Source organism: Oryza glaberrima, chromosome 8, assembly GCF_000147395.1.
Source record: "Oryza glaberrima chromosome 8, OglaRS2, whole genome shotgun sequence".
In the NCBI taxonomy this organism is placed as follows: domain Eukaryota; kingdom Viridiplantae; phylum Streptophyta; class Magnoliopsida; order Poales; family Poaceae; genus Oryza; species Oryza glaberrima.
The window spans coordinates 21,134,710-21,273,739 of NC_068333.1; the positions used below are offsets into that span (position 1 = coordinate 21,134,710).

General features: G+C 42.8%; 15 protein-coding genes and 1 long non-coding RNA gene across 32 annotated transcripts in view; 7 read left to right on the forward strand and 9 right to left on the reverse strand.

The window, feature by feature from the left end:
* Positions 1–440: 440 nt before the first annotated feature.
* LOC127782722 (protein EXORDIUM-like 2) lies at positions 441–1,663 on the reverse strand. The gene has a single exon (XM_052309990.1). It carries the CDS (start codon positions 1,634–1,636, stop codon positions 644–646), a length of 993 nt encoding a protein of 330 aa, XP_052165950.1. The 5' UTR covers positions 1,637–1,663; the 3' UTR covers positions 441–643.
* A 5,243-nt stretch (positions 1,664–6,906) lies between these two features.
* LOC127782723 (uncharacterized) lies at positions 6,907–10,814 on the reverse strand. Its single transcript, XM_052309992.1, has 5 exons — positions 10,459–10,814; positions 9,279–9,450; positions 9,072–9,185; positions 7,524–7,573; positions 6,907–7,080 (listed from the first exon to the last, which is right to left on the reverse strand). Exons 1-5 carry the CDS (start codon positions 10,740–10,742, stop codon positions 7,050–7,052), a joined length of 651 nt encoding a protein of 216 aa, XP_052165952.1. The 5' UTR covers positions 10,743–10,814; the 3' UTR covers positions 6,907–7,049.
* A 7,583-nt stretch (positions 10,815–18,397) lies between these two features.
* On the forward strand, positions 18,398–27,282 carry LOC127782563 (uncharacterized). Of its 5 annotated transcripts, none has more exons than XR_008019196.1 (8): positions 18,398–18,783; positions 18,897–19,109; positions 20,754–20,849; positions 21,112–21,257; positions 21,371–21,590; positions 25,617–25,748; positions 26,359–26,533; positions 26,677–27,282. XR_008019196.1 is itself a non-coding variant. In XM_052309822.1 (7 exons), exons 1-7 carry the CDS (start codon positions 18,649–18,651, stop codon positions 26,360–26,362), a joined length of 951 nt encoding a protein of 316 aa, XP_052165782.1. In that variant the 5' UTR covers positions 18,401–18,648; the 3' UTR covers positions 26,363–26,642. The 5 variants fall into 5 exon arrangements, 3 of the variants coding, with proteins under 3 accessions (XP_052165783.1, XP_052165782.1, XP_052165781.1); XR_008019195.1 differs by having other exon boundaries at positions 18,401–18,783; positions 25,612–25,748; positions 26,677–27,240; XM_052309822.1 differs by lacking the exon at positions 26,677–27,282 and having other exon boundaries at positions 18,401–18,783; positions 25,612–25,748; positions 26,359–26,642.
* Positions 27,283–29,143: 1,861 nt separating this feature from the next.
* On the forward strand, positions 29,144–30,744 carry LOC127781642 (EPIDERMAL PATTERNING FACTOR-like protein 1). Its single transcript, XM_052308641.1, has 2 exons — positions 29,144–29,740; positions 29,850–30,744. Exons 1-2 carry the CDS (start codon positions 29,618–29,620, stop codon positions 30,102–30,104), a joined length of 378 nt encoding a protein of 125 aa, XP_052164601.1. The 5' UTR covers positions 29,144–29,617; the 3' UTR covers positions 30,105–30,744.
* A 2,602-nt stretch (positions 30,745–33,346) lies between these two features.
* On the forward strand, positions 33,347–39,184 carry LOC127782344 (uncharacterized). 5 transcript variants are annotated; one of them, XM_052309513.1, is made up of 5 exons: positions 33,347–34,194; positions 35,774–35,915; positions 35,990–36,530; positions 37,120–37,234; positions 38,447–38,926. In XM_052309513.1, the coding sequence occupies exons 1-5, from the start codon at positions 33,530–33,532 to the stop codon at positions 38,520–38,522; spliced, it is 1,539 nt and encodes a 512-aa protein (XP_052165473.1). In that variant the 5' UTR covers positions 33,347–33,529; the 3' UTR covers positions 38,523–38,926. The 5 variants fall into 5 exon arrangements, 4 of the variants coding, with proteins under 4 accessions (XP_052165473.1, XP_052165471.1, XP_052165472.1 ...); XR_008019164.1 differs by adding an exon at positions 39,032–39,177 and having other exon boundaries at positions 33,348–34,194; positions 35,990–37,234; positions 38,447–38,725; XM_052309511.1 differs by having other exon boundaries at positions 33,348–34,194; positions 36,621–37,234.
* Positions 39,185–45,655: 6,471 nt separating this feature from the next.
* LOC127782342 (uncharacterized) lies at positions 45,656–51,177 on the forward strand. 4 transcript variants are annotated; one of them, XM_052309508.1, is made up of 6 exons: positions 45,657–46,518; positions 47,934–48,075; positions 48,149–48,179; positions 48,567–48,689; positions 48,780–49,393; positions 50,309–51,177. In XM_052309508.1, exons 1-6 carry the CDS (start codon positions 45,836–45,838, stop codon positions 50,894–50,896), a joined length of 2,181 nt encoding a protein of 726 aa, XP_052165468.1. In that variant the 5' UTR covers positions 45,657–45,835; the 3' UTR covers positions 50,897–51,177. The 4 variants fall into 4 exon arrangements, with proteins under 4 accessions (XP_052165467.1, XP_052165465.1, XP_052165468.1 ...); XM_052309507.1 differs by having other exon boundaries at positions 45,656–46,518; positions 48,567–49,393; XM_052309506.1 differs by having other exon boundaries at positions 48,149–48,689.
* Positions 51,178–51,423: 246 nt separating this feature from the next.
* Positions 51,424–53,278, reverse strand: LOC127782345 (putative EG45-like domain containing protein 1). The gene is made up of 3 exons (XM_052309514.1): positions 53,095–53,278; positions 52,502–52,790; positions 51,424–51,809 (listed from the first exon to the last, which is right to left on the reverse strand). The coding sequence occupies exons 1-3, from the start codon at positions 53,204–53,206 to the stop codon at positions 51,797–51,799; spliced, it is 414 nt and encodes a 137-aa protein (XP_052165474.1). The 5' UTR covers positions 53,207–53,278; the 3' UTR covers positions 51,424–51,796.
* An 818-nt stretch (positions 53,279–54,096) lies between these two features.
* LOC127781321 (haloacid dehalogenase-like hydrolase domain-containing protein At4g39970) lies at positions 54,097–57,793 on the reverse strand. Its single transcript, XM_052308261.1, has 12 exons — positions 57,309–57,793; positions 56,651–56,744; positions 56,332–56,376; positions 56,185–56,235; positions 55,852–55,926; positions 55,728–55,761; positions 55,201–55,256; positions 55,037–55,096; positions 54,902–54,961; positions 54,783–54,829; positions 54,613–54,718; positions 54,097–54,520 (listed from the first exon to the last, which is right to left on the reverse strand). The coding sequence occupies exons 1-11, from the start codon at positions 57,710–57,712 to the stop codon at positions 54,670–54,672; spliced, it is 975 nt and encodes a 324-aa protein (XP_052164221.1). The 5' UTR covers positions 57,713–57,793; the 3' UTR covers positions 54,097–54,520; positions 54,613–54,669.
* Positions 57,794–61,631: 3,838 nt separating this feature from the next.
* LOC127781565 (copper-transporting ATPase PAA1, chloroplastic) lies at positions 61,632–69,773 on the forward strand. Of its 3 annotated transcripts, none has more exons than XM_052308531.1 (17): positions 61,634–62,264; positions 62,561–62,614; positions 62,733–62,886; positions 63,086–63,160; positions 63,284–63,561; positions 63,796–64,026; positions 64,295–64,393; positions 64,513–64,662; positions 65,603–65,749; positions 66,299–66,349; positions 66,421–66,593; positions 66,852–66,984; positions 67,199–67,296; positions 67,493–67,730; positions 68,472–68,675; positions 68,840–68,920; positions 69,133–69,773. In XM_052308531.1, the coding sequence occupies exons 1-17, from the start codon at positions 61,788–61,790 to the stop codon at positions 69,370–69,372; spliced, it is 2,883 nt and encodes a 960-aa protein (XP_052164491.1). In that variant the 5' UTR covers positions 61,634–61,787; the 3' UTR covers positions 69,373–69,773. The 3 variants fall into 3 exon arrangements, with proteins under 3 accessions (XP_052164492.1, XP_052164491.1, XP_052164493.1); XM_052308533.1 differs by having other exon boundaries at positions 62,183–62,264; positions 62,561–62,651; XM_052308532.1 differs by lacking the exons at positions 68,472–68,675; positions 68,840–68,920; positions 69,133–69,773 and adding an exon at positions 68,174–68,454 and having other exon boundaries at positions 61,632–62,264.
* A 1,233-nt stretch (positions 69,774–71,006) lies between these two features.
* LOC127781566 (serine/arginine-rich splicing factor SC35-like) lies at positions 71,007–73,891 on the reverse strand. Its single transcript, XM_052308534.1, has 8 exons — positions 73,686–73,891; positions 73,513–73,591; positions 73,343–73,422; positions 73,176–73,242; positions 72,224–72,295; positions 71,609–71,908; positions 71,357–71,534; positions 71,007–71,259 (listed from the first exon to the last, which is right to left on the reverse strand). Exons 1-8 carry the CDS (start codon positions 73,759–73,761, stop codon positions 71,254–71,256), a joined length of 858 nt encoding a protein of 285 aa, XP_052164494.1. The 5' UTR covers positions 73,762–73,891; the 3' UTR covers positions 71,007–71,253.
* Positions 73,892–86,742: 12,851 nt separating this feature from the next.
* Positions 86,743–88,556, reverse strand: LOC127782378 (transcription factor MYB80-like). The gene is made up of 3 exons (XM_052309556.1): positions 88,334–88,556; positions 87,882–88,011; positions 86,743–87,778 (listed from the first exon to the last, which is right to left on the reverse strand). Exons 1-3 carry the CDS (start codon positions 88,464–88,466, stop codon positions 86,956–86,958), a joined length of 1,086 nt encoding a protein of 361 aa, XP_052165516.1. The 5' UTR covers positions 88,467–88,556; the 3' UTR covers positions 86,743–86,955.
* Positions 88,557–100,898: 12,342 nt separating this feature from the next.
* On the reverse strand, positions 100,899–107,850 carry LOC127782596 (uncharacterized). Of its 3 annotated transcripts, XM_052309865.1 has the most exons (4): positions 107,628–107,850; positions 104,534–104,659; positions 102,157–102,312; positions 100,899–101,057 (listed from the first exon to the last, which is right to left on the reverse strand). In XM_052309865.1, exons 1-4 carry the CDS (start codon positions 107,645–107,647, stop codon positions 101,006–101,008), a joined length of 354 nt encoding a protein of 117 aa, XP_052165825.1. In that variant the 5' UTR covers positions 107,648–107,850; the 3' UTR covers positions 100,899–101,005. The 3 variants fall into 3 exon arrangements, 1 of the variants encoding a protein (XP_052165825.1); XR_008019210.1 differs by lacking the exons at positions 100,899–101,057; positions 104,534–104,659; positions 107,628–107,850 and adding an exon at positions 101,887–102,092 and having other exon boundaries at positions 102,157–102,253; XR_008019211.1 differs by lacking the exons at positions 100,899–101,057; positions 102,157–102,312; positions 104,534–104,659 and adding an exon at positions 107,196–107,530.
* Positions 105,277–106,597, forward strand: LOC127782595 (protein SOB FIVE-LIKE 4-like). Its single transcript, XM_052309864.1, has one exon. The coding sequence runs from the start codon at positions 105,787–105,789 to the stop codon at positions 106,279–106,281; it is 495 nt and encodes a 164-aa protein (XP_052165824.1). The 5' UTR covers positions 105,277–105,786; the 3' UTR covers positions 106,282–106,597.
* A 4,254-nt stretch (positions 107,851–112,104) lies between the features above and the next one.
* Positions 112,105–115,028, forward strand: LOC127781071 (uncharacterized). 2 transcript variants are annotated; one of them, XM_052307977.1, is made up of 5 exons: positions 112,105–112,276; positions 112,378–112,448; positions 113,493–113,596; positions 114,130–114,181; positions 114,265–115,028. In XM_052307977.1, exons 1-5 carry the CDS (start codon positions 112,178–112,180, stop codon positions 114,410–114,412), a joined length of 474 nt encoding a protein of 157 aa, XP_052163937.1. In that variant the 5' UTR covers positions 112,105–112,177; the 3' UTR covers positions 114,413–115,028. The 2 variants fall into 2 exon arrangements, with proteins under 2 accessions (XP_052163937.1, XP_052163936.1); XM_052307976.1 differs by having other exon boundaries at positions 114,818–115,028.
* A 473-nt stretch (positions 115,029–115,501) lies between these two features.
* LOC127781070 (bZIP transcription factor RISBZ3-like) lies at positions 115,502–117,235 on the reverse strand. The gene has a single exon (XM_052307975.1). It carries the CDS (start codon positions 117,051–117,053, stop codon positions 116,355–116,357), a length of 699 nt encoding a protein of 232 aa, XP_052163935.1. The 5' UTR covers positions 117,054–117,235; the 3' UTR covers positions 115,502–116,354.
* Positions 117,236–135,437: 18,202 nt separating this feature from the next.
* The window catches only part of LOC127782226 (uncharacterized), a 7,402-nt gene continuing 3,809 nt past the window's right edge, over positions 135,438–139,030 (reverse strand). The window contains exons 2-7 of the long non-coding RNA XR_008019152.1: positions 137,457–137,719; positions 137,078–137,376; positions 136,712–136,973; positions 136,365–136,620; positions 136,231–136,293; positions 135,438–136,145 (exon numbers count right to left, since the gene is read on the reverse strand). This is a non-coding gene — a long non-coding RNA (uncharacterized LOC127782226). The remainder of the gene's footprint in view (positions 136,146–136,230; positions 136,294–136,364; positions 136,621–136,711; positions 136,974–137,077; positions 137,377–137,456; positions 137,720–139,030) is intronic.

The window sequence follows — 139,030 nt, forward strand, 5'->3', positions numbered from 1 at the left end:
CACATTTAAAGTATTAAATAAATATAGTCTTCTAGATTCCGTCTACAAAACATCTAATTATTGTCATTTAATACTAATTACTGTCATTAACATACAGACACACATTTAAAGTATTAAATGTAGTCTTACAGATTCCGTCTACAAGACATCTAATTACTGTCATAATTACTGTCATTAGCAAATGTCATTGTCAAATTATAACGTAATTAGACTCAAAAGTCACATTGTCAAATCATGACGTAATTAGACTCAAAAGATTCATCTCACAATTTACATGCAAATTTTATAATTAGTTTTTTTCGTTTATATTTAATGCTCTATACATGTGACTAAACATTCAATGTAACGTTGTTATAAAAAAAAATCTAAACACGGCCTTTGCTTGAGATGTCAACGATCAACGAACCCATGAACAATGCCTTACCAATATAAACAGAACATGACAACGAAAGCCTAGGTTTATTACATTACCCCACTTCATTCTGTTTTTTTTTCCATTTTTTTTGTTCACCACGAAATATCCACAAAACAAAAGAAACGAGACACCACGTCACTCCACTCCCTAATCCCAGCCGTCCGTACACCGAGCCCAAGCCATTTTGGTCCATCGATCGATCGCATCAGAGGGTTTGTACTAGTACCACTACACGAGAGTAGAGCACTGCGAGGTCTTGGGGTCCCACATCGCCGGCAGGAGGAACCGCCGGCCGGCGACCCCGACGGCGTTGTAGCTGGCGCCGGTGGCGGCGTCCACCGGCAGCTGGCCGGGGTACCCCGGGTAGGCGCCGGCGCCGAACATCCCCGTGCAGGCCGTCACCGCCTCCAGCGGCGCCTCGGTGGGGCCCTGGAAGTACCCGCCGCCGTACGGGTTCGTCACCGCCCCGGCGAGCAGCGTGGCGAGGTTGATGATGATGCCGTCCATCCCCACGTCAGCGTTCGGCGACACCAGCGGCGGCGCCTGAGGGCCGTACGCCGGCTGGTGGAACGGCCACGCGCACTCCCCCGGGCACTGCTCCGCCGCGTTCCCCACCCACGCGTACGCGAACCTGCCGCGCCCGCGCGTCGCGGCTGGCGAGGCGGTGGCGGCGGCGGCGGCGGCCGAGGTGGCCGACGCGTGGAGGCCGCAGTGGGAGAGGCAGAAGCCGTCGACGAGGACATCGGGGGCAGTTATCACCACGGCGATGGAGCCCCGGTGCGGGGAGAGGCGCGCGGCCAGCGCGGCGAGGGAGGTCTCCGACAGCCGCCGGCCGAGGGAGAGCGACGCGTCGAGCACCTGGCGGCCGAGCGTGAGCCGCGCGGCGCCCGGGTGGTACCGCGCCGTGGTGGCCCACCACGACGCGACCGACGGCGCCGCCGGACCACCAGACACCGCCGCAGCCTCCGCCGCCGCCGACGGCGACGACATCGACAGCAAGAAGTCAGCGACGGTGGCGCGCTGCGCCGGGGTGAAGCGGCCGTACCAGAGCAGGTTGACGGAGTAGTTCCCCGTGAGCAGCTGGCCGTGGTGGTTCGTGAGCGTGACCGGCGCCTGGGTCACCAGGAACAGCTGCCTCGGCGTGGCCGCGGCGGCGCCGGCGATAGCCACGGCGAGGAGGAGAAGCACCCAACCAACAAGACGGCCGCGCTTGTGGGCCATGGCTGTCAGTGACACCTTCCCCACACCGTGGTGGTAGGGGCGGGGTGGTGGAGGGGTTTATATAGCCGGGAGGGAGGGGTCCAGCCATGGGCCGAGCGCGGTGAGCTTGGTCCAGTGGGCCGGAGCGGGGGCGCGACTTTTGAGGAGGTGTCGTGAGGAGGCGTAGCAATATTTCTGGGGAAGCGGGTGGGGGTGGGCCCGGGTGTAGAGAGTGTGTGGGGTGGGGCCATGCTGGTCAGAGGAGGAAGAAGTGGGGGGGGGGTTTTCCTTGCGTGAGAAGGGATGGGGATTTGAATGTGATGGGATGCAGGTTGACAGAGGTGTGAGCCGTGGAGCAGCACAGCATGTCGTGCTGCACGCACACTGGCGGGGTGGCGCCGTGAGTGTGAAATGTGAATGCGGCTGCTGGAGCAGAGCTCGTAAATTTGAGGTCACAGCCTATGAGGGCCTGGTGATCCCGATCTAACTCTGGGGTTGGATCTAAACTTCAGTTTTTTTTAACATATTAACTTGGCATACACACATAATTTTTCAATCACATTATATCTAATTTCAACCAAAATCTAAACTTTACACTGAACTAGACACAGCCTAAACACCCACTGAGTAGCTCTATTGGTTGCCCTAACATGTGTATTCCTATCTTTGGTTTGGACAGAAAACGTTAAAATTTTTGAAGGGTTTCAATTCTATTGAAAAATTTTCTGTGAAGACATTTAAAACAAAGGATTGGATCCTAGAGTATCCTTTGAAATTTCTATGAAATAAACCATACTGTAGAGATTTTGGAGGAAATTTAGCAATAATTTTAATCTCTTGTAAATTTTCCTTTAAGTCTATCTCTATCATCGTATTCTCGTGTTTTTCCTCTATTTTGCAATCCTCTATTTTGTACTTATATTTATATTATAATTCTATGTTTGTCCTATTCCTCTATTTTTGCATTCATGTGATTCAAAGGTGTCTTAAAATTTGAATTTTTAAACTTAATTTTGAATTTGGTTTTAAGATATTTTCAACATATATTTTAGCATTGATATTTAAATTGCTAATAACACGTATATAAAAATTTCAGCTATAAAATATTTTTTATCTTCCAATAAACCATTTTGCCTTATTAGGAAATAGAAGCAACAGAGCTTTGCTATGCCAGCGGCAACACCTCTGCAATGAGTGAACGTTTCCTTGGTTACTGTTCTTCATGCAGCTTGGCGGTTTTTTAATGGCCAATATAACCCATGACTTATATAAGTAAAATTTTTATATATAGGGTAATTTTGGATTGATACCACTATACTAAAATATGCCTTATCATTTTTTTCCAACCTAAATAGTAAATGTGCTAGTTTGGGTCAAAGGCAACTAATTGATTGTGCACATGTTCTATTTGGTTAAATTTTGAGTAAATTTCATAAAACTACGTATACTTAGCACAATCTATCATAAAACTACATATTTAAAAAAATCTATCATAAAACTACATATTTAAAAACTTGTTTCACAAAACTACATATTCAAAGTCTTCGTTTATCATAAAATTATATGTACTTTGTACAATATATCACAAAGCTACATATTTAAGAACTTGTTTCACAAAACTACAGATTTAATATCTTCATTTATCACAAAACTACAGGTTTATTGTCTTCATTATCACAAAACTGCAGGTTTTAGCATTGTTAAAACCTGTAGTTTTATGATAATGGAGACACAAAATCTGTAGTTTTGTGATAAATGAAGACACTAAATGTGTAGTTCTATGATAAACGAATACACTAAATCTATAGTTTTGTGAAACAAGTTCTTAAATATGTACTTTTGTGATAGATTATTCAAAGTACATCTAGTTTTGTGATAAATGAAGACACTAAATCTGTAGTTTTATGAAACAAGCTTTTAAATCTGTAGTTTTGTGATAAATAATGTAAAATACCTGTAGTATTGTGAAATTTACTCTTAAATTTTAGAAGTTTGTCACTACAATATCAAATTTCGGCTTCATATTGGTTCTAATCGAAACGTGAACTATAGATAACTCTACCTTACAATACCAATGAATTGATAGAGTAGCAATCCGAACATGCCCATACTACTATTGCTCCCACCATTCAAAAAAATAATTTTCAAAGTTCAAAGTTCGTTCTAAAATAAATCAACTTCTATCTTTTTACTCTATCTATTCCCAACTAATCACATATTACATGGGTATATCACAATCAAGAAAAGTCAATAACTCTCTCGTACTATATTTACTCCGATAACAAACTCAATACATACATCATCCCTAATATTTTTTAGCTAATAACAAACCAAGACATTATGTGTTGTTGTGTAAATGGTTGTGGACATGGACACATGCACTAATGTACATTTACTCTCATGCACATATAAGGCCTGAGGGAGTATGTGTTGTTGGTGTGTTGTTGGTGATTGAAATGATAGAACTACTAGTAAGTAAGGCCTCGTTTGTTTTTAATTTAAGATGTATATTATACCTTAGTTCTCGTTAGCATGTTTTTCAAACGACTGAACGGCGTATTTTACACGATTTTTTTTAGAAATTGTCAAATAAATTTATTTTTTAAACTAGCAATAGTTAATACTCGACTAGTTATGCGTTGATGGCTTGTTTCGTTTTCAGTGCACTGACTCTATCTAGCTTGAACATAAATAGACTGATAAGGTAAAGAAACACCAAACCAACTCTAAAATAAAGTTTTAAAATTTAAGGCTATCTTTGAACACATGATAGGAAAACCATATATGAAGATGAAAAATGCAAGAATTGGTATGCTTAAGGCTCCTTTGGAACAAAGGAAAAGTGGAAGAATCTTGGAGAACTCAAATCAATTGGAAAATTTCTCTACATGGTCCTTTGAACATAGGAATGTCTTCCCCAAAATCCTTTGAAATTTCTCATTTTGTAGAAATTTTGGAGGAAAACTAATATGAGATTAGACCTCATTTGTTCTTATCCTTGTGACTCAAAGTTTCTTTGCTTTTTCTATGGTGCTACCAAACAATGCTTTTTGCAAAATCCTAGGAAATTACTTCCTATAGGATTCGTTATGGGATGACACCATATTCTTGTTATTTTCATGCTCACGTGCTTTCGACATCCTGTGTTTCGAAGGAGCCATTTAATAGAAAAGAAAAACTCTTTGATCAGGTTGTCATCCTGCTTATTTTTCCTATAAAATTAAGCAGTACGGTGTAGAAATACAATTCTGTTATAAAATTAGACCTTTCCTCCCGTGAATCATAGAAAGGGTTCTACGAAAAAAATAGGAAAAAGTACGAATTACCTCCTAGACTATCGTGGTCGTCCGATTTACCACCCTAAACTTGAATACCGGATATTTGACACCCTAAACTTGCAAAACCGGACAAATTACCCCCCTCCAAATCGGAATGGTTTGGTCCTACGTGGCATACATGTGGCGCTAGCGTGGCATTCCAATCCAAAAAAAATAAAAAAATAACATGGGCCCCACATGTCATAGGGAGTACACGTAGTACTAAGCTCTCTCTCCTTTGATGTCGCGGGCGCGGCGTGGCGCAGAGCCAGACGCAGCGCGGCGGCGGGGACGACGGGGATGGCAGGAGGAGACGTGCTCGCCGGCGAAGACCAAGGAGGAGCTGCGCGCCGCCTGTGGAATCAAGGAGGACTAGTCGCCACGGAGCTCGTGATGGCGGCCGAGGGCAGCGCCGGCGCAGTTGGGGAAGGCGGCTCAGCTCACCGGGGGCTGCGGCGCCGTGGAGGTCTGCGACGACGGCGACCACCCCATCCCCGTGGGCTCCATCAAGCGCCGCGCGCCGACGCCGCTCGATTGGGCCAACGACGCTGCAGACGTGGGAGGAGATGGGTATGGACCAAGCGACGGCGAGGCCGACAGTGACCTCGCTGCCGGCGTCCCCACGCGCCGCCGTCCCCCATGCGCTCCCACGCGCCGCCGTCCCCCCGCCGCGCTGCCGTCCGCCGTCCGCCCCCACGCGCCGCCGTCCCCCGCCGCGCTGCCGTCCGCCGCTAGCCACGCACGCCTGCTCCCGCGTCGCCGTCGCCGACGCTCTCCTCCACGGCGTCATCGGTCGCCCGCCGCGGCGCCGCCCGGGAAGCTCCGCCTCCGCCTCAGCCTCAGCTGCCTGCCGCACGGGGAGCTCCGCCTCCACCTCAACAGGCCGCCTCCCGCCGCCCGGGGAGCTCCGCCTCCGCCGCCGCCCGCCCGCTCGGCCTCTGCCTCAGCCTCCCGCTCGGCCTCCGCCTCAGCCGCCCGCCGCCCGCCGCTTGCCCGCTCTGCTTCCGCCTCTGCCGCCCGCTGCCCGGGGAGCTTCTTCTCTGCCGCCGGCGCACCCCCGCGCCGCCCTGTGCCGTTGCGCTCGACAGAGAGAGAGAGAGAGAGAGAGAGAGGTGGGGAAGAGGTGAAGAGGAGGGGAGAAGAAGGGGATTGGGCTGACAAATGGGTCCCGTATCTTTTTATCTGTTTTGGCTGACTAGACTGCCAGGTATGCATCCACGGAGGACCAAAACCGGCCTGGATCGATTTAGAGGGGTAATTCATCCGGTTTGTAAAGTTTAGGATTAAAAATAACTGGTATTGAAGTTTAGGGTGGTAAATCGGACGACCACAATTGTTTAATAGGGTAATTCGTACTTTTTCCAAAAAAATATATACTACTATTTAAATGGAAGCTTTTACGCCGCCGTAACACTTATTAGCGACTAAAAGATAATTTGTTGGTAAAAGTTTAATATATGAGTCGTTTGCAATTTAAAGTCCAACATACAAAATAAATTACTAATAATAATAAATCAAAATTAACTCTAAAGTTGATATTCACCTGAAGAGCAATTGGTACTGCAAGTCTCTGTCCATGCTCACTAAGAGCAAGGCTAATAGTATAGCCAGTTGCTGACTAATAGCCCATTGCTAAAGCTAGCTACTAGTACAATAGATTGTCTCTTGGCTGGCTACACCTCATAATCAAATAGTAAATTATATCATGCACATATCAATGTGTGTGATCAAGAGTGAATTGCATCTTTGTAGCCAGTTGTGCCAATAGCATATTCACATACCATATCAACCAAAATCTCTATAGTACAAAAATTACAAGACAGTATTACTACATAACAATAACTCAAATACCATAGATTAATCGATAATATCATGCCAGTCCTAACACAAGTCTTAACAAAAGGACATGGTAACGAAAGATATCTGTAGTTCCAAAGAACAGCAGAGGATAAAGCAAAATAAACATAACGGTTTACAGATCCAAAAGTCACATCAATAATAGGGCATTAAGCAAAAGTACATATAAATATGCTGTCCAACAAGTGAGAATGATTTATTCATTGAAGATAGACTGATTTCTTCATCGAAGATAGACTCTTGATAGCAGGATCATTGTATCATATTACCATTGCCTGAGCTATCATCAACCTAATGGGAGAAGAAAAACACATATAACATCCTGAGTAGTTTGTCACTTGATGAATAAATGAAACAATGAAATCTCTTTCCAGTGAAACCTCACTAAAAGAAGTAATCAGTCCATGCATTTTTCTACAGTTGGTATATTTTACAAAGAAATAGTTGCACTGCCATAAAAATTAAGAATTTTATTGACCATTTCGTAACAGTGTGCAGTATGCCCAGATGCATAACAAGTAAATTAAAAGTGAGTTTAGCAGGTAAAAGCAATAACAAAACACCATGCTACTGCATCATAAGAAAGAAAAGAGAAATACTGAACTGTGGCTATTAGTAGTCTGAACTAGGAGTACATTTAGTTCAAGTAAATCATCACAAGGAAGAAAAGAGAATCATTAGAATGTGTCAGTAAGTAATCTGGCCTAGTACTAAATTTAGTTCATATAAGATACCTTTGAGAAGTGCAGCACCATGATTTGGACATTCTGAGGAGAGTATGTTCCTGAAATAAATTAGACACAAGGTTAATTGATATAATCTACACACGGCAAAGAAAAGGCAAAGAAACCACATGCTTATTACCCTACCATGTTTATGCCTGTTTCCTATATCCAAACCGACGCCAAATATGCTCAATTAAATCAGTTTTCAGTTGGGTATGCACAGAACGAGCACGAATAGCAGATTTTCTACGTAGCACATCAGTAAAACATGGATTATCACCAGAAGTTACTTCAGGAGGCAGGACTATTGATGTCCTAGGAATTCTATTGAGGTCAATGTCACATATCGCATCCTCTCTCTCATCTTCAACAATCATATTGTGGAGAATCACACAAGCTAGCATGATTTTCCCCACACTCTTCCATTTCCACTTCTTCGCTGGACGGCGCACAATGTTGAAACGGGCTTGCAACACTCCAAAAGCCCGCTCCACATCTTTCCTTGCCCCTTCTTGACTTTCAGCAAACAATTTATGCTTCTCTGTTTGTGGAAGTGATATAGATTTCATGAAGCTAGCCCAATCTGGGTATATACCATCAGCAAGGTAATACCTATTGTTATACTCATTCCCGTTAACAGAAAAATGAACCCGAGGAGCCTCCCCTCTAACTTGTTCAAGGAATAGAGGGGACTGATTCAGCACATTGATGTCGTTGTTAGAACCAGCGACACCAAAGAAAGCATGCCAAATCCAAAGGTCATGTGAAGCAACCGCTTCAAGGATAATTGTTGGGACTTTGTAGTCACCACGGGTGAATTGGCCCCTCCAAGCTCTAGGACAACTCTCCCACCTCCAGTGCATGCAATCTATACTCCCTAGCATACCTGGAAAGCCACGAGACTCGTTAACCTGTAGTATATGCTCTATATCCTCACTTGTGGGTCGTCGCAAATATTGCCCACCAAAGACCTCAACTATCCCTCTAGCAAAAGTGTCCAAACACTCTAAGGAAGTGCTCTTGCCAATTAGCAATTATTCATCTAAGGCATCAGCAGGGGTTCCATATGCTAACATACGAATCGCTGTTGTGCACTTTTGAAGTGGAGAAAGGCCTGTGCGACCAGAACAATCTTCTCTTTGAGTAAAGTACGGAGACCACTGACCTAGGGCTTGCACAATACGTAAAAAGAGATGCTTTCGCATATGAAATCTTGTGCGAAACATTCTGTCAGAGTAGAGTGGCCGATCTGCAAAATAATCAGCCATTAAGGGGAATGGCATCATTGTAATCTACCTTCCTTTTGTTTGACTTGTCAAGCTGCTCCAAATATGCATGCCACTTCGGTTGGTTTTTAAGTTCATTCTAACAATGCATAAACAAGAATGGACCATCCTTGAAATCATTCTCATATATTTTCACTGCCTTAGCCATCAGATCATCATGAGACTCCCCACTAGCATATAATGAATTAGCCTCCTTCCAAGAGCAACAAAAATTCCCAACCTTCTTCTTAATTTTACCAAAACGATCCTTAACTTGCTTAACTTGCCTAACCTGGCTTTTTGGGGTAGTGCTGTTGTAAGCTGCAGCAACATCGCCCCAATATTTATCATTCTTCTTGAAATTTGATTCTATATGATCATTTGAGTTGTTCAGCCAGGTGCTAATCTGCAATTTTTAGGAAAAAGATGTTTACTGGTGTTAGTAATGTGAGTGATGTACATCACATTGACAAATAAATAACTCACATAGGCCACTTACCAATCTCAAGTCTTCATCGTTCGTCCATGACAAGCGTTTCTCAGTCCTAAAGACATCTCCATTCTCAACATTGATAGGCCGTGATGGACTCCCTTCGGCAACATGATGCATATGGTTTGATGGGGCATTGATAAGATTAACGAACCCACCAAGAGGACGAGATTCCACTCCCCTGTATAGAAAGCAAGAACATTATAGTTTCACCATAACTAAATTGTTTATGTTGGATCCACCACTGCTGCAATTGTAACTAAAACAAGCTATGGTACTGATATCCTAAAAACAAGCTACCGAAACTTATAATTAGCACAGAAACAAGGTAATGATATCATTTTTAGTGTATAATTAGCACAGAAATTTCGTGCTTCATCTTTTATATTTAAAATCATACACATTAATATTAATATGGTTCACTGTTTGCTCTTTTGGAGAGCACACTATTGGCCATTGTACATGGTGATATTTTCTGATCCCTTGATCTTCTTGCCATAAATATCTCCTTACAAAATATATTTTCTCTTTAACACCCCTGGGAATTCTATAAAAAGATAGCATGTACAAGGGTGTACTGCTTAAACAAGAATTTATCCAAGTGACTCTCTACTTAACAAGTTCCTGGCCTGATCGTTATAGAGTTTGTACATTTGATATTATTTTTTTTCATGCATGAGCAAGTAGAAAATAGAAATAAGAAGAAATAAATCTATCTCTATATATCATTAGGATCCGTGTGCGTTAAACCAGATCGGTTCTAGTAGATCAAGATGATATGCCGTGACGGGACTGTTTTTCTCTTTTAATGGGGAGAGATGTACTTGGTCTTTGTTTATTGTGGGGAGAGATTGATTTACAGCAAGGGACTAAAAATAATTTTAGATAAAGATCCCAGCTCAGGATATGGTATAGGCATTTTTTAGTAATGCAGATTAAGTAATAAAACTCACATGCTATGTGTTATGTAAAAAAAAAATGCTACTACAGCCAATGTCATCTGATTCTCATTTTAATCGACATCACGTATACTAACATTCATGAAAAAAATTGTAAAATTTTAACATGGTCCTTAACATAGATCGCAAAAATATCTTTTCAAATTCATTTAACGCACGAACACAATAGTAACATGCATACAAAATCTGAAATATTAGACAGAACTATGACAAATTCGCAATTAACTTACCATTCTTCAAAATCGTGTTGCAACTCGATGTTGGTCTTGGCAGCCATAGGGAGAGGACATACAGATGAACTCGGCATGGCTTGCGATGGTGGAGAAGCAAACCAAGCTGGCGGTGGGGTGGCGAACCAAGGACCTCCATAAGGATATGGCACTGCCGACAGGGTAGGAACACCAGGAGGATAAGAAGAGCTGGTATGTGGAGGTGGCGCAACCTCCCTCTTCCTCCGGCGAGACATGGCTGTTGGTGGAGAGGAACTAGGATTTTCGGTACAAATCTGTCGCATGCGGGCGGGAGAGATTAGCGAGGGGAAGAGGGAAGGCGAATAGTGGGAGGCAGAGACAGTAAATCTTACCGGATTTTTGGGGCCGGCAAAATAGTAGATGGGGATTTTTTTTCGGTGGATTTGTGTCGGGAGGGGAAGAGATCTTCGCGCGCGAGAGGGGAAGAGATGGCGCGTGGCGCGGGAGATCGAGCGCCATCACCCGGGATCGCGCGGGAAGGGCGGAGATCGGGCGGGCGCTAGGTGGAGGGGAGAGGGGATCTCGATCGGCTACGGTGGGGAAGGGATCGGCTGCTGTGAGTGGGGTCCACAAATCGCGTTTTTTATCGCCCAGGTAGGCTGCAAGCAAGCGATAGCACGTGGGAAAGAGAGCTATCGCCGGGCGATAGATTTGTCGCTCGCTTGCTTCTCTCTCATCGTTTCTCTCCCCTCTATATAGAAATATGATGATGTGGTACATTTTTGGAGCCCGCCTAGTCAGCTTATTGTACTGCTCTAACTAAAGTGCACCGGGGAATTGCAAAAGGTTCAAAGTGCTGTACCATTGATACTGTGTGCTAGTCACTTAACACTGTCTCGGTGCTTGCCAGTGAGTAAGTGACGCCTCGTACAAGATTCGTCCTCCTTTGTCACGTGTAAGTGACAACTTTGTTAATTTACGGGCCAATTGCAATCCATCGTTTCAAGTTTTAACCCAAATGATCTGTTTGTCCTTAAAGGCTTAAACTGGGCATCCATCCATCCATGCTCAGCTGCAAAATCACCTCGATACACTGATCATGGAATGCACAATTCCCTCGCCTCCAACCATGCTTATATTTTCAACCGTTCTTCCGCTATTGCCATTGACTTCAAAATGAAGCACTACCTTCGTCCCATAAAAAAAACAATCCTAAAACAGAATATGATATATTACTCTTTTAGTATTATGAATATAAACAAAAATGTCATAGATTTATCTTTTATAGGTTGGAGGGAGTAGAACATAGGGAAAATATATATTTCGACACAAGAGGTACACATGTCCTGCAAAAGATGGACATGCGACTTAAGACGGCCAACATCACAAAGTCATCAATCCTCTTAATTCGGTATTGTGATAATGTCGGGGCATTTGACAGTGAGAGATGAACATTACATGGATGGTGTTTTGCCTGGCCAATCATATGATGCGTGTTCCATGACAACTTAATTGCACGTACTACGCTGAAATGGTGGCCATCAGGCAACGAAGGAGACCATCAATCATTGCAAGAGTACATGGGCGTTGAAGTGTGTTATGATGCTAATCTAACCACTTGCGATCCATGCTGAATTTCTGACGAAGATGAACCGGCCTTTTGCTGTTCTAGGCTGGTCCTGGCAAAGAACAGCTGAAAGGAACAGTGTCCTGACGTTTGTCAAGGAGCATGAGTCCATCCTTACGATGAATTGACACACTCCATGGAAGGCATCATGGGCGGTGAGCATCATATTCAGTTTTGGAACTTAGCATCATATTCTCAACTAATTGCTTAGCCTTCGGCTTTTAAGTATAAGTGAAAGTTTGAATTTTAAAACTTGAATTTAAAGCTAAACTTAGGTGTACTTTTATTACGGTTTATCTTTCCAACCTTCTTTTTAAATCACAAATAACATATAAAATAATATACATAAGAGTTTTACGTATAAAATATTTTCTGATGGTTAATAAGCCGTTTCGCTCATAATAAGTATATAATAGAAATGGTGAGGAACAGATCTAAGATTTTGAAAACTTACGGGTACGATTTCAACCATAATTTGTTAGATGTGGTAGCAGTCAGCACATGGGTGGTGTTTGAATCTCCTAAAGATAAAGATGAAGATGAAAATTAATTCTTTTTACGCAAAACGAGGTGGTATTAACGTGTGATTAATTAAGTTTTAATTATTATAAACTTAAAAAAATAGATTAATATTATATTTTAGAACAACTTTCAGAAAGAAAGTTTTCACACAAAACGCACCGTTTAGCCATTCGAAAAGCGTACCACTTTAATCCAACACTTCGTCGCAGTTTTGTTAGGCATTCGGCCTGACAATAACCGAATTAACCATTTCATCAGTAGTATATTTTGGCAACATTTCAGAGGAACAGATCTTTGCATCTACGCAGTCCCCCATGCTGCAGATTTCAGAATAGCAGGCTAGCAGCAGGAATCCCTCGAGGAAGCAGTGCATATGAAAACGCGACGAAAGATCCGCGTTTACAAAAGGCTGGCCGTAGTAGTTTTCAAAGGTGAAAAAAAGATGCTTGTTACTACACACGTTGCGCTCTGAAAGAAAAAGATGGCATCCAAGACAGCGTCAGTTGCTTTAGCGATTTTTCATACTGATCGGCGAGCCATTCCAGGGAAGAACAGCGATGTTTAAGACCACTAATTATTTAATTAACTGTGGCCATTATTCCATCCTGAAGCTTTTGTCCGGTGGTTGAATGTGCAGATGTGCCGACTGCCGACTTACCAAGCATGCTTCTTTTAACACAGTTTAATACTACTACAGTATGACACAATGCACTCGCTAAAGCTTTTTAAAAGTAGACGTGATGCAGTAAATGATGATGATTAAGTGGCACACGTGACCTGAGGCAACGCGTTTTGCGTCAGGTAATTAAGCGGTAACAGACTAACAGTGTCAAGCAGGTGCAGAGGTCTGGGGACAGATCGTTCAGTTCTACCATGGCAAGCAAGCACAAGGCTCGTAGGACATCTTTTCAGTCGTTTTCTTGCTCCTTGTGATCGAATAATTTGGACCATGGAGCAACACCATTCATGAACAACACCCACAGAAACATTTTGACCAATATGTCATCATCCGTCAGGTCCCTGTGCATTATCACGCGCAATAGTAACAATCCATCAGGTCTCTCTGTACAACAGTAATAATACATTATTACGCACCAATCCATTGCATGTGAGGCCCTCATAGGCGTTCACGACTAATTTACACTCCTGCACAACCCAGTAGCTGCAAATAATTTCATGTGCTACGGGAACTTCAGAGCAAAAGGTTCTCATAGCTGGAGGCTGGAGCTGCACCTTGTTGAAGGCTTTTGGAGCCAAGTGACGGGGGAGCTAGTTCTGGGGGGCAAGGTCGCGGCCCAAAGACTACGGTTGCCCAGCAGGCCCTTCCGATGGCAAAGCTGACGGCCACCGTAGCATTTGGGCCCTCAGGCCTGAGCTGCTGGCCTGAGGGCCCAACGACGTAAAGCCCAGTCACCGAAGCATCCACAAGCACCGACGTCGGTAACAGATCATTGCTAGGAAAAAGTGCACCGAAGGTCCCTCAACTTGCCATCGAATTATAAAATCATCCCCCAACCACAAAACCGGATATCTGACGTCCCTTAATTAAACAAAACTGGTTGACTCCGGTTTTATTCGACGTGGCAGCTAACTTGGCGTGGGCCCCACGTGAGCCCCACATGTTAGAGCGCCACGTCAGCATATACTCTATTTCCCCTCTTCTCTTTCTCTGTTTCTCTTCTTCCTTCCTCCCCCTCGCTCTCTACTCTCGCACGGGCGGCGGTGCACGCGGCCGGCGACTGTGATGCGACTTGTTTAGCGCGGGGGCTCGCTGGCTTCCCCGTCCCCCTAGTGCGGTCGGCGGCGCGGACGAGAAGTCGGCGGTGACCGTGGCCGCCATCGCCTATCAGAGGGAGGGTGTCGGCTGGTGCTATCGCTGCTACTGCCGCCACCGAAGAAAGCAACACCCAACGCTGCTGCCGTCGCATCCGGCAACTGCAAGTACTAGCTGCTCAAGACGGAGCCCGGGGAGTGGTCGTGGTCCGATCCCACCGATGGCGCCAAGGATGGCAACCTTGTAGCTGCCGGCCTGTGCGACGACCCGGTTTCTGGCGCGCTGCCATGGCCGCCGCCTCGGTCTCAGCTTGATCGCTCGCTAGTGAGAGTTGGAGCAGCACAGCGATGGAGCTGGCCTTGCAGAGCTGAATCCACTGATGTGTTCTACAATGAGTGTGCTGGCTCCAAATCGGAGCTGTTGCTTGGTCAGAGGAGATGAACTCAGGTTCAGAGTAGACATTGATGCTGATGTCATCTCCTTGAATCTGAACAGACAATGCAGAACAGATAATACAGATCGCGCCATGGGACAGCGTCTGCAACCGCCAGGCCATCAACAGCCTCTGTGCCCTGCGCCGGGGCGACCGCTGCCTGTTCTACCACTCCGGCGCCGGCGCCGCCTCCCGTCACATCGTCAGCGTCGTGGAGGTCGCCAGGGAGTGGTACGAGGGGGAGGGGGAGGCGGCGAGCGGCGGCGCCGTGGACGTCCGTGCGGTAGGGGAATTTCGGCTGCTGGTGGCGCTCGGGGAGATAAGATAGGTGATGGCGTCCGCACGGTGGGGGTATTTCGGCGTAAGGTGGCGCGGTGACCGCGGCCGCCAACGCCCCCCTCCCTTCCGCCGCGCCACCGTGCGTCGCCGCCTCACCCCGATGACGACGCGCGGCCACGGCAATGGCGCCGCGCGGCATGCGGAGGAGGAGGGAAGGCAAACGACCACCGCGCTCCTCCCCGCATGACGGCAACCATCGGAAAAAGAGAGAGAGGAAGGGAGAGAAGAGGGGAAAAAAAGAGAGGGTGGTGACGTAGTCTCCCTGACATGTGGGACCCACGTGGGTCCCACACTGAGTCAGATGCCACGTCAGATAAAACCGGAGTCAAAACCGCCGAGGGACCTATTGTAACCAGTTTTGATTAGTTAAGGGATGCCGGATATCCGGTTTTGCGGTTGGGGGATAATTTTGTAATTCAATGACAAGTTGAGGGACCTTCGGTGCACTTTTTCCTCATTGCTATGGCCTATGGGGTATAGCCACCCTATGCAATCGTCACATCACCGTTCAAGCGCAACCGCCTTGTGCAGACACCTCCATCACTAGAGCTAGCTAGGCAGACGCTAGATTGGACAATGCCAACGTTGCCCTCGCCGCCACTATTGATCTGGCCAATAGGAGGGCCATGTCTCCAGTCTCCACCATCCTAGCGCGTGCGTAGAGTCTGGCGGCACGCTCAGACAGTGGCAAAGACCAGGGCAGTGTTTGTCAAATGAAAAAAGGAAATGATTTTCCACCCATATTTAAATCCTAACTATTTATTTTTCTTTTTTCTATTTAATCCTAACCCTTCAAATATTTCCTAATCCACTACCTATTTCTCATTATCCAAACACACCTTAGGGTTAGTGATGGATTTGGTTGATCAAAGCCTCACCTCACATGTGTTCTCTTCCTAAACCTAACCCTCTTTCAAAACAAAGAACAAGTAAGCTCTCTTACCTAGGAGGATAAGATTATGCAAAATTCATATAGAGAGCAGTTCAGTTTTCTTTTGGTTTTAACATTCTAATTAGTATATCTCATATTTTCGATAGGTGGCTTTTGGGGATTGACAAGAAAAAGAGTAAACTGATACTTGTCGGAGCTTCGGCCATTTGTTGGGCTCAATCACCATCTATTTCCTATATGCAGATAATTTTCAGGGCAACTCATTGGCTCCGGTTTTGGGCACAATTACAAAGGTGTGATGAAGATGGAGAGTTTCTGAAAGTTGCATGTCGCAAGTTGGAGAAAATGGTTATGCAACTTAAGGCCAACTATGGATGGAGATTCACAAATAGGCTGGAATAAATGTGTTCTCCTTATTTTGGCTTTTTCTATTTAAGTGTGTTGTATTTTCTTTTCAACTATACTATTATCTCGAGTGCTACTTTGTAATAATTGGCTGTAGCTCCTCTTGAGCAAAGGCCGAGATATTATATTCCATTATCTAAAAAAACCTAGGAGGATAAATCCTTAAATTTCTATATTATTTTAAAAAAGGCAGTGGCGGCAGTGAATATGCCATCCCACTTACTACCATAGTAAATTTTGCAAATTACCCATGCAGATTTTTAGTATTAAAAACAATCGAAATCTAAATGGATAGCACCATAAAAATTAAATAAAGGTGAATATTCCATATAAAAAAGTGAACATATTTCACAGAAAATCTGTTATTATTTATTTCAGCAATACTATAATATATATTCTTTTATCCGAAGGAAAGAACGAGTATTTAGCTAGTATTTGAAAAACATCAACCCAAGCTGAGGGCAATTTTACAACGTGGTATATTTTGCACACATTTTGATCCCAACATGGGATTTACAAAATATCTTAATATATCTACCATTTCAAATTAGGGGTAGTTTCGCAAAAAGAAAATTCATTTCGCTACTAACTATAGCGATCTAGATAAGGCGTCCTAAAATTAATCAACATTCTAAAATAAACTAAACCAGGAGAATGACCATTTATACTCGTTATACTAGGTTGTCACATCGTCACCGGTTTATTTTGGGTTAGAGGCAATATTTTGCAAGATGTTATATTTTCTCCATCCAAAAGTTTAAGACATATATCTTTTTTTTGGTTTTTTCCTAAAGTTCTAAGGCTGTGTTCGGAAGAGGGGGTTGGGAATCCCTCTTCCCCGGCACGCAAAACAAAGTTCGTTTTATTGCATGATTAATTAAGTATTAACTATTTTTTTAAAAAAAAATGAATTAATATGATTTTTTTTAAAACAACTTTCATATAGAAAGTTGTTGTATAAATCACACTGTTTAGCAGTTTGAAAAATATGCGCGCGGAAAACGAGAGAGGTGGTTGGGAAAGGGAGGGGGGAGAACACAGCCTAAGTCATATCTGTAATCTCTATGTGCTAAAATTAAATTGATTGAAACCCAAGAAGCCATCTTAATACTTATTGATTGTATGCATGTGTATGGTTATTTGGTTTTGTCACATGGTGGATGATCTAATTACTCCTTGATCTTGGAGACAAAAGAAATATGCCTTACACTTTTAGATGGAGGGAGTAGATTGCATGAGCAACCAATGGCCATTGGATAAATCCCTCTTGCCTCGTCTCCACTGCTAGAGTATATGGATAGGATTACATAGAATCCGGTTATTAGGTATGATCAATTTCTATTTATAGAGAATCCGGTTATTATGGTAGGTAGGATAAATCCCTCCCGTCTCGTCTCCACTACTAGAGTATATGGATAGGATTACATAGAATCCGGTTATTATGGTAGGTATGATCAATTGCTATTTATAGAGAATCCTGTTATTATGTTAGGTGTGATTAATTTGCTATTTATATGATTATAATATACCATCCCCGAGACTTAAAATTCACAGTAATCTTTTCCTCTAATATTCAACATCCCTACCTATGCCGCTCGCCATCGTGATGGCCACCTCTCGTGGTCGCTGGTGCTCATCGACGACAAGCTCCTACGCCGCCGCACGATATTCTTGACATCCCCTTGTCTCATTTGCACAACAGCTCACATGTGAGCCTAACGTTTATCGGTCCCACATGTTAGTGATAAACAATGCTATCTTTTTATTTTCATTTAATTATGCTTATCAGTCAAAATATAAAATTTTAACTTTAAATTTAGAGTTGTTTTGGGATTTTTTTTTCATCGCGGTTTATTCTTCAGCCTTTATATAAAAATTTTATTTACAAATTATTTTTCATTTATAAATATGCCGTTTTTTTTTTCCTCCGATACGCCGAACGACGGGGTTGAAAATCACGTGACTGCGCCCTATTCACCACGTGCCACGTGCGATGACGAGAAAGCCCCAGATGGCGAGTTGTCAGTTGCCGCGCCTAGCCGCCGCCTGCCCGCCCGCCCGCCGTGACGTCCCCGCTGACGCCTCTCTCCGTTGGACGCGCGCGGTGGAGGCGGTTCGCTGTCGCCGCACGGCTCGTCGTCGACGACCACCACCTACCCCACCGATGACGCCGTCCGCCACCTGCTTAAACCCGCGGCCTCCACCTCCTCCCCCGCGCGCTTACTTGGATCGGCGAGATGGGGTGGAAGGGCATCCTGGGGTTCGACCACGGCGTTGTGCAGGCGCCGCTCGGGCCCGACATCTCCGGCCCGGAGCTCGCCGCCGCCGTCGCCAACGCCGGCGGCATCGGCCTCCTCCGCCTCCCCGACTGGGTACCCCCCCCCCCCCCACCCCTCTATCTGTTCCCCTTTCCCTTGGGGCTCTTCTTCACAGCTAGTACTAGTATTATTCTGTTCGATTTTTTTTTCTGATTCGCTCACTGCAGCCGGCGCCGGATCGCGTGAGGGATCTGATACGGAGGACGAGGAGCCTGACGGAGAGGCCGTTCGGGGCGGCCATTGTGCTGGCCTTCCCGCACGAGGAGAACCTACGGGTGGTGCTGGAGGAGAAGCTCGCCGTGCTGCAGGTTTACTGGGGAGAGTTCCCGAGGGAGCGAGTCGATGAGGCGCACCTCGCCGGTGTTAAGGTGTTGCATCAGGTGAGATTTTCACATGCCATTGTCTGTTCAATTAGCTTCTATCAGTGCTTTTGCCAGTGGGGTAGCTAGAGCTTCGCTAGTTAGTACTTCCTCCATTCCATAAATTAGGTTTACTTTTAGCTTCTATTTGTTCCAAAATAAGTTTATTTTTGAGTAATCATTGCATCGGAGTTTATGAAAGTAGTAAACAATTGTATTGGGGTAGATAAAGTAGGCAATAATTGCATTGAGATTTGATAAAGTAGCGGTATTTCAGTCCTTTTGGTTTGTATTGGTATGTGTGGGATGGGTGAGGTGAAAAATTAACTTATATTTTGGGACGGAAGGAGTATATTTGTTATGCTATTGTTTGTGGTTACTTATCAGGGAGGTTATAATAGCTGCTAGCTAGAACTTCGCTAATTAGTAGTATTTCTTAATTGTTATGCCAGTGCCATTGTTTGTGGTTACTTATTATTAGGGAGGTTGTAGTTATAATGACTGCTGAATAGACCATTTGTTCCCAATATGTTGTAAATGATTGGTGAATCTTTTGAAGATATTCTTATGTTTAACGTTGTTGCGAATCAGGAGTGCTTCAGTACTCCACTCTGGATCACGTTGGTCTTGTTTGCTCAAAATGCTAACTGATAAGCAACCAATTTGCCAACGCTGAAAGGAGAAAAACCATTTCATTTTATCTAGAGTAGAGGAAAAATCATCGATGGTAAACTGGTCAATGGCTGGAGATAGTTACCAACAAATTGTTAATAGTCAAAGCATGTGTTGGAAGTCGGAACAGTAGATGCCAGACAACAAAAAGACAGCACTCATGACAAAAACAATGATTGTCTAAGATAACGGTATAACACGCAAAAGATGATCACAAAGAGCACATGAGACAAGCCATGAATTAGCTAATGCAGGTCGGTTAGTCCAAACCTCAGGCTCTTTTGGCTTGGTCATGAGGATAATTTTGTAGCACAGCTAATACAAGCTGAATTTACTTTGGCTGTTGATTAATGAAAGTTCTCTTTCCTCGCAAAAAAAAAACAAAAAAAACAGACCACATGAATTACCGGAAACTGCTCCTAACTGTTATATGCCCACATATGACTATATGAGCCACAGTGCCACACTATATTGGCTCCTTTCACTATCATTCCTTGGCTTGGCTTAAGTAGAAATATAGGAACAAGTGAACACTGTTAGTGTTAGTACGATTTATCTGTTATAGAGCATTTAGGCGTTGATACTCTTCTTTTGGTGCAAAGAAAGATGTAACAAGCACCACTGCAAAAAACTTTTTTGTAACAACCCTCCCTCCAGAAGAACCGCACAGCTTAGCCCAACCGACGGGCGGGCCCATTTACACATACAACTCCACTTATACTTTCGTCCTCGCTTCGTGTAAAAGGGTTAACCCGGAAGTGATATGGTTGGAGGGAAGAGGCCTTATAAGTTGGTTCCACCATTGCTAAACTAACAAGGTGGTACTAAACAAGCGCACACAGCTCTCATGGGCCGCACATGCCTCATCCTAATTGGGCCAGGATGTCACATTTTTGCACTTTGTGATGATGATACACGAACTCTTTCCTGTATACGTCTTCACATTTGTTCAGTTGATTATGAACTTTGCAATATCCCTTGTTATTTGCATAGGTTGGTAGCTTTGAGGAGGCAGCGAAAGCTAAGGAAGCTGGTGTAGATGGGATCATTGTTCAAGGCTGTGAAGCAGGGGGGCATGTGATTGGTCAGGTAAGCCAGTGTTTTGTAGTTTTGGTTTGTTAAAAGTCTCAGGCAGCCTTTCAAGAAGCTTCTTGGTCAACTTCAGGAGTGTTCATGCATGCATTTAGAATGTACAGTATGCCTCGAATCTATATAAAAGGCTAAAGATTTAGCTTAGGGCCCCTGTTGTGGTGCCATCTCTAAAGCATAACATACCTCCCTAGCTTGTCGCCATATAATTATATTCATGAGATTTCTTCTCCAATGCCTTTTTTGTTGTGGGGAAAAACAGGAAGGACTGTTATCTTTGCTGCCCAGAGTGGTGGATCTAGTTTCAGATACTGACATTTCAGTTATCGCCGCTGGTGGAATTGTAGATGGCTGTGGCTATGCTGCTGCATTGGCACTTGGTGCTCAGGGCGTTTGCTTAGGAACTAGGTATTCTTGCAATCTTTTCTCTGCACGAGTTTCTCGATAGTCCATCTGCAATCTTTTCTTTGCTTAGGAACTCATAGTCTGATTTTCACATTACAAGTTCCATGAACATTCAGGTTCTTGACCACTGAAGAAAGTTTTGCACATCCCTTGTATAAGAAAAGGCTAATCGAGATTAATTGCACGGACTATACCAATGTGTTTGGGCGTGCTAGATGGCCTGGTGCTCCCCAACGTGTCCTGAAAACAACCTTCTATGATCAGTGGAAGAATCTCCCAGAACAAGAAACAGAGGAAAATCAACCTATCATAGGCCACACTATCATCCATGGTGTGGTAAGTATTCGGTTATTTCTTTTCGTTGAATTTGTCCTCCTTTATTTATAAGTTGCAATCATTTTTGTTATGGGCTTATGGCCTTTTTTTCTGGCTTATTTTGCTATCTGGTATAAAGTATTTCAATGCCTTCAGTTCCAACATGATACTTCATCTAGACACAATCAAAATCAGCTCAGGCTTTTAATATGGGCAAATAGAAACTCAGTAGTCTAGTTCCCAATGAGAACATGAAGGCTTTGCTGCTGTAAGTTCGCAACAAACACTTTTGGTTAATATGAATGCTATAGATGAAGTTTTCTCCTCCCTAGTCTAAAAACAGTGTACCACAGGATTACAGGAATTTCATAGGAAAACAATGAATTCCAATGGGACCAAGTTTTATGAGTAGCAGTTTAGCTCAGCAGTTAACAAAAACAAAATAGACTAAGCTCACAAGACATATCTTGCCCTGAATAACAGTTTGCAAGACATTCCAAACTGCAAAGTTCAGACAAACAGATTTGAAATGGTTATTGTAGTTCAGGATTCTATTTCCTTGAGGGAGTATTACCCATTTCAACAAGGTTTTATATTTGCCTTCTTACCTTCTGTTTTTCTAAGATAGAGCACCACTACTTGTCTCTTAGGACATCTGGATATGGTAGGGTAGCCCTTAATTAATTGCTTCGCTTTTGGCCAAAATGGTACTGCTTGCTGTTTTCTAATACCGATAGACATCTACAGTGGTGGCCTGTCAATACTTCTAGATAAAGCTTTGTATTTTTACAATAGGACTTCCATAACTGTACAGATTCAACCATTTTTAGTACATACAAAAACCAACTTCAAATACCAGAATTATAACGAATAAATTTACCAGAAATATAATAAATATTTTCTAGATTAGTTTGATCCAACATCTCAAAAAAGTCCTATTATAATCTCATACTTGTCTAACAAATAGTTAATTTTCATAGTTATGAGCCTTCATATTGGCTGTTATGGAGATCTTTAGATTAAATTGTAAGTCGTCTAGCAATGTAAATTATTTCGATCAAATCATCAGATTCATAAAAATGATGAAAACATTAACTTCTTCATGATAAGGTAATAAATGTAGATATTATTTAAAATTTATATTCTTGAAGATATACTCTTGGTCATTAAAAAATGATTCTTGATATGCGGTAGTCTAATATTATTCTTGATTAGATTGTTGCAATTATAGCTAAGGCAAATACGATGTAATATGAATACTAAGTATGCACAAATTTAACTAAAGAAGTAAAATATTATCTAAAACAGAAACAAAATATTTGTTAACTTGACAATCTCACATTGTTCCGGTGCTAAAAAGGACACATAATGTATGATGTTGTTAAAGACCATTACAAATATATGGAATTACTCATGGAACTCTTAACATGCACCTAGCTAGCTACTACCCGAAAGTAGGCATGATCCGGTTGTGCGATGGTTAAACTCCATTGGCCAGGCTCTTCTTAAATAGGGCATTATACGCAACACAAAAAAGGAACTACCTTCCAAGATAGTAGAAGGCATTTTTGCTACGAAGTGTAGCAAAGTCAAGGCTCGATGGGATCATCTAGGTGGAATTGCAATAGCCACGACTCTAAACTAATATGGAATCTCGGATGTCGTTTACAGATACTCTATTCTGTCCATCCATCATGTACTGTGCAAACCACTAGGGATGTTATGGGCATGTTGCCTTTAACAACCTATCGGACATGTACTGGCAGGTGACAAGCAGCTCAACCTTTCATGATCCACCCACTCCCACACACTGACATCATCGTCATCGAGCTCTATCAGCTGCATGTGCATCTGATCAACATTCATGGTAGTAAGTATGCACGGATAACGTTTCATCTTCTCTTTCAAATTATTCCTTGAGACAATAGCCTAAGCAACAATAGTGATAGGCTTGCCACGGTACCAAAATGTTGTATTTTCACTCATCTAGTTATACAACGCCACACAAATGTCCCCGCGTTCAGCGGTAATCCAGCATGAGCGTCGTTGTTGTGAAAGAACTTAGGTAGGCGAGGCAGCCGTGCTCTTCCTGTTAAGCGGGTTGACGAGCACGGCAAATAGATAATCTTTGTTGATGGCAAGGAGGTAACCAGGGCTAAAAGTAATGACTTGCTCGCCCATGATAGTAGGGACATTCAGACATGTACCTTGATTGTCTTCTATGTGGAGAGGGAGTAGAAGGTGACGTTGTCAGAGTAATTCGTCCTCATCCCAATGCTCGTCATCTACGGTTGGAAAAAGCCATGAACTTTATGTGGCATAATGGCTCACCTCTATGGGTACACGGTGTGGAAGCGGACAAAGTCTCTAGCTCACAAAGATGAGTGGAGATGACTTTGTCCGCTTCCGCTTGGTCTGCCTGCATTGGAGAACCGTTGTGCCGTGTAAAGGGCATGAATTCTTCCAGTTGTTGATGATGGTGAGCCACTGGGATGAGGATGAATACTCCGACAACATCACCTTCTACTCATCCTCCATAGAGAAGATATCAAGATACAAGTCCTTCTATCAAGGGCAAGAAGGTAGTTGCTTCTGGCTTTGGCCACCTTGTTGTTGTCGACAATGATGACGACCTCTTTGTTGTGTTCATCAACCCATTTACCAGGGAGACCACGACGATACCTCTCCTACCTAAGTTCTTGCACAACAACTGTGCTTTAGACCAGATTACCGATGAAGGTGGGGACGTCTGCGTGTTGCTCTGTAACTGGATGAGTTGAAATGCGGCACTGTGGTACCGTGGCAACGCTATCACTATTGTTGATTGGGCTATTTTCTCGAGGAATAATTTGAAAGGGAAGATGACACGCTACATGGGCATACTCTTTGCCATGCACGGTGATCAAATGCACATACAGATGATAGAGCTCGATGACGATGAGATGTCGGTGTGTACCGTGTATGGGACTGGTTCATGAAAAAGGTTGAGCTGCTTAGCACCCTCCAGTCCATGTCACATAGGTTGCTAAAGGCAACCGGAGTGATTTGCACTGTACGTGATGGATGGATAGGATATCTGTCCACAACCTTGGAGATGCCATATTAGTTCAAAGCCATGGCTATTGCTATTGTAATGGTCTTTATCAACATCTTACATTATGTTCCTTTTTAAGTACTGGAACAACGTGAGATTGTCAAGTAAAAAATATTTTGTTTTCGTTCTAGATAATATTTTACTTCTTCAGTTGAATTTGTGCACAATTTGCATCATGTCTGCCTTAGTTGTAATTGCAACAATCTGATCAGGAACATAAATAGACCTCTGTTTTTATGACCTGGAGTATATAGCTTTCTTCAAGAATAAAAATTTTAAATCATATCTACATTTAGTACCTTATAATGAAGAAGTTAATGTTTTTATCATCTTTACTAATTTGATTTTTTTATAAAAATAATTTTCATAGCTTTTAATGTAAACGACTTGAAATTTAATATGTAGATCCCCATGACTGCCAACATGAAGGTTTATAACTATGGAAATTAACTATTTGTTACACAAGTTTCAGATTATAATGAGACTTTTTTTAAGTGCTGGATTGAACAAATCAGATTATATCGCTGGTAAATTTGTTCTTTATAATTCTAGTATTTTAAGTTGTTCTTTTAGATACTAAGATGGTTGGACCGATACTGTTAGACAGAAGCTTGTGGTATATGATTTATACTTTCATCCTAAATCAAACTTGGTGGCTTTGCTGGACTTGTGTATGCAGGGATGCATATCCCGTAGTGTGCGTGTTCATCGTAAATAGTCTACCAAGCATTCTTTTTACCGTGTTTATTAAATATATGTTGACATAGTGCTGTTTGTATTGAACCATACATGTGCTGAGTAATGGTGATCTATTATGCTGTTTTGTATGATGATGGACCTCAATAGAGTAGTTTGGCATAGTACTCATTACAACTTTAAATGCACACTTTGTACTTCGGCCACTGACACTAGAAATTGGACAAGTAAATAATGATTTGTTGATTCCAGCACAGGGATATTCGTCGGTTCGCTGGTACTGTTCCTAATGCGACAACAACAGGTGATATTGATAGCATGGTCATGTATGCTGGTCAGGGTGTTGGGCTAATCACAGAGATCATACCAGCTAATGAAGTTGTCAAAAGGTTAGTTTCTGAAGCACAGCACGTCATCAGAGAAAAGCTTTTGTGAATTTCCTGTACTGTCCAAGGAGCAGTAAATACTATCTGGTTTTTGTAAGCAAGGACCAATGAAAATAAAAGAGTCCACCAAGCTGTCCATTTCCCCAAACAAGTCCACGGTGTTGTTACATAGTATATCTGCAGAATTACACAGTATTGATTGCTTCTACATCTGTTTGTAAGTAACAACTATCGAAATATAGATTTTGCAAATGTATTCTCTTCTTTCGGCTTCAATGTTGTACTAGGAGTACAAAGTATGTCCCCAAAATTGTACTAGTTGTGTTGCTTTATTACCAGGACAAGCTGCCCAAACACTATGAGTAACTGAGTTTATTACTTCTACATGCATGCTGTGGACTAATGGTCTGTGTTAGACTGGTAGTCTGGTATTTTGAATCGAGTTGGACTTGGTTGGGGTCTTGCAGCTGGAGCATATGGCATGTTTTTTTCTGCCCAGAAACTATTGATGCACTGGTCGGACCTTTCACCAACCTAATAACTAGAGAGGGCTTGCTTCAGTTCTTGGACCACGCTCACCTCATTGCCCATCCCTTTGGGCTTCTGTCTATAGATAATGCTTCGGAGGTAAAGCAGAGAAAAGAACAGTGGTGCTACAATTTCTGGGACCAGCCTCTGTGGGCTGAGTTGGACACTGACATGGATTTTTGTCCTGGCAATGGTTGGAATATGTGCTCGATTTATAGCTCTGGAACTGAATGTCCACATGAAGCAGTGTGTTGAATACTGTAAGATCTTTGATCGAGCTTTCTGATTCTATTCTATACTTCCCTCTTATGTTAATGTGAGAGCTTTCTGATTTTGTTCTAATACTTGCCTCTTATGTTAGTGTGAGGATATGTAAATGTGACACCTTTTATGCTTATTGCAGCTTCACAAAGGTGTATCCCATGCCTTCCATTGATTACCTTCATTGGTAACACATCCATCTAGTCATGTTGATCATATGTAATGCCAATACCTCTTGCCTCTTGGAAGTTGGGACTAATTGGGAGCTGGAAGAATAGATTTCAAGACCTTATTTTAAGGGTATGTTTGGTTGTTGCCTAACATTGCCATAACTCAATTTGCCATAGGTGTGGCATGGCAAACAAAGTGTGTTGTTGGCCACAAGTGTGGCAATGTTTGGCTAGAAAATGAGTATATGACATGTAGGCCCATGAAACAAGAAAGTGTGGCTTGCCACAACTGAAACAAGCAACCAAACGCTAAGCTAACAATCTGTGGCATGCTTATCATGTGGTGTGGCAATGTGTGGCACCAAACCAAACAACCCCAAAACGTGCAGTGATAGTACTCCTATTCTCCTACTGTCCAAACCCACAAAGGTCATCACCTGCACCGTTGCCTGACTATTTATACAGGAGTAACAGGACCCCAAGATGACAGCATGCTACTGCTCCATCTAGAGCGTCGTTGTTCACCAGCAGCAACCATCTTTTCACGCTATGGCGTAGCCAGAGACCCAGAGTACACATCTAGTGCTCCTATATGCCTCTTGGTCTTTGACTCGCCTCCTTCTTGCCTCTCTGGCCTGCAGAACCATGCATGGACCGAAAGGAGAACAGATCCATTCCTTCTGTACCATACTGCCCCATCAGCAATCCCTCCTGCCATCATTCTTCCTTATGGTCTGATTTCGGTGAGCTGTTTTAATCAAAGACACCCAATATTATGGCATTATTCTCCAACCTTGTCAAAATAATTGCATACAGTAAGAACAGATGGACACTGTCATGCTAAGTAAGAGTACTAACTGTAGTACTCCAGCATACACTATGGCACCTGGCAGATCAGTTGCACCACCTGAATTAAATGCTGGATTTGGATACATACCCCCAATATCTTCAACTTAACATTACACACACACATTGGCATTCATGCATTGTCTAAAAATTGAGTCCCATGGCTGCTAATAATGGTTGCTACTGTCGGTTGGATCTGATATGATTTCTCTCTTTGCTGTCTCCTCAGTCTTCCAGGAATGGCAGGCTAGTCAAAGCTCCCGACCCCATGACCCAGGTGGCAATCAATGGCTGGCCCGGTTGGTAAAACCTCACCGTTTTATTTACCGTGGTTACTCGCACCCGTACGTACACTACTGTTGCCCAGCCTGCACCTGCACTGCAGCAGCTAGACAGGCACGAGTCAGAGCAGAGATCTGATCTCACCTCACTCGCCTCGATCACATTGCCTGTCTAGAAGAGATGAGATGAGAGCAGCAGGACTGAACTCTCGCCATTACAAAATATAAAAATTTTAAGATTTTTTTTAAGTAAAGTATTGTATAAGATATAAGAAAAAACACTCTTGTGATCACTTTCGGAGCTAAATTTTAAATTTCTTAGATTTTTTTTATCAGGCATCACATTTAAACTCTCACCATTTTAATATATGACTTTTTAGATTATTTTAGTAAAATACAAAGATATATAAGAAAAAAAATTCTCTTTTAGTCACTTTAGGAGCTGAGCTAAATTTTAAGTTGCTTAGACTTTCTTGTCTGACATCTCATTGGTTAGAAATATATTTTCCTCCCAATGGATAAGCTAGAAAGTGTCCCATCGGAAGCTAGGTAGAACACTTTGTGACAGAGGAAGTAGTATAAATTTTCATGCATTGAAATCAATAAATATTTATATTAGAGTAAAATTTTAAATCATAGAAATGCTTCCATTTGAGAACGACGTAGGAGCATAGCAGACATTTAAAGCCCTTTCGAATCGAGTTATAAAGAATTTCATAGGATTCACGACCTACATGGAAATTTTTCTACCCTTTGTTACAAAGAATTGGAACTTTTTAAATCCCATAAAATTTTTATGGAATGGTAATTGACGTATAGGTTTTGAAGAAAACTTAGCAAGAATTTCAACTTCTTGAAAATTTTTCTTTGAGTCGTCTCTCTCATTCAACTCGTACATTTTTTCTGTGATCTAATCAAACCAAAAAAAACTTAGCAAGCCCTTTCATATGTTTTATGTGTCTTTTAATTCTCTATTTTACACTTCAAATTTATCTTTTTATTTCTACGTTTAGGGCCCCTTTGAATCGTAGGGTTGAAAAAAATAGAGGAATAGGAAAAACATAGGATTCTGATAGGAATCGAAGTGTAAAACAGAGGATTGCAAAACACAGGAATGGTCGTTTGATTGGAGCGCAGGAAAAACGCAGGAATCGAATGAGAGAGATAGATTCAAAGGAAAATTTTTAAGAGGTTAGAGCTCTTGCTAAATTTTCTCTAAAATCCACATGCTATGTGTCATTTCATAGGAATTTCATAGGATTTAAAAAGCTTCAATTCTTTAAATCAAAGGGCCAAATAAAAAAAAATTTCTATAGAATTTAAATGCTATAAAATTTCTACATAAATCCTGAAAAATTAAAGCGAGAGATTAGGCTGAAAGATCTAGAGATCCTAGGTCCAAAAGAAGAGAGGGTCGTGACGGTGCCGAGAGCCGTCCTGCCGCCCTGGAAATTGTGCCTATGTAAAGTGTAGCCGGCCACACGTTGTTTCTTCCTTTCCTTCACATCTCACAGCCCCCTCTTGCTGCTTCCAGTCCAGCCCGCTCGCCGTCTCGCCATTTTGACCAGACCACCTCGCTGCCTCTGCTCTGCTCAGTGCTGCTCACTGCCTCACTCACACTGTCACAGTGCTCTTCTGGGTATAAGTAGCTGGGCGCGCGGCGTCACCTTCCTTGGCTGCCCGTGAGCTTCCCGCGCGCGCCATGGCACGGCCTCGTGGGCGTGGGCGAGCTTCTTGGTAGGCGAGGTGTCGCCGGCGATCGAGTTGTCTCGAGAGCTACTCAGCTATGAGGACGGCGGCCACGCCGCCTCTCGCCGCCGCCGCCGCCGCCGTCGCGGCAGTGTTCCTCTCTGCGTTGCTGCTCGCCTCCGCCTCCAGGCTCCCTCCTCCTCGCCGTCTTCTTCCCCTGGTACGCGTACGCCCTCGCCGCCGCCGTTCTTGATCGACCTGAGTGTTTTTTAAAAATTTTGTTCGGTTAGTTGATGCGCTGTGTGTTCGTCCATGGCGATGCGATGCAGGTTGGTGGCGAGGTGGCGGTGGCGGTGGTGGCTGGGGAGGAGGAGAAGGTGCGGCTGGGGTCGAGCCCGCCGAGCTGCTACAGCAAGTGCTACGGGTGCAGCCCGTGCGTCGCGGTGCAGGTGCCCACCTTGTCCGCCCCGTCCGTCCCCGCCGCCGCCGCCGCGCACGACGCCGCGCCGCTCGTGGCGACGTTCACCAACTACAAGCCGCTAGGGTGGAAGTGCCAGTGCCGCGACCGCCTGTTCGACCCCTGACCCTGAGGCGCGCGCGCCCCGTGGCGCGCCGTGGCGTGGCGTGGCGCGTGCATGGCGGGGCTCGCGCTCGCGCTCTCGCTGTGAATTACGGTGTGTGTGGCCGCGTCGCGCGCGCGCGCGCGGCCCGTGCCCGGCAGCACATGGCGCTGCACTGCTGCTGATGCTGGTGGTGGTGGAATCGTTGTCGTCGCGTCGGGCTGAGAGGGATTGTTGATAGATTCCGTGTAATATGCCAGGACAAAATTTTGTCACCACTGCTGCTGCCCATGCAGCTGGATCGGCTCGGCTACTCTCACCACCTATACTGTATCTTTCACTGGCATCTGCTCGCCGTTTTGGAATCTCTGCGGTGTGGGGTTGCCTCTTGCATGTACACATGTTTTTCATGTATCGATCCATGCCTCCTCCATGGAATCTAATGGGAATCCATCATCGTTCATGCTGGATGGATGGATGGATGTAGTGAATGGTAGTTTTTCTTATTTTTGTTGGAGATGGATATTTTTTACTTTACATCTAATCGGATATATGTTGTCTTTTAAATTGAGAATTTAGCTACTCAAACAATCCATTCTGAAATTCGTTCAAACGAAGATTTGAACTTAGTATCTTAGGCTGCGTTCGGCAGACTAGGTTCCCAATTCCTCCTTATTTTCCGCGCGCACGCTTTTCAAACTACTAAACGGTGCGTTTTTGCAAAAAGTTTCTATACGAAAGTTACTTAAAAAATTAAATTAATCTATTTTTGAAAAAAATAGCTAATATTTAATTAAATCACGCGCTAATCGCTACTCCGTTTTGCGTGCCGGGGAGTGAGGGTTCCCCGAACACAGCCTTAGAGTATTATTCAGATCGCTGCAATCTACATGCCCTTTCACAAAGTGAACGGTATAGTTCTAGTGGTAAATTGGTAATTGGTCCCTCTCTGCATCTGCTATGCATGCATGCATTTGCTTGATAGTATGTTTTTGTGCGTTGATGTGCATAGGTCAGTTTTGTTCATTTGAGGTTTCATGCCAGGGAAAATCGATCATGCACTACATCCTTTATTATTGCCGTAAGTACGATTGATTATGTAATCGACATATTCATCAATCCTCCCATGATCCAAAAACGTTCCATGCCGGTGTGATCGTGGTGATTTGGTTGATTTGAAAGGAACGTGATGATTGAATTTTTTTTATGGGAAGGCCAACTTCGGTAGAACACTTGTGTGCAGCCATCAAAGACGAGTGGAAACTTGCAATGCGGCATTCCTCTTAACCGATTGAGGTCAGTTGCAGCCCATCGCTCAGCGGTGTAATCAGCAGTGTTTTAAATAGCGGGTTTAAAACGTTTAGGTGGTTTTCTCAAACAGTTATAGCGGGCTAAATAGAGCTATAACGGCTAAAATTGTATAAGAGAGTAAATAGCTATACCCTTCTCAGACAGTTATAGTCAAAAATGGTGGCAGCTATAGCCGGAAATTTAAAACCTGGTAACCAGTAACGGCTCAACACTAGCACCGTTCTAATGAGGTCTGGTTTTGAGTTGGCGGCGACCCCTCCATTTCCCAATTGCTAAATAATCTGTTTTTCCTTGCTCAAATCTTCGATAACATATTACTTCGCCCGATGTTCTCTCATGAAGCCACGATATCCCTCTAACTCACATCTCACCATTTTTTTTCTAGAGCAAATGTTCGTGTTTTTAGAAAAAAAATAGGGATAAATCCACATCGCAGATTGCACCCCTTAATTGTTGGAATTGCCTAAAAACTCCTCTCAACTAGGGGTGTAAGTGGCTAACCCGCGAAACCCACTTATAGACTAAAAAATAAGCCACGAACCCATTTATTTTGACCTATAAGTTGGTTCCCGGCTGACCCACGTACACCCCTACTCTCAACTATGGCCCTCTTTGGCCACCATTGTTGCTACAGTGTACCAAAACTGATAAGTACAATCACAGCTAGCACAAATGCACAATCGATCACCTCATGTAAAACCGGATATAGTGTAATATAGAATTCTCCAAGAAGGATAGCTAGGGTCTTGGGAACATCATACCATCCGATAGTTTATGATTCTCGCAATAGAAATTTGTTTTCCCATTCATCGTAGTGGACCGTTGCGATCCCTGGTTGTGCATCATAAATTCGTAATGGGCCCTCCAAATCCTACACCAATACACCATCTTCCACGCACGTTGCATGCTCAAGGTTAATGGGCCGTGTACTTTCTTCACTCTTATCGGTTGGCCATATGTTTATGGTCCATGAGATATCGGCCCACGTAGCATTTGTGCTTGTAGCCCCCACCTCGCTCCCATCCATAACCGCCCAACCTATGCGGCTCCTTTTGTCGTTGCGCGCGACGCACCTCACTGCCTCGGTCCCCCCACCTCTCCCCTCATCGGATGGCGCCGCGCCACCCAAGTCCAGATCCAACGATCAGAACGACAGCCAATAGTAGGGATGGCAGTATTGCCCGTGAGTTCGAGTATCCACGGATACCCGGCCCGATGGGCATGGGCGTGGCACCTTTTTTTAACCCGTGGGCATGTTTGATCCGATGCCCGAGAACTTAGTAGGTATATGTGGGTTTATATTTTGCTCGTCGATAACCTATGCTTGACTCAAAATTTTTTTAGCCCATGTATATCTTTCATGCCTTCAATAGTTAACCTCTCCTCAAGACCCAATAGCCCATTTAGCCCATTTGTATATAGCAATATATGTGTTCACTCAACGAAACCCTAGCCTTATCCTTTTCCCCACCACCACCTCTCAATCATCTATTCCTCTACGCGGCGGCGGCGCACGAGAAAGAAGCAGGAGGTGGCTGGCGGCGCGACGCAACGGCGCGGCGCGAGCTAGCGACACGACGGCGATGGCTAGCGCACGGCTGGCGGTGCACAAGCGTGGACGGCAGCAGGCTCGTGGCCGGTGGCACATGAGCGTGGAGCGCGACGGGCAACTTAGCGGTGAGGGCGACAACCGGTGACCAGCGATGCGGTTGCGCACAGGCCGCGACTGGTGGCGCGGCGGGCGGCGGCACATGGCAGGTAAGCCCAGTGGGTACCCGTCAAGCATACCCGTGCCCGACAGGCATGGGCATAGGCATGAGATTTTGACCGATAGGTTTTGCGGGCGTGGGTCAGGCACGAGCACGTGGATCTCGGGCGGGACATGGTTTTGCTATGCACATGCCCGATCCGACCCGTTGCCCTCCCTACCCTATAGCTCACACCAAACCCGCCCTCTCTCTCTCTCTTCCCGTGGAGCCCCAACTACGCCGCCAGCCCGCCATCTCATCCCCCGGCGAGCGACACGGTCGCATCCCACCTGAGCTCCGACCGCCGCAGCGGCGGTCGCCTCGCCGGAGCAGAAGCCGCGCGTGGGGGGGGGGGGGGGGCGGGGGAAGGCGGAGGAGGGGAGGGGTTCAATGGAGACGGAGGTGTTCCCCGTGGTTGACCTCCGCGTGCTCACGCAGTCCGATCTGGACGAGCTCGCCGCCGCCTCCGCCCACGCCGTGGACCCGCGGAGCAGCTGCCCCGACCGCGCCGTCTTCAACGAGAGCGCCGGCTCGCGTAAGCAGACCTTCTCCCGCGTCCGCTTCGTCCCCGCCGCCGCCGCCGCCGCTGCCGCCGCCTCCGCCTCCGCCGCCGCCGCCGCCAAGCTGCCCAGGGGCAACGACAAGGAGGACAGCTTCATCGCCTACCACCTTCGCCGCCTCTTCGCGCCCGACGACCCCTCCCTCACCGAGCACCCCTCCTTTCCCCAAACCCAAACCCTAGCTCGGTCGCCGTCTCCCGACCCCGACCAGTTGACCACCAACTCCAGGGGGGTCTCCGTTGATCTGGTGAGCCTCTCACGGCTTGCCGACCCGTACGACGCGGAGCTCGGGAAGCGGACTGCCAGGATGACCACGGAGGAGGAGCTCATGGGCTTCATCTCTAGCCTCGCGGGTCAGTGGGTGAACCAGAGGATGCGGAGGAAGTTAGTTGATGCGTCCTTCTTCGGGGATCACCTCCCCAGCGGGTGGAGGCTGCAGCTTGGGATCGAGCGGAAGGACCGCAAGGCCTGGGTGAACTGCTTCAGTTATGTGAGGTGAGCCTCATCATCCTTTCCTTGCAAATGCTGCAATGCTATGGGATCCGTTGTTAGTAACTGGAATGGGGGTTATAACTTGCAATAAACTAGAGGGCTGGATGCTTGCTATGATGTTTAGAGATGCGGTAATGTGTGACTATAGATGCAAAGGATGTGTGGTGGATTTGGTTTGTGAAGATTGTTTTATACTCTTTTAGTGTAGTCAACTGTTGCTAATCAATCATGCACAAGTTTATCAGATCAGTTCTTGGTAGTTTTGAATGATTGATTTTTTTTTCAACATGGCCTTCTTGCTGTCATTCTGTGGATTGCCTATTTTCCATGGAAGAATAAATCTTATTTGTTAACAATATTATTATGCAAACATACAATAACTGAATACCCCCAGGACGAGCTGTTTCATGACAAGGGGGATGCTATGGCTGGACATTATGGTATAGTATATATAGTAGTGGTGTCGGTATGACAAGGCCTCAGGATTAGCATGTGCTGCAGCAATTGGAGAATCATAGTAGACAAATAGATATTCTACTCCTTATTTCTCCATTAGAGTTTCCTAGTTTTGTCATTGGAGTCCTAGTAGTATTAGATACTAGTTTGTTTCCTTTGCCTTATCTAGAGGCACCTCAATATACAAAGGTAGCCTAGTACTGGATTATGCCTTAAGCAATAAGAAATATCTAAAGGGGATTGACCCAAAAGCCCAGTCATTTCAATGACATACTAGTTAAATGATAATGCTGAATAATCTGGGGGGCAAAGACAAGACTTTTGCCTACCATAGTATAAGAGCAGCGTGGAGCGGTATTGCTTTAAGATAATGAGTTTTGTTTTATTCCTTTGATATTTGCTTTTCCGCACTTCATTTGATCTGTAGTTTTAAGGCATGCATGTTATGCGATTGCAGCAGCATTATCTAGCAATGGCTTGATTGATGCTTACTACTACCTCCGTTTCAGGTTATAAGACTTTCTAGAATCTAGAAAGTCTTATAATATGAAACAGAGGAAGTATATGATAGGTTAAACATAAAGATAGATTTGTATGGCGCATATCATATCTCAAGTATATAACATAACACATGTATGTGTAAATTTGCTTCTCCTGCCGAGTTCTCACTGATACACAGGTCCTAATCCAACCTGTCAATGAGAACCAGTGGATAAAGTGAATTAAGGACATGGCATGGTGTCTAAAATGTCTAAAATAAACAGTAATTTTCATTTGCTTTATTTAACTGCAATGCCTATTTGAAGTAGTGCCTAGAGCACATGAGCATTTCAATCATTATCTCGAATGTTCCTCAGAACTCAGGTGTTCCACCATATATGCTCAGATTTATCATCTGTCGTAGATGAATAATTTTGTTGTAATAACAGTAAAGATCACTTCTCATCACTATAAGTTCGAAAGTATCTGTTAAGATAACAAATTCCTATTTATCTGCTTCACCTTTATCTATCATGTGTGCTACTCATCAGTGAACATATGTTGTGGATGGCTGCATCATTTCAGCGCAATAATTTTGTTCGTCACATTTTTCCCCTGTACTAAATGGGCATGTTGTACTTTCCAGCCCCAAGGGACAGAGTTTTGCTACTTGCCAAGAGGTTTCTGCATACCTCATGTCACTTCTTGGGTATCCGGAGTTCAAAACGGATAATATTGAGTATGGTAGCACACAACAACATGGCTTGTGTGCTGACGATGGTGTTAATGTAAGTTGAAAGTGTATGTCACTTTATCTTGTGAACCTGAGTTTGTCTAGTTTAATTTTTGGAGTTTGTGGCAGGTTTTAGGTGTTCAACACCAAATTGGTACAAGTATGGACAGTCAAAGTAATTTGCCAGTTGCTTCTGCTACTTTTTATAGTCATTCAAGAGATCAAGACGAAACGGTTGCAGATGATATAAATTCTTATGAATGTCAACAATGCAATTTAACTTTTCATGGTCAGAGTGCCTATGCGCATCACCTGATCACTTTTCACAAAGTGAGTTCTAAGAGGCGTAAGAGTAACAAGGTTAGCAAATTTGGTGAGCCAGTGATAGGCAAAGATGGGAAATTTGAATGCCCAGTATGTAACAAGACGTTTGAGGAACAGTCACGGTACTTTGGTCACATTGGATCCCATGCAAAGTATCAGGGGCTGACTCCTGAAGCATTCCTACAAACCTTTTCAGGAAAGGTTGGTAACAATTCTTTTGCAGGTTTGTCATCTAGCCTTCAAGTATTGGTCGGATCACCACAACTGAATGAGAAGACTACTGCTTGTGAAGCACGATCGCAGCATCACGATTGTTCAACTAAACATGGAGGCAATAGTACAAGAGGTATAGACCTTTTTAACTCAAATCATCGTGCTAACTTCAATGGGCATAATCAATCTTGGTGTAGATCTGATGAAATTCCTCCCACCACAGAAGCTCAAAGCACATGGACTTATAGAAATAATGAGATGAACTGTGCTGATAGAACTGTTCCGAGAACAGTACCTCAGCCCAATGATCACGAGGATTGCAGGGTTAGTGGCTTTGCTGAAGCAACTAATTTTAATGATCAAGCAGGAAGACACCAAGGTTTTAGACCTTTCTCCTTTGGAACTACCAACCATTGTCAAGGCCAGATAATTGATCATGCAGTAGCTGCTTCCAAGCATGCTGAGGTTAATAATAGTATGAAATCAAGAGATGTCAACCTCAATTCACGCCTGAACACAATATCCTTTCCTATTGCAACTGCAAACAATGAAACATCGACTGCCCTTAATGACGTGAATCGGTCATGCATTACTGGAAAAGGTTTTAGTGGAAGTTTCAGTAACAATGATGGTGCTGCATCTATCGTGTTGCCCAGTTCTGGATTAAACAATAAAATTTCTAGCTCCCTCGGTGTAGCTGACAGATCATCTATTGCTGCCAGATCCTTCAATGCTGGTTATGTTTATGAAAATGGCGCTTCTGAAGCTAACAATATTGGCAACAAAAACAATACCATGGTGTATCAAACAAGTTTGGCCATGCGTCCACTCTCTCCTGTAAGTAACATGGATTGCTTTACGTTTTGTTCAGTGCATTTAAAAATAGCAACTGACATCTATTGATGCTTATAATAATAACATGGATAGCATAGAAAACAAAACAAGTAACTAAGCTAGATTTTCTGTTGATGCTTATAATAATATCTTGACTGGCAATGTCACTGAAAGGAGTCTACCCAGTGTAATTGCAACTCCAGTCACATAGGGCCTAATATTTCAAGCCATAATTCACTTCCTAAATCAAGCACACTAGCGACCAGTAACTTAAGCAAGGGGAGTGATGTCAACTGGAAAGTTGTTTTAAAAATCATATTAATCCATTTGTTAAAAAAATAACTAATACTCCCTCGTTTAAGGTTATAAGACGTTTTGACTTTGGTCGAAATCAAACTACTCTAAGTTTTTCTAAGTTTGACTAACTCTATAGACAAAAGTAGTAGTAATATTTACAACACTAGCATAGTTTCATTAAACCTATAATTGAATAAATTTTCATAATATATTTATGTTGGGTTAAATATATTACTACTTTTTTCTACAAAATTAGTCAAACTTAGAGTAGTTTGACTTTGACCAAAGTCAAAAATGTCTTACTACCTGAAACGGAGGGAGTACTTAATTAATCTTGCGCTAGCCATCGCTTCGTTTTGTGCGCACTCCCGACCTCAGCCCTGTAGCGGCTCGACGCTAGCATTGTCCATATGAGGTAAATAATAGGGAAAATTCCATCTATACCACAAAGATTTTAGCAGTACCAAATAATACCACCAGATTTTTTCTCCTTGTTGTTTAAAAAAAAAGGATTTTTCCTCCTTCCAAAAATACCACAAACTTCACGGAGAACCGACAGAGTAAGTAAGTAGATGAAACTGCCCTCACATCTCTCGTTCTCTCATCTCTTTAAGTGATAGGGTTGGCAATCTCTGCTCAGTGATAGGGATTGAATAGTTTCATTAAACATATAATAATTGAATAATCTCTGCATCGCGTCTGGGACGAAGGAGATCGCCGCTGGTCCGGCCCGCGTGGAGGCACTTTTCTGCTTATGCCGCCGCGGTGTTGTGTCCGGGCAGGAGACCCCACTGGTCCGGCACTCCGGCTCCGGCGGTTTGGCCCCGTCCGGCCGTCCCCCGTACGGAGGCACTTTTATGCTCCGTCGCTGGTGTTTGCGCTTCCTCCGATTTTCTAACCCATTGCCGTGCGAAGCAGGGCAAACAAAGCAGCGGCGTTGCTTCGAGAAGGACAGCCGCTGTGGTGTCCGAGCGTCATGGAGGCCAAGTTGTGAGACACCCACGGACTGCTTCATCAGTTTACATGCCTGAGCAAGGTCCTGGATGGTTGTGAGCTCCACCAGCTAATCACCAAAGGCAGCTTATGCATCATTCAGCTGGATTGGAGAACTCCTAAAGCTGAAGGCCACAATGGGATTGGAGAACTCCTAAATCTTGTTCACACAGGATACCTCAGTACTCTTCTTTTCAAACACAGGTAACGGAGACAAATTAGTTTGTATGAGATTGGGTAACGTCTGTTGAAATATGTGGTATTCTTAAAAGAAACGTTGTTGCACTGTGGTATTGAGTGGAGATGAAAGAATCTTGTGGTATTATTTGGTTGGTCAAATCTTTGTGGTATAGTTGGAATTTTCATATAATAATATATTTTTCCTTGGTCAAATCTTCGATAGCATTTTACTTTGCCCGATGTTTTCCCATGATATCCCTCTTAGTCACATCCCACCATTTCTTTTGGGAATTGCTAACTAGCAGCCTGCTGTTTTTTTGTCTTTGTCAGCCATTTTTTTAGCCATTGGATCTCCCTTCAAGATTCGTGCACCCTCAATGTGATCCAGTCCAAGCAATCGCATGTTGCCAAAAATGCCCAGCCCAAGCAGCGGTGGGACCCTCACCTCGCATCACATTTTTTCATCCCGACACGCGCCCATCTGCTACAGTTTGAAAAACAGTAATCTCCTCTTTCCTTTTTTTCTCCATCGCGCACGAGAGAAAGAGAGAGAGAGAAGCTGTCAGTGAGAGTGGGGGAAATCTCGGTGAGAGGGAAGGAGAGAAGGTGGCGGCGATGCAGCAGCGGGAGCGCTATGCCGTCATCTTCTCCGGCGGGGGGAGCCCTCGCGCTGCCGTTGCCGTTCCCCCCTCGCGCTGCCGTTGCCGTCTTCTGTGGCGGAGGGAGCCCTTGGGCTTGGCAGAGAGCGTGGGGGAGGAGGGTCGTCGTGTTTTGTCCGAGAGACACGTTTTGTTGTCCCCACGGCGGTCGTCGACGAGGCTTCCGTGGAGCCATTCGTGTGCAGCGGCGATGCGCATATGGTACTACCTGCGCCGGTGGTTGAGCTGACCAAGTATTCTCAACCAAATCTCATCATGAATCCCAGGAGTTCTGAACCGGAGGCAAGCAACAAAGAGACCACAACGATTCACAAGGTGAGCTAGTTTATTTTCTGCAACAAGGAAACCACATGGTTTCTGATTTTTGTGTGTTGATTCGAATGAGGAGTGGTGGTGTACTATCTCATTTTTTTTCTTAGACACTGTGCTTTCAGATCTGAGACAAGGGTGATTTGTGGAATGAACAAAGTCATGTCTTTCTTAGACACCATGCTTTTCAGATCTGAGCAAGGGTCATTTTTGTGGAATGAACAAAGCGATATGTCTTCTTAGACATTTTGTTTGCAGATGTAAGCAAGGGTGATTTGGCATGAACAACCGTGTGCACTTTTCTGATTTTGTGATGTCAGTTTAACACTTAGATTTTCCAGTTTTTCAGAAATGCCTACTGTTTTGTGCCTGTTGTGGAATTTGTGGAAATATGCAGTCATGGTTTGTTTGCTAGTTGAGTTAGGATTTGTCTGAAGAATACTGTACAACAACATAACTGCAGAAGCGAAATATGTATGCCAAATTTTAATTTCAGGCACCACCAGACAATTTGTATGCACTCTGGGCTTATCTGAATGTTGTAGGGGTTTATCTTAATGTTGTAGATTTTTTTTCACACAATGGTCTGAATACTGTAGATAAGCAGAACTAGTAGTAGCAGAATGCTTGAATCGTATGTAAATATGAGGCGCATCTGGGGCTACTACTATTGTTACTCAGACTTAAAATGGATGTATGGAAACAAGTTCAAGCCTGCATTTGTCTATTCAACTTGTTACAAAATGATCATGTCAGTAGTTTTAGTGTGAAATTTGAAATTTGAAATTCATGTTGCTGAATTTTTCTGAACCCTACTTATGTAATTCTGAACTTTGCTGTCAAAGGAATGCATAGCGTGCTGTGGCAGTTTTGGTCCCTTTTTTTTTGTTTGTTCTAGATTTTCCAGTTTTTGTAAATTTTGTCAAAAGAATTGTAATTTATTATCTCTCTGTGTTTGTCCAACCTGAAACACAATTTGTTAGTTTTGTAATAACAAAAACTTTTACAACTATATTTTGTAATTTTGTCAGTTTTGAAAATTTTGTCAAAAAAATGTAATTTATTATCTCTATGCTTTGTCCAACCTAAAACACGATTTGTTAGTTTTGTAATTACAAAAACTTTTACAACTATATTTTGTAAATTTGTCAGTTTTGTAAATTTTGTCAAAAAAATGTAATTTATTATCTCTATCCTTTGTCCAACCTGAAACACAATTTGTTATTTTCTTTAACTTCTCAAAATAAGTTATTTCTTCATATTTGTATTTTGTTTTTGTCAGTTTTTTTTAAAACTTCTCAAAATAAGTGGTTTTGTCATATTTGTATTTTTGTCTTTTGTTTTTGTCAGTTTTTTAACTTCTCAAAATAAGTGGTTTTGTCATATTTGTATTTTGTTTTTGTCAGTTTTTTAAACTTCTCAAAATAAGTGGTTTTGTTATTTTTGTATCTTGTTTTTGTCCGTTTTTTAAATTAATGCATGTGTTCCTCAGGTCTGTTGTAGATCTCCTCCACCGTTCATCCTTAGCCCGACGCCGATGCCACTGCCACCTGCCATTCCCTCCTCACCAAGGTAAAAGCCTGGCTGACTTCCATATAGCTCTGAGCTAGTAACAGTACTTCCAAAAGGGCCATAAAATCAAGCTACAATGTTTCAGACTTCCAACTGCTATTAACAGTACTTACTTCCAAAGTGCCATTACAGTCTTCCAGCAGCTACCATGTTTCAAAATAAAGAGCTCAGTACAAATTCATCTGACTTTTTTTTTAACTACTATACTGTGTCAGGTTACTGTCCGTTGTAAAAAAAATGTAATTTATTATCACTCTGCTTTGTCCAACCCGAAACATAATTTGTATGTTTGGTTTTATCAATTTTGTTAGTTTTGTAAACCAGCTGTAGAAAAGATTGATAGAAATATTGCATGCTTCATACCATGTTTCATATTTGTCAGAAATAGTTTATGAATGATCGTGCTCTTTGTTATCTCCTACTTTTGTCAGTTTTGTAAAAGAATTTTGTAATTTATTATCTCTCTGTGTTTGTCCAACCTGAAACACAATTTATATGTTTAGTTTTGTCAGTTTTGTAAAGTTTTTAGTTTTATAAACCAGCTGTAGAAAAAAATACAACAACAAGATTACATGCTTCACACCAGGCAAAATGTAACCACAACTATATCTAGTTTTTCTTAGGGCCTCATCGTTTGGCTTTTTTCTAATAAGCCAAAACGACTTATTAGAGAACAAAAATAAATTCGTAGGTAAAACTTTTATATATGTGTTTTTGGTGACTTAAAAGCCAATGCTGAAAAAGAAACTACGTTGAAAATATCTCAAAATCAATGTCAAAATTAAGTTTAAAGATTTAAATTTTGGCTTTTTCTTTGGTTGAATAGGCCATCCGAATGGAGCTTCGAATACCTTGAGTAATATCAACTCCTTCAGCCTTCCTTTTGCCAAGATCACACACCTGCTCCTCTCCTGAAAATTTAATTCAGTACAACAGATTATATTTTTGTCATCTAATAGCCATTCATAGTTCAACATATTTTGTTCATAAGCCCCCTTATCTGAACACCTAGAGCTAGTATTTAAAGTGGGACAAACAAGCAGTAGCTTTGTGTTTTGTAATTTGTTAGCAATTTTCAGTTGTTTTCAGTGAGAACTGAACATCTTAGAGGCAATGTTGTTAAGATAAATCGTCGTGTATTTTTTCTTATATTTTTCGGTGGGCTGTGAGAGACAAACCTAAGCCCATAAAAAAGGAGTGGGATTTGTTTCTCAAAGCGCTACGCGCTCTGTTATTTTATTGCACGCAGGGGCAGGGGGAGGGATGGACGACGCGTGTATCAATCGCACGGCGCAAAAAACGGCTGAAAGCCCAAAATTTTTCAGCCGTTTGTCACATAGAGTCCCTTTTTTTAAGTGTCCAGAGCAATTGTGCATTTTTTTAAAAAAATTATAGGGATAAATCCACATTGCAGATTGCACCCTCTTAATTGTTGGATTTGCCTAAAAACTCCTCTCAACTATGGCCCTCTTTGGCTACCATTGTTGCTACATTGTACCAAACTAATAGGTACAATCATAGCTAGCACAACCGATCACCTCCTGTAAAACCGATATAGTGTAATATAGAATTATCCAAGAAGGATGGCTAGGGAACATCATACCATCCATTAGTTTACGATCCTCGCAAGCGAAAAGTACACCGAAGGTCGGTCCTACAACTTAGAATCGAGTTACAAAATCGTTCTTAAACCGTAAAACCGGATAAAATGCATCCCTCAACTTGCAAAACCAGTGCAAACTAGGTCTCTCGGCGGTTTTGACTCTGGTTTTGTCTGATGTGGCAGTGGATTCAATGCGGGACCCACATGGGCCTCACACGTCAGCCTCTTCTTCCCCTCCCCTCTCCACCTCTCTTCCTCTCTCCTTTCCTCTCCACGGCGGCGGCCGGCAGGCTGGGCGCAGTAGGCTGGTGCGGCGGGCGTAGCCAGTGGCTAGCGGGGAAGAAACTGTGCGCCAGCGACACAGAGCTCGACTGGCGTCGTAGAGAGAGGGGTCGCCGCCGTGTGAAGAGATGCAGTCGCCGGCGCCGCTCTTCCCCTCCACTCTCCTCGCTCTCTGCCCTGAGTTCGACGCGGAGCGCCGTTTCCGTCCAGGTCGCCATCTAGGTGCCACGAGCCCGACGTGGAGTGCCGCATCCATCAACATGTCGTCGTCGTCGTCGCCGCTGCATCCATCTTTTTCTCTCTCGTCACCATCGTCCTCGTCACTGCTGTGGGACAAAGCCGCTCATCGGCCACCGACTGCACCCGACTCACTCTCCGGAATCACACTATACATGGCGTTGGTGAGGCGTCGCCGCCTCACTACCCGCGGGCCTCCTTCGCTCCTGCCGCTCCTACCTCTCTTCGCTGGCAATCGCGGTCGCCGGTGAGCTCACAGGAGCTTGGGGCATCTGGCGGTGGTGGCGACATTAGCGTGGGGAGGGCCATGAAGCGGCAAGACTCGTGGTTCTTCCGCCGACTAGAGTTGTAGCTGGTGTGGGGTGTCCCCTTCTCCCCCGTCGCCGCCGCCAAACCTTCTCCTCTGCCGCCTCGCCCCACCGACCTCCTCCCCATCCGTCGGCCTGCCGCACTCAGCTTTTTCCTCGCCGGTCACCGCTCGTGGAGAGGGGAGGAGAGAGAGAGAGAGGAAGAGAGATGAAGAGGGGAGGGGAAGAAGAGGCTGACGCGTGGGGCCCACGTGGGTCCCACACCGACTCAGCTGCCACATAAGACAAAACCGGAGTCAAAACCACCAAAGGACCTAAAGTGAATGGTTTTGTAAGTTGAGGGATGTCATATATCTGGTTTTACAATTAGGGGATGATTTTGTAACTCGATGACAAGCTGAGGGTTTCGATATACTTTTTCCTTCTCGCAATAGCAATTTTTCCCACGCGTAAGTGGGCCGTCTCGATCCCCTTGTCGTGCGTCAAAGGAAAAAGTACACCGAAGGTCCCTCAACTTGTCATTGAGTTACAAAATCGTCCCTGAACCGCAAAACCAGACTTATGATATCCCTTAACAAAACCATTTACTTTAGGTCCTTCAGTGGTTTTAACCCCAGTTTTGTCCGACGTGGCGGCTGAGTTAGCGTGGGACCCATGTGGGCCCCACATGTCAGGATGCCACCTCATCTCTTCCCTCTTATTTCCCCTTTTGTGCCTTTCTCTCTCTCACTTTTCTCAGGCTGGCGACAGGCAACGCTGTGGGGAGGAGGCCGCCGGGGGGAGGGGAGAGGAGGAGGTCTGGCAGCCGGTGTCGCGCCGGCGGAGGCAACCCTGCCGTCCGCATCCTCGTTGCCGCGCCGTGGCACAACGCCGCCCGTCGCCAGCCGCTTTGCCACTGCTGACTCCGCCACCTCCACATACTCGCCGCGCTCTGCCGAGGACATGCGGAGAGAGAGGTCGGAGCCGTGCTGGCCGGAGGAGCACGACGGCTGCCATGGTGACTCACCGGAGGAGCACGACGGCTGCCATGGTGCGCACCTGACCTACCCACCCCGAACTCTTGCTCTTCCGATGGCGGCGACAACGCGCTCCCTCACGTCGCTCTCGTCCGCCTCCGCATCTGTCGGCCTCATGCGCACCTCCATCAGCGGCGGCGGTGTGGCACTTGGTGGGGGAGCCTAGGACAGTGAGGCGGGTGAAGAGTTTGAGGAGGCGGCGGCGCGGCACACAGAGCATGTGGCGGCGCCTGGTGGAGACCGGCTCTGCGCTACCGCGCTCGCCCGTTGACGCCGCCTCGCCCTGCCGATGCCGCCTCTCCGTCAAGCTCGCCTGCGCCCTAGCCACGGCCAAGAAAAGTGAGAGAGAGAGAAGAAGAAGGGAGAAGAGGGAAAATAAGAGAGAGGTGATGAGGTGACATCCTAACATGTGGGGCCCACGTGGGTCCCACGCCGACTTAGCCGCCAAGTAAGACAAAACCGGGATCAAATCCGCCGAGGGACTTATTGTGACCGGTTTTGATTAGTTAAGGGACACGGGATATCTGGTTTTGCGGTTTGAGGACAATTTTGTAACTCGATGACAAGTTGAGGGACCTTCGGTGTACTTTTTCCGCGTCGTAATGGGCCCTACTGATCCCAAGCGTCACAATGGGGCAATGGGCCCTCCTAATCCTACACCATCTTCCCCTCATGTCGGATGCGCAAGGTTAATGGGCCGAGTACTTTCTTCACTCTGTTTATCGGTCAGCCCATATGTTTATGGTCCATGAGATATCGGCCCACGTAGCATTTACGCTTGTAGCCCCCACCCCGCTCCCATCCATAACCGCCCAAGTCAAGCCTGGGCGGCTCCATTTTGTCGTTGCGCGCGACGCGCCTCACTCCCCCCGGTCCCCCCACCTCTCTCCTCATCGGACGGCGCCGCGCCACCCAAGCCCAGATCCAACGGTCAGAACGACAGCCTATAGCTCACACCAAACCACTCTCTCTCTCTCTCTCTCTCCTCGTGGAGCCCCAACCCAACTACGCCGCCGCCACCTCATCCCCCCGGCGAGCGACACGGTCGCATCCCACCGGAGCTCCGACCGCCGCAGCGGCGGTCGCCTCGCCGGAGAAGAAGCCGCGTGGGGGGGGAAGGCGGAGGAGGGGGGGGGGGTGGGGGTGCAATGGAGACGGAGGTGTTCCCCGTGGTTGACCTCCGCGTGCTCTCGCAGTCCGACCTGGACGCGCTCGCCGCCGCCTCAGCCCACGCGGTGGCCCCGGGGGGCAGCTGCCCCGACGCCGACCAACTCCCGCCGCTGAAGATCGACCGCGCCGTCTTCAACGAGAGCGCCGGCTCGCGCAAGCAGACCTTCTCCCGCGTCCGCTTCGGCGCCGCCGCCGCCGTCGCCGCCTCCCCTTCCTCCCCCTCCCCCGCCGCCGCCGCCAAGCTGCCCAGGGGCAACGACAAGGAGGACAGCTTCATCGCCTACCACCTCCGCCGCCTCTTCGCGCCCGACGACCCCTCCTCTCCCCAAACCCAAACCCTAGCTCTACCCGCGCCACCGTCTCCCGACCCCGACCAGTTGACCACCAACTCCAAGGGGGTCTCCGTTGATCTGGTGAGCCTCTCACGGCTTGCCGACCCGTACGACGCGGAGCTCGGGAAGCGGACTGCGGGGATGACCACGGAAGAGGAGCTGATGGGCTTCATCTCTAGCCTCGCGGGTCAGTGGGTGAGCCAGAGGATGCGGAGGAAGTTAGTTGATGCGTCCTTCTTCGGGGATCACCTCCCCAGCGGGTGGAGGCTGCAGCTTGGGATCAAGCGGAAGGACCGCAAGGCCTGGGTGAACTGCTTCAGTTATGTGAGGTGAGCCTCATCATCCTTTACTGACAAATGCTGCAATGTTAGGGGATCTGTTGTTAGTTACTGGAATGGGGGTTATAAATTGCAATAAGCTAGCTGCCTGGATGCTTGCTATGATGTTTAGAGATGCGGTTATGTGTGACTATAGATGCAAACTTGCAAAGGATGTGTGGTGGATTTGGTTTGTGAAGATTGTTTTATACTCTTCTAGCGTAGTCAACTGATGCTAATCAATCCGTGCACAAGTTTATCAGATCAGTTCTTGACAGTTTTGAATGATTGATTTTTTTTTCAACATGGCCTTCTTGCTGTCATTCTGTGGATTGCCTACTTTCTAAGGAAGAATAAATCTTATTGGTTAACAATAACTGAATACCCCCTAGGATGAGCTGTTTCATGACGAGGGGGAAATGCTATGGCTGGCCTCAGGATTAGCATGTGCTGCAGCAATTGGAGAATCATAGTAGACAAATAGATATTCTACTCCTTATTTCTCCATTAGAGTTTCCTAGTTTTGTCATTGGAGTCCTAGTAGTATTAGATACTAGTTTGTTTCCTTTGCCTTATCTAGAGGCACCTCAATATACAAAGGTAGCCTAGTACTGGATTATGCCTTAAGCAATAAGAAATATCTAAAGGGGATTGACCCAAAAGCCCAGTCGTTTCAATGACATAATAGTTAAATGATAATTCTGAATATTCTGGGGGGCAAAGACATGACTTTTGCCTTCCATAGTATAAGAGCAGTGTGGAGTGTTATTGCTTTAAGATAATGAGTTTTGTTTTATTCCTTTGATATTTGTTTTTCGGCACTTCATTTGATCTGTGCTTTTAAGGCATGCATGTTATGCGATTGCAGCAGCATTATCTAGCAATGGCTTGATTGATGCTTACTATATCATAGGTTAAACATTAAGATAGATTCGTATGGCACATATGATATCTCAAGTACATAACATAACACATGTATGTGTAAATTTGCTTCTCCTGCCGAGTTCTCACTGATACACAGGTCCTAATCCAACTTGTCAATGAGAACCAGTGGATAAAGTGAATTAAGGCCATGGCATTGTGTCTAAAACAATCATTAATTTTCATTTGCTTTATTTAACTGCAATGCCTATTTGAAGTAGTGCCTAGAGCACATGAGCATTTCAATCATTATCTCGAATGTTCCACAGAACTCAGGTGTTCCACCATATATGCTCAGATTTATCATCTGTCGTTGATGAATAATTTTGTTGTAATAATAGTAAAGATCACTTCTCATCACTATTAGTTTGAAAGTACGTGCTAAGATACATGCCTATTTATCTGCTCAGTGAACATATGTTGTGAATGGCTGCATCATTTCAGCGCAATAATTTTGTTTGTCGCATTTTTTCCCCTGTACTAAATGGGCATATTGTACTTTCCAGCCCCAAGGGACAGAGTTTTGCTACTTGCCAAGAGGTTTCTGCATACCTCATGTCACTTCTTGGGTATCCGGAGTTCAAAACGGATAATATTGAGTATGGTAGCACACATCAACATGGCTTGTGTGCTGACGATGGTGTTAATGTAAGTTGAAAGTGTATGTCACTTTATCTTGTGAACTTGAGTTTGTCTAGTTTAATTTTTGGGTTTGTGGCAGGTTTTAGGTGTTCAACACCAAATTGGTACAGGTATGGACAGTCAAAGTATTTTGCCAGTTGCTTCTATTACCTTTTCTAGTCATTCAAGAGATCAAGACGAAACAGATGCAGATGATATAAATTCTTATGAATGTCAACAATGCAATTTAACTTTTCATGGTCAGAGTGCCTATGCGCATCACCTGATCACTTTTCACAAAATGGGTTCTAAAAGGCGTAAGATTAACAAGGTTGGCAAATTTGGTGAGCCAGTGATAGGCAAAGATGGGAAATTTGAATGCCCAGTATGTAATAAGACGTTTGAGGAACAGTCACGGTACTTTGGTCACGTTGGATCCCATGCAAAGTATCACGGGCTGACTCCTGAAGCATTCCTACAAACCTTGTCAGGAAAGGTTGGTAACGATTCTTTTGCAGGTTTGTCATGTAGCCTTCAAGATTTGGTCGGATCACCACAACTGAATGAGAAGACTACTGCTAGTGAAGCACGATCACAGCATCACAATTGTTCAACTAAACATGGAGGCAATAGTACAAGAGGTATAGACCTTTTTAACTCAAATTGTCCAGCTAACTTCAATGGGCATAATCAAACTTGGTGTAGACCTGATGAAATTCCTCCCACCACAGATGCTCCAAGCACATGGACTTATAGAAATAATGTGACGAACTGTGCTGATAGAACTGTTCCGAGAACAGCACCTCAGCCCAATGATCACATGGATTGCAGGGTTAGTGGCTTTGCTGAAGCAACTAATTTTAACGATCAAGCAGGAAGACACCAAGGTTTTAGACCTTCCTCCTTTGGAACTACCAACCATTGTCAAGGCCAGATAATTGATCATGCAGTAGCTGCTTCCAAGCATGCTGAGGTTAATAATAGTATGAAATCAAGAGATGTCAACCTCAATTCACGCCTGAACACAATATCCTTTCCTATTGCAACTGCGAACAATGAAACATCGACTGCCCTTAATGACGTGAATCGGTCATGCATTACTGGAAAAGGTTTTAGTGGAAGTTTCAGTAACAATGATGGTGCTGCATCTATCGTGTTGCCCAGTTCTGGATTAAACAATAAAATTCCTAGCTCCCTCGGTGTAGCTGACAGATCATCTATTGCTGCAAGATCCTTCAATGCTGGTTATGTTAATGAAAATGGTGCTTCTGAAGCTAACAATATTGGCAACAAAAACAATACCATGGTGTATCAGACAAGTTTGGCCATGCGCCCAGTCTCTCCTGTAAGTAACATGGATTGCTTCATTTCCTGTTCAGTGCATTTAAAAATAGCAACAGACATCTGTATGATACAAATGAATGAATGGATAGCATACAAAACAAAACTAGTAACTAAGCTAGATTTTCTGTTGATGCTTATAATAATAAAATCTTGACTGGCAATGTCACTGAAAGGAGTCTACCCAGTGTAATAGAAACTCCAGTCACGTAGGACCTAATATTTCAAGCCACGATTCATCACTTCCTAAATCAAGCACACTAGCAGCCAGTAACTTAAGCAAGGGGAGTGATGTCAACTGGAAGGTTTCTTTTGTTAATAGAAGCAATTCCAACTGCATAATGGGCTCTTTTGTTACCCACTAGTTTCTGCTTGAGGTTTTGGGAAGGACTAGTAGTGTTATGCAAAATCGATACAATGATTGTGCCACTGCTTGTAACTTGCTCGCTTCAGCAAGTACTAGCCAGAATGCCAATAATCTTATGCCTATGTAGGACAATTTTGGTCATGTGTAGTTTACGCTCTGGTTTGTTCTGTTGGTGATGTTCCAATCAGCAGCACAACCAGAGATCAGGTAGACTGCATCAAACATTCTTTTTAGTCTGATCACTCCTGTGATGTTTAAAAATGCTTTCGATATTTTATTTTTGTAAATCTAGTGGAACCCAGTAATATAATGCCTCTTTAGGTCAGTTCATTTGACATAAATCAACCAGTATAATTAGACTATGCAATAGGAAAGGAGGAAATGAACATTGTGTTTCTCAAGACTATTGCTTATAAGTTGTTTTGCTTTTGTCATTGTTACCAGTTTTGTTAAAGTGTGCATAGAGTGAATGGTTTTTTTCTCTCATGAACGACTATGACATTTCATGCTGAGTGTCCTACATGCTGATTTGATCTTATTTTTCCTACACAGTGTGATCTGCAACTTGGATTTAGTGGTCAGAAGCAGCAGATATTGCCTGGTTATGGAGAACTTAGACCAGCTGCGTCTGGGTCCCCTCAGCTTGGGGGCATGGCAGCAAACAGTTCAATTCCCACCAGACCCTCTCAGCCGCAGTTTGGGAGTATGGCCAGAACCGATGCTTTGCCTACTGGACCCTCTCAACCAGGGAGCTTGGCCAGACCTAATTTTGTGCCCACAGGATTTTCTCAGTTTGCAAGCAGGCCACCTACTTCTGTACCACCAGCCGATTCCTCTCAGTTTGCAGGGGGCATGGCCAGGCAAAACATTCCGACCACGTCTGAACCAACTCTAGTATTGGGCTATACTCCTCAGATGGTCAATGGCCCTCCAGCCCAGCTAGGATGGGATCTATCTTTGTCAAGGATGGTCAGTGAAGGCATGCTCCCAGTGTTATGTATATGGTGCAACAGCCAATTCCACCATTTTGGCCCCATTGATGCACAGCACTCTGGTTCGTTTGGTTTCATTTGCCCAGCTTGCAAGGAGAAGATGTCAGGCAATCCTAATGCGCCCAATAACGGTCCATGGCAACCATGATAACTGTTGTGGCTGGTCTACAATCATTTCTGTTGCTGGATCTTTGGTCTAAGGTTAGCTGCGGTGTGCCTGCACCCCAGAGTTTTAGTAGGGTATCTAGGAACGATGTCTGTATTTTGTGGACTCTCTTCTGTACGTACTTCTGTTGAAATGTGAAGAAAACCCCAAGAGAAAAACCCACTGAATGTTGTACTTTTGGCAGGATGGATCTCCAGTAAGATTCAAGGGTTGTACGCAGCCATCATCCAAAAAGAGTTTATGAGATAGATTTTGATGTAGTATTATTGTTTGGCAACAAAGGTACAAGTTGATCGCACGCTGATCGCGTGATAGACCTGGTACTGGTAGAATCCATACGACAACGATTTGGACGAATCTTCTTTCATGACGAACATTCACTATCATCATCTGATACAAAAGTTCTCTTTTTTTTTTTTCAGCCTTACAGCCTTAGAACCTTTGGTGTTTCTACTAATTATATATTCCAGCAGATAAAAATACATCAATACATGCATGCTGAACATTAATTCACTAAACCATGGTGGGAACTTCTTTTATTTAACGATGACATAACCGCTAGGGTTAACAGAACCCAACATTATTACATTCCTCTTATATTTTTCTTTCAGGAACATTATTGCGTTATATTACTGCTGAAAATCGGAAATATCTATCCTTCTTGGGTTCTTGCCTCGACGTGGCAAATGTGATGACCATAATAATAATTATATGGTCTACTCCCTCCGTTTCACAATATAAGTCATTCTAGCATTTCCCACATTTATATTGATGTTAATGAATCTATACATATATATCTATCTAGATTCATTAACATCAATATAAATGTGGGAAATGCTATAATGACTTACATTGTGAAACGGAGGAAGTAGCTCCGAAACTCTACGGACATCCCCTGAAAGAAAAAGAGGAGATGAAATGCACCACATTCATATGGAAAATCTCAAACACAATATATTTTTATATATATTAAGATAGCTTGAAATAAAGCTACCACATCCACTATAGAGGCCAACTGGTCAAGTAATTAACACACTAATTAAAGAAAAGGAAAAATATCTGCACCGTTTGATTATGGTGGGTTCAGATTATAACAATATAGATTGATTGATATAATTGTATACAACGTAAAAATAAACTTAGAGTGAATTTTATTCTGGACCATTTTTTATTACCAATGTTTTCCTTTGGATCATATTTTAACCAATGTTTTTACTTTGGACCGGGTATTCAATATTTTTTATTGGATCGGACAATTTTACCTTTATAACACTCAAATCACTCTTTTGCTTCTCCGTTGTTTTTATTTTCCTAAAGGCCCATGTAAGACTCTGTTTTTCTCCTAATATATCCGACAAATCTCCTGCCGTTTAATGTTTTAAAAAAATACTGTAGACCACTCTCGACTCTTTATCCATCTACATTTAACTTCATATTAAAAAGATGACCTTACATATAGCCGTGAGAGTTTATTAACGAGTAGAAGCGAAAATTCAGTTAGAAACATTTTCTTCCAGAAATCGAAAGCGAAAATGCAGGAAATAATTATATCGAGTGTGGCCAGAGCCGGGGGCGTACTATACGTACGTTGGGTTGTAGGTGATCCTGATGACGCCGGCGTCGAGGTTGGCGATCTTGGCGAAGGCCTCCCTGGAGAGGTCGATGGTGCTCGTGCACCCGTCGCTGCTGGCGCAGTTGTCGACCATCTTCACGGTGACGCTGGCGCCGGTGCAGGGGTTGCCTCCGCCGCCGCCGGCAGCCGCGCCGGCGCACTTCACGGCGTAGCACCGCCCGCACACGGCGCCGTTGTTGTACAACCTGTCGTTCGCCGCCGCCACCATGTTCCCCATGTTCCTGTTCCCGTAGCACGCCGACGCTGTAGAGACACAGATACATGGTCAGCTATGTCATATAGCAAAACAAACACACACACACACACATATATATATATAGAGAGAGAGAATGGATTAGAGACATGGTTAGTAAATTTCAAGAGATCAGAGAGAGAGATGGTTAGTTTAGTTTAACAGTTCTTTCATATGCTTTGCATGCAAAAATGAAAAATAAAGTGTTTCAATTTTTTTTTCATAATTAAAATTTAAGCTTATGTTGTTATGAAGCATGTGAAGCAAAAAAATCCAACTTAATTAGTTATTACTAGCTAGTGGATTCAATTTTACGTGTGTATTGAGTGTAGAAGGTGGCGACTCCAGATGCGGCCGTGGCAAGGGAGACCGTCCCAAGCACTAAGGCCATCACCAACAGCATGGAGCTCCTTCTGCTGATTGCCATGGCCTCAAATTCTCTACGCTTAACTACTGAAGGGAAAGCACGAGTTAATACCGCAAAGCACACACCAAAATGACCTGGTTTACCGTGCATTTTATAGGCGAAAATCGTGTGGAAGATCTTGGATTCCCCGGCGAGCAAGGGCGAATGGATTGGTGCTAGTCATTGAAGCAAGAAAATGTGACAAATCTTCGTCGTGAGGCTATATATTTCCACGCATATATACGCATTATTCGTGGATGGAATTAAAGGATGCCAGGACGAAGATGACACTTCCCTCTCTTCGGGACTACCCCATCCCAAAATAAATCAACCTCATGTGGGATATGACACATTCTATAATACAAATATATCATTCATTGTTTTAGGATGTATTACATCACATACGATGTTGGTTTATTTTGGGACGTAGAAAGTACACTGTTATGGTCGTGGACTGGCTAGTCTACATGATAAAGATAATATAGTTGACTAGCTACAAGCCTATCCAAAACAACTGGATTTTCCTTAGCTTTGGGCACAATGCCAAACCTATCTGACAGTGAAGAGAAGCACAAGTACAAACTAGTTCATCCGCAGATTAGGCTTCCTTTGGAGACATCTCATCACATTGTCATCAAACGAGAAGCGCAGCAAGGAGGCAAGTAGCAAAGGAACTCAGCAACATTTTATTTCTTACATGATACATGCAACTGGATCCACAGGGCGGTGGGTAGTTGCTGCAACAAGTTAAGAAGGGTTGGCCGAAGGACAGCCAACCAATTGTATTAAGATAGTTGAGGAGAAAAATGCAACCAATTGGTTAGTTGCTGCGACAAGTTCAGCTCTAGCAAAAAAGGTAAAAAAAAAAAGGGGGGGGGGGGGGAGCAAAATAGACTGCATAATTAAGCAACGAAAGGAACATATTTTCTATACAAGCAAGTATATGTGTGTTGCAACAGATGATCATGTATTTCCCTTCTTGACAACGGTTTCCAGCAGTTTTCCAACAATGTACCCAGAGTTTCCATATGTACAACACTATCTGCACTTCTACAGAATATCAAAGAGTCAAATTATACTTATTTCCGTGCCAAACGCAAACCAGTCAACAATATGACTGCTTGGATTCACCAGCTGCATGTTCCACCTGTAACTCCAGCTGAAAGTTTTTTTTTTTTTTGGGTGTGATTGGTTGGCTTTTCCTTCTTCTTACAACACCGTACAGAAATTCTCAAAGAATGTATCAGCATCTTCGCTGTCCAACATTTGGTTGATCTTGAAGACACCAAGAGGCTGAAACAAGATATATTCTAGCTTGAATCTAGACGTGAACTTCTGCATATTTGTCAGGCAGGGAAATGCGTTTAGGACATAGCAATGAGCCGAAACAAAAGAGAATGGATAGTCGATCGAGAAAAAAAACTTACTGTGGATAACAATGCATACATAAATTTGTCAATTATTTTTTGGACAAAAGCACTTCGCTATCCAGTAACAAGAGATTTTTGGAGCAACAACTTGAGGTCCTCAAGCCTGTAAAGATCGACATCTATAATTACATGATTAAAAAAAGGTCAATTGACAAGTCAGTACGTACCCCACATTACTGAGATCAGGATAGGTGGCAATTGCATCCGAGAAATCCTATGCAAAAGTCATCAAATCAGCATGTGGTGTTATCAAAGACAAGAAATTGTAGCGAAGCTCAAATCTTACTTGGTTAGCAGTCGAAGGAGTATATGTTATTATACATGACATTCCTGCTCCTTTTGCTGCCTATCAAAACAGAAACATCTCGTCTTTAGAAGAAAAGAAAATTGGTTAATCAAAATAAAAATTAAGAAGACCTACTTGTAGTCCAATAACACTGTCCTCCACTACAAGGCAGTTCTGGCTTTGCACACCTAATTTCTGGGTACAACAATAAATTATTCCATCACATCACTAAATTTGAGAGGACCATAAGAAAAATTGAAAATATTTTCTTTCCTATCTTCTATAGCTGTTTTCCCCACCTCTGCTGCTGTAATATATATTGATGGATCAGGCTTCTTTAGTTTAACATCATCACCTGCAACATTTAAGAACGTGAATGTCATGATACCATTAACATACCAGCCAGAACATAGCCAACTGTCAGATCAAAATCCCTCGCGCGCATTCAGGTGAAAGCATATCTCTACACTTTCCAGAATCAGCTAATAAGTAAACTATATTTTGCATTGTTTTGAATTTGACAGTGTTGACTGTTTATATGATGTGATACATACTGAAAATATGAATCTATTCCCTTTTTGTAAACCACTAAATCTTTTTCAAATTAACATGTTGATTGCATCTTTATATAATGTATCCAACACAACATTTTATTTGAAGTAATACAATACTAGTTCCAAAATTAGATTCACTGAGACAAAATCCTAGGCACCTTCTTCATTACGGTGATTGTTGTCGGATAATTTCAAAAGAATAAATGTAAACATACCAACATAAAATTAATAAATAACAACAGATAAGGATGTAGAAACAACAAGAACTATACCAGCAAGGAAGCAATCAAGGCCATTAAACCGTTCCTGTAAAAAAGAAGAAGCAAGAACTGTAACCACAACTAAGAAAATAAAACAAATCTGAAAACAAAAAAAAGAAAAGTCAAATTAACTTACAAGTCCGATGAGGTTTTCAAGACACATAATCACCGAACTTTTAGTCGCAGCAGAGCAAACAGCTAGCTTGATACCCTATACCATTATAATCAAAATCACCACAAATCCTGAAAACTCCAGGCTCATGTAACAAAAATATGTACATCCAATTCGATTTCACTGAAGTGTGCATGTCATATATCATTTGTTTGTGAGAGTGTTAAAATACTTTCCTATCCATGTGTTTTAATAGATCCAAACTACATATCTTGGAGAATATATTTGGTCACAATTAACAGTCTGAATAAACACGTTGTAGCATGACATGTTTTTTGCAACTAGAGGGAGTATTACCGCACCCTTTACTTCATCCATCAGTCGCAAAACACCAGGTCTTGGCTTCACCTAGCAATACAGAACATCAGATTAGCATGAGATGATGAGTAGATAACTATTAGTATGACAATATGTTCACAATATTCAAGCAGACGGAGCACTTACTGTTCCAGATTTTAGTATTTCTTTGTATCTCTCTGTTTTCCAGTCCTGCAAAATAAGTGGTTACGTCTGTAAAATTCATGAATCCAAACCTAAAAAAGATAGCAATGATTTTTGGTATGCAATTATAAGTTTTGAGCAGTGTTTCATGGACAAACTAGACACGGCAATGGGAAGATGTGTTGATATTATTTGTAGAAAACACAACGCTTTTCAAACTAATCTTAAATTATAAGTATGCCATGCTTACTTCTGCCATAAAAACGGAATTAAATAGCTACATTTGTTTCATTTTGTTCCAGATACATAAGAAAAGGGATGCCTGAATGATGTCAACTAGCTTCTCCTTATCAGAGTCGCTTGAAGGTGGTGTTTCAAAGATCTTTGAAGTAGGCCACCCATTCTCCCCAAAGTACCTATCAAAGGTCACAACCAAATTTATCAGAACCAAATATTCACACGCAGATCAAGTATTTAAAGTCCGAAACATTACAGCGTGTGGCCACAGAAATTCAAATTCCCTTTATGTGCTAAAATGCAAGGTCATATTATTCCTTCCAGATCAATCTGTCCACATTACCATCTGCATGCCAATCTCATAGGCAGCTGCATTGTACCTCATTGTAGGAGCATTCATATGCACTTGCGCAATGCAGCTAAGCAAGAATCACGCTCGCAGAAATCCACCTAAGCATTGCCAGCAACCTCAGCTCCAGTGCGTTTGCTTAGGCAAAGCATCAAACAGGCAGAGGGCACAAGAAAGCACAAGCTTGCCCGAGCTAGAGGCGAGCAGCGGGGGGCACATCAGGCTGCATTCTGATCGCCGCAAAACAAGAAATCGCCATGCTAGGTTATAAGCAAGCAGAAATTGAAATGTTTGTTGAACTGCTGGTCTGCTGCTCTACTACTACTCAAGGATCATGGCGAAATGCGCATGGCGATCAGAGTTTCCCGAATCACGCAACCACGGCGGCACGTACCACCGCATCTTGGGCTTCCCGCCGCCGATCCGGTTCTGGAGGTCGTCGTAGAAGGCCTCGTCCCAGTACAGCGGCGCGTCGGTGGCGGCGGCGGAGGCGGGCTCGCAGCTCACCCCGAAATGCGCGAAGGCGTCGTTGTACGCCTGCCGGTGGAGGTGCTCCGACTCGAGGATGACGCCGTCGCAGTCGAAGATGAGGGCGTCGAGCGACCCCGCGGAGGCAGCCGAGGCGCACGCGACGACGTGCCGGGCCTGCGCTCGCCGCCGCGCATAGCCCAGGCAGCGGAGGGTGGCGAGGCGGCGCGGGGGGGACAGCACGGCGGAAGGGGGGGCGCGGTGGCCGGAGGGGCTGCGGCGAGCGGCGGCGGCGGCGGTGGGGAGGAGGAGAGAGGTGGAAGAAGCCATCGGTGATCGTGGGCGGGTGGAGTGGAGTGGAATAGGCGCGATTGGCTCGAGAATGGGTGCTTATCGGTTTTTTTTTGGGCTTTTCGCGTTCGTCTGTTTCTTATCGTGTTTGAGAGGAGGGAAACGCAGCGGATACGAAATGCGAAATTTTATACGGTCTTCCGGTTTAGAGTCTCGTCTCTTTTAATTATTTGATATTAGATCATTTTCTAATATTTACGCTATTCTTTTAAAAAAATAGTGTTAATAACGATATGATATACATTTGCGACGGTACTCAGTAGCCAAAAATAGTTTTTTATCGTTTGCTTTTCGACTTATATGTTGTAGTCAAAATTTAATTTTCAAGACATAAATTTTAACTCTAAATTGATTTTATTCTTTTATTTTAATATTACTTCTTCCGTCCCAAAATATAAATATTTTTAGCTATGAATCTGAATAACTGTGCGTCCAGATTCATAGCTAAAAGTTATTATATTTTGAGACGGATGTAGTATATGACATCATTCTATCTTTACTAAAACACACCTAACATAATGTGGTACATTTTAAATTAGGATGTGACTAGACGTCGGACGGTCGATCCCAAACCATAAATTAAACGGTATCAAATGCTTAAATCAGATGAAATATTTTTAAAATATATTGATTATAATACCAACAATCGATATGTGAAACATAAAAACTAATTACCATATCAAGGAAAAATCGACCTTCAACTAGGCGGAAGACATGCCTCTATGATTAGTTCGTAGCTTCATTTGTATTATCCGATTAGGGTAAAATACTTGCACACAATAAAGTGTAAAAAAGATAAATAATGGATAGTAACAAGAGGATCAAAATATCTTTAATAAGAGTCTACCTCTCTAGACCTTGGCAGCGTATCCTATGGAAACCAACCATCATGTGTAAACTTTAAAAACTTCAATCAAGACCTCTCGATGGGCATCCGATGGATAGGGGTGGAGGTGGGACAATTTTGCAAATAACCACCCGCAATTAACCTTCCTAATCTTGTTTTTTTTTTGCAAATCACCCCCCACAGCAACCCCGTCCGGCGCCCTGGTTACGACTCCACCTCCCGCGATTCAAGACGACGACGCCGCCGCCGCCCAGTGAATCGCCATCGCGGGGGACGCGCTCAAGACCAACATCACAGCCATCGGGCCCCTGGTGCTGCCCACCTGGGACAAGCTGCTGTTCGTGCTCCTCCTTCCTCCTGTTGCTTGTCTGCTGAAGCTCATCATGGCCATGAAGCTGAAGCTCTGCTGTTGTTTGTTTTCTGCTCTTAAATGTACTCTTAAGATGAATTGAACAATGTACTCTTGTGCGGCGCCCGCTATGGGATGCTTCTTGTAAACACCTTTTTTTACTAGTGATATCATTCAGCTTATTGCTCCTAATTTTCAGTTTAATTGTGCTGCATGTACTTGCCAGGTCAATTTTGAGTTAATCACATTCCATTTTGATTTTCAGTTCACTGCAATCTACTCCCTTTGTTTCACAATGTAAGTCATTCTAGCATTTTCCACAATATATGCTATAAATGTGGGAAATGCTAGAATGACTTACATTGTGAAACAAAGGGAGTACTTATCATTGGCATTAAATCAATGTTGACACAGAAGGTTCTGAATCTAAAGATATACATGTTTCTGAATCTGGAGTAAAAATATTACACTACTTACTTGCTTAGGATCAAGCAAGCACGTTAGGTGTAACAACAAAATTACTCCACTGTCAAACGCACAGCATTTCCAAATCTGAAGAAAGCACTCAGTTATCTGAAGAAAGCACTTGGTTATCTGAATATCTGCACTGTCGTCTCTCTCCAGCTCGGCGCCGGTGGCATCTCCACTCGGCCAATGGCCACCTCCTCTTGACCACCATTCACAGTCCCGGCCTTGCTACACTCCATCGCCACCGCTCATGCGACGGTGCCGGGGGCCCATCGCCGGAGAAGGGCGGCGCCGCCAGCTCTCGAGCGGGCGGGCGACGGGCGACCCGCGAAGGGACGACGGCACGACGAGAAAAGAAGGAGCAGCGGGCGTCGGCGGCATCGTGTTAGGCCCGCGACCCCGGCGGCGTCTGACGATTCACTGGGCGTCGTCGTCGTCGTCTTGAATCACGGGAGCCGGAGTCGAAACGAAGCGAAGCGGACGACGCGCCCCAGGGCGCTGGACGGGGTTGCTGCGGGGGTGATTTGCAATAACAAAACGAGATTAGCAAGGCTAATTGAGGACGGTTATTTGCAAAATTGTCCCACCTCCACCCCTATCCATCGGATGCCCATCCAAAGGTCTTGATTGGAGTTTTCAAAGTTTACACATGATAGCTGGTTTTCATAGGATACGCTCCCCTAGACCTTTCCTCTTCATCTACTCTAGTGATCGGATCTGAGCTCCGTGTGCTCGTAGCTACGATTATTTGAATTTGGATCTACCTAGATTTAGGGTCTGTTCAGATTGTAACTAAAATAAATCTTACCAAGTTTTAGCTATGCCAAAATTCCGACAAGATGGCAATATTGTCAAAATTTTGGTGGGATTTCTTATATGTTGACCAAATTTGACAACAAACTAAACGTAGATATTTTTTGGCAACTTTATCAGAAATAGTATGATTGAAAATTGCATCAAAGTGAACAGACCCTAACATTCTAGAACTTGCACATCTCCTTTGACGGCTCTTCTCTCGAAACATCCTCTCCGAACATAACTTCTCCTAGCACCACTTCCTACTCGTATCCATTAGTCCATCCTCTGAGTTCGATGATGCTAGTTCTTTACCATTGTGGAGGTGGGTAGTAGTGCAGGTAATAACTATACCAGTCAATAACACTACTACCTGGTAACAAGCATATTAAACTCTTTCTCACTCTCTTTTCTATTCAATCATTGCTTTAAAATGTGGGTCAAGTGGTGTTTGGATGGGGGGACTTATTTTAGTCGCTCTCATAAAAGCATAAGTCCTAAGTCCCCCATCACAAACAACCCCTTGCTACCCACACATTGTGAGAGATAGAAACAACTATAAGGTCTCACCTTACTACTCACTTGATAAATATACATTGAGAATGCCAAAGTACCGTCGAACTGCTCTAAACCCATCCTCCACCTTCTTGTCACCTCTTTCTCCCCCAAAATCTTTGCTCCACCCAAGCCACTGCCACCTATCGATCTATACTTCCATTTGGCAGGCCACCGTCAGAAGCTATACTTGTCAGTTGTCACGTACTCCCAATGTTTTGTCACGTACTCCCAATGTACTGCTCGATGATGTGCATCACCGCAACAACAATAGAGAAGAGGTGAAGGCCCCTGTGCATTGAACGTACGGGGAGCATATTTGTTATAGTAATGCAATACATTAAAATATTATAGTAGCCATATGCTCTATTTAAATCTACTGAAAATAAAGATGGAGATAAAAATTAAGTGTTTAACGTAAGACGATGTGGTAATAATTTGTGATTAATCGAGTTTTAATTATTACAAACTTGAAAATGGATTAATCTAAAATTTTAGAACAACTTTCACATAGAAAATTTTTACACGAAACATACCGTTTAGCAGTTTGAAAAACATGCTAAAAAATCCAAAATTTTATCTTCCCTCGAACCGGGCCTATGTTGTACTAATTGGTACGAGTAAACGATCATCATCGAACAGAATGACTGATCAATTTGGTCGGTGATATTTCAGTGTTTAGTCATTCAGATAGCGTAGATTTTTTTTCATTGTTTACTCATTCAGATTTATCATTTATAGAGTATTATGACGAGAGTAAAAAAGTAGGGAGCACGCTAGTGAAGAGAAATGACCTGCACTTGCGCACTTGACAGTTGACACACTTGACACATGCGCCACGCGCGCACGCACCATCCCGACTCATCAAAAAGCCAAAAAGGCCAACCCAATCCATCGGTACGGCCGCTACCCTTCAAAACCCGCCCCTGCTTTTTTTCCCATCTCCCACCGCACCACGCGAAAAGCCACCGCGGCCGGCGAGTGATGCTGCACGCCGCCGCCGACGAAGCCGCTCGATCCTTCTAGAAGCTTCGGGAGGGATGGACCCCGCCGCGCCCCTCCTCGCTCTCTCCAAGGCCATCTCCTCCTCCTCCCGCTCCAAGCCCTCCCTCCTCGCCTCCCCGCACCACTTCCTCCTCTCCCGCGGCCGCGGCAGCGGCGCGTGCGGGTGCCTCCCTCCGGCGCCGTCCCCGCCCCGTCGCACTCCCTTCGCGGCCTCCTCCGCCTCGGCGTCAGCGGCGCGGCGCCTCGCCGTCCCCGGCGATCTCCTGCTCCTCTCGCTCGCGCGCCTCGCGCTCCGTGGCCCGGCCCCGCGCGCGGAGGCGCGCCGATGGTTCGCGAGCCTCTCGGCGGCGTCGAACGGTCCACCGCGCGGCGGTGGAGGCGGGGGAGGCGGCGATGGGGGCGGTGGAGGGGGAGGCGGCGGCGGGTGGAAGCGCCCGCGAGCTTCGCAGGGAACGGCGGTGGCGGAGGAAGCCTCCGGGCAGGAGGCTGACGTCATAATCCTTGATGTTGGGGTATGCCAATTCTATCTGATAGAAGTGCACTAATTGACGATGGATGAATTGCACATGACCTGTTCTATCTCGATGCTCAAGTAAAACTTAGGTGCATAGTTTCATATTTGGGAATGATCAATGTATGGTGCTAGCTTTGTCACTATAATTCTGCAAATATCCGTACCAAAGTTGCACTACATTCTTCTTAAACTGTTACTAGAATAATGTTTGTTCTGAAGTGCTAGTGGTTGCCAGCTTTACCACAAAAATCCATAGCCACACCAACATTTAGTTGTTTTGTTGGTTGTTTGCAGGGGATGTCGTGTGGTGGATGTGCAGCAAGTGTCAAGCGCATTTTGGAGAGTGAGGTGAAATAAGTTAAATCAGCTTGCCTCTGCTTCACATGTAAAACTTTTGGCACGGTGTTACTAGCTTTTACTAGCTTGCTAATTGTGTTTGTAAGCCTGTATGCGCGTTGTTTTTTAGCCCCAAGTGCGGTCTGCAAATGTTAATCTTGCCACTGAGATGGCAGTCGTGTGGGCGGTGCCAGAAGATGAAGATGCGAAAAACTGGAAGCTGCAGTTGGGTGAGAAGCTTGCCAACCAGTTGACAACATGTGGTTACAAATCCAACCTTCGAGGTATACATTGTTATAATTTATGCCATAATTGTTGTTGTTCACATTGTATATATACTTACGTACAAATGAGATGATGTATTTCTCTGCTTCTGCTTTCTTTAGTTTAAATCTGAAACTCCTCTCCCCAAAATAAATAAATAAATAAATAAATGCATCGCCATTATTTTCAGTCTAATGCAAATGACTATTGCACCTGCAGACTCTTCAAAAGCAAGTTCACAGACGGTTTTTGAAAGAAAGATGGATGAAAAACTTCAACAACTGAAACAAAGTGGTAAAATTAAATTTCTGAAACAAGTAACCATAAATCTTGTGAGCTTTCTACAAGTTTGAGTTTTTTTTTTTATGATGACAAAGTGGCAGTTTTATTTTTACAACTTATTGATTTCTCTTCTAGGTCGAGAACTTGCTGTATCTTGGGCATTATGTGCTGTTTGCCTGCTTGGGCACATTTCTCACCTCTTTGGAGTTAATGCACCATTGATGCACCTGCTGCATTCCACTGGGTTTCATTTGTCTCTCTCAATATTTACATTTATTGGTCCTGGTCGAAGATTAATTCTTGACGGATTAAATAGTCTATTCAAGGGGTCTCCCAATATGAATACATTGGTCGGTTTGGGTGCTCTTTCATCCTTTGCAGTCAGCTCAATTGCAGCCTTCGTTCCAAAGCTGGTAGCTCCTACTCTCTTATTGAAAGGCATCTTATGTCACGTGCTTGCATACATTATATCCATACACGTCAAAAAGGAATGGTTGTTTTTTCTACTTCAACAGTATATCCTTTGAGAAAAATCACAAATGTTCCAATTCATTCTGCATCTGCTCTATTTTACGCACGTTAGTTTAATCTAGGTATATGTGATGCATTGTCATAATAGTTTGTTTTACGGTTTAAGTTTCTTGCAGGGGTGGAAGACATTTTTTGAGGAGCCGGTTATGTTAGTAGCTTTTGTTCTTCTTGGGAAGAACCTTGAGCAGAGGGCGAAGCTAAAAGCTACTAGTGATATGACTGGATTGCTCAATATTCTTCCATCAAAAGCACGCCTAATGGTGGACAATGATCCTGAGCAATCATCATTTACTGAGGTCCCATGCGATACCCTTTCTGTTGGAGACTATATTGTAGTGCTGCCTGGGGTGAGTTTTGCACACATACTAATTCAAATCTTAGTTCTGCCTATGTCACGATGTGCAATTTTAACGGTGATAATTTCAGTTTTTCTGTTATATGTGATTGCTACTTTGCTAGTAGTTTCCTTGTATGCTAACAGTAAAAATTCAGGTGAATTTCAGCAGAAGTAATCAATTATAAACTTGTTATATGATGAAATCCATTATGGTTAGCTTTTGTATGGTCCTATGCTATGCTTAGAGTGTAACCATTGCTTAATGATGCGCTGTCTAGGATCGCGTTCCAGCAGACGGTGTTGTCAAATCTGGACGGAGTACAGTTGATGAATCAAGTTTGACAGGTGAACCTATGCCTGTAACAAAGATAGCAGGGGTCAGTTTCTGTGACCACGTTATAATTCCTTAATGTGGATATATCAGCCACATCTAGCTAAGCATTAGTATCTATCGTGTGTGCTGCATAATGATGTTTCCTTGCTTCCTCTTTTTTAGACAGAAGTATCAGCAGGAAGCATTAACTTAAATGGTAAAATCACTGTTGAAGTTAGAAGACCTGGTGGTGAGACTGCCATGTCTGACATACTCCGTTTAGTGGAAGAAGCACAGACGAGGGAGGCCCCAGTTCAACGATTAGCTGACAAGGTATTGCCATCTTTGCATGCAGAAGTTGAGAGTGGCTCTAGCAAAACTAGTAACTTAGAGTTAGTGTCTTATTTAATTCTGAATTATGCTTTCTACTGTGCTATCTATCACAATTCTGCACACATTCGTAAAACCATGGAGATAACTCCATGTAGATAATGTCCATTAACTTTCCACATGGATCCTCTTTGCGAAGTGGATAATAATTATGAATATGGGCCAGCAACTCTACATTTTTTTTTTATTTTTAATAGGTAAGATCCAAATAACCAGCTTTTAGTTATTTTAAGTGTATTAGTTAAGTAGGCTATGATCCTTTTTTCACTTACTACTTAGGATGCACGTTCAAAGTATGACTTGGTTCAGACATTCAGTGCGATACCCAATGCATCAAGTTCTTGATCAATGAAGATATGGATTGATTCCATTATCTATTAGCTTATTAGTGTCTGTTTTTCTTGTGAGATTTATGTTCTCCTGTACTGTATCCTGAGAATCCATTGTGGACCAATAATGATATTTTTTTGGTGTTTTCCAGTGGATAAGTTTATGATTTTCAGAGTTCACTGCACCATATGATGCATCAGATACTCATGTTTTTTTTTTCAAACACGCAGGAGAGCTGTGTGTCATTCCATTAAGAAGAATAATTACAAAGGGGAGATTAGGGGTTAAAATCCCTTTTCGACCCCCAAACACACCTCACGCACACATCTTGGGGAACTAAAAACAAATGCACCACAAATAAAAAGACCACCAACAATCATTCCACACAGATTAACCATCCAGGGATCAACCTAGGAAACAACTCACTGAGTGCTGTGCTGCCAGCGAGGCACCAAAGAGCACTCTCGTTAGCAAAACCCTGTAGCATAACAGGGACACTTGGTTGTGCAAGACATATTTAATCATAACCTTTTTTTTTGTTTGCTCACCACAGGTTGCTGGGAACTTTACATATGGAGTTATGGCTCTTTCTGCTGCTACTTATACATTCTGGAGTATTTTTGGTTCACAACTTGTACCTGCTGCTATCCAGCATGGAAGTGCAATGGCTTTGGCATTGCAACTTTCTTGTAGCGTTCTGGTATGATACGAGGAACAAATGATTATCACTTCAACTCGGACAATTTCATATGAATGAAGGCTAAAGATTTTTCTAAAGCTAGTATATGGATAAATTCAAATAGTATTATCAAAACGAGGTTGTATTGAAGAAAAAAACAATCTGTAGTGCCAAATGCAGCTATTTTGTGTGAATTTTAATACTTTGCATGACGAAAGGTTGTTTTATACAGTAGGTATTATTTGTGATTCTTTTAAGGATTCAGTATTAAGTTTCTTGTAAATCAAAATAAGATCAAGGGTAGAGTTGGATGAATCATGCCTTTGTTTTCATTAGCATCGAGAAATTCTAGTAGAATAGATGGGTATCAGGATAGGAACAGCTGTTAGAAGGCCCAACAAATATACTTCTGTTTTGAATGTTAAATTATAATTTTCATTTATGTTATCTGATTATCCTTTGTTTTTAAGGTGCCATAATTTTCACTTAAGAGAAAAATTGTTTCATGTATAATTTTGTAAGCGATGAACCCTACCTCAAAATTGGTACTGATTTGATTTTCATTTGCAGGTAATTGCTTGCCCATGTGCCCTTGGGCTCGCCACACCCACTGCTGTGCTGGTATGCAACAAGATATGACCTTTTGCCTGAGTAAATAGTCCATCCATAATTATTTGGATATATGTTTCCAGGTCGGGACTTCATTAGGTGCAACAAGAGGACTCCTTTTGCGTGGTGGGGATATTTTAGAGAAATTCTCAGAAGTTGATGCCATTGTGTTTGACAAGACTGGAACTTTAACAATTGGGAAACCTGTAGTGACTAAAGTAATAGCTTCTCACAGAGAGGGAGACGAAAATACAAAGTTAAGTGTTCTTATGTACTTTAATTTATGTATTGTGTTCAATGCTTCAATCACTTGAATAAAGTTTTAAAGTTTCAGTAGGTTTTAAATTTTTTGTTTCCCATTTGATTAAAATTCTGTGCAAAGCATACCAGTGATTCATGGATGATGTGTTCTTTGTAAACCTTATGTTATTTATGCATATAATACAGCCTCAGCACTGGCAGTGAGATTTATTTATGAGATATTTCTGTTGATAAAACATTTTTCGTTCATCAGGGATTCCTGTAACAATGAATGGACAGAAGGTGAGATTCTGAGTTTGGCAGCAGGTGTAGAATCAAATACAACCCACCCGCTTGGAAAAGCCATCATGGAAGCTGCTCAGGCTGCCAATTGCCTCTATCTGCAGGTAGTCGCAGCAAAAGTATACTATATACCTGAGCTAAAATGATCTGAAACATGAATTACAAAAGTTCGTCTAGTTAAAATTTGCGTACCTTCTGTTTTTATGAAATGGGTTCGTCTAATTAGTATTTCTGTTGCACAACACTACTATTTCCCATCGAAGTTTCAAATTTTACTGTTCTTATGTGTTCATTCTTTGCCAATCTATGCATTTACAGGCAAAAGATGGATCCTTCATGGAAGAACCTGGGTCTGGTGCTGTGGCGACCATTGGCGAGAAACAGGTTTCAGTTGGAACACTTGATTGGATCAGGAGGTACAAATGAATTATTTATTGTGCAGTTGTGATGAATATGCCTTGTCCTTCTGATAGAAAATTTACAAACTTCAGTTCTCTACTCTTCACACTATCTGTTATGTCTTAAGTCTACTATTTTCTTAGTTCTAGCAATACTTAATGATGTACTAAATATGATCACTGAGGGACTCTGCTCACTACCTAATTGTTTCAGGCATGGAGTTCTTCACAATCCATTTGCTGATGGAGAAAATTTTGGTCAGTCTGTTGCATATGTAGCTGTGGATGGTACTCTAGCTGGTCTTATTTGTTTTGAGGATAAGCTGAGAGAAGATTCTCATCAAATTATTGATATCCTATCTAAGCAAGGGATTAGTGTGTATATGTTGTCTGGGGACAAGAAAAGTGCTGCTATGAATGTAGCTTCACTTGTTGGTATCCAGGCAGACAAGGTAATATCGATTGTTTTTTGCACTGCTGACGTGGCAATTTCATTCATGTGAATGCATCATTTATCCAGTTTTCTCCAGTAAAGCAGAAAATGTTCCACAATACGTATTACATGAAAAAATTTTACAGGAATGAACATGTTAAGTGTCCCTAGCTATATTTTTTGCTGCCATTTGAAACCATGTACATGACTTTGTAATCTTAGAAGACATCACTGATGTCTGATGATATGGTTCTCTATCAATTTTTGAGACGACTAAATGCTTCAGAAGTTTTACCTGCTAGTATTATTTACCTGAGAACATGACTTTGTTGCTCATTAAATTATCCCATCATGTAGCTTTATAAGTAGGAACTATTTCATATTTATCTTGACTTTTGATTATGGACTGTTCAATTTCACGTAGGATACAGTTGAAAATGTATCTTTTTTTTTTTTTGCCAGAAGCAAGGCCCCTCCTTCCCCTTTCATTAAATGGAAAAGACAATTCATAGATAACAGAGTGCAGATCAATCTGAGACCTCCACAAGCGATCCTTGGTTGTAAAATATGAAAGAGCGGCATATATGCCAATCATGGGACAATGTGCGGCAGTAGGCTTTTGAATATTTGAACATAGAAATATATCTTAATGAAATCAATTGAATAACGAAAAGGAAGCACAGTAATATATCTCGAATATTCATTCATTATGATTTGTTATGTTTTATTTATTTTGTGTATGCAACTGAATGTGAATCAGGTCATTGCTGAAGTTAAACCACATGAGAAGAAGAGTTTCATATCTGAACTTCAAAAAGAGCACAAGCTAGTTGCCATGGTCGGTGATGGCATCAATGATGCTGCAGCACTAGCTTCAGCTGATGTTGGCATTGCTATGGGTGGAGGTGTTGGTGCGGCTAGTGATGTGTCTTCAGTTGTGCTTATGGGCAATAGATTATCTCAGGTAATCTCATATGCAACAATTTGAAATTTGCGGATTCTTAAGCATGAAAAATTCACTGTTTTGTATTCTTGGTATTGCTGCCAGACTCAATTAACTTTACTTTTTGTATGCCGATTTAATCTCTTCTTTTCCTGAAAAAAAATTCGAGTCTTCTTGTCATGCAGCTTGTTGATGCTTTAGAGTTGAGTAAAGAGACCATGAGGACAGTGAAGCAAAATCTTTGGTGGGCTTTTCTGTACAACATTGTATGGTTCCCTTTCTTACTTTGTCTTCTCTTCTCCACGGAACAATATGCATTCAGCAATATGTACAAATTGTGTGGCCTAGATAGGTTATCAACTAATCGTGTAGCTGGGCCTGAATTTCGAGAAACTAAAACTTCCGAAGTTATTACTTATTAGGTTGGATCTGTCTTATCCTCTTCTTGCACCACCTCATATAATTGAGTGCTTTGCAGGTTGGACTACCCATCGCTGCTGGGGCATTGCTGCCAGTTACAGGTACGGTGCTGACCCCGTCGATAGCTGGAGCTCTAATGGGTTTTAGTTCTGTCGGCGTAATGGCCAACTCACTGTTCTTGAGAATGAGGTTGAGTTCAAGGCAGCAACCAATCCATAAGCCACAGGCGACCATTTCTGATGTATTACCCAACGCAGCCGAGTCAGAGAAAAGTTATCCATCAAAATGGAGTGCCTAGCTGACATCCATTTCTTCATGACCGGCTGACCTGCTTTGCCTTGAAGAGTTCATAGCAGTAACACGCGTCGCAGAGAAAACACAGTAATTTGGCCCGGAACTGGATGTCGTGATAGGTAGTCCTGTCTCGGAGATCAGATGCAGTCATAAGAACAAAAGAATAATCAGATAAAGCACAGGGTTAGGAGAGTTCAGCTGCCGCGTGTTGGTGTTTTTTTTTCTTTGAAAAGAGTATTGAGTATGCTAGTATACAGGTACAGGCCGATACTTCACACACGAGGGCAACATCCTCTCCGATATGTGGTACTTCTTTCATGTATAGTATTTGCTATGCTGTAACGTTTTTCCTCTGATGAAAAACACTATTGACGAGTGAAATGACGGTCCGCGTACCAGAACTCATGTGGTGGCGTCTCTTAGATACTGTGTAGAGTCGATACTCTTATGAATTCATTCTCAATTGTTAACCATGGTGATTCGCACAGTTGCACTCATTGTGGTAATCAGATTAAGAGAGAATCGTGCAATTTGTTAAGCTACTGAATTCTCACCTTTTGGCACTTATCTATGTGGTATATATATATTTCAGTAATCCATCGAACAGTGCCTTGTATGGTTACCTACTTACCTGGCTCCCTGCTCCCTTGTTTGGTTACCGACTTACCTGGCTCCCTGCTCTTGTTCTATTGTGTGATCTGCTATGATAGGTTAGAATGTGATATCCCCAACTCACCTTTAATTTGGTGTTTGAATAATATAGGAGTTTGAATAGTTAATTTTTACTTTTCATGATAAACTGGCATTTAGCTTAAGTTGTGCGTGATGAATCTTTACTCCGGAGATCGTCTCACAGACAATGCGCACAACTGATCCTTATTACGATACCATGTTTCTTCAGCTGCACACCGTTGTCACAATTAAACGTTCAGGACTCGTTCAAGCCAATGCACCATGACCGTAAACATTGGAAAGGAAGTCTGGCCTCCTGCAGCGTTCCTGGGATCTTTGATAGAATTGAGAGTAAGATGAAGGCATTACCACGATAGAATTCAGAGTAAGATGAAGGCATTACCAGCTCCTGACTTTGTAGTTCTATCCAGCAAACTTGTCAGCCACACAACTATCTAGCGTCAAGATACTCAAACAAATGTGCAAGGCATTGAAGAAAGGCACTGGTAAATGTCAAATCTCTATTCATCTGTAAATAAAGAAGAGGCCAGCAGCACATGTCCACAAAACAATGCCTGCACATCTTGTTGCTCAACACTCAACAGCATGGCCAGAGAAGAACCGCAGTCAAACCTTTGACAAGAGAGGAAAAATATGTGGAGTAAGTCCATAGAAGAGTAAGGCCACTGTTGTGCAAGAATATTCTTACCAATCATGAGATCCATATGGAACTTCATGATTTTCTTTGTAACCTTTTGAACAAAAACAATTCAAGGAACTCTGTCAGCAGTGAACAACATCAGTGTGTCAATACCAAGATCGGCCCATAATCAGCATCAGCGCCATCACCACAATCATCAGCTGCACCATCGCGGGCATCACACCAACAACAAAGACTAATAGCTAGAACATCATCCATCATGGGCGATCCCGTGCAATATCATTCTACTAGAAAACAGCAACCCGTCTCACGAACAGATAACTAGAAAATGACAAATGTTTTAACACAAGTTAATACGACAGTATCAAAATAAGGCACAATAGAGGTGAAAATACAAACCGACAACATAATTCTGACAGTACCAGGAAATACAATCTAGAAACCACGAAGAACTAGCAACCTTGAATCTGCTTCGGTGCTACTCCCATGCTCAGCCAAACTTTTCTAGTCCAATTTGAAGACTCTTCTTAAGCATCACTGGATCAACAAACTTTATTCCTGAAAGAAAATTTTAGTCTCCAGAAGTTAAATGGCTACGTAACACATGCAGAGGCAGAACAATATAATATAACCAGCTGTTAAGTCTGAAACTTACCTTGTCATCACTACCTGGGCTTCGGGAGCCAGCACGCTGTGGTGATGGTGAAACACTGCGTGAAGGAGGTGAACCTTTTCCATTTGTCTCTTTTTCAGGACTTCCATTGCGAGCAGGGCTCCTGCGTGGTGTTGATCCCTTGCGAGGAGGGCTAGCGCTGTGCCGAGTAGGCGATGCACTAACAGACGATACCAAATTAGCTGCAGACAAAAATCAAACCAAGTAATATATTATCATGAAGCTGTGAAGCACCTATGATATGAGCGGCTCCGACTCCTGCTTCTGCTCCTGCTTCTGCTTTTGCTCCTGCTCTTACTCCTGCTCCTGCTTTTGCTCCTGCTCTTGCTCTTGCTCTTGCTCCTACGCTTATCATCATCTCTTCCTCTACGACGGTTCTTGTAGTCTGGGCTTAAGCTTCGGCTTCGGCTTCTGCTTCTGCTTCTGCTTCTGCTGTGACGACGATGATCCCTATCCCTGTCACGGCCATGCCTTTCTCTGCTTCTGCTGCGACTTCGGCCCCTGCGTTCTCTATCTCTGTGGTCATCTCTGTGCCTGATTGAAACAATAAATACCATAAATCCCATGGGCTACTAAAATTTTACTGAAATCAGATCAAATAAAATCACTCTTAGATAGTTATACTATACTAAGTTGCCCTGCAATAATAAATGTCGCATCACCAAGCAAACGAGTTTTTTTTAGAGAAGGGGCAGATGTCCATATTTCATAATGCAAATAGGACCCTGTCCAGAGCTCTAGACCACTGAAGCCAACATGGAAATATTTGGGAAGGAAATTTATTTATTTTTTTTAGAAAAACAAGTTCCCTATGTGCAAAAGTAAAGTAAAAGGAAATAAGGTATGCACCTTCGCCTTGGGCTACGGCTTCTTGACCTGTCCCGTGATTTCTCAACCTCTTCTATGATCCTTCCTTTTCGTCTACAGAGATTGGAAGAACATAAACAAAATTAAAGATATGACTTCATTTACATAAGTAGAGGATAATAACAAAACAAATGTTTCTTAAAGTTCAACACAAATGAAAACAAGAATGAACAAAAGGTGATGTTCCATAACAACATTGCTAAAAAGTCCATGCATATCTGAGTGAGGCATCAGAGCCCACCAGATGTGCCTCACATCTATTCTTCACTTCACAATCACAGCCACCATCCCTATAGCACATGCAAATCACAGATGTACTAACTAGATCCACTCTATGAAATTTTGTTAAAAACTCAAACAAAAACATACAAGTTACATATCATTAAACCAAAACAATGTTCCTCTCTCTCTCAAAAAAAAAAATATGTTGTGTTCCACTCCCCATGAACTTGGTTGCAAGCATCTGGCTAATTGATCTGCTTCAGATTAATGCATTCACTAATTTAAAGAGAGAAGCAGACTCCCACTCCCTTTTACTTGTTGGATCCTCTTGAACATAATGTCTTCATGATAATATCCAAAAAAAGTTCAGAGTTGCATTGTCTATATCCAGCTATTTTTTAATGAGAAAATTAAACTGGAAAAAAACGGCTGGCCATAACATAGATAGTTAAACTAGGTGATTAACTCCAAACTACAAGCATAAAATTCATTAAGCACCATCAATCCAATCAATATTCCCTATTAACATACAATTCTAACATCCAATGATTGGATACCACTGCTTGACACATTAAAGCAAGATCCATTAACAACACATCAAACAAACAGTACAAATAACATGGTTGCCATGTTCAAACAATAAGCACCTACCCATGCACATATATAACTAGATATTGACATCACAATAGATCGAACGAGGAACCCTACTCACATTGGCTCCGCATTGGGCCCATACTTGGCAAACTGCACCATGATGTTCCTCCCATCCACATTACGCCCTGCACAGCGTAAAAAAAAACACCATCAGACTCAATCATCAGAAATTCAGAACGAAACCCAAACACAAAGGAATCAAAAAAAGAAAAAAAGGTTACGCACCATCAAGCCGATCTATAGCCTTCTGCGCCTCTTCAGCGTACTTGTAGCGCACGAACGCGAATCCCCTCGAGTCCCCAGTCCTTAATAGCGGCAACAAAATTTTGAGCAAAAACATCCAGCCAAAACAACGAGCAGAACAAACACCCCACCCAAAAAAAGCGGCTCCTCACCTCCGATCCCTCGGGATGAAGACGTCGACGACCTTGCCGTAGCGGTCGAAGAGCGGGAAGAGGTCGTCGGCCGTGGTACCTGCAAGGAGGAAGGCCGCGGAAACGCCGATTAGAAGGTGGGGCGAGCGAGCCAGCGAGCGGAGCGATTCCCGCTAGGGCTAGGGTTTGCTCACGGAAGCTGATGTTGAGGACGAGGAGCGAGAAGGTGTCGCGGATGTCCGGCGGCCCCGACCTCCCGAAGTGCGACATGGCGAGAAACCCCCGCCCGCCGCCGCCGCCGCGGGGGAGACCTAGGGTTTAGGGCTCCGGCGCCGCGCGAGCGGCGGAGTCGAGTCGGGGCGAGGGCGAGGGCGACAGCGAGTGTGTGCAGTGGAGAGGGTGGGGCTCGGACAGTGAGGGAAATCTTATCGACACGCGTTTTTTTTTTCCTTCTTTTTTTTGTCTGTCCGTACAGGTGGGCCCGCTCGAGCAGGCCGACAGTTGGTTGGGCCGTGCGCGCTGTTTCTTGGAAAAAGTACACCGAAGGTCCCTCAACTTGTCATCAAAAGATATAAAACGTACTCGAACCGCAATACCAGATATGCGAGGTCCCTTAAATATACAAAACCGGTCACAATAGGTCTCTCGGCGGTTTTGATCCCCGTTTTGTCCTACGTGGCTGCTGAGTCAGCGTGGGACCCACGTGGGCCCCACATATCAGCCTCCTCTTTCTTTCCCTCTTCTCTCCCTTCCTCTTCTCCCTTACGTAGGAGGAACTCATGTACGCCTTTTCGAACCTCTTCAGGAATGTGTGACGTCGGTCTCTTTTTCGGTGCCTCTCTCTCACTCTTCTCTGGCTTTGGGCAGGCCGGCGCCGGGGCGAGGTTGGTGAGGAGGTCCGGCGGCCGGCGATGTGGCGGTGGCGGCGGCTGAGACAACACGGAAATGGCCGCCGGCAGAGAGGGGCTGTTGCCGGCCTCCTTCCCCTTCTCCTCTCTCCCTAGATTTAATCGGCAGCTGGCAGAAGAGGAACAAGATGACGCCGACCTCCTCGCCGACGCCATGGCCACTCCCGCCTTCCTCTTCCTCCATGACGCAGCTTGCCGAAGCTCACCACAGCAGCTCCTCGCCACCGTCGACGTCACGCGCGAGCGTCCTGAGTACCTCTGCTCCCTCGTCCTCTCCAACAAAGTCGAGAACATCACATCGCATGTCTAGAAGATTGGATAGGATTGCAATCTGCAAATAAATCATAAATCCAACTCGTTCTTCACCGGGCATATTAATTTTTTAGGCTAAATCCTTCAATATCAACATGCGAGCAAATGAATAATCAAATTAGAAAATCAGAGATCCTGCTCAAACTGCAGCGAGCAAATCAGAGCTCCATGCCCATCTACATCGAGCAAATCATGAAAAGGCAAAAAAAAAAAAAGAAAAGAAATCACAAATCCATGCTCAAACTACAGCGAACATGGTCTTCGTCCTCGACTACCTTGGCAAGCTCCGCGTCCGCCAGTGTTGAGTTGTGATCCAAATTCATTTGCACTCCATTGGGCTGTGCGTCTGGGGACGCCCGGGGGTGCGGGGGCGGAGCCCCGGCGGTACGGATCATTATCCCTTTTAGGGTTCCACTATATATATACCTCTTATAAGCCGCCGTACGGCGATGAAAACCTCACCTCAGATATAGTGAAGATATTTTGCTGGCTGGCGCTCGTGGTTTTTTCTCTTCTATTTTGGGAGGGTTTTCCACGTTAAATCTCGTGTCTTTTGTGATTGATCTATTGTTCTTTATCGTTTGTTCGCCTATCGTTTTCTAACAAGTGGTATCTGAGCTGGTTCCCAGATTAGGGTTTCACGATGGCGTCGATGAAGTATGATCTACCGCTGCTAGACTACAAGACGAGATTCTTGCTGTGGCAAGTCAAGATGCAGGCTGTTCTGGCGCAAACTTCGGATCTTGATGAGGCGCTGGAAAGCTTCGGGAAGAAGAAAACGACTGAGTGGACCGCTGAGGAGAAGCGGAAAGATCGTAAGACTCTGTCGCTAATCCAACTTCATCTATCTAATGATATTTTGCAAGAAGTGTTGCAGGAAAAGACTGCTGCAGAACTTTGGCTCAAACTGGAATCGATCTGCATGTCTAAAGATCTAACCAGTAAGATGCATATCAAGATGAAGTTGTTCTCGCACAAGTTGCAGGAGAGTGGTTCTGTGTTGAACCACATATCGGTCTTCAAGGAGATCGTTGCCGACCTAGTGTCGATGGAGGTACAGTTTGATGATGAAGATTTAGGTCTTTTACTGTTATGCTCACTGCCTAGTTTATATGTAAATTTTCGTGACACCATACTTTTAAGCCGTAATGAACTAACCCTAGCGGAAGTTTATGAGGCGCTCCAAAACAGGGAGAAGATGAAAGGTATGGTTCAGTCTGATGCGTCGTCCTCTAAGGGCGAAGCATTGCAGGTCAGAGGCAGATCTGAGCAGAGAACCTACAACGACAGCAATGATCGTGACAAGAGTCAGAGTAGAGGCCGTTCTAAATCCAGAGGTAAAAAGTTCTGTAAGTATTGCAAAAAGAAAAATCACTTCATTGAAGAATGTTGGAAGCTGCAGAATAAGGAGAAAAGGAAATCTGATGGTAAGGCCTCTGTTGTTACCAGTGCTGAAAACTCTGATTCAGGAGATTGTCTTGTTGTTTTTGCTGGTTGTGTTGCTAGTCATGATGAATGGATACTTGATACTGCATGTTCGTTTCATATCTGCATTAATAGAGATTGGTTTAGTTCTTACAAGTTTGTGCAGAATGGAGATGTTGTGCGCATGGGAGATGATAACCCACGTGAGATCGTGGGCATTGGCTCCGTTCAGATCAAGACTCATGATGGCATGACACGCACGCTGAAAGATGTGAGACACATACCAGGGATGGCGAGAAATCTCATCTCTCTCAGCACACTTGATGCAGAAGGATACAAATACTCCGGTTCAGGTGGAGTTGTAAAGGTATCGAAAGGTTCTCTTGTTTACACGATTGGTGATATGAATTCTGCAAACTTATATGTCCTTAGAGGAAGTACATTACATGGTTCTGTTACCGCTGCTGCTGTTACTAAAGATGAACCTAGTAAGACTAACCTGTGGCACATGCGTCTTGGACATATGAGTGAACTTGGTATGGCAGAATTGATGAAGAGGAACCTGCTGGATGGCTGCACTCAGGGTAACATGAAGTTCTGTGAGCACTGTGTTTTTGGTAAGCACAAGAGGGTAAAATTCAATACCTCAGTTCATCGCACCAAAGGTATACTTGATTATGTACATGCTGATTTGTGGGGGCCTTCCCGTAAGCCCTCTCTTGGTGGTGCTCGTTATATGCTTACCATTATTAATGATTACTCTAGAAAAGTGTGGCCTTATTTCCTGAAACATAAAGATGATACATTTACTGCTTTTAAGGAGTGGAAAGTTATGATAGAAAGGCAAACTGAAAAGGAGGTAAAAGTACTTCGCACTGACAATGGTGGTGAATTTTGTTCGGATGCTTTTGATGATTACTGCAGGAAGGAAGGCATCGTTAGGCATCACACCATCCCGTACACTCCACAACAGAATGGTGTAGCTAAGCGCATGAACAGAACCATCATCTCCAAGGCTCGTTGCATGCTGTCCAACACTCGCATGAACAAGCGTTTTTGGGCAGAGGCTGCTAACACCGCCTGCTACTTGATCAACAGGTCGCCTTCTATCCCACTTAATAAGAAAACTCCCATTGAGGTATGGTCTGGTATGCCTGCTGATTATTCATACTTGAGAGTTTTTGGATGCACTGCTTATGCTCATGTTGATAATGGAAAATTAGAGCCTAGAGCTATTAAGTGTCTATTTCTTGGTTATGGTTCAGGAGTAAAAGGATATAAGTTATGGAATCCTGAAACTAACAAGACCTTCATGAGCAGGAGTGTTGTTTTCAATGAATCTGTTATGTTTAATGACAGCTTGCCCACAGATGTCATACCAGGTGGTTCAGATGAGGAGCAGCAATATGTTAGCGTGCAGGTGGAGCACGTGGATGATCAGGAAACTGAAATTGTTGGTAATGATGTTAATGATACTGTTTAGCACTCACCTCCTGTTTTGCAGCCACAAGATGAACCTATTGCCCATCGCAGAACAAAGAGGAGTTGTGGAGCTCCAGTCCGTCTTATTGAGGAATGTGATATGGTTTATTATGCTTTTAGTTGTGCTGAACAGGTGGAGAATACTCTTGAGCCAGCCACATACACTGAAGCTGTTGTTTCTGGAGACCGTGAGAAGTGGATCTCAGCTATGCAGGAGGAGATGCAGTCTCTTGAGAAGAATGGCACATGGGAGCTTGTGCACTTGCCAAAACAGAAGAAGCCTGTTCGTTGTAAATGGATCTTCAAGAGAAAGGAGGGTTTATCTCCTAGCGAGCCTCCGAGGTTTAAGGCAAAGGTTAGTAGCAAAAGGTTTCAGTCAAATTGCTGGTGTTGATTATAATGATGTGTTCTCTCCAGTTGTAAAGCATAGTTCAATTCGCACATTCTTCAGTATTGTTGCTATACATGATCTTGAGCTTGAGCAGTTAGATGTGAAGACAGCATTTTTACATGGAGAGCTTGAGGAGGAGATATACATGGACCAGCCAGAAGGGTTCATAGTACCTGGTAAGGAGAATTATGTTTGCAAGTTGAAAAGATCTTTGTATGGTTTGAAACAGTCTCCTCGTCAATGGTATAAAAGGTTTGATCCATTTATGTTGTCACATGGCTTTAAGAGGTCTGAATTTGATAGCTGTGTGTATATTAAATTTGTTAATGGATCACCTATATACTTGCTGTTATATGTTGATGATATGCTGATTGCTGCCAAGAGCAAGGAACAAATCCCTACATTGAAGAAACAGTTGAGTAGTGAGTTTGATATGAAGGATCTTGGTGCTGCTAAGAAAATTCTAGGTATGGAAATCACTAGAGACAGAAATTTTGGTTTGTTATTTCTTAGTCAGCAAAGCTACATTAAGAAGGTTCTTCAACGTTTTAACATGCATGATGCAAAGCCTGTTAGCACTCCTATTGCACCTCATTTTAAATTATCAGCTTTACAATGTGCTAGTACTAATGAGGATGTAGAATACATGTCTAGAGTTCCATATTCTAGTGCTGTTGGTTCTTTGATGTATGCCATGGTTTGCTCCCGGCCAGATTTATCTCATGCTATGAGTTTGGTTAGTAGATACATGGCTAATCCTGGTAAAGAACACTGGAAAGCTGTTCAGTGGATTTTCAGGTACCTCAGAGGCACAGCTGATGCTTGCTTGAAGTTTGGCAGGACTGATAAGGGGCTTGTTGGATATGTGGATTCTGATTTTGCTGCAGATTTGGATAAGAGAAGGTCACTCACAGGTTATGTGTTTACCATTGGTAGTTGTGCTGTGAGTTGGAAGGCAACATTGCAGCCTGTTGTTGCCCAGTCTACCACTGAAGCAGAATACATGGCTATTGCTGAAGCATGTAAAGAATCAGTTTGGCTGAAAGGATTGTTTGCTGAGCTTTGTGGAGTTGATTCTTGCATTAACTTGTTCTGTGACAGTCAAAGTGCTATATGTCTCACCAAAGATCAGATGTTTCATGAGAGGACAAAGCACATTGATATCAAGTACCATTATGTTCGCGACGTAGTCGCGCAAGGTAAGCTAAAGGTATGCAAGATAAGTACTCATGATAATCCTGCTGATATGATGACAAAGCTTGTTCCTGTTGCTAAGTTTGAGTTTTGCTCGAGCTTAGTTGGTATAGTGGTTTAGCCCGAGAGGCTATTTGGCGCCGAAAGTGTTTTTTTTTTTGTCTTTGTTGTGTTCAGGGTGAATGATTGAGTATGGATCATCATCCCTTTTAGGGTTCCACTATATATATACCTCTTGTAAGCCGTCGTACGGCGATGAAAACCTCACCTCAGATATAGTGAAGATATTTTGCTGGCTAGCGCTCGTGGTTTTTTCTCTCCTGTTTTGGGAGGGTTTTCCACGTTAAATCTCGTGTCTTTTGTGATTGATCTATTGTTCTTTATCGTTTGTTCGCCTATCGTTTCCTAACAGCCAGGACGTGCTCCGGACCTACTACGTCGCTACGCACGGGTGCTCCGCCGTCAACGCATCTAGGCCGTCGATGACTCTTCCATGCCTCTGTCCGCTCCGGCCACCACAGCGACGGCACGCCCTTCTCCAGTAGGAAGTGGCGCTACGACGGGTCGTAGTGCTGCATCAGCGCCGAGAGCAGCAAACCCAGTGTGGTGTCCGCCGCCGCCGCCACCGCCGCCACGTCGCCGGCCGCTGGATCTCCTCCCCCGCCTCGCCCGGGCGCCGGCCTGCCCAGAGCTAGAGAAGAGAGAGAGAAGAGGAAGGGTGAGAAGAGGGGAAAGAAAGAGGAGGCTGACATGTGGGGCCCACGTAGGTCCCATGCTGACTCAGCAGCCACGTAGGATAAAACTGGGATCAAAACCGCCGAGGGACCTATTGTGACTGGTTTTGTTGTGACTGGTTTTGTATAGTTAAGGGTTCTTGTATATCTGGTTTTAAGGACGTTATTGTATCCTGATAACAAGTTCAAGTTGAGGGACCTTCGGTGCACTTTTTCCCTGTTTCTTTAGTTGGGCCTCCTTTGGACGGACTGAGATTATGGCCCATCATCTTATGGTTTAGTATAAACCTGGATATTTAGGGGCTATTTGGCGGAGCAATGTTCGTTGTAGAATTCAGAAAATGAACTACTCTCTCCATCATTCTAAAATAAACCAATCTGATTTTATTTTAAGATGGAAGAAGTAGAAGCCAAAAGATAAATTCTCATCAGCTGCTTCTTACCTGTTGATGAGTTGAATTCTCAACACCAGTTGGAGCTCCAAATTCTTACTAGTTCCTAACTTGTTTCTCAAAATCTAGAGCTTCACAAATAAGCCTTAATATTTTAACTATTCTGGCTATACACGAGGATTAATCAGGTTTGAGACCAATTCAAATGAGACTAGGACGATAAAAGAATTAGGTATAAACGTGCATATGTAAAAGCATGTACAATAGACAACTTTAGCCAGCTATATTGCGTCCATGACTCTGCTGGAAAAACTGGTGATCTAGAAAAGGAAGGAGTGGAAGAAAAGATGGGCATGTGAAAAAAGGTAGATCTCTCTCTCTCTCTCTCTCAGTGAGAACTCTCCAGGAGAAAAAAAGAGAGTGCTTCTTCCTCGTTCCGTCCGGCCCCTTTCCCCATCAATTCAGACGACATTCACTCGTCGGTGATAGGAAAGAGGGTTTAGGTAGTCAGGTTCTTCCCGTAGTAGGGTCTTTCCCCTTCTTCTTTTTTTTGGTTATTTTGGGTCTGTTGTACAGCACAAGAGGCTGTCTCTGTTGCAATTTCTCTTGTCTTGATGCTGCTACATGGATTCAAGTGACTGGCTTCCATGGATTTATCCTCGACGTCCTCATATAGAAGTGATGAGGATATCCATTGCAGGAGGTCGCGCCGGCTATCATCGTCATCTCCGGCAAGTTATTCATGAGGATGCATGCCTTCTTTGTCACCGAAAACGGGTCTTCAAGGGGTGGCTGAGTTTTATTTGTTTTGTTAAGGAAGCCTCAACCTCCAACTACAGAGGCCCCTTGCGGGTATGCTTCCTGGTGTTCTTCCATAGCTGTTATTGATCTTCTTGCTCCTGTTGTCGTCACAAAAGATTTGGCCTTCATCTTGGTGGAAGAACGAAGGACTTGATTGCTTTTTTTGTCTTTAGAAGGCCTTCTTTGCAAATTTCAGATATGTATCTCTTTTTGCCCATCTGTTAGGGGACTCTCTGCAAAACTGCATGTACTTGCAGTTGTCTATCAATATATCCTAAGGTGGTGAGACTAAACTTTATTCCCTGTTACATCGATGTTTGGACATCAATTTGGAGTATTAAATATAGATTATTTATAAAACTAATTGCATAAATGAGAGCTAATTCGCAAGATAATTTTTTTAAGCCTAATTAATCCATAACTAGCACATGTTTACTGTAGCATCACATAGGCTAATCATGTATTAATTAGGCTCAATAGATTCGTCTCGCGAATTAGTCCAAGGTTATGGAATAAGTTTTCTCAGTAGTCTATATTTAATACTTCTAATTAGTGTCCAAATATCCAATGTGTCTGGGACTAAAATTTAGTCCCTGAATCCAAACAGGCCCTGAGGCTAGGCTCTAGCCTCAGTGTGTTTTCGAAAAAAAAGAAGAAGAGGAAGGAGTAGAGAGTGTTAACTCCACACACATTCCAAGGTATGTCTAGTTGTATCAGGTTAGCTCCTATTTAACTATTGGCGGATGATCTCTTCTCGAAAGAGTAAAAGGATAAACACAAATATGAAAAATATTTAAAAAATTAAGAAAAAACCATAGCAATTTGTTTTGAGCCAACAGTAAGTTATAGTATTATACTTGCTCTAAATTAAGCTGCAGTTGGCGTAATATAGGGAGGGCAAATTCGTATACGAACATAACTCATATTAGGATCTGATGACTCGGTGACCTTTGATAAAATACTTTGTTTATAATTATTTGTCATTGGGTGTTATTCATATCCTAACATTTGACCATTCCTATTGTAGCAACGGATTCATGAATATTTAAAACTATGCTATAATATTGAACTACATTAATTACACGCTAAATGTAACCATAAATCCCCCCCCCCCCCCCCAAAAAAAATTATAACCATGCAAACAATTTTTTTACTCGTTAAAATTTGATAATTTTAAATGATATGATTAAACTATGTTTATACTTAAAAGGCAATTTGATAATTTTAAATGATATGACTAGACTATGTTTATACTTAAAAGGCACCCATGGACTTCTCAACAGAAAAGAAGATAACCCTCCTGTAGGACCAATTAAGCAGTTGGGTTATGCACAGTATCATATATAGGAACTCCGGACTTGTAACTCTATTCTTCATGCTTTCAGCTGGTGATCTATCATCTCTACATGACCTGTCAAACTTGAGAGACAATAGTCAAGTTACATGGGGCATGGATTAGGTTCGTACGTACGAGAGCGCTAGCTCAGACGGCTCAGTCGTCAAGTGTCCCTCTTTCCAGTGCGATAGTGTGCATCCTGTGCTAAGCTGCCACCTTTCTCTAAGATGTCCTAAGCAGCCACAACCAGCTACACTTTTCATTACATCATGCACTGTCACGATCCATGTATCAGCGATTGAAAAATAATTTATTAGTAAAACTTTTATGTGTGTTTTTAACGGTTTAAAATAAAGTACAATAAAAAAACATCAAAATTAACTCTCAAAATAAGATTTAAAATTAAAATTGAACTACTCGTCGACAAGTCATGCATTTCAGAAGAGCAAACGCAAACGCAGTATGAGAACAGTTTGATTAAATACATGCCAGGTGTAACCACGCCATTCAGCAGCATCAAGCCGTGATTATTGAGTGAATAAACTCATACCTGCTCAACAAGAAAATGGAGAGAAAAAGGCAGGTCTCGATTATTTGTTAACTATGTCTATGTATGGAGTGTAGTTTACTTAATCTTTTTTTTTCCTGAAGCCTTTGTGGCACATGTACAATCTTCTCAAACCTAATTGTCTCAAGAGTAGGAGGTTCGGTCGCCAACAGCAACGAACACAAAGAGAGCAACATCCACTTTCTATTCTGTCATGTCATGCTCAAAATTCAGCGGAAAGGGGATCATCGACTGCAAATGCATAAGTACTCCTAGAAACTAATGCAAATATGCACAAAATGGTGGGTATAAATCCTTAACATTTAGTATTGATTTCTGTCCTACATGCATGTAATCAGTGCAACAGTAAGAATACTGTTCTCTGTTTAATTACTCTAGAACTACTCCCTCCGTCTCTAGAAAAAAAAAATGAATCTAAGGACCTAGTATGACGCATCCAAATACAACGAATCTGGACAGTGGCATGTCCAGATTTACTGTACTATGATGTGTCACATTTAGTACTAGATTGGTTTTTTTATGGGACGGGGGAAGTAGCATGTAGCATCTTATTTTTGTTCAGCACCGACAAAAAGGGTAAATTGCACAACATATATTTTGAACTTTTTTATAAGGATCAGAATCAATAACACGTAGGAGTCATTATTTACTATTCCATCCGTCCCAAAATATTAGAAGCTTTGGTTGTATGAGACGCATCTAGTAATATAAATTTGGACAAACATCCAACCAAAGCTTCTAATATCTTGGAATGGAAGGAGTAGTATGTTTTTGCCTCAACTTACTCCCTCAGTCCCACAAAAAACCAACCTAGTACCACATGTGACGTATCCTAGTACTACGAATCTAGACATACATATAATGTCTAGATTTATAGTACTAGAATATGTCACATCTGATTCTAAATTCGTTTTATGTGGGACAGAGGGAGTATTAATTAGTAGTATGATCTAGCTGGACTAGTAATTAATAATATTATGCTCCACCGTGATGTCTCAAGGAACAATGCTATATGAGCTATGCACTGGCTACCCAACAGAAAAATTGGAAACGCAAGGCATTTTTTTAGAGAGTAGCTTTTACTTGAAAGTATAAGGGCTTTCATAGTGCGGTGATTTATCATCTGGTCTGAGGGGATCACCTATATATTTGTCGACAAATTTTCTACTAAAAATTTGACAGATGTAATTATAGTACAATCGTAGTGTAATTACACTATAACTTGTATATAATTACACTGTAACTTGCATGTAACTACAGTGTAACTTGTATGTAAGTTTCACGTAATTTTGAATCGTTAGATCTATTACAAGATTTGTTCTGGTGAGGAAGAAAAAAAATCACAGCACACACATATGTGAAAGGATTTATTCCCACGACCTCTATTTTACTGAAATAACATGTTACCGAGAGATTCTTGAAAGTTACATACAAGTTACAGTGTAATTACACTACGATTGTACTGTAATTACATTTCAAATTTTTGGAGGAAAATTTATCGATAAATATATAGCAAATTCGTTGTGACTAAATTTGGTCAGCCGTTCTTTGCATGGATCGAGGCGTGGTGGGTGGGGGAGAGAAGTTTGTGACGTGTTGTGGAGAATGTTGCTTGGCTCTCCCAGCGTGATTTTGAGGCACATTGCACTGTGGATCATGTGGCCTTTGAAGGTCTTGAGCTCACTTGGCAGCCCAGGCTAAACAAATTGACTGACGCATTGCTATTGTCCTAAGAGTATGGTACATTAGGCAAAACAGAAACAAAACAAGTGACTGCTAGGAACTCTAGCTAACTACACGGCATAGGCACAAAGGCTCTAATGTCGCTGGCAAAACGCAAACAAGTCAGGAGGAACAAAAGCTAAACGCGCGACATTGAAACAAAGAAAAAAAATGATAGGACAAACCCTTGACTCCCTAAATATACAACTTCTATCCACGCATCAAAGATCTATGGATCGAAAAAGTATTGTGCCAATAACATGCATGTAGGATGCTAAAATTTCTTTCTATCAAAACAACATTATGGCTATATAGCGAATTTGACTAACCCAAATGATTTTTATGTACTCTTCATAGCCACTCTTTTGGTATTTGCTTAAAAAAGAAGCATGGTGAGTCAGTTGCATCAACTTGTGCATATCCTGCCCATGGGTGGATATATATCAATAGGATATTCACAAGTTGACAAAAAAATTTAAACTTCTTTGCGCATTTTTTTTGAACGAATGATTCTTCTTTGCATATATTTTTTGAACGGATGCTTCTTCTTTGCGTATTTATCTTTCTAAAAATGTTATACTATTGTAATAATTGATGGTGGTTTTGTGCATTTTAGATACAACGTCTGATTTATCTATTATCTTAAAAAATGTAGCCAAAGCTTTTTTTTTTTTGTTGGAAATATAGCCAAGTTGACAAACCTAAGGCACAAGATCAAGTTGAAAAAATTAGTATCACGTCCAGAAACGTTTTTGTATCTTTCACGACAGCCAAAAACCATCAGGGAAAATCAAAATACGGACAGAAAAATTGTCCTTGACGATGACCCGACAGGGAAAACCTGTCTGCTTGACTGTGTAGCTACTTATGAAACATCCATGTATTCTCAACATCCTTGGATGGAACTTCGTTAGTAGAAGTAATAGCATTATAAACAACACGAGTGGGAAATTAAAAGATGTTGGATAGTCTGTCCAATATACTGTCTCCGTTTTTTAATAGATGACACCGTTGACTTTTTCTCACATGTTTGACCATTCGTCTTATTCAAAAAAATTTATGTAATTATAATTTATTTTGTTATGAGTTGTTTTATCACTCATAGTACTTTAAGTATGATTTATATCTTATAAATTTGCATAAAATTTTTGAATAAGACGAATGGTCAAACATGTGAGAAAAAGTCAACGGCGTCATCTATTAAAAAATGGAGGGAGTATATTGAAAAAAAATGCCTGTGATATTTGTGCCTTCTATTTCTTAAAAAAAATCATTTATTTAGATAAGTATGATGGCATAAATATATGCTAGTCCCATACTTTTTTACTTCTAAGGACACTCGAAACTTTCATTTCTTTCTTATCCGAATTTGCACTTTAGTGTTTTAACATCGCCACACACTTATACATGTATCTCATCTGGTAAAATTCATGGTGGTAGAACCTGCTCACTCGGGTTCTAAGTCTTAGACTCGGCACATGCGTTCGTATTTACGGCTAATTATTTTTCAGTGGTAAGTCACGTACCCGTTGACAGTGAGACGCCTATAGTAACTTCGTAAATCTCAAGATATGCCACCCTAGTATCTGAAGGTACTCATAGAAATAAGATGTCCGTGTGTGCATTCATAGAGAGTGCACACATTTAAAAGAGCGCTTATACAACCTAGTATTTGACGATGTTCAAAGATAGGGTGTACATGTATGTGTTCATAGCAGTGAATGCGTGCGTGTTTATGTGAGCGCTTGCGGCCTAGTATTTGGAGGTGCTTATAGGGATGGGGTGCACATGTGTGTATTTATACGGTGAGTGTGCACACGTTTATACGAGCGCTTACATTTGTACTGTGCTTCTAAAAAATTAGAATGTATTATGAACTTTCTTTATACTATATCTCTTGAATTCCAAATAAATTGGTCTTCGTTCAATCCTTTTTCGTTGAGCTGGATATTAGACAACTCCAAACCAGTCTATTCGAAGCTTCTAATCTTTAATTAATTTTCAGAGTCTCAAAAGAGAACTGTCAGTGTAGCCGTACAAGTTCTCCTCACAAAAAAAATTATACGTAGTACTTTTTATACATGCAGACGTGTATAGATTTTACAAAAGTTGTGAATAGATCAGCGTACGTATATATATAGGTATAAGGTACGTATTATATTCATTCGTATACGTTATTATGGCAGTATTATCATGACGTCATAGGAAATCAGTGATGAAGGGGTCGTCGTGGAAGAACTCCGGCCACGGGAACGGGCTGCTCGCGCCGCCGCCGCCGCCGCAGCTGGACGCCGACGCCGTCGCGCTGCACCAGTCCAACGGGTTCGTCATCGTCGTCGTCGTCACGTCGGAGAGATCGGCGAGCGGCGGCAGAGAGCCACCGTGGCACGTGAACGCGTCGGCGCCGCCGCCGCCGCAGCCGAGGAGCCTCAGGTTGGCCTCGACGTCGTCGCTCGTGATCACCGGAGCCTCGGAAAACGCGCACGGCGTCGTCTGGGTCTGGCCGCCGCCGGAATGGCCTACGGCCGTCGGCGTGATCGGGACAGAGCTGCCTGCAGGCGACGACGAGCAGGTGGCCGCGGCGGCGGCGGCGGCGGCGAGAGCCGCGTCGGCGTCGTGCGCGGACATGGCACCGCCGCCGCCGCCGCCGGAGCCGGCCGAGGCGATGGTGGAGGCGGCGGACTGGAGGAGGCACTGCAGGTACTGCATCTTGGCGGCCTGGATGGCAACGTCGGCGCCACCACCACCACCACCACCACCACCGGCGCCCTGCATGATCTGCGCCGCCGCCGCCGCCGCCGTGTCGCCACCGCCGCCGCCGCCGCACGCCGTCGCGGCGAGCTGGTCACGGAGGGTGGCGAGCGCGATGAGCTGCGGCAGCGCGGCGAAGAAGTCGGTGCGCGGCCGGTGCGTCATGGGGTCGAACCCCATCTGTATGAGACGCTTCTTGAGGTGCGTGTTCCAGAAGTTCTTGATCTCGTTGTCCGTCCTCCCCGGCAGGTGCGTCGCGATCGCCGACCACCTGCAAAAACAAAACAAAAAATCCATTGCAAGCTCAGAAATCGAGCTCTCATGGCGATCGATCGATCGATCGAATCGATGATCAATGGACGGAATAATCCTACTTGTTGCCGAGGATGGAGTGGAGGTGGAGGATGGTCTGCTCCTCCTCCTGGGAGAACTTGCCCCTCTTGATGTCCGGCCTCAGGTAGTTCGTCCACCGCAGCCTGCAGCTCTTGCCACACCTGTTCAAACCTGCGAATCACAAGGTGTTCATTGATCAGGCTAGATCAGCAGAAGATTCAGATATCAGGTGTTAAATTCTACAATCATTGTGCAAATGAGTGCTTTTCGAATCATGAATTTTTTTTCCTCTGTGTCTGCCACTCTATTGGCATTGTACTCTAAATTCAAGTCTATAATTTGTAACAACATCTGAATTCAGTTGCAGTTACATATCAATCTGAATTATTGCTTTTTAAAAAAGCACTTCTTAATTCAGGTGCAGTGGAGTTGGTATTGTGTTGACAAACTGACAGTCTGAAGAAGTTTGGAGCTGGGGACTGAAGAACTGTACCTGCAAGCCTGGGCAGTGTCCTCCAGCTGCCATGGCCATTCTTCTGGATGTAGTGGAGCAGCTTCTCATCCTCCTCCGGTGTCCATGGCCCCTTCTTGAGGCCACTCTCATCGCAGCAAGGTGATCTTCCCATGTCAAGAACTTCACTGAACTGAAGCCCAACTGATCGATCAGCTAGCTGAAAAATGCTGATCGATCAGTGCTTCTGATCCTTAGCTTTGAAGTGGTGGCCTGAAGAAGATGTCTGCCTGCTTAATGCTTTATATATACTGGTTGAAGCCTGGGACCTGAAGAACCTGTCCCCTACGTGTGGTCTTTGTCTCTCTATACGTAGTAGGAGTGCATCAAACTTTTTTGCAAATTTTCTATTGGGATTTTGCAGCTAAATCGCTTACTTTGTGCAGAGGAGACTTTGCTGTCTTGCACACGCAAGATGATTGGAAATTTCAGCCAAGAGCTAGCTAGGTTAGCCCAGAGAGAGCATAGCATGGTTCGTGTCCCACTGAAAGAAATTGCGGAATAGTATGATCTGTCTACTTGACTAGCTCCACAAATTCAGAGTTTCAGAATACTAGTATAGTAGTAGATTAACTGTTGTGTCCACATGTCACAACTCTATTGTGTACACATGTACGGGAAAGATGCTTGATGCTTCCATGACCAGGGTTAACAAAACCGATCGATTTTCGTGGAACCGCCGATGGTCGGTTTGTAAAACCGATGGATTTTAGCTAGTATTTTTACGGAGTTGACCAAAAGTTATTGGTTTTTACTGGTTTTCGGCAAACCAGTGGGGAGCGGTTATCACTTCCAAAACGGGAAGGTAAACCCTGTCCATGACTGCAACACTGTGGCCTGTGTATGTCCCATTACAGAAAATTCAGGTATTAACTAGAATTTCATGTTCATGTACACCAACAAATTTGCAATTAGAAATGCTTTGAAGATTTGCAATCGTATATTTCTGTCCTTCATACATGTAACTATCTAAGTGTAAGGAAGTTAGCACTTCTCTGCATCATACTACAAAGCATCATTCAGTCATGTAAAACACACTAATTGTATGTATTGTTACAATTCAGAAGTGGATATACTGAATAATACACCTTGACTGCATGTTTGATGGATTGATGGTTAGGTGACAAGCAAGCATCATACACATGCACGTAGCACGTAAATATATAATGATTGGATGAGTTCATGCAGGTTTGTCGCCTAGCAGTTTGGCATCAGCTGCCTGCACTGGAGTCAAGGTGAAGGAACTGAATTGGGCCAAGCTTTTGTCAAAAGAGTCTTCGTGTTTACTACTACTTGATCAGAGAGAAACTGAACTAATCCGAGGTCAGCAGCAGCAACTCCTCCCATCAGATCATCCAACAAATCGATCTTTTTTCTTTCTTTCTTTCACTCTTCCATCGCTTTGAGAAATTAATGGTTAATTGCCTGCGTCATTTGTGGACTGTTTCATTATGGACGCTTGATTAGCACCCCATGCACGCAAACATTTTATGATTTGCTGTTCCTTCAGATCACCTGTCTCACCCTCCCCCCTAAAAGGCCTGAACTTTCTCACTTTCTCCCTGCATCTTTGTGTTCTCCTCTCTCTGTAAAAACTGTGGTGATGTAACATGATCTTCTTTGCAATGTGCTTGGTAATAGCATTGGAAAGTTATGCCTTTCAGAAATTTATTTTGCTGAAATGTTTGTGTTTCTTTTTGAACGAGAACTGCAAGACCCTGCATCTCTGCATTCTCCTCTTCTCTGTGGTAAACCGCGGTGATGTAACATGATCTTCTTTGTAATGGGCTTGGTAATAGCATTGAAAAGTTATGCCTTTTAGAGAGAAAAATTCTGAAAATTCTCTCTCTTTTTTGAACGAAATCTGAAAGAGCGCTGCATATACATAACTGAATAGGGGTAGAGTTAGAAAGTTCTTTTTTTTACTGAATATGAGCACACCTAAGGTTAGACAAAAAAAACACAAAACATAAATCCTGCAGTATGATGTTTGACTTTTTAGTCAAACTTTCGAAACTTTAACTATTAATAATTTCTAAAATACTTCATTTCAAAACATAAAAGTAATATATGTAGATTTGTCTGGAAAATTATTCTCATAACCTCATAGGTTTATTAGATTTTATAAATTTACTCTATTATGAAAATGTGGTCAAATTTGCACCTTGAAGAGGGTAAAAGAGTCGATGACCACACAAAGGTGGTGTTCTTTTCTCTTGAAGATGAAGATTAAGATTAAGTTTTTTTTACGCAAAACGAGGTGGAACTAACGTATGATTGATTGAGTTTTAATTATTACAAACTTGAAAAATAGATTAATATAATATTTTATAGCAACTTTTATATAGAAAGTTTTCGCACGAAACGCACTGTTTAGTAGTTTGAAAAGTGTGTCACGAAAATCTTAATTTTCATCCAACTCTTGTTGGAGAAAAGAACGGACCAAAGTACTTGTTCCCAAGCATATCATGCCCTTCAGTGCTTCGATGATAAATACACTTATACACTCCAGAGTCCAGAGTCCAGATAATCAAAGACATGTTGAAGTTAATTAAGCTGGTGCAGCTTCCATGATATCTGACGGGCAATCTAATTAAGCTCGCGTATTCTTTTCTTGGAGTTGTTTGTCAACTGGAGCCTGTTGCCAGCTCTATGCTTGCATGCTCTGACGCTGACCATACGGCCGGGAAGGTACACTAACTACAGTTCTTTCCCCCAAACTGCAAATGTCCAAATGCCCAACTAATTTATCAATGCAATGCAATGCAGAATTGCAGATAGATGAGGGATCGATGACGAAGAACAATCATGCTTTGCAGGCACCACCACCAGAGATGATCTGATGAAGGCACATGTGAAAGGTCAGGTCTCCGATTGCAATGCATGCATGCAAAGCCCTGACGACCATGCTGCAAATTCTGCATGGTTGTTCGTACGGTACACAGCATGGTTGTTAGTTTGTATTAATATTGCTGTAAGAAAAATGCTGCCCAATCAGATTTTAGCAGAATTTAACCGCATCGACTTCAACATTTGTAGGGCTAGTTTAGAAGTATGAAAACAGTATGAGTTAAAATGTTATGGGAAACATGCTCCATCGTTTACTCTTTAGCTTATTAATTATAGATAAAATTTAAATTTTAAAAATTAAATAGAGTTGATTTTGATGTTTTCTTCGTTGTAGTTTATTTTTCAATATTTACTTTTAAACCGCTAAGAACACATATTTAAGAGTTTTGACTGTAAATTATTTTTTTATCGCTGATAAGCGTAACGGCTTGTAATCAGCTGTAGGTAAAACGATGAGATGTAAGCGAACACATATATAGAGCTTTTGATGTATCTAGCCCTGCTTTTTTCCAATATATTTCTCTGACAAACTGGAGTTTTTGTTGACCTCAAAACTTCTAAAAAAAATGATTGATTTTTTTTCTTTTTGACCAGGGCTACTAGCAGCAGGCTAGTAGTTGACCTCCTAATTGGCACTTGTATATTATGCATAGAAGCTGAAGTTGCTCAACAATTTTCAGAAATCCAGGTACTCACAGAGGTCTAGGTCTTGTGAGTTGTGATGAATAGTAATGGATAGCTCATAGGCTAGCTCTCTTCAGACAAAAGCTGAAGATTATACGGGCCCTTGCCAAAAAAAAAATAATTACAATTTTACACGGTTGATTGTGTCATGCTGCTACCCAGTGTACAGACAGACCCGTATATACGGCTGTTCTTAGACCACACGAGCCTGAAATCCTTATCATGTTTCTGAACAAAAAAAAGCACTGGTAGTTAATTAACTGACATGTTTCCAGGTACTTCTTGCAAATACGTACGGATGTCCAGGTTTAGATTAATTGGGCATATGTGAATCTTTGACCTGATTGAGCAAAGCATATAATTAATTAAACTACTCTCTATCTGCTCTAATGCCAAGCCACCATCACCACCTGCAGCTTAGTGACAGCAATTAGCATCATGAACAGTGTCCTAACCATAGCAGCAGATTGTTTTGGAATTTGTGGTCGATTTTGCAGATCTGGCATTCAATGTGAAAGTGTGCAGAAGTAGTGTACGTATTCCATGATGATTTGGTCAGCTCAGTCAATGATCGAAGGCGACAAAAAGGGAGCAAAGGCTTCCCTGCAAGAATGGATGTTTCGCCGTAGTATTTTTGTGCGACTGTAATTAATGCTGTTGATGATGTTTTGGATTTGATTCACTGAGGGAAAGAAGATGAAGAATGATGTCATGGTGTGGTTGTTCTAAAGGAAGAATGTATATTTCAGTTAGTTATCTAGAGTAGTACAGTACTTAACTTCATGAAAAAGCTACGTTAATTAGTTAAGTGATTAATCCTCTTACTGCATTTTCGCTACCAATTGGGCTCCATTTGGAGGATAGAAACTTTGCTCAAACAGTTCAGTTACTCCCTCAGGAATCTGAAGAGTTTTATTCAGTTTTTGAAACAAAGCTCTGCCTCATTTCATTGATAAAGAAGAGATACACGTCGACGGAAGAAAGAGTTCACACTGAAAACAGGAGAAAAAATTCAGTTACTCCTAAGTTTTAAGAACAGAGCTCTAAACGGTTTATGATTTTTTTTTTTGTTCATTCTTCATTCCTACAGGAACTATGGCACAGTTTATGAACAGAGCTATGCCGGGTGAATGGTCCAACATTAGCAACAACCAGGATCAAGTAGAATGCAGCACACACACATACATTAGGAAACAAACAAATTGAGAAATTACTGGGACCCAATCTCGTTGTTCTGCACCCTTGTTCTTTTGAAAAGTAGATTGGTTTGGTAGGAACTTGTGATTTAAAACTGTACTGGAACAGTCCATGGTGTACTGGCTGAAAAGAACAAGGGGAATGCCTGTGGAATGCTTGATCTGAAAAAGGCAAGAACTATCTGACCAAAAAGGATTACAGATAATTTTTTTTTCATAAAATCTCTGAAAAAGAAGATATACATGAGACCTTACTGAGTATGAAAATATTCAGAATCTATGGAGTAAACTGAATGCCACTATAGCATAGCATACTACTATGATTTATGGTTCCAACTCTAATCAATTTGAAATCATTAGTCTGCCTCAGAACATTATGAGCTTGTCTATGTTTACATGGTGGTTGGCTTCAAGAGAGATCAGTGTGGGGGCATTCAAGGTTGATGCCTCAATTTCATGGGATAAGGTAAACTTCATCTTAGGTAGAAAGGTGCTTTGCATTGCGGTTTAGTCTAAACTGCTTCATGATTTGTTAATGAAAAGGCTAATTCATGGAGCCAACTAAACCCACAAGAGGAGTAGTAGGACCTAGCTTGGAAGAGGATGGATCAACCCACTAAACAAGTCAATGCAAGTCCTTTTCTTCCACAAATTTTAACAATTTGACCCTTTGCAAAAACTATTTTTACAAATGAACCGCTGCCAAAACTTATTTCAAATCTGACCCTTTTGCTCAACGCCAAATCGTGTGGCGCTAAACTTAGACACCTCAGCGCCAAATAGCATGGCGCTGAATGTACGTTGGCACGCTGACTTAGTCTCCCATCCGTCGTGGCACGGCATTCAGCGCCAGTTGACGTGGCGCTGAGATGTCTAAGTTCAGCGCCACATGATTTGGCGTTGAGCAAAAAGGTCAGATTTGAAATAAGTTTTGGCAGCGGTTCATTTGTAAAAATAGTTTTTGCAAAGAGTCAAATTGTCAAAATTTGTGCTTTTCTTCTCTGCTCCTCCTTTTTGCATGGCTGTGTTCTAAACTTGCATCATTTGTCGTCGGCAACAAGCTAAGGTGCATGGCTTATGCTGCTAACTATTTTTTTTTTCTGAAAGAAACTTATGCTAGCTAATTGGCTTCTGATATTTCTATATTGCCTGCCTGATGAAGCTTGTTTGATGGGCAAACCCATCAAAAAAAATCTTTTGCAAGCAGTGACTATGCTGGCCCAGAGTCTTATGTCACCAATTTGATCTTTGTATTGGTGATAGAGTACTGTAGCAATTAACTGAGCTCACCCACACAATTGTTTGTTTCCTTGCATGCATGGGTTTCTGACAATGCAGTAACTGCTAGAAGGCACATTTGTATCTGCCACAGAAGAAGTCAGCAAACTGCAAAGTGTAGCTGATGATCAAGAGGATAATAGTTTCTTCCCCATTTTAAAATGTAGCTATTTTTAGCCACAATTTTAGATAATCTAAATTCCTAGCTATAAATAATTGCATTTTAAGACAGAATGAGTAATTATAAATTTATAACCAGAAATAGATATATTTTTGGACGGAGGAGTAAGAGAAGATATTAACTTATTAAGGCCTGCAGTGATAAGGAAAGTTATGCTTTTTATTTCATTCCATTGCATTCTGTAGTTATTGTTAATCACAGCTAGGCAGCTAGCTAATTATATAGTTATGAGAATGAAAGACAAGGGTGATCAACAGGTGAAGTTTAGTCTGGTGCAGTACATGGAACACCAATGCAAAAATAAGATCTTTTGCTTGAACAAAGAGGAAAGGTTGACTTGATCCCAGTTAAGAACGGGTATCATGGATCCTGTCCAAAAGTACAAGATTTCCTGCGAGATTTAACAAACACTAAATAGGAGTTTTTTTAAAAGAGCTGTCAATACTAAGCATGAGGTTGTTAATTTACAAAGCCTGCAGAGGCTACAACTTCCCCTCTAAAAAAAGAGAGAGAGAATTTGTAATTTCTCTCCATTGTTGGGTATTGTATGTTCTTTCTTTGTCATATTGTTATATGTTGGTTAGGAACCAGACTTTGAGAAAAACCCGGTGGTTGACTTCAGGTAAGCTGATCTGTTCTGATTACAATCTTTGGTGACATTGACACTGGACAGGCACTAATATTGAATATTCCCCTTCACGCCAATGATTTTACTTATCATAAGGGTTGGTACCCTACCATCCAGTGTAAACGGTATTTATCCTTCCATTTTGCAAGAGATTTCCCCTACAGCATGTTCATGACACAAGGACATTAGCATCCCTTCAAGCTAAGTCAAGGGATAAATGTTCTTGCTCTTGGTGAACAGAACTTGATAATTTTGGACATACCAATTACCAATATGACGTTTTGAATTTGAACTAAAATGCTACTCCATCTGTTTTATATTATAAGTCGTTTGACTTTTTCCTAGTCAAACTTTTTTAAATTTGACCAAATTTATAGAAAAATATAGTAGTATTTTCATCACAAAACAAACATATTATCAAAATATATGCAATGTTAGATTTAATGAAACTAATTTGATATTTCAGATGTTGCTAAATTTTTATATAAACTTAGTCAAACTTACTCCCTCCGTTTCATAATGTAAGTCATTCTAGTATTTCTCACATTCATATGGATGTATATGTCTAGATTCACTAACATCCATACGAATGTGGAAAATGTTAGAATGACTTACATTATAAAACGGAGGGAGTAACATAGTTTAACTAAAAAAAGGTCAAACGACTTATAATATGAAACAGAAAGAGCATTTTATTTCATTCTTTATATAAATATATTTTTAAAAAATATTATTACAAGAGAAAACGGATTGATTAAATCCTACCTCTACATCTACCAGGAATATACATAGCCAAGAGTTACACACCTACACCTACACAAGAGCTACATAAGATTACTTAAAAAAGGTTTTGACGAACAAACAACTAGATTACGAAACCGTTCAAACAACATAGAAAATTACGTACCTTGTTCCAGTCACTCTGAAAGTCCGAATTTCAATCACGAATTTTCCTGCGTGAGTACTTGTCCGTTTGCACTTTGGCTTCTTGCACGGTAACACATTAATAACATTGCAGTTTGGTAATCCACTCGTGGAGCACAACGACTCTGACCTCACCAGATCACGCGGTTGCAAGAGAAAACAACAGCTACGGCTCATGTCCCCCACTTTGACTTCGCAGTACTCTCGCTTTCTACATGCATGGGCCGGCATATAGAGGTGATTACACGACAGCTCCAGCCTGAAAAAATTTGCAAAAGATTTAAGTTCAGTTCACTTCCTAAACGGATTTCGCCAACAACAATTGACGCCTAAAACCTTCTCTAGCCCATCTGAGCCCAAAACTAGGAAAATCGGCTCATCAAACTTAAGCATATATATACATTTCTGTTTTGTATATGAATTTATTCATGTTCTTTTAGATACGAAATACTACGAGATGTTAAAATAATATGTTACATAATCATTTCAAAATTATTCATGGTTATTAGTTACATCTATTTCCATAATACCGGGATCTTAGAAACTACTGGCATGAGCAAATAAGCATTAACAATTAAAAAATAATATAAAAACATGGGACATTAGGGTTTATTAAGGAGGGTGAGAGCATTTAGAGAGTCAAATGCGGGCTGCGAGTAGCTCGACATCATCTGTTCTTTGTCATCTGTGCTGCACAATGTTGGACAACTAAGAAAAAACTCGGTGCCAACTAATTAATTAAGAAGGTGTGAGCGTATCAGAAGTTAAACACACGGGTCTCGGGATTGAAACCACGCACCTACCACTATTATAGCAAGCACACTTAAAATGTGGGACATTCAGGAGTAACCCAATGTCAATTTTATTAAGAAGGATGGTGAGTGCGTTCTTGAGAGTCAAACATGGGCCGCAAGAAACCAGAGGTGTTCCAGCAAATGAAGCTCGCAACGCTGTCCCTCATGATGAAAATCGGAGGCCAAAACTTGGGTCCTGGTAGAAGCAAAACACCTTGCATAGATCATCCTATAATTTTTTTCCTCTTTGTAAAGTTTTGGTGTTTGTACAACTTTTTTTCTCACTCTATTCAATAAAAAGGGCACTCTAATGTGTCGTTTCGCTAAAAAAAAAAACATGGGCCACAAGCAGCTCGACGGCTACTCTTTGCCATCTGCACTTTGCGTAGCCTTAAAAATAAGGTACATTAGGGAGAAACCCAATGTAAATTTTATCAAGGAGGGTGAATGCATTGTGGAGAGTCAACAGATAACTTACATAAAAGAAAAAAAAAGAGAAATATCGTGAGAGAGTATGGCCATCTCCAATGTGGATGCTTAAGTATGTGCTTATAAAGAAATAACTGTTTTGTCTTGCCACTTAGTATAAGAGAGGTGTTAATCCTGAAGCATCGATGCTTAGCAGAGCAGATGCTCAACTGTGTGAAGGCATGTACAAATATAGAGTCATGTATGAGCTTTATTCCATATAGAGACTAACTTCTTACAACAACCGAGATTATATGGTCTTTAACCATTAATGCACCAAAATATTTTTTTTCTTACTAGTACTCTCTTTTCCTTTCTTTTATCCTTATGCAACAAAATTTTCTTATAAATGCTAAGAGTTAAATCTAAGTCGATGTCATACATAGCAATCATGTTTCTCCTTCCTCCTCTCTTTTTCTTCTATGCCATTAAATTTACTTGCATGGCAATAAAAAGAATCCGCTAATAAAGTTGACCGTTGTACATGCCCTATATAAAGCTTACCTCAAGTCCTCAACTACTTGATTTATAAGCACCTAGAAGGAGATGTTTGCATTGAAAAGAGTTCTTAGACAGATAGTACTACTTAATTACGTAACTAAATTAATTAAGCACTCAATATTGACGCTTTACATTGAAGACGCTCTAATACACAAATTTAATTTAATAGTCTATGGGAGTAATGAGCCGAAAAAATGTCTCGGATATTAGGCCAGTCCCAACCCAAGATACTAGACATAGTTTCTATAAACTTCACATCATCAAGAAACTAGTACTAAACACTACTCTTACAATGCAAATATTAATTTTACATACTTAAATTAAATGCTAATTATCTCACATGATGTCTTGGATGTTATGTAAAACCATGTCTCATGCAATACCTGGTTTTCTTCTCTTTCATCATGTATTCACTTGCCACATCATCTTTAATTCTAGGTGGCAGCTTATTTCATACTATAGACACAGTACTGGATTGGAAATGGCCTTAGTGTGCATGGGTGCAACAAAACTGAAAGAGCCGGTTGCACTTCTATCACCATCTTGCACTAAATGGCCGTTTCGTTGGATGCCAGAACTTGTAGAATTTAATTCGATATAGTTACACTACGAGTAGTATTTAGGCTGTGTTCTTTCCTGGTGCTCTGGGTGATTGTGAGTCAGTTTGTTTCGTTTTCAGCACATAAGTTTCCCAAACTAATAAACGGTGTGTTTTTTGAAAAAAAAAATCTATATGAAAGTTGCTTTAAAAAATCATATTAATCCATTTTTAAAGTTTAAAATAGTTAATAGTCAATTAATCAAGTGCTAATGGCTCACCTCGTTTTGCGTATCTTCCCAATCTCCTCTTCTCAAACACAGCCTTAGTTTTCTGTTACTCGTTGCCTGATGTGCCACATTTTTCTTCTTACAAGTTTACATGCCATGAAAATAAAATTCGACGCAAAAATGGTGGCTTGCAATTTGCAATAGTATCGACAAAGAACTGCCAAAGGGTACTCCAGTACTCAGGGCTCCTTTAGAACTGATGAATTTTGCATAAATCTTACTACTAGTAAAAGAAAATAAATTACTCCCGCCATCTCACTAAGGCTTCGTTCGTTCCCGGGTGATCTGGGAGATTGAGAGAGAAAACATCTCGTTTTCCGCGCGCACACTTCCCAAACTACTAAACGGTGCGTTTATTGTAAAAAAATTCTATAGGAAAGTTGCTTTAAAAAATCATATTAATCCATTTTTAAAATTTAAAATAGTTAATACTCAACTAATCATACGCTAATGGCTCACCTCGTTTTGCGTATCTTCCCAATCTCCTCAATCCCCTCCTCCTCAAACACACCCTAAAAATCTATTTCTAGCCATTGATTAACAAATTAGTGGCAGGGATAAAAGATCAAAGTACCTCTTATTATAAGAAATAGGAAAAGGTATGAATTACACCCCTAAACTATCACGGTCGATCGAATTACCCCTCTAAACTCGAATACCGGATATTTTACACTCTCAACTATACAAACCAGATAAATAACCCCCCTAGCTCAATCCAAAGTGGTTTTAATTCTACGTGGCAGTCTAGTCAGCAATTTTTTTATAAAAAATTAGTGTGGGCCCCACCTATAAGACTATCTTTCTCCTCTCACATCTCAATTTCTCTCTAGTCTCTACTCTCTCTTCCTCGATCCCGATCCACACACACACACACACTCTCCTCCCTCCTTGCAGCGAGCGGCAGCGGCTGGCAGAGTCGGAACTCACACTTGCGTGAAGGTGGCGACAACGGTGGTGGAGCCAAGCTCACATGAGTGGCTGGAGCGGCGGGGCGTGGCTGGGTGGGTGCTACGGTCGGCAGTGGGCGCAGTGGGGAAAGGGGAACTAGTCAGCGGTGGACGCGGCTGGGTGGGTGCTCCGGTTGGCGGCAGGCGCCGTGGCAAAAGGGGAACCAGTCGGTGGCGAGTGGCGGTGGGCGCGGATGGGAGGATGCTCCAGTCGGCAGCGCGTCGGGTCCAGGCGTCCTCTTCCTCCCCTCTAGGAGGCACCACTATGAGGCGAGCTACTCGGCCAAGGAGCCGAGGTCCAAGTCGAGGAAGGCGTTGGTGGCGTAGACGACACAGTGGTGCAGCCCGAACTGCGCCACCCCACCCGACAACGCGTACAGCAGGTGGGAGGGTGCTCCAGGCGGCGGCGGGAGCGACGAGGAGGGGGCTTCGGTCGGCAGCGAGCAACGACAGGCCGACCGGCCGTCACCGCGCTCCAGTTCTAGGAGGGAAGCTAGAGAGAGATTGAGAGAGGTGAGAGGAGAGAGATAGGGAGAGTCTTATAGGTGGGGCCCACACTATTTTTTCAAAAAAAATTGCTAACTGGACTGTCACGTAGGATTAAAACCACTTTGGATTGAGCTAGGGGGTTATTTATCCGGTTTGTATAGTTGAGGGGTGTAAAATATCCGGTATTCGAGTTTAGGGGTAATTTGATCGACCGTGATAGTTTAAGGGTATAATTCGTACTTTTTCCTAAGAAATAATAATACTGTGAAGTGATAGGTCAGAGAGAAAACATACTGATTTATGGACCAGAAGTAAATAAGGTAGAAATGATTTTTTTAAAAAATAAAATTTAAGTGCTTAAGAGCTCCATTGTTTCATTTATGCTTATGCTTACAAACAAAATTTTGAATTTTAAACTTAATGCTATAGTTGATTTTGTGATTTTTTTTATCGTATTTTATTTACATCATTTACTTTGAATCTCCAAGAACACACATATAAAAGTGTTACTCATAAATTATTTTTAAATTGCTAATAAACGGTTCGCATGAGCACGAGCATAAGTGAAACAATAAAGCCTTAAGTCTTTTTGAACAGAGGGAATACATTTCATGTGAAAATCATACAGTATTTTTTTTTCTGAAAGAAGAAAATCGTACAGTAGAAAACTACAGCGTTCAAAGGAACCATGAGCATCTTTCAGATTTTAACTGTCAGATTTCGGTTTTTTTGGTTAGTAGGAGGAGTAACTGCTTACCCAGAGCGGCAGCTTACCTCCCGCCGTTAAGCGCGCCGCGTGCTGCCATAGAGAGTGCCATGCCATTGCCACTGGAAGCGTAGGCGCATAGCTTCGCATGTGGCCGCAGCGCCGGCAGCCACAGGCACCTCAACGCACCAGCGCACGGAAGGCCACATGCTGCACGCATGTATGCATGACACTGCACGCACAAACACCATTATCTTAAAAAAAATATTACACAAACAAACATCTCACTCCTGCAGTTCTGTTCCCCACATTTCTCTCTCTACCCCCTTCTATTTCTTCAGAGTAAAAACGAAGAATGCCCACTTCTTATTTCTTCAGAAAAAGAATTGAAGAATTAACGCAAATTTCATCCATTGATTATTGACCATTAAGCTGAAGCAAGAAAGCGCTCCTTCCTATCAAAAATATTTGATGTTTAAGATAAAAATCAGTTAAACTTTTAAAATTCCGATAATCAATAGCTTCTTAAATGCTTAGTGTAAAAACAATAGAATGGGATACAAAGATTTATCTGAAAAAGTAATACCATGATATTATAAACTTATTTTAATATAAAATCGATTGTTAGAATTTTAAAAAATTAGTTAAATCTTGTTACAAGCGTTAAATATTTGTATTTATGAATAAAGTTAGCCTTACTATCTCCATCCTAGAATAAGTTCACTTTTCACCCATCCTACACATAGCAATACAAAAAAAATAAATAAAAAGAATATCCTCACCTTATCAAATCCCAATACGATTGTTTTTTTATCCACTCACAACATACAGTATTTATTTCATATTTTTACAAACTTCGATACAATGATTCCTAAAACTAAACTATTTTAAGCCAAACAAAAAAACTAAAGACAAATTTAAAATTGGGCATGAAACCGGAGGCAATATTATTGTACTCCTACAAATGCAAAATGCAAGATACTCCTTCCGTCTCATGATATTAAGGAATTTTAGAGGGATGTGACACATTCTAACATCATGAATTTGAATTGTTTGGATTCATAGACTCTTATACGGAGTATTTTGGAACTGAGTGAGTTTACTGTACTCGTACAAATGCAGATGCAAATGATGATGAGAAGAAGAGGAAGAAACAAAAAGCGATAAATGCGTCTGAATGGACCGGTGAATGAATCAGAGACGGGCAGCAAGATTGTGTAGGGCTGGTCTGCCCCTCTTCTCTCTCTCTCTCTATCTATCTCTATCTCTGCAAAGAGAGGCCTCATCAAATCCAGTTGGGCGCGGGGGACAAGGGGGCATGTTCCACTCACCTACCCGACGACGACGAGCCGGCGCCTCCCATTGGCCCAGAATTTACTCCCCCTCCGCCCGCTCCGCCACCTCCCCTCCCCCCTCCGCCGCCGCCGCACCACCGCCTCGCCATGTGCGGCCCTGCACGCGCTCTCAGATGCGCCAAACTGCAAACCCTGCAAGAAAAACCAAAAGCGAGAACTGATCAACTGCTGCAGACTACTCTGCATGGGAAGGACGGAAGGACGAGCATCAGTGGCATCATTGGGAGGCGGTCGCCGTCGTCGCCGGCCGGGTATACGTACGTCGTCGCCGTCAACACCAGCGGTGGGGGCGGCGATGGATGGATGGATGGCTCACCGGCCGGGCCGGCAGCGGCGACAGGGTTGCACGTGGTGACGGACGATGGAAACAGGTGTGGATGCGACGCCTATGATGGTTTGTGGATGCCGTCATCGGCATGCAGCAACAGGAGAGAGGGGGGGTGCATTGCTGGCTGCTGCTACGGCGACGTTCGTGCCGACGGCTCGACGCAGAATCCGGCTGGCTGTTTGCTCCCTCTTCTGACATTGCTAGCTTCACGATCATTTGACATGGACTCGGGTTCACCCTAGAGTACCTACAGTAATACTCCCTCCGTCACAAAATATAACAACTTAGTACTAGATGAGACACATCCTAATCCAATGAATCTGGACAAAGCGCTGACAAGGTTATGTCCCATCTAGAACTATGTTGCTATATTTTGGGACGGAGGGAGTAGAAGATGGATCATTTACCGCTGACAAGATGTCAATCACCTTGAGTAGTACCCCTCCATCCTATAGAAAATCAATCCATGTTAGTTTGTTTTTTTAATAGGATGGAGAAAGTAAATTATTAATTCTTTTCCTATCATTTGATTCATTGTTAAATATACTTTTATATATACATATAGTTTTACATATTTTTAAAAAGTTATTGAATAAGACAAACGGTTAAATATGTTTAAAAAGTCAACGGTGTTAAATATTTAGGGACGGAGGGAGTATAATGCTATTGATTTTTAAAATACTACATCCGTCTAGAAAAACTCAACCTAAGTGGGGGATGTGACTCATCCAAATACAACGAATCTAGGATGGGTCACATTCCCCCCTAGATTGAGTTTTTTTTTGACGGAGGGAGTATGTTTAAAAAAATTATGTAATTGATTTATCATTAAAGGATCTTTTAAGCAAGCCATTTTTTTATGTTTACATAAAAATTTTAAATAAGAAGAATGATCAAATGTATGTCCTTGAACAATACGATGATGTTTTACAGTTTACGTATGTCCTTAAATAACATAATGTATGAAAAAACGTAGGGAGGTATTTTGCGGTTTACGTAAACATATTGTGTTGTTTTATTAATTTCCTTAAGCAAAAAAGGCTAGTGGAATAGGAGGTAAGGGGCTAAGGGCACTGCTGAATTGCAAAAGTAAGGGGGGAAAACAGGGAATGAGGTGCCATGTCTAACCGAAATTCATAGGAATTACAAAACATAGAGAAATTACTCAAACGTGTTGGATGTTTTGCAAGCAAAAGACATGATATTGGGATTTGGGAGAGACATAAGCGTTCCTTTGTAACAACACATGACTGTTAGTAAAACACATGAATGGAACATCATGATCACTATTTAAATTTTGCCATGATTTAAAAATATACAAAACTCTAAAAATTATTGTTTGAATGACACATAAAACCCGTAGTAGTTCAAGAGGACAAGGAGGAGAAAACATAAATGTGATACTCTGTACTTATTTTCCTCCAAAACTCTCATAGAATAGCTAATTCCAAAGGAATTTCAAAGAACTTGATTATCCTTTGTTTCAATCCTTTTTGTGAGGGTCAATCCTTTGTTCCAAACAACTTTGTATGAACTTTTTCCATAGAATTCAAATGTTTAATAGCAATCCCTACCTTTTCTTCTTTGTTTCAGAGCAGACCTACCTAAACAGCAATTTCTAGGTTCAACCCCATGTTAGATTTCTTACAGATTTTTTTTGAAAGGATCCTAATTAATCCTACAACATCCCTCAATTTTTTTTTACAGCGCTCCGAGTACTTTGTTTCCATGTACTAGCACTGAAGTTTTTCAAAATGTGAGCTGCAGCAAAGGTGTACAATATCTTCCTACTACGGTGTCTGTATCTACTATCTGTGCGACACTGTTTGTGATGCACTGAACAGCAGCTCGCTGCGTCGGCCTCTCTATAATCTGTACTGTACAGGTTTTCAGTGTCACGTCGCTGCCTGGGCTGGCCATGGCCTCGTGGGTGTGTCATGTGTGCATGCATGACATGCAAAGTCAGCTTGTGTATAGAACATTCAGGACCGGATGAACAGAATAATGTGCTTTCAGAGGATTTACCGCTGCCAATCAAACCTGTTCGTAGATTGGACATTGGAGTACTTCAGTTCAATTTCACTCATTTCAGTCAACCGATCCCTCGCCACAGTTAAAATTTGGAGATGATATGGCATGTGAAGATCCATCCTGCATCCGAGAAAAGAATACATTAAGCTTACAAAAAGAAGAGAAGATAGAATACAGGGGCACATTCAACATAAACTACAGTTAGCATTGACACAATGCGGAGGAACAATGTGGCACATGAAACAATTCAGTTAAGAACTAACCCTACAACAGCACCACCATTGCATGATTGCATCTGCATCACTGCATGCCAACGACTTCCACAAGCTTGGCTAGGTTGGTTCAAACTAACTGAACACATGTTCTCTCTCTCTCTCTCTCTCTCTCTCTCTCTCTCTCTGTGAAGTCTGAAGATCATGCATACTCCAGCCTGAGTAGGGGATGGCATTAAAACAGGTTGGTCAGGTGGTGACCGGAGACGCTATTCGAGTTATTACTACTACCCGGTGCCTGCCTCATTCTAACAAACAAACCCCATAGATAGCCATCTTCTTGCGCCCCAACATGGCAGATTTTGGCAGACCAGGCCCCCCCAACCACGAGGCCACATGGGCAACACAAGGTGACCACTGTGGCTACGCATTGGAAACAGGTATTCCTTCACATATCTTCACATCAACCTCCTCTCCTCCTGGCTTGGTGACAAGACAGAGAACAAAATGGTTGGCAAAGTTATTAGAGACAGTTGGAAGGATAACCTGTCCTTCCCATTTAAGGACACTGCCACCCTTTTGCAAGCCACAGGGGAAAAGAAAACACACACACACACAACAAAGATCCTGGCATCTCTCCAGTAATCCTCCTCCTGCTGCCTCATCTCCTCTTCTGTAATCCCCTCCTTTCCTATGCTTATCTATGAGAAGGAAGATGGCTGGGTGTCAGAGGCTTCTTCAATGTTCTCCTCCTCAGGTTGAGGGTATTCAAGGAGGGAGCACAAACAAGAAGAGAGCAAGAGCAATGTCTTCTTTAATGTTGCATTGATGAGGGGTCCAGAAGAGAAGCATAAATAAAGAAGGAAGCTAGCCATATATTCTTCCCAGCCAGTGTTCCTAGTATCCATTCTCTCTCAAACTCAAAGCTCCCTCCTCCAACTATCTCACCTTCCTTCTATTCTATTCTATTCCCTTTGGCTTAGCTTGTTTTTATCAGTTCTTACCTTTCTTGATTCTCCTCTCCTCTCCTCTGCCATGGAGTCATCCCATATCACTGGGGATGATGGCGAGGGCTGCAACAGCAGCGAGTCCGGGTGGACAATGTACCTTGCCTCTCCCATGCACGGCGACGATGACGGCGGCGGCAAAAGGAGCGGCAGCGAAGGAAGCAATGTTGATGATGGCTATGGCTACATCAGCGGTAGGGGAAGCCGCAAGGAGTATGAAGACGACGGCGATGGCGACGACGACGATTCCCTCGCCTCCGATGCTTCAACCGGTCCGGCCAAAGTGAAGGTGCCTTCCGCACCGGACGGCGATGACGCCGGCGGCCGTCGGAAGCACGACGGCGACGAAGACGGCGGCGGCAAGGAGGAGGAGGAGGAGGAAGAAGATCATGGCTTGCACACCAAATTCTCGATGAGCTCCGGCAAGAAAGCCGGCAAGACGGAGAAAGGAGGAGAAGGGAAGTCCTCCAAGAAAGGCCAGAACAAGAGAGGAAGCTCATCAAGAACAAGATTCTTTTGGTAATAGCTTTCTAAAATGCATTAGAATCGCTGTACTAGGAATCTCTCTTTTCAGTTTCTTGGTAAGATTGAATCCTTGCTAGGAGTATGCATGCATGGAGAAAGGAAGGCTTTTTTTGGATCCTTGTTTTTGCCTTCCATAGAGCTTCTCCCATGGTTGACCACCCAGTAGTAGGTTAACTGTTGCCGCCATGTAAATCTACTGTAACCTTCGGTTATTCTTCAATGCCCTGCCTTTAATGTCGCTTGCAGAGCTTGCAATCTTCTCCTATGTTTCTACTAAGATATTAATGAACACTGCTCCTACTCTGAAAGTTTCTGTCCAGGTAGATTTCCTCTCACACGGTTTGAAGCATTGAAGCATTTGCAATAGCAGCAAAGAGAGAAGAAGATGCTAGGTCAATTAATTTAATTCTCCTCTGCTTCCCAGTGTCTAGAAAGTCAGAAGCGTTCATGCATATTTTATTACAACTTTATTAGAAATATATGGTACATACGGCACACATGTTTATCTTTCTGCTAAGAAAATCGCACGCATCACATTTCGACAAAGAAAAATCACCCCACTTTTATCTTTCTGCCCAATGCCACAATGATTCATGACTAGTACCTAAACCCAATCCAATGATAAAAGAAATGGTAACATGTACCAGAGGCAGACATTGAGGATACTACTAGTTTTCTGAAACTTTTGCTTGCCAACTCACATTCTTTAGCATTGCGCTAAGCAGATGCTGAGAGCAGGTGACTTGGCTTGAACTAATTTGTTCGATGCCCATCATGTGGTAAGTATATAACAATGCACCAGAAGAATTATGTGACCTAAACACTCCAGAGGAGGGGAATATTTGTCTAACCACACCACTCATGCAGCATTAAGGCAGCAATTGCTGCACATGTTGTAGACAGGGTGGAAACAATGATTTGTCCATCTCACAGAGCGGTCTAATTAATAGCCATAAACAGAACAACAATGATGTAAGCTGGCTTATGTACTAAAACCAGCTCTCCCTCATTTTCTCTCCTCCCCCTAGCTATAAACCAAACCAGAAAATTAGGATCACGTTCTGGAAGAATATATGAAAATGGGCAACATGAGTACAGCTAATGCACCACTTTTACACCAAACCATAGCAATGAGCTGCTATACTTTAGCACAAGAATTAAACAATGGCAGGACGCTGCATCTTCTATATGTGGTGGCAATAACATGCTGCATTTAAGCCCCAGGCCAATGATTTGCCACCGGAAATCTTCATCATCGAAACGTATAAGTATAATCATGTAGGTGTGCGTGAAACAATAAACAAAGCACAGCAGAAGATGTAAACAAGTGAGTCCAGCTATCACCTGCTAATAGCATGTATCATTCCTTCGAATCCAGCAGCCGTCTAAAAGCAGCTTTGGCACTGTTTGGATCATTCCTGTTGGGAAACGATACAGAGAAAGTACCAATCTCCCTTTCCTGGGAAAGTACCAATCTCCCTTTCCTGTTCACTTCGATGCCAAAAAAAACCTTACCAAAATTTTGCAGGATTTCTTATATAATTATCAAAATTTGGTAGCAAACTAAATGTAGCCACTTTTTTTACAACTTTACCAAAATTTGGTAAGGTTAAAAATGGCATCAAAGTGAACAGACCGAACTTTTTGACAAGACACTGTAAAGAATATTAACTGAAATGTTCAGTCTTCAGATAGAAATGGAACAGTATTAAAAAAAAACAGAACCGGTCGAAGTTGATCAAGACACTGTAAAGAATATTAACTGAAATGTTCAGTTTTCAGATAGAAATGGAACAGTATAAAAAAAAACAGATCCGGTTGAAGTTCATCAGTAGTTTAGGACTTCTTCCGGTTTAACGATGCAAGACTTTCTACAATTGCCCTGTACTAATTTTGATCTAAGAAAATTACGCGATACGGGTGATGGCGCCCTGTTCCTTATCCTAACCTAGCACATTTGAGTAAACTAATCTCGGAGGCTTAGCGTCTAACACCAAAACACACGGATTCTGTCGCGAGATACTCAACTCGCGCACATGGCTCTACCCCCTTGTCGGCGCGCACGACGAACCAGACGGGCTGCGGGATTGCTGTTGCCGTCGTTGTTAGCTTACCCGAGAGCGGGGATGGAGGCGGCGGAGCAGGGCGATATCGCGGCGGAGAGAGCGGCGCGAGCCCACGGGAGGCGCACCGGAGGGAGCAGCGGCGGCGGGAGCGGCGGTGGCGATCGATCACATGGGGGGGAAGAGACGGGCGACGCTAACCTACCAAGCGACGGCCACGTCGCGGAAGGTGGAAAGGGAGGCAGGGGTTGGGCCTTGGGCGCGTCGTGTGGGCTGCGGGCAGTAAAGGCCCATGGGGCTGAACTACCGGATGGGCTGCTAGTCGTGGGCTCGAAGCAATTTTTGTAGGAATAAGTTCATCTCAGGTCCCTTAACTTGTCAACGAATCAAATTCTGTACTTCAACCAGAAAACCATACAACAGGTCCCTCAACTGTTAAAACCAGTGTAATATAGGTCCCATGACGGTTTGGACGGCGGTTTTAGCTGACGTGGCGCCTACGTGGCAAAGTTGACCAGGTCTTTATCTGACGTGGCATTGATGTGGCATTGACATGGCAATTTAATTTATAAAATAATAAAAACTGTGACCCCACATGTCATGTTCACCAAAAGAATGAATTAAAAATGGTGGGGCCCACGTCGGCCCCACATGTCATTCTCACCCCCTCCTCTCTCTCTCTCCCCTCTCCTCTCTCCAGCCTCCAGGCGCCACGGGAGGTCAAGGGGAGGTCCGGCGGCGGCGGCCGGTAACGCGACGGCGGGAGCGCTGGGGGAGGGGCTCCGCGCGCGGGGCGCCTCCCGCCCCGAGAAGCTGCTCCTCATCTTCGCCCGCAGCGTCGGTGCAGACTCCACGCGTTGACTCGAGGAAGAGTTCGAGGCCATGGCGCCGCCCGTCTCCGACGAGATGGAGCTCGCGCCCTGTACTTGTCAAAGTCGACGGCGGCGATGAAGAGGAGGAGGTGGAGTAGTGGTGGTGATGGCGGCGGGGAGTAGCAGCTGCAGCAGCGGCGCCGATTCTTCTCCACGTCGTTGTGCTCCATCTTGCTACTGCTGCTGCTGGTGTGGCAGCTGCCTGCTGCTTTTGTGCTTGTGCTTTTCTTCCTGCTCTTCATCTCACCAATTGCTTCTTCCTTTGAGTCATTTAAATTCTCAACTCTCAAGGACGCAGGCAAAAGTACGTTTCTTGATCTCAGCTTCTCTTAATCGTGAATAAGTGAGCGAATTAAAGAGAAGAATAAAATGGAGCGAGTAGCAGTTGGGTTACGGCTACACGAGAAAGGGGAGGGATGAAGAGCTGGGGATGGATGGAGACGAGGAGCAGCTTCTCGAGGCGGGCGCGCCCCGCGCGCGGAGCCCCTTCCCCCAGCGCTCCTGCCGCCGCGCAGGGCCGGTCCTATGATTTTGAGGGCCCTAAGCGAACTCATCGTGATGGCCCTCTAAACTATATATAAAATTTTATGATATATAGATAATAATTTTACTTGCAAAACGATAATAAATACATCCATATATTAAATTTAACATGTCTGGTAATTATGAAGAAATAAAAATAACAATATATTTGTAACTTGGAACTAATATCATTATTCATTAACTTAATGAAGAATAAAATCCTCAATTGAGCACATAGCCAAGCCATTTAACCTTTCTTGTGACATAGTTGATCTCAAATAGTTCTTCAAAACTTCAAGTTTGAGAAACTTCTTTCAGCTGAAGCTACCGTCATAGGTACAGTTAATAGATTTTGATAGGCAACTAAAACATTTGGATAGCAATCTGCATCCATAACGAACTTCAGAATCTCAGGCGCGAACATCGAAGAATCACACCTTTAATTCTGAATAAAAATCATTGATCTCAATATCGGATGAGATCGGATGAGGTACTAGACTACTAGTATTAGGTGTTGGCCCCTCCACCATCATGGGCCCCCGACGGTCGCCTCGGCTGCATAGGGCCAGGGCCGGCCCTGCCGCCGCGTGATGGCGGGGTTGTCACAGGCGTTCCCGGCAATCGGGCTGAACGAGCTGTGCTACAAGGAGTCGCCGGAGAGCATGAGGAGCGTGGCGGGGGCGCAGGAGCACGCGGCCGCGACGCCTTGGCGTCCGTCGCCTACGAGGCCGAAGGGAGACAGGAGAAGATGGAGCGGCGCGCGGCGGCCGGCGAGGTAGCCAGGGAGGGAGGAGGCAGGGAGGTCGGCAATGGCGGGGCTCGACGGCGACGGGCGGAGGAAGAAGCGCGCAGCGGGCGGCGGCCAGCAACCGTCTCCGCCTTCCTCGCCGGCCGCTGCCTTTTTGCCTCTCCGTGCGCGCTCGCCGGCGAGGAAGGATGGCCAGGAGGGAGAAAGAAGGAGGCGCCGGTCGTTCCTCTCTCGTCGTCTGTCGATAGAGATGATGGGTCCCACTATTTGTTTTTCTTTCGTCCGACTGACATGTGGGCCTCATATTTTATTTTTATTTCAATTTTTTATATTTTGCTCCTAGTGCCACGTCACCGCCACATAGGACGAGGACTAAGTCAAACCGGCCACGTAGATGCCACATCTGCCAAAATCACCATCAAAACCGCTGAGGGACTTACTTTGCACCGGTTTTGATAGTTGAGGGAGCCGTTGTATCTGGTTTTCCGGTTGAAGGATGAAAATCGGATTCGTTGACAAGTTAAGGGATCTCAAGTGAACTTATTCCATTTTTTACAACACTATACTACTACACCCTCCGTCCCATAAAAAGACAATTATGACACATTCTATTTATATGAATATGGACATATCTCTATTTAGATTCTTTGTAATAGGATGTGTCACATTCAGCTTTAGATTCATTTTTTTGGGACAAAAGGAGTAGATGATAACTTTTTAACACAATATATACACATGCTCATATAAAACGCGTGCACACTCACCCACACATATACCATATCTTTATAAGCACCTTTAATGACTAAAGCGGCATATTTTGAGATTCACGAACTTTGCCCAGTGAGCACCTATCGAAGATTAAGCCGACATATTTTGAAAGTCCCAGGCATATCTCATTATTGATGAGTAGGTCACTTATCATTAAAAGAATAATTAGTTGTAAATGTGAGCTCATATACTAAATTTAAAACTTAAATCTGGGTGAACATATTCCACCACAAGAACACATACTGAAAACTTAATGAATAGAAATTAAGTCTCATTTTATTTATAGTTCAAAAGTAATTCAAATGTTTCCTCATAGGATCCCTATTTATTTTTTCTTTACATCATTATATTGTCTATATAGTTATTTTGAAGTAATTTCGTCTATATCTAATCCAAAAGGAAATTTGCACAGTATAACATCAGGGCATGTTTGCGCGCCTAAATTTAGTTATGAAGCAGCTTAAACCCAACTCAATGGCTCTAGCTTATTTTGTAATATCACTTCAGTCTGCTTCATTCCCTTTTAAACGAAGTTAAAACTGCTTGGTTAAACTTAAGCTATACCAAATAGGCCCTGAGCGTAAAAAAAAAAAACTTAGCTGTGCTCATCTAGAGCTCTATTTGTTTTTTTTAGAAAAACAATAATGTTTTAAGAAAGGCTGTGTTTAGTTCAAGCCAAAAATGTAAGTTTGGTTGAAATTAGAACGATGTGATATAAAATTTGGAAATTTGTATGTAGAAAAGTTTTAATGTGATGGAAAAGTTGGAAGTTTGAAAAAAAAAAGTTTGAAACCTTTGCTTTTAGTGGTTAAAAAAAGCAATTATTTAACCAACCGCCGGATCTGAGATGAACAACTCAGATCGAACTCCCAAAACCTCTTCTGCGGCGGCCGCTTTCGTTAGTCATCGCCGGCCTTCCAAATGCCGTCCTCCCCGTGGATCCCCACCGCCGGCGCTCCGCCGCCGCGGGCAGCGCCGGCCGTGGTCTACTCCTGGCTGTCGGAGCGCCACCCTGTCAAGGTATCGTGCCCTCCCCTCTCGGACCAGCGGTAATCTCCCTTCGTCTCGCCGCCCCAGCTCGCTGAACCTAACACCTAGGGTTTCTCGTCTCACCCGCGCAGGAGGCAGGAGCAGGAGCAGGCGCTTCCAACGCGCAGGAGTCCAGGCCCCGCGTTTCTCCGGCGGAGAACTCGTAAAATGCCTCTTGCATGCCCCTCTCCCCACCTTTTTCTTGGCCGTTTCTGATTTTCTGCAATGCGTGCTTTGTGTTTGTTATATTTTTTTTGAGGTAATTGTGTTTGTTATATTGTCGCCACGAATGATTATCTCTGCAATTTAGATATTTCAGTAAGCGAATGTGAGCGCAAGAACCAGCCATTGTATTAGCTTCGAGCCTTCGAGTCGATAGTGCTGGTCTTTTGCTTAATTGCTCGTCTGTGACACGGATGAAGTGGGCAGTAGTTGGTTCATGGTTGATGTGGTCGACTTATTGCTTGGAACATATTGGCAATAAGCAAGATGAAGTACAACAGTTTTACCTGCATAATTCGTTATCTTGTGCAAGCACCTGGGTGTGGTACTTGAAATCTTGAACAATGCTGTGAACAAGAAGGAATGGTTAATAATGATGCTTTTCATCTGGTTAGAGAAAATAGAAATGTGTTGAGTTCAAAATAAAATAGGGATTACATAAAAAAAAATGGGGGCGACCTACTTTTTTTCTGAACAGAAATCACCTCCCTTCCAAATCAGTTTGGTTTATCTGGTCCTCTACTGATAACTGCCATCTAAATTCCCATTTCCACCTTTCCTCTGACCACATCCCATTGACAGTCCTCCCCTGCTTCCTGCTTATGCTATATAACTTGGGAAACAACACTTTCAGAGGCACTGCTCCACACCACACATCATCCCAGAATTGGGCATGATTCCCATTCCCAAACTCTCTCACAACTAACTTACTTACCCACTGATTGCAAACCCCCCAAGCAGAGCCCCTGGCCTTGATTTTTTGTATTTTGTTTTCAATAGTAACCAACTTTATTTGATCTGCTAAAATGAAAATGCATGTTTCCAATTCCAACAATTGTGTTGAATTGTTTTGTATATCTTCTTCTTGGTCAAATGATTTGGAGTTGTGAACCTGTATATTCTTAATTTGTAGTTAAGTTCCTGATTAGTCACCTCGGCAAATAATGGATTCATATAGTAAACATTATTGTATTACTTTGCATAGTGAAGTGGAAACCCGAGAGCATGAAGAGAAGGTCAACAAATATCAGGCTGTCCTTGCAGCTCGTTTGAAGGCCAAATACTTTTCTGGCAAGGCTTTTGGTAAAGGTACCAGTGCACTCCAATCTTATGACAATAGTATGGCATGGCATATTATGGTTTACAGAAGATTTGCTTGTTTGTTCAGGCAGTCAGATATCTGCCTGGTTAGATTATCTTTTTTTTTTTAAAAAAAAAACTTTGATATCTAATAGATCATTTTCCTGCATGTTAGCTTAGAAGAAAGCTCAACTGTATGGTTCAACAATTGACATGGAATCTTCAAATGGTCTGAGTCATGATCCACTAAATCAACAAACACAATTAGTCTGTGTCATGTTTTGGCCTTGAGATGCAACCTGTCATTACTAAAAGATATTTATATTATTGAATCCAAGATATGCTAAGTTGACTATCCTAACAGTCATCTCGAAGAAATGCATTAATATGCCTTCCTTACTTTGTAAGGATAGCCAGTGACCAGATGTGGTAGTAGAGTTTGCCTTTTTGTTTTCTTACTAATGAATTAACTTCAAGTGATAGTTTTTTTCCCCGTATTGACAATGATTTTTTTTTTTAACGTTTCACCATTTGGTGGACAGAAAATGTGTTTGAAGAAATGACTATCCAGTCTGAGACCATTCTGTTAAGCAGGTGAGTTGTCTTCGCTATTTGTGTGTTTTTCCAATATTGTTCTAAAATTTCATCATAAGAACCATTTTCCTTTTGTTTCCTAGGTGCCCGTTTTCAAGTTTATTTGCAGATCCAGCAAAATTTTGCCGGGAGAAGAGCTGTACTAAAGAGGACATTTATCCATCTTTGACAAATGCCTCCTTTGCCAAGCATAACCATTTATCTCTAGTTCGTGAAGACTCGTCGAAGTAATTAGCGGACAGTTTGTCTGCAGAAAACTCTTAACACCTGCCAAGTGGCACCTGTCTATCAATACCACCTAATGGATGAGGGTTGGGTAGTTACATTATTAACTACATATGTTATCCTTAAACTAAATGAACTGAAACATGTAAAATATCAACAGGCCTAATTTAACTTGAGAGTTTAGTTTCTTCTTGTAGGCCTGTTGAGCATATAGATAGCTATGAACTTAACTCTATGCAAAACAATGCTCATATTGAGATTATTCCTCTAGGGGGATGTCTCCAACATTTTACCTGTCACCATAGTACTCACATGCATGATCTTTGCATATTTTTTTATTGTTCCTTTTCTACAGAATGCTGTTATTTTGTAGGGTACTAGTATCTTGAACTTTCTATATTCCGTTTGTAGTACCAACATTCCAGGGCCTCCATTGCCGATTATTCCGGTGCATCTGTCAACATACATGGCAAGCTTCATCTGCAAGTGCCCCTGGAATCATGGTGGACAGATGTATGACCAAACACACCTGAACTACATCTGCAGCCATTCTTATCTTCATGCAACTGTACCTGCTAACCTGCACCAGGTAAAATAGCTCCTATGAGCGACGGTTTGTTGAGGTGCTCTTGTACTTTCCAGTTGTTTCCTCATATTTGCAAAAGAGATCTCCATTGCCACCACCGTGAGACATTGCATGGTGCACTGGTGCTTCTTCCACCGTGCGCCGCACAAGGGCAGGGGCCATGCCCTTTTAACCACTGTTTGCTTGGGTCCTGCGATGTGAGCGTCCAACTCTGGTGGGGCCTTTCTCCCTCAGGTTCACACGTAGTACCCTGGACTGGACATCCTTTGGCTGATACCGCACTTGCAATGGCAAATGCATCACCGGTCTCTAGATTTGTTTTTTTTTAGTTCTGATCTGGTGCACAGCTGCCGTTCCTATCTTCAGCAACACAATTTGCAATAGAAATGTGCCTCCTTTTCTTTTCCTTTACTGTGGAAAATGAATTAATATATGTACGACATCCTATGTTAATATTTGATATTGGGATTCTGTGAGATCCTGCACATCTTTGAGACCGAAATGTTTGTGTGAAATTCATGTCTGCATAAACCTCAAACAATGTAAGTCGACATCATGTTCAATTATATATATATGCTATGTTTTTGAATTTGCTCGTTTGTTTTGATGAACACTCACGTTTATGTATTGACAAAAGCCTAGATTTGTTTCGTGGCACATGTTGCCGGGCTTGTCCTTAAGATTCTTTGGAATCCTATTCGATAAGCATCTCAATGAATAGGAATATGTGGTTCAGATCTTGATGGGAACATTCATATAGGAGTACCAAAATTGTTTGATACACATCCAGAACCTTGTTTGATACAACTAGGTAAAATAGCTAATGAACTACAGAACAGAGCAGCAGCAGTTGGGTTATTATGGGTAACTTAACATCAAGAAAGTATGCCATCCATTAGCAATCCCAAAGCATAATCCATTACAAGTTAGTTGAACCCCGTGACATCATTACATGAAAGGCACTATTTTTTTATAACTTCATAGTTGCACAACGTTTTGACAAGTAGTCTACTACTTTTAGAGTTGTACATGCCTCTTCTACCCCATCATTTTGTCTTACTAGTGTTCTATTAACTGCAGTTTTGCAACTTGTAAATAGAAATAATATATATGATCCATTGATCCATGTTAATTTAACCGCAGGTATAAGTACATAATTAGTTGTAAAAATACACAGCAAAAACCTACTCGAAACAGAAAAATCGATCTCATGGCGCATGCATGCATGCATGCCTCCATCCCCAGTAATTATCCTTGTTTAGTTATACACGTTTTCTTATTGATAAACATATTATTGTTAATATTATTATCCTCTCAAGTGAAAATTTGGTGGATAATAATAATAATAATGAATAATATAATTCATTCAGCAGTGGTAGTCGTAGTGCTGTTCTTGCATGGCTCCGAGGAGCAGCTACTCTGGTCGTCGGCGGCGTTCTTCTCCGGCGCCGGCTGCCGCGGGAGCAGCAGCTGGAGCTTGCCGGCGAGCTCGGCCTTCTCGTCCCGGAGGCGGGAGTTCTCGCGGCGGACGTCGGCGCAGCCCCTCAATGCGCGGTTGAGCTCGTCGAGGAGGCGGCGGTTGGCGCCGCGGAGGTGCTCGACCTGCGCCCACAGCTCGCTGAGCTGCCGCTGCTTGCGCATCCGCGACCGCCGCGCCGACTCCCGGTTCGACACCATCCGCCGCCGCCGCCGCTCCTCCTCCGCCGCCGGAGCCACGCCCTGCAGGCCGTAGCAGCACCCGTCGGAGCCCGAGCTCGGCGAGCCATTGCCGCCGCCGCCGCCCGCGGCGGCCGCTTCTTCCAGGATGCGCTCCAGCTCAAACACCGCCAACGCGGCGGTGGCGTCGTCGCCGGCGGCGAGCGCAGCCGTGGCTTCTTGGAACGGCGGCGGCGGCGGCGGCGCGGCGGGGACGAAGTAGGCCTGAGGCGGCAGCGCCATGTTGATGAGGCCGTGGTGGTGGTGGTGGTGGTGCTCGGCGGCGCCGAAGAAGGGAGGGTTTGGAGGCGAGAGGAGGTGGAGGCTCGCCACCTCACCATGGCCGCCGTGGTGGTGGTGGTACATGATCGATCTTGCTCTTTGTCTCTTCTTGGCTAATTAAAGCTAATTAAGGTTAGCTTATGATCACTAGCTTTGTAGTAGCTAGGTGTGGTTTGGTCGAGTGATTGTGTTTTTTCTGGCTATGGTGTGTGATCGGATGAGGAGAAACTGGGTTGGTGATGGCCCTTTTATAGTGTGCCACAGTGTAGCTTAGCTTTGGATGATTCCTTTCCATCCCTCTCCTTGAGTGAGAGAGAGAGAGAGGACTTTAGTTCGGTCCATCGTATTGAATTTTTATTGATTTGGGCCGAGTTTAGTTTCAAACTTTTTCTTCAAACTTCCAATTTTTTCATCACATCAAAACTTTCCTACACACATAAACTTTCAACTTTTTCATCGCATCGTTTCAATTTCAACCAAATTTCCAATTTTGACGTGAACTAAACACACCCTTGGATCTTGTTGAGCTACATTTTCTTCTGAAAAGACTGTTTTGTTAGAGTTTTGCTTTACCGTTTCTCGATCTCTCTACTAGACGACAGGGGTGGAACCTGGAAATTCTCAAGTAAAGGGTTGAGTTATAACATGACCTTAAATATTTTTCACGAATTACATGGTGTTTTCATAAGATTTTAATGGGATTATGAAGCTAGGCCTAGGTCGGGCTTAAGCCTAATTAAGTGCCGTAGGCTGGCCTGTCTCTGCCCCTGCTAGATGTAAATTTATATAATCATGATTAATAAGTAGGCTTAATAATGTAAAAACATGCAACGGACACGTACAAATACGATTAAGTAGGCTTAATGTAATAAAACATGAACGGACACGTATAAATATGAGTTTTGTCTATTTAGTTTTTTTTCAAAACATATTCTACAAAACAATGGAGTTCCCCTAAATTTAATTTGTTCAGACATCATGATATAAGCTCAGTAAGTCAGAAGTATCATGCACGAAGGTGCATAGATTATTGAAAACACCAGAATGTACGTATATGGCTAATATATTAGTCCATGCGAGTAGGGCGATGAATTAATCAAGCTAACTCGACAAAAATGCAAGGGTGGCATGTGGTGAAATGATATAGATCACCTCCACATTTGTGTACTTTGTGTAGGGTTTGGGCATTTTGTATAGCCAAAGGAGACACTACTGGAGAAATGATCTTTGCTGTGTCATGCAAAAATCACATTACTCCTGGTTTGAGTAGGGCGGGACTAAAGAATATCTTTAGTCCCGGTTCAAAAGCCAGGGGTACTTTTTGATCTTTAGTCTCAATTGGTAACACCAACCGAGAATAAAGATCATTTTTAGTCCCGGTTAAAAATGTTATTAGGCATGTGTCAGGCCTCAACCATCTTTAGTTCCGGTTGTTAAATAACCAGACTAGAAAAATAAAAAATAGCGCACGGGAGAGAGAGAGAGAGAGAGAGAGCGCGCGCCACACGTTCGCGCCCTTACCTTTTTCTCTCCCTCTCTCCTTAAGATCTCCTGCGCTCCCCTCTCCAGCCCCTGTTTTCCTCTCCCACTGTCCTTATCTCTGGATCCCCTCTTCTCCTCTCCTCCTGATCCCCTCTCTCCTTGGCAAGCCGGTGATGAGGAAGGGCGGCAGCTGCGTCCCCAACAAGAAGCGGTAGCCGCCGGCCAACACTGTCATTGTTGTTGTCCCGGTAATCGTGGCGGTGGCAGACCTGGAGGAGGCCGATGGGCGGCGGGCGTGAGGTGACCCACGGTAGGCGGTGGGCGGCGGCCCACGGGGGGCAGCGGGCGGGATGCGGCAGCCGGCCCTCCCCTCTGCTGGAGGGCCTCGGCAGGCGGCAACACCAGATTTTTTTTATGTTCTTTCCTTTTTTTTTTTTGAGAATTTGTGATTCATTGGATTTGTGATGTACTTTTCTTTTTTTTTTTTTTTTAGAATTTGTGATGTTGTTACTTTGATTTGGGGATGTAGGGAGCAACTCGATTTGTAATCAAAATGCAAGCAACAAAAATACAATGAAAAAAATAAAAGAAAAAAAGTCTTAGTTAGTAACACCAACCGGGCCACATAGCGCTACTATATATCTTCAGTCCCAATTATTTTGACCGGGACTAAAGATGAACATGGGATTCGGGACTAAAGATGAACTTCATCTTTAGTCCCGGATTCGGGGTCCCGGTTTGTAACCCGGGACCGGGGTTGCGAACCGAGAGTAAAGATGGGGTTTCCAGCTGTGAGAGGGGTATAGCTAGGTCTGCCATTTGTCCATATTTGTTGCAAGATTTACTATCAACATCAATATGTGTGATATTTGCAGTTGAGATAAAATATTTCTAAGGATGTAGGTCGGATTTTTAGCCTTTTTGCCCCTAGACATGTATACCATTTGCCAAATTCCGATTCACGACGAATTAGTTCCACGCGAAAACTAGATATGCATATCATCTTTAGCCGGCGTTAACGTGCCGATGTATTGTCTTATCATGGTATTGGTATATATACTTGGTGCAAGCATCAGGGCATGTGACACACATCTCATCCCTTTCACATATGTCTGCCAAAGTGCCAAGTCATCTTAACATATGTTTAATCAGCTAAAGTACGTTGCTCATGAGTTCAATATCGATCAGCTAGCTCCTTCATGCAACTATTAGGGTCTGGTAGTTACTATATCTATCCCAAAAATAAGTTAATTTTCTATCCATTTAGTTACTCTCGATTTTCACAATTCACGAAGTTTTATCCCTTCAACACCCTTCACTATCCACCCACTGGTACAATGACTTTCCTATTAATAAGGGATGTATTGGGTCCCCCCCTCCTCTCTCTCTCTATATATAGTAATTTGTATCTCACTTGCCAAGAATGATCTTATTTAGGGACTAACGGAAATAAGTTTTAGTATTGATCAAATTCTCAAACGTTTAATGAATTATAGCAATAGGAAAAGTTTAATGCATGTAGGTCATCTTAAAAAAAATCATAATAGATAATGCACGTGGCTCATATATATAGATCCCTTCTCCAAGTTATAGCTGATACCTGGATGGTTTTATTTTATAATTAGCGTGACTTGACTCAAGTCAGTCTCTCATCGCGAAATGAATTCAAGTATATATCCATGCCAAACTCTAGCTTTTACACATTCTCCTACTCAGATACCTTGCTTTCGGTTGCCAACTCTTAATTGAACATTGTTCATGGATCGAGCATAAATCTTTCTGCTAGCCAGTAAATTCACAGGCTTGCGGATAGGCACCATGAGATTAATTAAACAAAGCAAGAATAGGAGCAACCAGAGAGCAAAACGGCGTCGGATTGTGCCTTTTCACGCACCAACATCATATCCATGCTGCCCACTGCATTTTGGCTGAGTGCACTTGGTGTAGAAGCCGGATGCTTTCATGTACTTAATGAAATGCCCTTTATCCGAAAAAGAAGTGTACATTAAGGCCTATTTTGGAATATTAGCTCAATTCTTGTAAAATTCCATTTAAATTCCTCCATATGAAGTGGAGTTCCAAAAAAGACAAGTTTCATATATCAATGCAAAAATGTTGTAAGATGTGTTACATCCATTCAAAATCTCTTATATGTTGGGATAGAGGAAGTAGTATATATATTATTCCTTCTTCATTCCAATGCTAGGTTAGAAACTTATGGTCTGAGGAGAATTCCCATCTTTTTTGAAAAATTATTTATTCAATTGGACCAGCGAAAATAATAAAATATGGATTATGTGTCCTCTAGTAAATTACTTTTTGAATGCGCCTTCCAACTATGATACATTTTTTATGATGTTCACAAGCAAATTACAAAAACTTCGAGTGCACTATAGCAAAATTTATCTTTTTGTTCATGGAGTTCCCCTGCAGTATCAATTGGAGCAAAGCACCTGATAATCAATTACCTTTTTCTAGTCAAGAGAACATATCATCTACAAAATTCATGTATTTTATAACATGACGAAATATTATGTACGGAAGTACGTTTTCTTCGAGACAAATATATGAGCAAGATCTTTCAATGTTCAGTTTAATTAAATATAAAAATAAATTAATGCAAAGTTGAAAGTTTGACCTCATCCAAAACATATTTTTGTGACCAGAGAAAGCACCGTTACTTGGATCTTGTGTACGTAGCTTATTAGACAGAGTCGTACCAGAACTACCATTGTCCACAAATTTAAAACTCCACTAATGCCGCATTATTTTTTTGTTGAGACTTATTGTTGCATTATTTGTGGTAGCGGTTGCCAATTGGATTTGGATGGAAATGTGACGCCATCCAAATGGGTCACTTTGTGCAAAGGCAGCAGGGGGTCCATGAAGCTTTACGATGATTGAGGTGATTGTCCACTGCAATGTTTGCACCCAGCATGGTGTAGAACTCACTACAAGTGGATAATTATGAACGGAACAGTGATAGTTATGCGACCAACACTGTTCGAGGTTAGGTCTGGTTGTTTTGAGCTATGGTTACAAGACGTAGACAATTTAAAATTTTAGAACATAGTTTAGTTGTTTTAGAACATTGTTTGATCGAGCTGCGACTTATAAGACGCAGTCAATTTCCAATCAATTTAGGTAGTTCTTTGTCGTTTTCGTCACTGAACCCTGAACTTGATTTTGGACAAAGAACTAGGAGGATAAAAGATCTTAGTTTAAAATTATTTCTCGTTGTATCGGTCATATGTCTTCGTCCCCGTTTAGGATTCTAAAAATCTGTGGGTGGTAACTAGCTTATGAGAATTTGAAGAAGTTGGATTTTTCCGGCTTCTGGCTTTTAGTTTATTTTCTGATTCTACAACTACGGATTCTCAGAATCTGGATAGGAGTTAGAAATTCTGTGAGAAGCCGCAACTACTAAAAGCTTTCCCTTAAGACTTATACGCAAGTTAAAAGTGCCTTTTGTATTGTGCTTTTCCTTCTAGCGTAGTTGATTATTTACCAGCGATAGTTAGCTATTCTTTAGTGTTGAGTGGGAAGAATGGCTAAATAGCTGAACGATTTGTGATAATTATTTGTTGTACAAACGAATAAATTGAATGTCATTAAGTTAAAAAGTTAGATTAAAAATAGTATTATAAGGAAATTCCTTATATAATGTTTTTTTAAGAAAGTTTAGCATCGTTTACGAGCTTGGTAAACGTGTATGTTAAGTGCACTCGGAATTTCTGTGATGCGTTATTCATGGAAATAAGAGAAAAATCATGGAAAGTGAGCTGGATACAAAGTCAATTGGAATGTTCTTGGGTGGACTTCGTTTTTTGGGGAAAAAAACGCACTGGGTGTTATAGAAGAAGTATTTTGGGAAGTACTAATATACTTCGTTTTTGGTGATGGTTAAAGTGTCACTAACTAGCTAGCTAGGCAGATGCTCAATTCTTCGTGTCAAGTTGGTAAAAAAAAAACACATCAATTTTTCCAGATAAAATACTACTCCATCCGTTTCAAAATGTTTGACACCGTTGACTTTTTAGCACATGTTTGACCATTCGTCTTATTCAAAAAAATTTGTGAAATATGTAAAATTATATGTGTACATGAAAGTATATTTAACAATGAATCAAATGATATGAAAAGAATAAATAATTACTTAAATTTTTTGAATAAAACGAATGGTCAAACATATACTAAAAAGTCAACGGTGTCAAACATTTTAAAACGGAGGGAGTACTTTTATACTCCATTCGTGAGCATCATGTCGATGTGATCTGTCGCAAATTGTAAAAAAAAAATATATATCCTACTTAAAGTTCCATCTGAATTTAATTCCCGCGGGCAAGATAACATACTCCCTCCGTTGCATAAAAAAAAACTTCAATGAATGAATTTGTCTAGATTCATCTTTAGAAGTTGTCTTTTTTTTTTTAAAGACGGAGGGTGTATGTTTGTCTGACCATTTTCATATTCGAGAAAAAATATGTGCACCAATTTAAAAATAAGCCTCCTGAAATTAGTGCAATCAAAATATTATAAATGCACGTACATTTTCACAATATTATCAATCATCATAGTATATATCATAATTTTATTTCATTAGATTTGACAGATATATTGAATGTATTGATAATTATTGGTGAAAATTTTGGTTTTTAGAATATGCCAAACTACCCAAACAACACTTCTTTGTTGTGGAATGGAATGTACAATATTTGGGCCTAACAACTTAAATCTGGTAGAAATTTCTAGACCGATGAATTTTCAAGAAGAATAATAGCCAAAAACTATTAAGTCGTATGCATCAATCATCTAAAGGCAAAGTACACGTGATTTAGTTACCTATATATTGGAACACTTCCTCTCACTCTAAGCTCCCCTAAGCCTATGTAAAGGCAAAATCTGCACTGTGAAATGCTCTTGTTTGGACACTGCGCTAATTACTTTGTCAAATAAATCTTAAGTTAACTGAGCAATGAGGACTATTAAAAGCTTATACTAGTTTAAGCGTAACTATAAGAAAAGTTCTCTGATTTTTAGCTTGATTTCGAGATATCTCTTTGGATTCTCTTCTGCCAGCACATATATATATTTGTATATATTCTTAGGGAATTTACTTCACTTTATATCCATATATTAGCCGACCTTGCAACGAAGTGCCTAGTGCATATAGGATCGAATGAATGCTACTTATATAATGCGAATGGAACATATGCTCCCAAACAAAACTTAGATTAGTGCTAATAAAGTGGTTCTTCCATGGTTGTGACCCTAGTGTATGAGCATGTGAAAAGAGCTAAGATGTGATAAATTGGCAAGCTACAATAGTCGCTGCCACATCTGGATTTGTTTTTTTCAATGACTGGAATAATTAAAGAAGCCATAGAGATATAGAGCGTGCTCAATTAATTATGATTCTAAAAACTTTTCTGGAGAAAAAGATCACTAAGCCATTAACTATTAATCAGAGCAATTAACACACGAGAAGATAATTTATTTTTGCATGAAGAAAACATGTTATGAAGACAATGGCACCACATAAAAGAGTCATAATATATCAGCCAGAGGTTTCCACACGGTTTGGTTCTGTTCTGCATCACTGTCCATAGAATTTTTTTTATAACCTTATGAGGCATGCTAATTGTAAGATGCCTCACAACCAAGGTTACCTCTAAGTAAGCCCGATTACCTACCGAGAAAAACCAGATAAAATTTACCAATTATTCAAAATTTTGTTTTATTTTTTGAACTTGATCAAGGTACCGGATCCCTATCATTATCACGCTCTCACGGTAAACCCAGTTGCCACGGTAAGAAATTAAAAGGCAAATTTTGCTACTATGCAAGACATTGTGACATAGCGGTTTTACCTGTAGGACACCGTGCAAAGTGACTTAATTACGGGAGGAGACACTATGTAAATGTGGTAATTTACCGGTAGATACCGCACCATTAAAATAATAACTTCCAGTTGGAGAGGAGAAAATTAAAAAATTATGTGAAATATCAAAAATACCCTTGTACCCATATGTCAGCTCTCCCATCTCTCTTCTATCTCTATCCCCTCCATCGGTGTCGTGGGGATCATTGCCGCCGACGGGAAGCAACACGGGCGGGCGGGAGAGGGAGGTCATTGAGCTCTCTCTTGGCTGAGCTTAGGCTAGCATCATGCAGTGCCACCATCTTCCACACCATGTCAAACCCAACCGTGCGTCGCGCCAAGCTGCCTCGCCCTTCTCCATGTGCCACACCAATCACCCCCCTTGCCGCTGTTCTTCCTTTAACTCTCGCACTTCGTCGTCGAGTCTCATCCTCGGTCCCACTGCCACAGCAGGTCACCGCCCAAACACCAACAACGGATTGGAATGTCGCTTGTCGTGCATCCATCTCGCCAAGCAGCGCTCTCCGCTCCGTAGAAAAATCATTGTGCCACCTCACCTCAGCTAGTCCTGCCTCAGCGTGAAGTCTCGCCACCGGGCCCGCTTCCACCGCACAGACCCGCTCAACATACCGCTGTAGCGAGATCGCCGATCCAAACACCACACATGGCACACCACGCGTGACCACCTCCTGGCACCACCTCCTCCTTCACACAGAAGATCCCGCACCCCTGCCACTGTCTAGCCCCGCCTGACCTTGCTATCGCACCGGATAGCTGACTCAATGACTAACATCGAGAACCGCCATCTCGTCGTGCTGTCCGTCCCGCTACACAGTGAATCTGCGGTCGAGTAGCCAACCCCCTCGGCGCCGATGGATTGCATTGAACACCAAGCTGCAGACTCCCAACCACTCCTTGTTCATCGATAGAGAGAGAAGAGAGATGGGAGAGCTGATATGTGGGTCAAGGGGTATTTTGACATTTCACCCGATTTTTATCTCCTCTTTAACCGGAAATTATTATTTTACGAACAATGTCGGTTGACAAAATACCATGTTTATATCCCAAAAGACAATTCATGCGGTGTCCTATAGTTAAAACCACGAAGTCACGATATCATATAGCAAATTTTGCCTAAGAACAACCTGTTCATAAGTCACAACTCATAGGTGTACTTGTGCTTTTGCAAAGTCACCAACCCAACAGAATTTCACTTTGCTCCGAACCGAGACAGCATCAAGGGCGGATCAAAACCTTTCGAGGTCACCAACCAAACACATCCTAATATCTCGTTCGCGGCCTAACCATGACGTGATTATACCAAATTTAGCACCTTCATACCCAGGAATAACCCGCTCCACAAATAAACATTCGTGGCACTTTGAGTGGCACCATGCACGTCAATCTCTCTCTCCCCCCTCTGAAAACAAAGTTGTTGCAAGATGCCATGAGTGATGGGGAGAAAGAAGAAGACTCCCCATCAGTGGGAGTTGATATGCCGGGGGAGTCCAGATTCCGAATGAGATGCGTCATGTCGCCACATCTATAGTAGTTTCCATCTGCTCGGTTCTGAAGTCTCATTTGCTAAGATGCACATATAAGTTCATGTAGTAGCATTAGTAGTTTCCATGCTTAGATAGACTGCAGCTTCAGACATGGATGGTCAGTCCACTGCATCCCACTTGCATCCTCTCTCTGCTTAAGTGCTCATGGAATTGACAAATCTGTACTCCAACTATTTAGGGGCCCCCATCTGTCTGTCAAAAGCTTGTGTGCATAAAGCCCTACTTAAAATGCGTTTACAGTTTTTTTTTGTGTGTGTAAACTTTCTTGAAATTCAAATTGGCCAAATGTGCAATGGTTCAGAACTTCAGATGAAACCTTTGTGTTTTTCAGGTTTTCTTGCTCTGAATTTTTACTCTCTGACAGAACCAAGGGTTTGTTGTCATCCTGAAACCTGCAATTGGATTGAGATTTAATCTCAAGATCGGATTAAGGCTGACACGTAGCATCTGAAACTGTTCAAGTTGACGTCGTTCTAAAACGCAGCACGACCGTTGAGGAGGGCAGAGTAGTGCGTTCAGATAGGGACGATGCAGCTTTTTTTTTCCTTTTGTATTTCTTTTTGGCTACAAGCACCACTGAATCTGGATTATTATGGTATTCTCTGCACGCACACAAAAAAAATAAAAAGAAAGAAGGAAAAGAAAAGGTAAGAGTGAGTGGCATGCAGTTTTCTCACGGCAGGTCTCCCAGCTCTTTTTCCCTGCCCCTGAATTACCTGATCAGACCAAACTCTGCATCCTCCCTGTACCATTCACCATGCAAAAGACAGATAACTACATGCAAGAGATAAACTTTTTCCATCGAGAGATCAATGATTTTGGCCATGTTCTTGACACATCCATTTCTTTTGCAAAGGTGCTCTGAAAACCATTGTCAAGAAAGGTCTCAATTTTTGTTATTGTTTAGTTTCTGAAAACTGTAATGCAGTATAACATACAGCATATTTTTTTCCCCTGCTTTCTACTACGAAGTGGACGTTTTATCTACTCGTTCATATGTACTCCCTTCGTCCTAAAATATAAGAACTAATGATCGAATGGGGTATTTTTTAGTACCACAAATCTAAACAAACATTCTATCTAGATTCGTAGTGCTAGTAAATGTCTCATCTAGTCCTAGATGATTATATTTTAGGACGAAGGGAAGTAATAGTTTAGTAGACAAAATATACATAGTTGTCTGGCGGCTGCCGCTGTTGCATGCACTACGGTCCTAAATCAGCCTCGTGGAAAACATTGTATGTTTCGCCGTTGATTTGGATCAAATTGATATGATTTATGAGGTTAATTTTCTCCTGTCAGATAGATATTTCAGCCTGTGCTGTGACGTTTACTACTTGATTAGTGCTGAACATTTGATGTGCAATCTGACAAATCCAGCCACAATTCTGCACACACTACACGCCCGGGACGATTAGACAGCGGTCTAATTGGACCACCCAAAAATCACAAATATTTTGGGCGCAAACTAGCGTGGACCAAAGGTGTGTGGTGCGATTTGTCTTCGACCGAATTGGCGAATCGTGTGCAACGAGATTTAGCAGGTGATCCCGCTTTTGCGTATGCCAATTAATCATGGATCCCAAGACCTGCATGATTGCATGTCTCGTCCAAACTCGTTTCAACTGACTGGTGCAATACTGGATACGCTGAAAACGTATGGCAGATCGACAGCTTAGGCTCCTCCCTTTGACAGACACAAGTTTATCTGGGCTGGCTTTGGCCTGTGCAGCCTGTCCTTGCATGCTCAAGTTCTTTTTTTTTTCTCTTTATATAGGACAGATGTATGGATTTTGGCCAGGTGCCTTTTGGCTTTTCGCAATATTATCTTCGTAGGGATCGTGTCTACAGAAGGTTGTACGGAGTAATGTTTGTGGCTGATTGTGATTGTGCTAAGTTCAGAAGGTATATATGACGACACTGTCTCGGAATGACGGGGGCATACTAAGAGATGCTTCTTTGAGATGGTGCTTGTTGCTAATAATTTGACTTGGGGTTTATATCTTAAGGTCTAGTCTTAGCTGGTTGTGCATGACAATGGTGGTTCGTATTCTTGTTGAAGCCATTAGCTATAGTTCATATACACTACTAGAAAAAAAATCATTTGTTGCCACGAAAAAAATCGTGACATCAATATTAAAATTATGGCAATAGATACATGTTGCCACAATTGTAAAATCATTGCTAGCCGTGGTAATAAATAGCGTGGTAATAGGTTATTGTAACGATTTTTATTTTGTGGTAATAAATTTAGATGTTGCCACGGAATGTATGTGACAAAAAGTCATATTGCAACACTTCACATCGTTGTATATGTGGCATTAGTTTTATGTACCAAATTAAAATTTCAAATATTAATCTATCATCCTATCTATTTATCTACTTATTTTTTTTTTGATTTTGTGTCTTGGCGGCTAGGATTCGAACCCAAGACCTATCCTTCACGCGTGCTCTCCTTTACCAACTCACCTACGCATCAATTCTATTGGAAAATGCATATCTTTCCATTTGAGCCTAGCTAATTGAGATTTGAATCATAGATTTGAATATCTAAAAGATTTCAAATGAAAAAGTTATCACCTATAAAATTGTAGAACTCGTCGAGAGCTATAATTTCCATATAAAATTTGTCTCAATCCGTGTCCATGTAAAAAAAATTAAGTTAAATTATGAGACGACAATTTTTTTATTGTAACGAATTTGTTGATCGTGGCAACAAAAAATAGTGAAAAGTACCATGTACTATATAAATTGCCACAAAAATTAAAATTGTGGTGATAAAACATGTTTTTTGCAACAGTACGATTTTTTGTGGCGATATCTCATTTTCTATTGCAACAAAAGTACTAAATAAAACAACGATTGTAGATCGTTGCAATAAAAAATAATTATTTGCCACAGAAAAAATGTCATTGCTATAGTATAATATATTGCTAGGAATTATTTTTTGTTGTAATAATTTGGAGGTAATAGCTCAATTATCTTGTAGTGATAATTTCCCTCGGTGAAAATTTATGTTATGATTTTAGTTGTTTAATAATAATAACAGTACGTCTGCAAATCATTCTTTTTTTAAGGCATTGTTTTAGGGAGTTCAGGTAGAGTTTGGAGATGAAGTTTACTTGTGATTGTAGATCGTCGCGACACAATTTTTGTAGTTGTCACATTTTTTTCTTTTCTTTCATAATGGTGGTAGGTTGTGTGCTTGTAACTATGCATAAACCGAGGGTAGTTTTAGAGTAATTGTATCATTTTAATGCAATTGCCTAAGATCAATAAATCTCTCTTTGTTATCTTAAAACTACAATAGACGCACACGCATACATACACTACACATGTAACACCACACTCACACACCCACGAATTTGTACCCTAACCCACACTCAAAGTGACGGTAACCAAATCACACATCCTAAATTTTACTATTTTGTTTTTATCAAAAAAATCCACTTACGTCCGTCTGATACTCGTGAGCACCAAAATTTAAACACTACTTGGTGGGGTGATGCATTCACAACTTCACTAACGCTACTAGATTTAGCTAAGCAGCAGCAGGATACTCCCTTTGTCCCAAAAAAAACCCTTACCCAATGAGACATGTCTAAATTCGTAGTACTGAGACCCTGTTTAGATCCCTTGGCAAAATTTTACACTCTATCACATCGAATGTTTGGACACATACATAGAGTATTAAATATAGATAAAAAAATAACTAATTACACATATTGCGTGTAAATTACGAGATGAATTTTTTAAGCCTAATTGCATCATGATTTGACAATTTGGTGCTACAGTAAACATTTGCTAATGATGGATTAATTAGGTTTAATAAATTCATCTCGCGGTTTACGGGCGGATTCTGTAATTTGTTTTGATATTACTTATTAGAATACGTTTAATACATCAAATGTGTATCCGTATATCCGATGTGACACGCTAAAACTTTACACCTCTGAATCTAAACACAGCCTAAAATATATCACATTGAATGGTAGGTTGATTTTTTATGGGACGTATGGAGTAGACGGTAGTGCCACCACGCACGCAGCGTAAGCAAGTAGCCGCGCGCAAAAGGCGAAACCACGGGACGTTGCCGGCCACGGAGGAGAACGGCGCCCAACCGGCGCGCGATACATCAAAAATAACTACACGTCCGGTAGACGGGAACCCCGTGCGCGCTGCGACGCCGAGCCCCCAGCCGAGGTGACCGCGCTCCACTCCCACCACCTCTCTCCATCATCCCACGCGAAAACAAGAATTCGCCGCAGATCACTCTTCGTCCAAAACCCCAAGATTTCACGTGAGACTCTTCCTCGACGTCGTACACCGATTTTTCACAGGGAATCCTCCTCCTGTACAGTACTCCATCCGAACAACAACAGGAATGGTATCGTAAATTAAAGTAGTCGTCTTGTAGGTAGGAGTAGTGGTATACACTGTACAATGGACAGGTACGTACGGCGAGATCGATTAATTAATGGATCGCCATCGAAAAAAAAAACGGTGAATCGATCGATCTTGCGCGTATGGGGAGCCAAGCGATTTGCTTTCCGATCGCCGGATGCGTCCAAACGCGCTCGTCACCTGATCGACCTGACCTGATGACCCTTTTCACGCACTCGATGGCGCACCGGGATCCATACCTTTTTTTTCTCTTCTTCTTTTTCTCGCTCACACACCGGCGTAAAGCCGTCGGCTTTGCTGCATTATGCCGCTTAAATTATTGCCAGTTTCGCCGCGGCCGATTGGCTCGTTTGCGTCGTCGTGGTTGCTGCCTCCCGGAGGACTCGACGCCGATTGGCCCCTCTCCGGATAAGATCATAGTAGGAGGAGTATCCTTCTCTCCCTCTCAGATACCGTCTACACTCTACATACGCATCTGTAACATCCCAGGAGACAGACACGAATTGGCTGTGTTTGAGAAGAGAGAAATAGAGAAGATATGCGACGAGATAAATTATTAGTTATAATTAATTAATTAATAATCATTTTAAACTTGAAAAGGGTTTAATATGATTTTTAAAGAAACTTTTCTATAGAATTTTTTTTAAAATATACATCGTTTAGCAGTTCGGAAAATGTGCGTGTGAAAATCGATGTTCTTTTCTTATCTTTGTTCAACTCTCAGATGCAGCCTTAGATGATAGCTTTAGAAAAAAGAAAACCAATTTATAACCATTCATTCCTTCTAAAATATAATGATTTCTGTTTAGCAAAAATAAGGTCATGGCAAAATTCACTTTTAGTCATTTTAATTGTCAGTTTCTTACTCTTAAATTGCTCAGGCCAGGTTCTCTTTCCAAACATCTGATTGGATTTGAAATTATTAAAATGACAAAGAATCATGAAAATCAGTACATAATGTTTATATCGTGGTACAATTTTTTTAAAAAAAAATACTAATAATGTTTATGTTTTAGAATGGAAGGAATTAATGGGTATGTTCGGCTGGCAGGTACAGCAGCGGCCTGCTGCTAGACGCTGTTTTTTTTAATGCTTGCTTCACTATTCCAACATGCAGCAGCCCTTGCAGCCAAACCGACCCAATACCCACTTTGCGGCAGGTCTGCACTAGGACACTGCCAGTGCATGTCATTTCATCGTATATATCAGCGGGTTTATGATAACCATGAATGATTGTATAGCAGGCTAAATTAGACTTGCTTGCTAATTATGTGCACCCCAAATGGGTCCAAAAAGGCACTGCATATCACACATAACTAATTGACCGTATCGGAGAAAAGTAGTCTGATGATTATGATTTATGATTAAGCTTAAAAAAGCTAGTGCAAAGAAATTAAACAGAGGCAGCTAGGTGATCATCGTGCATATGCACACCATGGTCGATCACCACTGAAGAACGGTGGGTGACGCAAACCAACTTTGGCGACGTATGCAATGCACGTCGCATTACTAAAGCTGTTAATTAGCTAGCTGCTCACGTATGTACGCCCCGGTTTGCTTTAGCTAATTAATTCTCCACAAGGTCACGGTCGATGTAGTGTGGATATATGATACTTTCTCTGTTTTATAATATAAAACTTTCTAATATTGTTCATATTTATTACATTATGAAATGGAGAGAGTACTGTATTCTCCGCAAGCTAATTAATTCTCCACGAGGAGCACTGAAATAGATACGTTGATAATAACGATGAGTAAATTGATGATATTTTTTTTAATAAATACTAGTTTATTGAAGTTTATTCAGGCTCAGAAATTTTTCTAACTCTGTCACTGCCTGGCCTTGTGCTAATCAAGGGGCCACCGGGATCAAGCTCATAATTGGGGGATTAGTAAGTATAGGTTATTAATATCGCCCGGCACCACCGTCAAATCATGGGTGGACTGCTGGTGTTTGCATTGCATTGCCTCCCCTCCCGTCGGTTTGTTAATCCTGCGTGTCCATCGCCGTCGCCGTCGCGCTCGCGCGCTGCCGCGTGACGCCACCGCGCGGCGGACGCGGTCGGGTGCTCTCATGTGTGTCCCCGTGTCGACCGGAGGTGGTCTCCAGTTTTTTTTTTTTTTCCTCTTCACACTTTCTGAATTTCACAGGAACCGGACTACTGGGTGCGGCTGGTTGCAGCCTTGCAGGGACATGGGTGTGTTTTTTTTGGGTGTGTGTTCGTTCACGACGTCACGTAGAAACTGGATTATACCCTCCGGTATTTGATCGAATACGAGTTTTAAAAGAAAATATACCAGTCACGTATAAGTTGCATTACAGTATAATTATCCTATAGTTATATCTAAAAAGTTCTTAAACATAAAAACTGTCAAATGTTATATAACTACTCCATATTAAGCTCATCATCTTTTGGCCTCATCTTTTCGCTTGTGCTTGTGCTTATGCTTATCGGTTAAAATTTAATTTTTTTACCTTAAATTTGTAGCTAATTTTAAGGTTTTTTTCATCGAAATTTATTTTCCAGTCTTTGCTTTTAGGTTGCTAAGAACATGTATATAAAAAATTTATTCACAAATTATTTTTTGTTTGTAAATATATTATTTGGCTTATTCCAAAAATAAGCAAAACAATAGGGCTGTTCAACGCTCACGATCATAGACTGACGAACACTTCCTTAAAAAATAAAAACCTAAGAATTAACCCAGACAAACATTTTATCCAGATTTAACTTTAGAATTGGATTTTTTTTTAGTGACATATCCTATCGTCCATGCCCACTACTACCCACCGAGGTTGAGGACAATTCTTCCAGATCCCATCATCGACAACGCCCTACCGCGCGGACGTGTAAATTGGAGAAGTTCTCTGCCTACCTCCAACTAGGGTGAAAACATGCAGATACGGTCAGTATTCTCATATCTAACCTATATTTTCTTTTAAATTCGGAGTCAGGTACGGATAGTGCCGGATAATATATCACTCATCCCGTATCTTATCCCATATTATTTCATCATGTTTGTAGGTGGATTTATTATAGTTTTTCATACATATTTTATAATGTGGGATATACGGGCGGATACATGATTTCCCGTATCCTAATCCGTTTTTCTAATGAATTCGGATTAAAAATCAGATAGTATCGGGTATCTTTTTTTTTTCCATATTCCTCCCGGCGAGTGTTGGATCGGGCGGGCGGGTACACCCCTACCTCCAACCATTAACGCCATCAGGCCACCCGTACACTCGCCGTCCACACTCTGCCGCGGCCCGAGGAGGAGGGACGAAACGGCCGGAACTGCTGTGTACGGGAGGGCCCAAACTAATTCGGCCCGAAAGGCATACTCTAAGTGCGGAAGTTAGTTGGGCCGGAAGGTAGTGCGGTTTGCGCAGGGGCCTGAATTAGTTGGACTGGAACAGGATTGCAGCGTACTGGGGCCCAAACTAGTTGGGTCGGAACGGGATTGCAAGTTACGTGCAGGCCCAAACTAATTTGGTTCGCATCTGCGTCGAAGCTGGAATTTTTTTTAAAATTTACAGAAATAATCTATCGGCAAAAAAAATTTACAAAAATAGACCCTGTCGTCCCAGTGGTGGGCGGCAAGCTGACGTGGCAGATGGCGGGTCAACCGCGCCGTCTGCCGCCGCCGGTCAAAATTGCATTTAGCCCCAGAGGGCGGCAAGGGGCTAAATGCAATTTTGGCAGCCCATAAAGAGCTTGTAGCTCGTACTTTTTGCATTTAGGCCCCTTGCTGCCCCACTAGAGGATGGCAAGGGAACCAGATGCAAAAAGTACCGCCAAATGATTTTTCTATGTTATGTTAATAATAATTAAACAAGTATTTATTGGTAAAACTTGTTAATATTGTTATAAAAATGTATTGAAGTTGGTTGTTTCGTAATTTCATATGTTAAGTAAGGTATTATTTTGTAACGTATTCGACGTATTAGTACTCGGAGAATTGATATAGGCCTATCGCAGTCTCGGTCGTAGAAACATTATATGGATTTAAATAAGGAGAATTATGTAACATGAAGAAATAGTAGTACAATTTGAACATGATACAACTATTTCCATTGCGGTTACATAGATGATATTAGATTCGAACTAGGAGGGAGGTAGTGCAATAGTTGAACACAACGACGATGTAGTAATGGGACAAGGAAGCATGACAGTAGAAATTTCAATATGCCAAGTTGTCCGATAATAGCTAACCCCTACATGAGGATCCATCTCCTCTCTCAAACTGCGCTTTAGTAACCCTGTATTGCTCTGGTAGTTCAAGCTGCACAACACGGCTAGGTGGAGTTAGAACCCTTCTGGTGTCTATCCATTCTCTGTATTGACATCTCCTTGGTGGTTCCTGGGAGGAAAGAATAGATGTGAAGCGAGCAAAGTTAGTAAATGTTGTGAGAAAATAAGGATTCATGTAATCAAAATATTCTTACCATGAAATCGTCGTTAAGAATATTTGGACAAACAAAGAACCTTCGACCCAATGTTGTAGGCTTTATGGAACGAAGAACCTGACAACGATCACCACACCTGCATCTTGGACGGGCTTCCCATGGAGGGAGTGCCGTAGTTAGCATCCGCCAGTCGCACTGTTGTTCACGACATTGTCGTTCGTAAGCCGCTTTTCTCTGCAAGTATTGCTCAGTACTTTCAGATGCGAAATACTAGCGACCTTCTTGTAAACAAGTGGTTAGGTCGAGAACGGGATTTTCTGTATCGACCCACTCGATGTATGCGGAAGCCGTAGTGCAGATCTACCGAATAGAGTAGTGTTACGAAGAATAAAACGATTGCCCATACGGAATGAATAAGCATATGCAGATAATAAAATACCTCACGGTCATAGTTAGGTCACCTAAAAAAGCGCCTTCCTCGAATATCAGGATTCCTCGAAGCCATTAGTTGGCATCGATCACCGCATAGGCAGAGAGGACGCTGGCACCAAGGTGGTAGTAGGTATACACAAGGATCGCTACGCCAGTTCGGATCCTCAACGCCCAGGCGTCTAGCCATTGACGAAAGCTGGTAGGATTTGTAATGAAGCAAGTGGGGAAGAGAGTACTGAATGTGACTGAGTTCTGAAAGATTGTGAGGCCTCGCTCGTTAAGGCGACTTATATAGGCACAAAAAATCGAGTGATATCCCTGACATGTGAATGTGGCGGGGCATGGTGGGTACGCCTGATTGGCGCCGAAAGTTACATTGGTCGTATGCGGCAAATGGCGGGCAAATACTCGTATCGCACGCGAATAAAGGAGGCTGCATCGGTGCGGCAGAAAGTAGTCGTGCATGCGCCAAAAGGTATCGTGCACATATAACAACAACGTATTCATTACACAAGCATACAATACTTGCATGTGAAGCAAATAAACAAAGAGAAGTCTGCTCTACTGGCCCTGCCCCGTGCCGCGACCACGCTTGGTCCTCCGGGCCTGTGCTCGCACGTGGTCCTGGGAGTAGGTGAAACGATCCGGTGGCACAGCACGGGTAGCACGAGTGTCTGGCGGCGGAGTGGCCTGCGCCTGGTCCTGCGTCTGCATCGGCGGTGCACCTCCCAGCTGTGAGGGGCCGATGACGTCCTCTGTCGAGCCTGAAGCGAAGTCGAAGTCAGTGATGTCGAAGAGCAAGGCGGAAGCCACCAAGTGGTCCGACGAGGTCCCAGCATGGTCCAGTGGTGGACCCTGACTCGACGTGCCGGCTGCCTGTGACGAAGTCCCGGTGTACTGCCAGAACTGCGCTGAGTGCGAGGTCGACATAGTTGCCTGAGACGCTGACCTTGCAGTCTGGGAGAAGTGGGCGGCCTGCGTCGTAGCGAACTGGGCAAAACCTACACATCGACAACGGGACCCTTGTAAACTAAGACATAAAATGCATCTAAATTGATTGTCGAAGTACTGTTGTTTTGTAAGTACCTGTGGGGGGCACAACAAAAGGCCTAGCCGAGGAAGGCGGGGTGCTGAACGGTGCACGAAACCCTGAAGCAATCGGATGAATCGGCTCACATAGATGTGCGAGGCATGTACAAAAAATCCTTAAAAATACTTACCTCCATGCGGAGGGGGAGTCGGCCTAGGAACGTGCGCAGCTGGACGGGGACCAGTCGGTACGGGTGGCCGCTGTGGTGCTGCATCTGCCCGAGCAACGTCGTCTGCACGACAGGTGAGCACTCGGAGAATCGAGCGCATCGACTCCACCATCCACGTGTACGTCGTCAGGTGCTCCTCTACGGATACTAGAATCCCCGCGCCTAAACGTTGGATCGTCGTTGAACCGTCAACGACGACCCTATTGATGTCGACGACCTGCATGGTTAATTTGTTCGTAAATATTCGTAAAATTTGATGAAGAGAAAGGAATAAAACATAAAGGAATGGTGCGATGCAGGGTACTCACAGCACAAGCGAAGTCCTAGTCGCGGTGCCTGGCGTAGAGGTCTTTAGTGCTCGCAACGTGGGCCTGCTGCTCCAAGGGAGCGAAGGTGACCCTAGTACGGGTGCGTGGCTGGTACTAGCGTAGGTAGGCCTGGTACGACTCCTCGGTGTGTGGCTCTCCCTCGTGCTCCACGACCTCCTCGGTTGCGAGCAACCAGTCCTCAACAAAAGTCCCCAACTTGGCGGGCCAGTTGCCAGCTGACTGCTGACCCTTGCGCGAGTACCTGCAAATTAATGTATCATATTAGTGTGAATCGACAGATGTTGCAAATTATTGTGGAGAGGTAGATTTTAATGCAACAAATCAAAGCGTAGTGAGAGATCTTACCGGTGAACATCAGCTGGGACGGTCGTCGAAAACGGTACTGGAAAAGGCTGACGGAAGCCGAATTGCCGCATCACGCGGAAAGGGGCGTGAGGCTCAACGCAGATGTCGAAGACCATCGGAATCATAGTCATCCAGTACGCCTGGTCCCTTGTGCAGAGTGTGGACAGACCCAACGGCGCACGAGCCTGGGTAGCCGCGGCACTGTAGGGCTCCCACACGACGTCAGTCGGCAGAAGGCGGTCGAACTCCATAACGAACTCAGGATACGACCGCCTAACCTGGATGTGAGCCCATCGGCGCTGCAATACGAGACGATCGATGTGATGTACAATGAACTTAGTAATGAACTTAACAATAAGAGAAGATCGATGCAACGTACCTGACGACGGCACCACAGAGTACCCATCGTAGGGTAGTCGACCTCCGGTCGCTCCGCATACAGTGACTCCTCGTACGTGTGCTGGTCCACCTCAGGGCGGCCGATCGCAATCCTCTCAGCTGCCCAGATAGAAAGAAAGAGAGGGCACCCACCAAAGGTCGCGCTGGGATCCGACTTCGTGCAAGCCTTACAAAGGCCACGGTAGTGAGCCGCCAACAACGCGGAACCCCAGGTCCACTGAGGCACCTCACCAAGAGTACAGGCTATTTAAATACAGCAAATGTTACTAAGGGTACATAACGATGACGTGTAATTTAACATATATGTAGAGTTCGATAATATTACATAACATAACATAACATTACATGCCGAAGTCCGACATTACGTCAGCATACCTAAAGACATTAGGTGCCTAAGTCTGACGTTACATCATGAGATCTAAAGACATGACATGCCGAAGTCTGACATTACACGACGAAACATAAACACATCGATAAGTTCGAAACAAATTACAAGCAAAGCCACATGCCAACATAGAACACAAGAACTACACCACGTAGCCAGACGTGGCACGACGCCGCCTAGGACGTGGTCAAGTTGAGGTAGTGCCTTCACCCGTAGGGCGAGCTCCATCTGCTGCTGATCCTGATAGTCCTGCCTCCGCCGCACTTGGTTTCTCCTTCTTAAGGACAATGCTTGTAGGTGTGCCCACGTTCATCGCATTTGCTGCAACGCTTCACCCTGCCAGCCTCCGACTCGTCCATATCGTTGCGGATGCGACGAGTCTTCCTCCTTGCAGCCTTGCCTCGGAGCTTCGATGGGTCAGGAATATTGAGTACTTCATCGTTAGTCTCTGTGAACTCCCTAGCTATGCCGAACCCATAAATCTCGTCGCTCCATGTATGATATATTGCTTGCTTACTGAAGTACTGTGACACATATACTGCATCTGGTATGCCACACTCCGTTGCGGCAGCAATGACATGGGTGCATGGCCTGTGGAGCAGCTTCGGCTTTGCACAAGAGCAATGACATGTGCCGTCGGCTTTGAGAACACATTCCTGCTTCACTCTCTTGCGGTAGATACCCCTGCTTGCCTTATCTTTGACATAGTATCTCAAACCTGTGCTGTTGGGTACCTTGCACTAGAGCTCGATGTTTCATGGCCTTTTTACGCAACTCCTCTAGCTTTTTCTGCATGAAAGTTCCGAATAAAATGCTGTTGTTCGGCATAGAGGGAAGAACTGCCTAGAACCGATCCCTAAAATACCTGCATGTCCCATGTAAAATGAACTCCACTATGCCAACTAGTGGGAGTCCACGGACACCGCGCATCACCCAGTTGTAAACTTCTGCCAAATTTGTTGTCATTATTCCATATCTAGCACCACATGTGTCATACGCCTTGGCCCATTTCTCTTTTGGTTCATGCAGAATCCACTAAAAAAATTTCCGAATCTCCACGCCAGTTCTTCTAACCAATGTTGGACTATCCATTGGGAGAGGTCCAACAGCTTGAGGAGGGTCAGCAATGGCGGTCGATGGAGCCGCTGCACGCTGATCACTGCATTTGG

Bases quoted from the DNA above. Each gene is read 5' to 3' on its own strand.
- LOC127781070 (XM_052307975.1), bottom strand. From the start codon at position 117,053: ATGTACCACCACCACCACGGCGGCCATGGTGAGGTGGCGAGCCTCCAC.
- LOC127781566 (XM_052308534.1), bottom strand. From the start codon at position 73,761: ATGTCGCACTTCGGGAGGTCGGGGCCGCCGGACATCCGCGACACCTTC. The intron at 73,592-73,685 runs GTGAGCAAACCC...TCCTCCTTGCAG, and splicing joins CGTCCTCAACATCAGCTTCC to GTACCACGGCCGACGACCTC. The intron at 71,909-72,223 runs GTGCATACCTTA...TGTTTCAATCAG, and splicing joins AGCCGTAGCCCAAGGCGAAG to GCACAGAGATGACCACAGAG.
- LOC127782345 (XM_052309514.1), bottom strand. From the start codon at position 53,206: ATGGCAATCAGCAGAAGGAGCTCCATGCTGTTGGTGATGGCCTTAGTG. The intron at 52,791-53,094 runs GTAAAATTGAAT...GTGTCTCTACAG, and splicing joins CTTCTACACTCAATACACAC to CGTCGGCGTGCTACGGGAAC.
- LOC127781565 (XM_052308531.1), top strand. From the start codon at position 61,788: ATGGACCCCGCCGCGCCCCTCCTCGCTCTCTCCAAGGCCATCTCCTCC. The intron at 62,887-63,085 runs GTATACATTGTT...TTGCACCTGCAG, and splicing joins TTACAAATCCAACCTTCGAG to ACTCTTCAAAAGCAAGTTCA. The intron at 68,921-69,132 runs GTATGGTTCCCT...AGTGCTTTGCAG, and splicing joins GGGCTTTTCTGTACAACATT to GTTGGACTACCCATCGCTGC.
- LOC127782596 (XM_052309865.1), bottom strand. From the start codon at position 107,647: ATGATACATGCTATTAGCAG. The intron at 104,660-107,627 runs GTGATAGCTGGA...TCTCGGATGCAG, and splicing joins ATGATACATGCTATTAGCAG to GATGGATCTTCACATGCCAT. The intron at 101,058-102,156 runs GTGAGTGGAACA...TTGTGCGTGCAG, and splicing joins GGCTCGTCGTCGTCGGGTAG to TGTCATGCATACATGCGTGC.
- LOC127782722 (XM_052309990.1), bottom strand. From the start codon at position 1,636: ATGGCCCACAAGCGCGGCCGTCTTGTTGGTTGGGTGCTTCTCCTCCTC.
- LOC127782378 (XM_052309556.1), bottom strand. From the start codon at position 88,466: ATGGGAAGATCACCTTGCTGCGATGAGAGTGGCCTCAAGAAGGGGCCA. The intron at 88,012-88,333 runs GTACAGTTCTTC...TGTGATTCGCAG, and splicing joins GACACTGCCCAGGCTTGCAG to GTTTGAACAGGTGTGGCAAG. The intron at 87,779-87,881 runs GTAGGATTATTC...TTGTTTTTGCAG, and splicing joins CACTCCATCCTCGGCAACAA to GTGGTCGGCGATCGCGACGC.
- LOC127782342 (XM_052309505.1), top strand. From the start codon at position 45,836: ATGGAGACGGAGGTGTTCCCCGTGGTTGACCTCCGCGTGCTCTCGCAG. The intron at 46,519-47,933 runs GTGAGCCTCATC...TGTACTTTCCAG, and splicing joins AACTGCTTCAGTTATGTGAG to CCCCAAGGGACAGAGTTTTG. The intron at 49,394-50,308 runs GTAAGTAACATG...TTTCCTACACAG, and splicing joins CCATGCGCCCAGTCTCTCCT to TGTGATCTGCAACTTGGATT.
- LOC127782344 (XM_052309509.1), top strand. From the start codon at position 33,530: ATGGAGACGGAGGTGTTCCCCGTGGTTGACCTCCGCGTGCTCACGCAG. The intron at 34,195-35,773 runs GTGAGCCTCATC...TGTACTTTCCAG, and splicing joins AACTGCTTCAGTTATGTGAG to CCCCAAGGGACAGAGTTTTG. The intron at 35,916-35,989 runs GTAAGTTGAAAG...AGTTTGTGGCAG, and splicing joins GTGCTGACGATGGTGTTAAT to GTTTTAGGTGTTCAACACCA.
- LOC127782723 (XM_052309992.1), bottom strand. From the start codon at position 10,742: ATGCGACAGATTTGTACCGAAAATCCTAGTTCCTCTCCACCAACAGCC. The intron at 9,451-10,458 runs GTAAGTTAATTG...CTTTCTATACAG, and splicing joins CAACACGATTTTGAAGAATG to GGGAGTGGAATCTCGTCCTC. The intron at 9,186-9,278 runs GTAAGTGGCCTA...TAAAAATTGCAG, and splicing joins ACGATGAAGACTTGAGATTG to ATTAGCACCTGGCTGAACAA.
- LOC127781321 (XM_052308261.1), bottom strand. From the start codon at position 57,712: ATGGCTTCTTCCACCTCTCTCCTCCTCCCCACCGCCGCCGCCGCCGCT. The intron at 56,745-57,308 runs GTACGTGCCGCC...GACCTTTGATAG, and splicing joins GGGAAGCCCAAGATGCGGTG to GTACTTTGGGGAGAATGGGT. The intron at 54,830-54,901 runs GTAAGATTTGAG...ACTTTTGCATAG, and splicing joins CTCCTTCGACTGCTAACCAA to GATTTCTCGGATGCAATTGC.
- LOC127782563 (XM_052309821.1), top strand. From the start codon at position 18,649: ATGGGGTGGAAGGGCATCCTGGGGTTCGACCACGGCGTTGTGCAGGCG. The intron at 19,110-20,753 runs GTGAGATTTTCA...TTATTTGCATAG, and splicing joins GTGTTAAGGTGTTGCATCAG to GTTGGTAGCTTTGAGGAGGC. The intron at 21,258-21,370 runs GTATTCTTGCAA...ATGAACATTCAG, and splicing joins GGCGTTTGCTTAGGAACTAG to GTTCTTGACCACTGAAGAAA.
- LOC127781642 (XM_052308641.1), top strand. From the start codon at position 29,618: ATGAGGACGGCGGCCACGCCGCCTCTCGCCGCCGCCGCCGCCGCCGTC. The intron at 29,741-29,849 runs GTACGCGTACGC...GATGCGATGCAG, and splicing joins CTCGCCGTCTTCTTCCCCTG to GTTGGTGGCGAGGTGGCGGT.
- LOC127782595 (XM_052309864.1), top strand. From the start codon at position 105,787: ATGGAGTCATCCCATATCACTGGGGATGATGGCGAGGGCTGCAACAGC.
- LOC127781071 (XM_052307976.1), top strand. From the start codon at position 112,178: ATGCCGTCCTCCCCGTGGATCCCCACCGCCGGCGCTCCGCCGCCGCGG. The intron at 113,597-114,129 runs GTACCAGTGCAC...TTTGGTGGACAG, and splicing joins TGGCAAGGCTTTTGGTAAAG to AAAATGTGTTTGAAGAAATG. The intron at 114,182-114,817 runs GTGAGTTGTCTT...TTCCGTTTGTAG, and splicing joins GAGACCATTCTGTTAAGCAG to TACCAACATTCCAGGGCCTC.